Source organism: Etheostoma spectabile, chromosome 24 (genome assembly GCF_008692095.1).
Source record: "Etheostoma spectabile isolate EspeVRDwgs_2016 chromosome 24, UIUC_Espe_1.0, whole genome shotgun sequence".
NCBI classification, from domain to species: Eukaryota; Metazoa; Chordata; class Actinopteri; order Perciformes; family Percidae; genus Etheostoma; species Etheostoma spectabile.
The window spans coordinates 14,339,246-14,483,424 of NC_045756.1; the positions used below are offsets into that span (position 1 = coordinate 14,339,246).

General features: G+C 42.0%; 4 protein-coding genes across 5 annotated transcripts; 1 reads left to right on the forward strand and 3 right to left on the reverse strand.

Moving 5' to 3' along the window:
- Positions 1–31,896: 31,896 nt before the first annotated feature.
- slc19a2 (solute carrier family 19 member 2) lies at positions 31,897–69,669 on the reverse strand. Its single transcript, XM_032505922.1, has 6 exons — positions 69,442–69,669; positions 43,112–43,672; positions 42,726–42,972; positions 41,346–41,538; positions 33,073–33,214; positions 31,897–32,943 (listed from the first exon to the last, which is right to left on the reverse strand). Exons 1-6 carry the CDS (start codon positions 69,562–69,564, stop codon positions 32,818–32,820), a joined length of 1,392 nt encoding a protein of 463 aa, XP_032361813.1. The 5' UTR covers positions 69,565–69,669; the 3' UTR covers positions 31,897–32,817.
- A 1,189-nt stretch (positions 69,670–70,858) lies between these two features.
- atg3 (autophagy related 3) lies at positions 70,859–86,773 on the reverse strand. 2 transcript variants are annotated; one of them, XM_032505941.1, is made up of 12 exons: positions 86,543–86,773; positions 85,818–85,859; positions 85,646–85,695; positions 85,168–85,238; positions 82,620–82,727; positions 81,094–81,146; positions 79,920–80,013; positions 79,779–79,813; positions 79,526–79,678; positions 79,072–79,199; positions 76,742–76,810; positions 70,859–72,476 (listed from the first exon to the last, which is right to left on the reverse strand). In XM_032505941.1, the coding sequence occupies exons 1-12, from the start codon at positions 86,612–86,614 to the stop codon at positions 72,395–72,397; spliced, it is 957 nt and encodes a 318-aa protein (XP_032361832.1). In that variant the 5' UTR covers positions 86,615–86,773; the 3' UTR covers positions 70,859–72,394. The 2 variants fall into 2 exon arrangements, with proteins under 2 accessions (XP_032361832.1, XP_032361831.1); XM_032505940.1 differs by having other exon boundaries at positions 81,094–81,149.
- A 126-nt stretch (positions 86,774–86,899) lies between these two features.
- Positions 86,900–104,248, forward strand: cars2 (cysteinyl-tRNA synthetase 2, mitochondrial). Its single transcript, XM_032505908.1, has 15 exons — positions 86,900–87,184; positions 87,257–87,307; positions 87,390–87,507; positions 87,601–87,672; positions 88,324–88,429; positions 88,534–88,614; positions 96,977–97,106; positions 98,369–98,502; positions 99,004–99,071; positions 99,195–99,261; positions 99,663–99,801; positions 101,358–101,481; positions 102,656–102,754; positions 103,053–103,262; positions 103,349–104,248. Exons 1-15 carry the CDS (start codon positions 86,955–86,957, stop codon positions 103,433–103,435), a joined length of 1,716 nt encoding a protein of 571 aa, XP_032361799.1. The 5' UTR covers positions 86,900–86,954; the 3' UTR covers positions 103,436–104,248.
- Positions 104,249–104,310: 62 nt separating this feature from the next.
- Positions 104,311–116,772, reverse strand: ddrgk1 (DDRGK domain containing 1). Its single transcript, XM_032505943.1, has 8 exons — positions 116,522–116,772; positions 114,907–115,056; positions 112,787–112,902; positions 106,957–107,058; positions 106,754–106,876; positions 106,623–106,661; positions 105,989–106,094; positions 104,311–104,719 (listed from the first exon to the last, which is right to left on the reverse strand). Exons 1-8 carry the CDS (start codon positions 116,607–116,609, stop codon positions 104,559–104,561), a joined length of 885 nt encoding a protein of 294 aa, XP_032361834.1. The 5' UTR covers positions 116,610–116,772; the 3' UTR covers positions 104,311–104,558.
- Between the last annotated feature and the right edge of the window lie 27,407 nt (positions 116,773–144,179).

Sequence of the window (144,179 nt, forward strand, 5' to 3'; positions counted from 1 at the left end):
ATATGCTTAAGTTTGTCACGTAGTTTGGTTAGATAATGTTTAGCGCAAGTCAATATAACCTCGCATTTACGGCAATTACTTTCACTTGTAAATCCTCATATTCCATGATTAACGTTGCATCCACTTAAACTGTAACCTGGTCTATCTATGTTAACATTTAGATGTGACATTATTGTGCCTTACTAGACCTGTTCCGTACGATGTAGGCTATGTACACACACACACACACACACACACACACACACACACACAAAGACAGAGATATTCCTAATTGCCTAAACATAGATAGCTATATGCATATATAGCCATTATCTGCCAAACAGTGTACTCTATTGTGCTGTGCTGTGCTGTGTAAATCCGTCACCTCAAGTAAAGTTCTGGTCTGGATTGAACTGCATCGACTCCTTTGTGTCCTACCATATTCACCAACCCATCACCTATTTAACAATCAGAGAAGTAAGAAAAGGTGTTTAGAACACTGATGTGAAAGACAAGCTGGCTCACAACTGTGCAGAGGTGCTGAGGCTCGTCATAGAGACAATCACTGATATTCTATCACAAGCCACTAATCAATTGGCTCCCCCACATGCTACCTTGACAAGGAGGAGTCCCACCTCTTCCCAGGCATGTGGGGCAGTTGGCCAGAACTTTGTCTTCACCGAGGACGCCCTCCAGCAGTGTTTGAAAACCACTTTCAGCAAGGCTTACTGTGAAGTGATTGGTACAGACACCTCTGTTAGCATCACACCCAAATTCAACGAGGCCATTATGAGAGCGATCAATGATGTGGTCAACTCGGTTCTGTCAGAAACCATACAAGCCTTGCAGAGTGGAGGATCCTCTCATGTCCGATCTGATACCTGCTGCATGCTCTCAAGTTGCAAAGTATGCAACAAGATGTTGGTAATCCAGGCAAAAAAATCCCTCCTTACACAATTTGAGACAAAGAAACATTTAGATTGTGAGAGTAAAGATGACAGATTGACTAATGAAAATATCGTTAAAGTCCACGAGAAGAAGTTGCGGTGGTGAAGCTGCTTTTGTAAACTACTGAAGAAGAAGAAGGTCCACCCGGTTTCAGATCAACAAATGAACGAGGCTGTCAGGTTGTCACAAAATAAAGTTTCATCTGGACTTTCCTCATCTCCTCAAGCCACATCGGCTCAAAGCCCTCCAGTCAGCAGAAGGCCACCCCTCAAAAAATGAGGTCATTGTTCCAGAAACCCAAAAAAGCCCAACCCTACCCACAACTCAGATCAAGGTGAGAAGTTCTTCTCGTCATCAGATTGGTGACTCTGGCAGTGGGAAAAGTGATGTTGGGACAGAGCAGGGTGTCACAGATGCTTCTGACACTGAAGCCATGAGACCCAGGCTGAGAAGAGCAACAGAATCTGCCCATATTGCAAGGTACGGATGTATTTACCTAGGAAAGGAAATCGATTTGACTAGAAATGACACAGTGAGTTCACAGTTCAGATACATTAAACAGCCTAACTGAAGAACCTCCATTGCTCACTTTTCATACACAAATTAAATTTGATAATACAATTGATTACTCCTACTTAAGCAAGGTAGTGACGACGGGCTGGATGAGCGGTGTTGTGTTTTGTCGGGCTTCCGGGTGCCGCCTGGTTGGTGGTCCCACCGACTTCTGTTTGTCACCTTGTTGGCTGACCCAGGCTCAGCTGAGCAGTCGGCTGTCTTCAGTCCACCTGAGCCATTTACCTGTCTTCAGCCCACCTGACCCTTCACCTAGCCGGCCTCCTGAGGGGATTTGCCTTTGCCGCTGGCCTCGAGAGGAGATTCACCTTTGCAGACGACCTCTAGAAGGGATTTGCCTTCGTGCTCGATCACCGGTGGGATATTGCCTTCGCCGCCAGCCTCCAGAGGGGATTTGCCTTTGCCGCCCGGCCTCCAGAGGGATATCTCCTTCACAGACAGCCTCCAGGAAGGATTTGCCTTCGTGCTCAGCTGCCGGTGAGATATCGCCTTCAGAGACGGCCTCCTGAGGGGATTCCCTTTCGTAGCTATCATTCCAAGAGGTTTCGCCCTCGCCCCTGGCTGCCTCAGAGCCTTCACTGTGCTGCTTGACCTCCAGAAAGGTATCGCCTACGTTACCTTGCTCAGCCACTGGAGGAGCTTGATTATCGCTGACCTGTTTGGCCACCTGAGAGCCCCCGACGTCCTTCTTGTCTGCTTGAGGGGCTCTACCTTCACAGGCCAGCTCGGCCTCCAGAAAGGTTCTTCTTTGCTTCTGGCTTTCCAGTCCGCGAGTGCCCACTGGTCTCTATTCCCAAGTGGCCATTGCCCCTGTTCTCTGGTGCCCGCTGTTCCACAGCCGCATGGACTTATGGTTTTTGTTTCTCCCCCTCCTGAGCCCTGCCGCCCCCGGACTGTTTTTTGAATTGGTTTGTTTTGTCTGTGCTTCCCTTTTCCTGTGTCAGATCATTGTAGTGTCTGGTTCCTTGATTCCTGGAATTTTTCACACTCTGGATTTAGTCTTTGCCTGCCCCTCTCAGGACTTCCTTTGTTTGTACCATTTTAATAAACCCTTAAGCTCAACTTTTGCCTGCCTCCTCTCTGCACTTGGGTCCACCATTACATGCAGCTCATGACACCAACAAAAGGTGCCTTAATGCAGCAGGAGGTAAAATTTAAAAGTAATTGTTCCTGGAGTTCCCCTTCACTGCTTGTCCCAAAACCTGAGCAGGCCCCGCGTTTCTGTAATTATTAACGAAAAGTCAATGCAGTTACTAAACCAGATTCTTTTTCTCTCCCACGTATGCAGGACTGTGTCGATCGGGTAGGGTCTGCAAAATAAATGACCAAATTGGACCTACTAAAACGCCACTGGCAGGTCTCACTTAGTCCTTGCGCCTCAGAAATAAGGGCCTTCATCACTCCGGATCCTTTTTTGCAATAAACAGTGATGCCATTCGGTTTAAGAAATGCCCCTGCTACTTTACAACAGTTGATGAATACAGTCCTATGTGGTGTGGACAATTGTGAGGTTTATTTGGATGACAGTGACCTACTCATCAACCTAGACTGATCACATGAGGACACTGTGTAAAATATTTGAATGTCTGTGTGCTGCTTCCCTTACGCTGAAATCTGGCCAAATGCGAGTTTGGAAAGGCTGTTGTTACCCATCTAGGTAAACAAGTAACTTGTCATGTGTGCCCAGTTACTGTCAAAGTACAAGCAATCTTAGATTTCCCAGCTTCTCAAACGTGTTATGAGCTCACTACCATGCGTAGATGTGGTAGCGCCGTTGACTAGTTATTCCCAAAACATCTTTCCTGTGGTCAGAGGACTGTCAGTTGACTTTCAAAGCAGCCAAAGTTCTCCTTTGCATGCACCTGTGCTCGCAGCCCCAAACTTCACTCATCCTTTTAGGCTGAAAGGAGATGCCAGCGCGCTTGATGCGCGCGCAGTTCTCCTGCAGGAGAATGAGCAAGAAATTAATCACCCTATTTGTTACACTTCCAAAAAGTTCAATAAACACCATCTACATTACAGCACTATTGAAAAGGAAGCCTTGGCATTACTTTTAGTATTAACAACACTTTGAGGTGTACCGTGGTTCTAGTTCTGTGCCAACCATTTTTTCTCTGACCACAATCCGCTCATGTTTCTGACTCAAATGCAAAAGAGCAACCAGCGTTACACGCTGTGTTCCTTGTGTGACAAGATGAAGTTTTCACCTCCCTCTGACCTGTGCACCAGCACACCTGGGGCTCATCCCTTTTGATTGGGAGCAGATGGGGCTCTATTAAAACCTGTATGTGTAGACTCCTGTTTCTGTCTTCTCCTGTTCGATGTGGAGACGTGTCTGGGCTGTCGTGCTGCACGCTTTTTGCCGCTGCCAGAAGTGGTCAGTCTGCTGCGGGTACGGACTCTCTTTCATCCTTTGTCTGATTCATTGTTTGTTTAACGAGTGTTCTCTCATAGACCAGATTTTGTTGTGGCTGTGACGTCCCGGTGTGAATAGATGAACACCTGGACTGCTGGCGTTGGATGCCATGATGAGCTACATGCCTCCCTTTTTCGACCCATTTGATGTTTATCAAGAACTGACAGAGTCTTATTTGGGTGATTTGTGGTTGCGCGAATTGCATGCCCCCATGCTGGGGTCTGAGGGCGGCGTGTCCTGTAAAACGGTAAGTACCTTCTCTGCCCGTTTGCTTATAATGTACTGCGATCCTGTTTTAATGGTGTGTTTCCACATCACAGCTGCACCGAGCTACTGCACAGTATGCAGCTGCGGAGATGGCTGAGCGCCACAGCTGTCTAAGGGGCTAACACTCCCTGGCGGGCTTCTCCTCCCACTTTTGTTGTTCTGGATATGGGTATAAAAAGTGTTGGGATGTATGGGACTTTCCTGGATGCATAGAACTGTGTTGGATCAACTTAGCAAAGTGTTCGAACACCCAAAAGTTGGCTTGTAAATATTGGTATTAACTGACAAAGGCTATACATTGCATGTGGGTTTGTTTTTGTTCTTTTCATTTTTGTTGATTTTGGGTTATCTAATTATACATGCCTTTTGTTGATTTGAATTAGGTTTCTGTTCCTAATATCCATTACCTTACAGTTTTCATAGAAAAGATGCTATTTTAACAAATATCAATAAAATTGCATATATTTATACATTTTTTATTGTCTCTGATCCCTAATTTCAGATAAACAGGATCTGTGTGCTTTAAAAGGTCTTGGGCCTATCACAAGTGGCGTTGTCAGAAATTTTAGGTTCTCGGGTGTCATAGGCCACTAGCACTGCCACACTTGCTACTGCAAGATTTTAATATTGAAATTCGTTACAAAAAGGGTTTGGACAACGTTTTGGTTAATGCTCGGTCTTGAATTAAACTTTTCTTGGGGAGAATGTTTGATCGTGGGTGGGGAGGTGTTATGACCCTGGGGTCATATTTTGTGTCATAATGTCTCTCACCCTGCAATAGTAGGTGATCTCCTACACACAGATAAGAACAGGTGCTCACACTGGATTAGTCCAGCAGAGCTGATTGCTGTCTCCTGATTGGTTGCCAGGAGGACAGGAGCCCCATTTAAAGCCCTATCAGACAAGAACTCACCCCTCTCTCTTTGCTCAGCCATTCCAAACATGTGCCACTGTAAATCTGTGTGATGTGATTTAAGATGGTGTAAGTAATTAACAGCCTTGTTTCGTGCCATTACTGGCCGTTTTGTAGGAGTGATAAGTCCTTCTTTGTTTGCCTTTTTCTCCTGTTTTTCTTGTTGAAGCTTAGGTTAGAGTTTTGTCTTTTCTTTGCATTTTGTTTAGGTTTAGGAGGATTTTAGGTTGCTAGAGTTGTTTTGTTTGTTGTGTTGGGACCTCATCTCTAAATAAAAATAAAAAATAATCATTTTTTATTACTTTGTTCTGGCTTTGCTCGGGAGTGGGAAGAGTGTGGGGGGCACATGTTATGTTGCGTCTCGGTTACCCCTAGACACTATAAATACAGTCATGGACGAAATTATTGGCACCCCTGGAACTTTTCCAGAAAATGCACCATTTCTCCCAGGAAAAAGTGTTGCAATGACAATTGTTTTGGTATACACTTGTTTATTACCTTTAAGTGCATTGGAACAGCATAAAAAAGCTGGAAAAAGGCAAATTTTACACAAAACTCCCAAAATGGACTGGACAAAAATCATTGGCCCCATTAAAACTGTGGGTGAATTTCATTTCAAGCATGTGATGTTCATTTAAACTCACCTGTGGCAAGTAACAGGGGTTGGCAATAAAGAAATCCAAACTGAAGCCATTTAGAGTGTATAAAAGTTGGCTCAACCTTTGTGTTGCGTGCCTGTGTGTGCCACACCAAGCATAGAGAAAAAAAGAAGGACTTAAGAAGCAAAATTGTGGAAAAATAACAATCTCAAGGTTACAAGTCAATCTCCAGAGATCTTAAAGTTCCTTTGTCCACTGCGCGCAATATCATCAAGAAGTTTATAACCCCAGGAAAATCTCCCTGGACGTGGACGGAAGAGAAAAATTGATGAAAGAATGCAATGGAGGATAGTTCGAATGGTGGATAAACAACCTCAGTCAACGTCCATGCAAATTCAGGCTGTCCTGCAGACTCAGGGTGCATCAGTGTCAGCTCGAACCATACGTCGTCATCTGAACATGAAGAAGCGCTTCGGCAGGAGACCAAGGAGAACCCCACTTCTGACACAGAAGCATAAAAAGCCAGGCTGAAGTTTGCAAACATGTCCCTGAGTAAGCCTCAGTCCTCCTTGTAGAACGTGAACAGATGAGACCAAGGTAGAGCTTTTTGGCAAAGCACGTCATTCTACTGTTTCCAGAAAATGGAAAGAGGCCTACAAAGAAAAGAACACAGTACCAACAGTCAAACATGGTGGAGGTTCAAGGATGTTTTGGGGTTCTTTTGCTGCCTCTGGCACTGGGTGCATTGACTGTGTGCAAGGAATCATGAAATCTCAAGACTATCAAAAGATTTTGGCCCATAATGTAGGGCCTAGTGACAGAAAGCTGGGTCTGCGTAAGAGGAGATTGACAGATTCCAGCGGTTTTATCGTCGTTGTAATGTTGCAGTTGTAACTGGGACCGTCCTGTTTCATGGACCAGCAGCAGATACAGCGTGCTTATCTCAAGGGTCACTTGACCTGCATGGCCAAACGTCTGCTGAGCAGAATTCAGCTCTCATAGCCATGGAGCTACATTTGTTTCTTTATTACATTTGAGAAAATATTTGATCTGAGAGAAAAAAAATGTGTGAGATAAAAAGTTATCACATTGATAGCAAAAAAGCAGTTTATGAGAGAAAAAAAATATTTTAGAGAATACCAATTTGTCATACTAATAGCCAAAAACTCTCTCAAAATACTTTTTTAAATTCTCAAATATATATATTTTGCCATCAGTGTGAAAAAAAATGTTCTCAAAAAAAGGTGTCTCTCTCAAAAATTGATTTTTCTTCTCGCTCTAGATTTTTTTTGCTATTGGTATGAAAACTTTTTCTCAAATATTTTTTTTCTCTCAGATCATTTATTTTCTTGCATGTAATAAAGAAACAAATCTAGCACATTACAGTATGACCATTACTGTGTTAGTTAAAAATATAAAACTGGCCCTAAATCAGTTGATTAGATGTCATCATTGATTGACAGCATTTCTCTTGTTTCTTGTGTTGATGAACTTGAACAACTACTGTACCTATAAGATCTGGGGTGGCCAGAATTGCCATTGCAGAGAGATGGGCCAAATCCCTCTGAAGAAAGACAAGATTAATTCTCTCTCTCTCTCACTCACACACTCACACACTCACACATACACACACACACACACACACAGATTTTGAGTCCCTGCTTTTTAACTTGACAGCATCATACACATCCTGTCCTGTTTTCAGCTGGAAATTTTCCCTTGGTTTCGATCTGAAGAAGGTATTCCATGCAGATTTCATCTTCTTAAAGATCTTGCTTTCACGTTTACCTGCAGATTTCTCATCTGTCCTGACAGAATTGCAAGACTTCTGTGTCACAGTCCCACAGACGTTTTTGTCGTCCGCCTTTGAGGGTGAATCAATCTTGATGACACTTGTGTGACATCCTTATCTACCACATCCACCAGTTGGAGAGGGACAGAGGTCAGGCCTGATTCCCCAGCAGCCTTGTTGTCCTCCCTGGAGCGTTTTGAGGCAGTGACAAGGTCATCCTCTATGACTGCAGACCTCACTTCATGATGTTCCACTGGTCGAGATGAGCCAGTGGGGGACAAAGTTGAGGAAACATGTAGGGTCTCCTCTACTGTGACATCCTCATGCTCCCCCTCCAGATGGTCAGAGCCATCCAAATTCTCTTCTTCTGCCTTTTTTTTCAATTTGAAGTAGTGCTTCAATGCAGACTACATCCTCTTAATGACCTTTCTGCCATGTGTGCTGACATTTGTGGGTACATGGTGTCCATCTTGTCCTGATGGTGCTGTGTTGAATCGATCTCGGTGACCCGGCCTTTCTTTGTGTCTTTCACCGTCTCTCCTTTTTGCTCTGCAAATATTCGGCGGAGGCCAAAAAACCTTTTTAACTGCCGCTTCACTTTTTGGTTGGTGCGACAATCCGCTGAGGATTTATTCTTATCATCATCAGTCTCTGACTTAGAGCGTTCCTCAGCCTTCCACCAGGAGATAGACTGCATCAGCTCGTTGATATTCCTAGAAGTCCGATCCAGTGTATTGTCAAGTGAGTTGAGATCACACGCATGAGGAGGTGAAATAATGGGACTGTCTGGGACTTTCCGGTGAGGCATTGTAGCTGCTGCTGGGGCTGTAGGGTACTTTCCGAGCTAGAAAGTGTGATGAGTGAGAGGACGGCTGAAGCAAAAAGTATTACCCAACATAATGGTTGAATACACAAATGATATGTATTATCCCGAATAATGTTTGATTGCACAGATGATATTATCATTTACAATTAATGTGTGTTTTAAGGGTTAATGATTGCATGATTGATGTATACACAAATGACATGTATTACCATTTAGAAATAATGTGTGATTTCATGATTGATAAGTATCACTGTTTATGGCAAAAAGGGGGTCGGAAATAATGTCGGATCAATATGTAATTGCTACAAACTAGGTAATTACTAAGGACAAAGGTTGAAGCCTAGAAGCTTCCACAGAATCTGCGTAACCGCGGGTCCGATAGAGCTGAGTAAAAGAGGGAGCCTGGGGGAAAAGCAAGCCAGAACAGGTCCGGGCCAGTTGAGGCTTGTTGAGACTTGTCTAAACATCAGAGATCGAATGTAACCAAATTTGGGCTTGTTGAAGACTTGTTTAGAGAAAAGAGTTGGGTGCAACCAAATGACTCATAGGAAAGAACCAATGAGGTCTCAGTGTCAAAACAGTATAAAAGACAGAAACAAGCAAGAATAGGGGCTCATTCCTCGGCAGCTCTCGGAGGGCGGTGAACTGGACCTTAAGATCTTCTTCAGACCCCGCAGCCTCATCTTAGAAAAAGAGTTGGGATTTGGACATCGGAACAGCAAAAGAAAACTTCAGAAAACTTCTTCATCGGAAATGCGAGACAAAAGCCACAGAGGATAGCCACATAGCCAACCCGGCTGAAGAAGTAATTCGGACTCTGACTGTTTTCTTTGGTTCAACTGCCTCGATGGCTGTGGATCTATAAGACATTTTGAAGACTTTGTACAAGGTTTCGGGATTCCAACGGATTGCACAGCCAACGGCAGAAGAAAAGGGCGCGGTCCCCCTGGCCAGGGTGACAAGCTCCTATCCCAGCTCTACAGAAAAGAAGATTGCCAAATCTATCCATGCGCAACTATCACCTTCAGGTTTCGCCTTTTTAAACATTATCATCAATTATTAGCCGATAGGGTACAAAAGTTAATCATTTTTAAGGGGTTTTTGGATTTTTAATCATTTTAAAGAGTTTTACAAAATCAGGTATGGGTTTTTGAATTTGATTCATTGATCAATTTTTATTAATTTTATTCTCAATCATTAAGTTGTATGCATGCCCTTGCTCTATTCTGCAATAAATATATATAAATACTGCAATTAAAGTACAAGTAGTGGACACTGAATTATTTCACTCTTTAAGGTTGTAATCAATTGGGTGTAGTGAGTTTAGACATCTTTTGAAGGCTCTTATAGGTTGCTCTAGCCACTGAAATTAACATACCCTTAGGGCCTATTTTCCTGGCCCCTAAACAATATCCTAGCAACTTACCAAGTGCCCTGATCAATGAGAAGAGAGCTGTCGTGAACGGGCGCGGCTGGGGTGGTATCTGGCTCAGGGCTATTCAGTCAGGTGCTGTTTCAGAGCAAGCAGGGTAGACGCCCGGATGAAGACAGTTAGGAGCTAGGCGAGTCTCTTCGACACCAGCTTAAACAGTCCTCTGTCATACCTAATAGGGTAATACCCATAGGCTTAGGAGGATCGGACCCTTTACACGGAGAGCTGGTCCAGTACCCCCTTGACCGGGGATTACCGGGATCTAACACGTGGCGCCCGAACAGGGACTCGACGAAGGAATCGTTGGGTCAACAACAGAACCCCGGCGGAAAGACCAACCGCCAGTCGTGTGGATTAACCCGAGGATAAAAGGCGCGGCACAGAGAGGACATCTGCACCGGCGCTGGACCGAGGTGCACGACGGAGAGGACATCCGACGGGACCCTCAAAGGAGCAGCCCTGACCGAAGGTGAGGAGCTGCTCGGTGACCTGCTACAGAAGGAGCTGAAGTCACCAACCTTCCAATTTACATTTACCAACCTGCCGGATCCTGAGGGAGAAGCGGGACAGAGAGCGACCGAGAGGAGCAGGCAAGCTGTATCCAGGAGCGGCGCTGAATAGCCAATTAGTCTGCGACTCATCCCTGACCCGAAGCGCTAAGGGAGGCTTTGAGAAGCAGACGACTCGAGACGACAAAGACAAAGCTGAAGCAAGAACAAAGACAAAGACAAAGAAATAGAAGATGGCAGAGTCAGAGGTGCTGATGGAAAAGAACAGACAACTAAACCCCGACGGCACGGACCAGGAGGTTACGGGCCGGGAGGAGGAACCCGCTGCGACACCCCCGCTGCTGCCATTGGTAAAGGGGGTGCCGCACCGAGTCATCCTGTTTGGAGATGGAATCCCATCCTGGTGTCCACCAGTTTGGGAACATTTAGTAAAATATTGCTTCGGCAAATCAGAAAGCCAGTTGAGAGGCGAAATAACTCAAAAGATGGGAGAAACAGGGGTTTACTACGCCAACACCCGGATGGGTGAGCAAGCAGTAATGGTACTGAGGTGCCCCACTAAGATCAAGACCAAAGACGAGGTTCGAACCTGGCTCGAATGGTGGATCGAGCTGCTGGACACCTGGGACCGAGGGGGAATAACAGTCCTGCTTAGCCCTTCCAAGAAGTTCGACCCAATCACCAAAATGACAGCACAGGTGCTGGGCACCGAATACATCCTCGAGGGGATAACAGCCAGAGCGACCAGCAAACACAGCGAGCATCAAGAACTGCTGCAGGATCTGGGTAACCGAGGGCTCCTGCTACGAGCCCTACAGCAACATGACGATGAGCATAGTATAGTGGATGAGCTCATAGAAGACGACGAGGCTGGAAGCGGTCGTGAGAGTACACAGGGAACACAAGGATCGGCCGATGGGAGCTCGGATGACGGGGAAGACGAGAAGAAGCAAGAGAGTGAAGAAGAAGACCTTCCCGGAACAGAGACCCCCCCAAGGCCCCTGTTTCAAGGCCTCCGAACACGGAGGCCGATACCGCAGACTCCCACCCTGACTGCCATCCAAGGTCTCATAGAGAGGACGCAGAGCCAGAAAGAACTCCTAGACCGACAGGGAGCCCTTCTTCAGCAGGGGCGCCATTACACCCCGAGTTTGCCGCTAGACCGTGCCCCAATAGAGGTGGAAGATGGCAGCTGGGTGCGGCAGCTCTCAGGAGCGACCAGGGCCGAACCTAGAAACAGAACTAAAGAAGACAGCTATCGAACCAAGACTGAACGAAAGGTCAAAACCGAGGAGAGGCCCCTCCAGCCAAAGTCCGACAGACAAGAGCACCTACCCGCCCTCGTCTCAATCCCCGCAGGAACGCGCAAGCTCACGGGTCAAGGGGGGTTGGCAGTGTACCACTGGATTGGGAGTCCCTGGGACATCGACGGCCATGGGCTCATAGTCCTTACCAACGACCAGTTGAGAATACACCATGGCAAGTTCCGAAAGGGTCTCACCCAACGCGCAGGAAGAGAATATAAACAAGAGGTTGAGAGCAGGAAGACCCGCCGGATTGGAGAGGCTGAGGAAAGCAGAGACGTGATAGTGACCAGCGGGGGAAATCTAGCCTACTACGCTGTCATCCACCTGCCCATCAGTGCTTACCCAGGTGCGGCTGAGTTTGGGGAATATCAGAAGAAGCTGCTCTACACCCTAGATAAAGGCCTTGATCGAGCCCGAGATCTGCAATACGAGAAGGTGGTGATGTGCGTCGACGGCCTGAGATCAAGCAACATGACCTGGCAAGAGGCTGAAACCACAGCGATGGGGCTCACAAAGATGTTCATACACACACCAGCGCTGTGGGGCTCCATACAGGAGCTTGTGGTGGTGACCTCTGAAGAGCAGTACCAAGAGCGACTACAGAGGGCACTGGCCAGCGTCCAGCCCAGCAAGGACGCAGGAAGTAGACACAGAGCCCGATCAGAGGAGAGAGTCGAGCCAGCACTCCGGGTGAGACTGTCGTCCATATCGGGGGAGCAAGAAGACGGAGGGGTACGCCGGATGAGATGGCAAGCAGGGGAAGCTGAAACCCCTGTCAGAACCCCTCAGAGCCGAGGAAGGGTTTCAACAAAAACCCAGAGCCCGCGGGTAGCTCAAAAGAAGGACCAAAATACCGCCAGTCCACAGCAAAGAGTGACACTGCAGCAGTCGCCCTTTGAAGATGAGGAGGAAGAGCAGTACCGACTAGACCAGAACGAAGAGGACCCGTTAGTGAATAACCTGGCCCAAGAGATGCAAGGGCTCAGTATGCCCAAGTCTCGAGTGAAAGAGGCCCCTAGAGCCAGCAGAGAGAGAACAACGCCCGTCAGAGTAACAGAGGACGAGATTAGTGACTCCCAAGGAGAAGAGAGTGATGTCTCGGAGGATATGGAAAGTGTACCATCGGTGGCAGAGCAGGCTGAACATCAGGAGCTGCGAGTCGGGCGACGTAAAGGGGAGAAGAAGGAGGTGAAAGTACTCTGCGTGCGCCGGACCTCGGAGAAATTGGCCAGAGACATTACATGGGGACCTATCGAAACCAGAGACGGGAGACAAGCCCATGTACCAGAAGCTAACCAACTCGACTATCACATACCAGAAGTATGGGCAGGTAGGCTTGAGGACCAAAAAACCCTTGAAATAACAGCCACCTTGGGAGAATGGGCTAACATCATACAGATGCCCAGTTTTCCCACATTGGCGGCCAGTAAAGAACTCACGGCCAACTTCCGAATGGGATACCTGGCTGTAGCACACGACGTGTTGCTGAGAAGGATGAAGAAAGCAGCCGTAAAGCATGCTATAAAAGTAAACAAAGAGATGCAGGAGGATATATCCGCGGACGAGGAAGAAAAGCTGAACGGTCCGACCCTCCAAGCCAGACCAGAACACCAAGAGACATCAACCAGAATGCCCACTGAAGATCATCATTTCAAAGCATTCAAAACTCTACAAGCCTTGGTACGGCCAAGGAGGGCTAACGAGGACACCAAGAGCTATGTCAGAGAAGTATGGCCATTAGTTGAAGGCAGCGCCATCCATGAAGGAGGCAAGAAGCTATGGCTGAGCAGCATAACCAGTCAACCGGCAGATGGGAGCGAGCCGGCCCGCAAGCTGTATGAAAGATTGGTACTGGAAGACATGGACGACGAAGACCACCACATTGCGAGGGCCAAGGCGGGACTAGAAGAAGGTCAGACCTTGGTTCAGCTATGGCACGTTCTGAAGCAAAAGATACCAGCTACTCGGTACGTAAAAGCCCTGAGGAAGCTGACGACAGGCAAACATGGGGAATTGGCATTTATAAAGATGCCTGTCGATGCCACTGTGCCCACTATGGATGCGGCGGTGAGGGGTTGGGACCTAGAGGGCCAATACTACGAAGAAAAAAGAAAAAAGGAGACCGGATCACAAAGGAAGACAACAGAGAAGAGTGACCCACGGCCGACCCCACAGGGGCAATACGATCGAACCCCCGCTACGACCTCATACCCAAGACAAAATGCACCAGCCCAGGAGCAGAGGCAACAGAAAGGGCCCCCTAAGCCTCAACCAGGCCCCCAGCAGTTTAAACCAACCCCAGCTCCTCGAGCGGGTGCATACCTGCAAGACGACGACTATCGGAGACTAACACCAGAACAAAAGAGAGCCCTCGCAGAAGCCCGAAAGATGGCGACTGGAGGGCCAAAGAAATAATGGCATCAAAGGCGCGGGTTACCCTGGAGAATGCCTACTGGGTGGGGGACGACATCTGCACCAAAGTGGATGGGGTACCCTACTTAGTGGACTCAGGGGCAGAGGTGTCCATGACCCGCAAAAGCCTTGAAACGAGGGGACACCTAAAGGTCCAATTTGCCAACGGGACCGTGGAAAGGTTGCCATTTGGAATCTGGAAAGGAATAGTGTGGGTGAAAGGCCCGTACGACCTCATCACAACGAGAGACCTGAGAGACCTGCACTCACCAAAAAGGACACAGAAATCGCTGAGACGGCGATTAAACCTGCTGCAATCTAGAGTAGTGAAAGTGACATCAGCCCTAGAAGGATTGAAGGCGGACGACTGGTACAAGCCGGTGGATGTGCCCGTCACCACGGAACAAAAGCTAAAAGACAGTGATTTTTCCCCACGAGGAAAAGAACGGCTGAGAGAACTCATCAACGGGGCCAGCGTCGCATATTTCAAGAACGATTGCGGGGACCTAGGAGCCAAGTATATTCACACTATAGAAGGGGGTGTTCACCCCCCGGTTCGACAATACCCATTGAACCCAGAAGCTGTGAAGGAAATGGACAAAATAGTGAAGGAACTCAGTGCTCTAGGAATTATAAGAGAAGAAGCAAACCCCGTCACCAATAGCCCAATTCAAGCGGTAAAGAAACCAGAGGCAGCCGGAGGAGGCTGGAGGCCAGTCATCAACTTCAAAGCCCTTAACCGGAGGACTATAGCCAACAGGGCGAGCCTGATAAACCCCCAAGGAGCGCTGAAGACACTACAGGTCAAGAAATACAAGTCCTGCATTGACCTGGCAAATGGATTCTTTTCCCTGCTAAACAGTCACAAGGGAAAACGGCCTTCACACACAAAGGCAAGGCGTATGTATGGCAGCGCCTACCTCAAGGCTACAAAAATTCACCTAATGTGTTCCAGGCAGCAGTGATGGATGTGCTGGGAGATATAGGAGTAACCATCTACATCGACGATGTGTTCATTGCAGATGATACCGAGGAAGAACACCTAGAAAAGCTGCAGACGGTGATAGAGAGAATCTCAAAAGCAGGACTAAAATTGAATTTGAAGAAATGCCAATTCGGACAGTTTCAAGTGACCTATTTGGGGTTCCAGGTTGCTGCAGACTTGGGCCTCTCAGATGGGTACCGGGAGAAGCTGGACCAGATAAGGCCACCCAGGTCAGAAAACGAACTACAGAAAATCCTGGGACTATGTAACTATGTGAGAGATCATGTACCAAGTTATCAGAGGTATGCCAAACCTCTATATGCCTGTCTGCGAAAACAAGAAAGAGAAGAAGAGGACGAACAGGGCACCAGCGACTGGGCTTGGACGGCCCAAGATCAAGAAAACCTCAACACATTGAAGGAAGCGATAAAAGAGGCGGTTAGGCTGGAACCTAGAAGCCTCAACACCAGGCTAGTGGCTGAAGTAAGTTGTGAAGACAACGATGCAGTGGTGAAAGTTAAGAATGAAGGAGGAGGTATGGTGACCTTGTGGAGCTATACCCTGTCAAAAGTAGAGCAAAAGTTCCCGCAAGAAGAGAAAGAACTGGCAGTGCTGGCCAGGTACTGGGGAACTATGAAAGACCTAGCCCAGGGTCAAGGGATAAAAGTTATCACACAAAGTCAAGTTCACCGATACCTGAGAAAAGGCACCGTAGAAAGCACTAAAGCCACAAATACAAGATGGGGAAGATGGGAGGATATCCTACTGGACCCAGACCTTGAAATAGGACCAGCCCAGCCAGCCGGCAAAAAGCCACAGAACCCGGAGCAGGTGGAAGAAAAGCCCTACGAATGGAGTTTATTCACCGATGGGTCAAGAAAAGGACAAGATGACACAGCCTATTGGGGCTTCATTCTAAAACATAACGAGAAGGAGCAGCATCGACAGAAGGGCCGAGCAGAAGGAAGCGCCCAAGCGGGCGAAGTGACCGCCATACTCGAGGGGCTCCTCGAGATGGGAAAAAGAAAGATTAAGAAAGCGAGAGTAATAACCAACAGTTATTACTGTGCGCAGGCCCTGATAGAAGACCTCGCCATCTGGGAAGAAAATGGATTCGAGGGAGCCAAAGGGAAAATGGTAGCCCATCGAGATCTATGGAAGAAAATTGCAGAATTACGGATGAACCTGGACCTAGAGGTGATACACCAAAAGGCCCATGGAAAGGAGGGGGCACACTGGCGGGGAAACGATGAAGTGGACCGCTACGTGCAGCAGAGAAGAATTGTCTTTGTCGGGATCGAGAAGTGGGACGAGACACCCAAAGGACGGGTAGTCCCAAAAGAGTCCGTGGTGGAGGTGGTGCGGGCCGTGCACGAAACATTGGGCCATGCAGGCGCCATGCCCACACGGAAGGAGTTGGAGAAGCAGCAACTATGGGTTTCAGGGGGCCAAATCCGCCAAATCCTCAAAGACTGTGAGGTATGTGGACAATACAACGCAGGGCGAAGGGGACAGAGGGTGGAAGGCCTGACCATAAAGAGCACCGTCCCATGGGGGTCAGTATGCATGGACGTAGCTGGGCCCCTGGGAGTAACAGGGAAAAGAGGAGAAAAGTACCTGCTGGTACTAGTGGACTCTAAGTCAGGTTATGTAACCATCAAAGCAGTACGAAAAGCTAATGGTAGCAGTGTGGTTAGCATGTTGGACCAAACGTGCACGAATCTCGGCATACCAAAAGAGTTAAGGACAGATAATGGAACACATTTCCGCAACTCTCAAGTGGACCAGTGGTGCCAGAATAACGGGGTAATTCGAGTCTACTCGCCGCCCTACACCCCACAGGCTAACGGGGTCGTCGAACGAACCATTGGCCTGGTGAAAAACTGGATTGGGAAGAATGCCAACGATAAAGCCTGGAGCACCAAAGCCCTGGAAGTAGGGAGGGCCCTGAATGACAGGAGCAGAGCAGATAGGCCCTCCCCCGCTGAGGAGTTATTGCAACGCCCATTTACGTCACAAGAAGTGGGGCGGGGAGTTGGAGATAAGAAGGAGGTGCCCGGACTTAAGATCCCATTCCCTGTTGGACAGAGAGTGTGGGTAAAGGCCAGAGATCACCCCACCAACACTGCAGTCAAAGCCAAGTACGAGACATCGGACATAGTGGAGAAAATATTGGACAGTAACACGGTGCAGCTTAAAAAGAAGGGAACCCAGGGAGTTGAACAGCTTAAACCAATTCCAAGCTAGAAGCAAACCAGGAGCCAAGAATGGCCACCAACTCACAAGACCTACTACCCTACGTCAGAGTGGCCACTGTCTATGGGGTAGTCGCCTTAAGAAGATCGACCTCAGGACTCTGGGCAGGCAGAGGACTGAAGAAGTTAGAATGTGCTAAAGGAGGATTCCTGACTGGAGATAAGGAGAGGTTAGAATGGAAGAAAATAAAAAATGAGTGCGTTGTTTGCTGGAAACCAACAACGTTGACGGTCCAATGGGAGGGACCCGGGAGAGGAAAGCCCATCCAGCCTGAAGGGGCAATTAAAGAAATAAGACGAATAACTCCCAAACCAGTTAAAGTAATGGATGCGTATGTCTGTGGGTATTGTCGGGTGCAGTGGTTACCACGACTGAAGATAATCACCCAGTGGGACATACAGTTGGAGAGCGCAGGCCCTTCCGAATGCACTTGCAACTGGGACGGCGATTACCTCCAAGATTGTATACAATGCAGTCACCAGTTCCAGGGTGGAAGACTCCTGCGTATAGGGGAGGCTAAAGGATGGCAGGTGAGGAGATTTGTAGACCCCCTGCAAGCGTTCCGAACAACCCCTCCACTGGACAGCTGGGCGGCACCACCAGACGGATATGTCAGTCAGGTAGCACCAGACGGATATGTCAATCAGGCAGCACCAGAAGGAACGGCGACGCAGGAGTTGTTTGAAGGGATCCCCTCTGCACCGGTACTGAACCTTGGCCCCTACTGTAACATCTGCGATGGAGCGTCAGATGAAGAGACCCCGTACAGCGATCGGTTGAAGGAAACAGTTCGGCAGGGGTGGCCCTTTTCTATTCGACAAGGACAGGTGAGCTGCCTCCCGTTAGACACTATTCAAGTGCCTATGGTGATGAGAGTCTACCGGGACCCAGCGCTACCAGACTCAAGAACGGGACTCGAGTACCTGAGGGAAGCCGAGCGCGAGCAGGCCCACACCGCGGGCTGGGACGGTCCATGGGAACTGACCAACTGGGGAAGATTGATCAGGGAGGTACTGACCAATCCCAGTATACCAACTGAAGAGCTGCCACCGGTACCGAAGGAAGATGGGGCCAGACGTACAAATTTGCATTATTGTGTCACCGGTATCGATGCCTGGGGGAGCTCTGGAGCCAACGCCAGGCAGAAGAGCGCCGTGTACCTCGTCACTCCAGAAGGGTGGTACAGAAACCGGGTTTTGCAAGTGCCAGGAATGCGATTGGATAGGGCAGCCACGCCCATAACGCCAGACCTCACACGGAAGGTTAAAATCACGGTCCAGATGGTCACTGTGCCATACAAAGGGATCTACTCTGTGGGGGCTGATGTTGAGGTTGAGAGAGAAACGCCACTCCCAAAGACTGTCCTCCCTGCCACCGACGAAGTACCCCGGAAACGCCTTAGGGATTGGTTTAAACGTTCGCTGTCAGGAGGCGACCTACCAAAAGAGAAGAAACCGTTAACAAAGTAAGCCAAAGATACGAACTGCCGACAACCATGCCACGAAAACGAAGAGAAAAGAAAATAATTAGAATAGACGACTACACTGTCAACAGATACTGCCGTTATAACAAAGCCCCATGCTTGGAAGGGCCGAACGACGTTGTATGGCTAGATTGGCCACAACAGGACTTTGAGTCCTATGGGTTCTATGCAGGGTCCGGAGGATATTTCTGCAGCAGCGTGGAGTATAAAAAGAAACCCAATATTCTAGAATCAGGGACCCTTGAGGGTCCAACAGTACTACACGATGAACAGGCGCTAGGCCGCATGCGGCCATATGAGGTGCGAAGACGCTGGCACCCAGTACCCAGCTGCCCAAAGTTTTCCCCCTGGATATTGAATGCGGTCCATGTAGTTCTACAGGGATATCGGCTCAGCATCAGGTGGGGCCCAAACTACCTTGAGCCTTTCCTCGGCTCCTATGTGGAGATATGCATGGGAGGGGGGTTGATCTGGACCAACAGCCCAGGAATGTACCGACAACTCCTTCGCCAAGAAAAGGATCCAGAGTGCTTTGTAATCGAGAATCAAGAATTGAGTCTCCGCGACTGGGCGGACAAACCATGGGTGCCCTTTGGAAGCAGCGCACCCCATATGACTGACCCCGAGCCCTGGCTGCGGTATGGGTACACCAGAGACATCAGACTCCAGCAGACGGGACTTTACATTGAGCCAACACTGACAAACGCGGGGTGCAATAGTCAGCCCCTGTACGTCGAGACCGTAGTAACCCGAGGGGGAGGTGAGAAATACTGGAGTAGCTGCCGCGACCTGATTCTCCCACAAAGACAAAGGTTCGTGTACAGGTTCTATGCCGACGGGCCCCTGCCGGAACCACAGTATGTCATAGTCCAATCTCGGAAATGGGTGTGGCGGGGGCTGGACCCAAGACTCAAGTTCCCCTCGCCCATATATACCACGCTCCTGAAGGACCGAGTAACCACTTCATCGGACGGGGACCATCGACTAGGACCTGAACCAAGAATCATCGACCTAAACCCAAAGAGCCAAAGCCCTCAAGCAGCTAAGAAGAAAACAACTAAAAAGCAACCAAGGCCCAGCTCAACGGAGGCAGAATGGATCTGCCACTACTGGAAGCCCGGGGCTGGGGCAAAATCCCAAGGATACCTGAGTCCCCAGCACCCCTCGACCAGCACAAATTGAAACCTGAAGGCATTGGAAATCGGCAACAGCAATCATGGCAACGGACGAAAGAAGGACGACGGACTTTATGCATATACCTGACTGCAAAGGTCATGGCAGCTATGGTCGGAGTGTCGGTTATCCTGACTATTCTGTATCACTTTGGCAGCCACCCGTGGGCCCTAACCCATACCAGGGTCCAACATGGGACCACCAAGACCATCCGACAGGCTTGTTGGATGGTCGAACCAAGGAACATCTGGAAGGTATGGGAAAACAATCAAACTGCTAACATCACAGAAAAGTTAGAAGATTTGAGAAGAACGCTCCTAAGCAATCAGACGCAAAATGTCACAGAAGGTTCTGAAATTTTGTACGCATTGCAAGACGAAGGGCAAGAAGGAGTTATGCTGCGTATACTGCAGCTACAGAAGAAGGTGATCAGGACGGTTGGATGCACTTGGATACGTGCATATCCTGGGGAGCCAGGATGGTACTGCTCCTGGGGCTGCAAACCACTTCCAGGGGTAGAAGGCCAAGGATACTGGGAGAAGGAGGCGGTGTTCCCTGCCAATGACCAAAATGAAACCTGTCTAACAGTGCTCCCAAAATGGGAATTTTGGGGTAACTATAAATTCAATTGCCAGACCAGCAACGACCAAACACCAAGAAGGAAGATGAAGAGAAACCGACGCCCGGACAATATTACCCAGAGTGGCAATACTACCCTAAACCCCATAAACGCCACACCATTGATAAACACCACCCCTAAGCCAGGAACGGCCGCACTATTAAACCCCCCATCGAAAGAATCGACGGTTCAACTACTTGAGCCCGGCACCACAATCAGACTGAACTATCGCCAGTCACTACTGAGAAATCTGTCCTTGAACTGTGTGAAAAAGCAATTGATGCAGCTGGATCACTGCTACTGGAATTTGAACAGGCCCTGTGACACCCAAAACTACATTGTCATCACCCCAGCCGCGCAGCCCTGGGTCTTCGTCAGTGAAGGAAGTTACAGCTATCGTACCGCCGCATATCATGAGGATTGGCTTAATGATACCCTACCCTGGCTGTGGAGAAAATCGCTGAAGCACTTTGTTGGGAACTTCCCGGCGGGGTACGCATGGACCGGGCTGGGTCTCAGGGGGCCTCGGCTAGCAGAGATGTACGTACAGAAACTACCATCACCCGATGACCTGTACAAGGTGCCCAAAGGGGACTTCAAACAGATTGATCTTTGTGTGGCCGAGAAGATCTTTGAGTCATTAAACGACACCGCTTATGTAAGCGATGGGAAGTCCCCACGATGTCCAATAAACGAAATACAGAATCACGGCTGGGGACAGTGGATCTACAACTGCAGTGGGACACGTGACAACAAGACGGTAAAAGGAGTGCTACAGTCCTGGGCAGAGACTCACACACGAAGCGAGGACCGGACATGGTGGGGATTGGAAAGATCGGAAATAGAACTGTGGGTAGTGCCTTGCCTCTCGAAATCGAACAACTATTGGGTAAAGTACCAATACGTTGCCACCGTATACTCCAAAAATAGGGACATCTGGCCAGGAAGGTGGAGTAGGCCGGCATTTTTTGTGACCCCCAGACCTTGGCAGATGATTTGTAATAAAGCTAACACCACATGTACCGTGAGCCTGTCTAGAACTAACTGTGAGGGCGTCCCGGGATGGAAAGAGCACTGTCAGTCACACTACGGAGGAGAGTATGACACCCACGCACATCAGACGGTGTGGCAAAAAGTGACAGGCACGTGGAAAAGAGTGTTCCCTCCGGGACTTGGCTGCGCTAAAGCCATGATGGGACATGGGATGTCCAGGAGGAAAGAAGTGAGAGGGCAGATAGTACCATTTGTGGCAGACCCTCTCATCTTTTTGGCCGAAGGCCATGCGTTCAGAAGAAGCCTATGTGAAGGCCAAAAAATCAAGGGATTCGAGTGGCTGGGACCTAACGGCCTATATAACAACGGGACTTGCCACTCGCCAACAGAGCACTGGATGCATTGCGGAAAAGGACGACAAGAACATGAATGTTACTGGTATGAGAGGGTAGGGATAGCTATCAAGGGTACCATAACCACTGTGCTCGAAGAAACGGCTGAGATCATAGAGGAAGGATTCGAGGTTGTAACAGGGTGGGCGGTCACCCTCTTACTCAAAATCTGGCCATATTTGTTAGTGGTATTTGGGATCCTAATTGCTGGAGTAATCACAGTAGTTGTTGTTAAAGGAGGAGTTCGTGCGGCCTTCCTCTCATGTGGGAGGTCTGTCGGGGCGGGAGGCCCCGAAGATGAGAAACCCCTCCTCCAGAAGGGGGAGGAGCTACAGAGCCCTTAAAACCAGGGACTCGACACGCCACGGCCACAGTTCAGTTCCTGCTTTCAACACATCGGCAGCGCGACCAAGAAGGGAAGCAGAAAAATAGAAGAAGTTCAACTTGACATTAGCCCGACCAACTCCACACCAGCAACCGATGGCCCCACAACTGCTCTCTATCGAGTGAGTACTCTAGAGTTTACAGCCATACTCACACTATGGCTCCTCTACTGTTGCACGGGACGATGGGCTCCAGAACAGCCACTGAGAATCCTGGCCCTGATGTTAGGGTGCGCCAAGATACTGATCATCAACCTGTGGTTCGGGGCTCGCGACCTCGCAATGTCACTATTTATCACCTACGTGTTGGGTCGCCTCAACCTATCAACTGATCGGTGGGGCATGTGCCAAGGCGCGGTTGTGGGGTTCTGGATGATACTGGATACAGCCACCATGTTTTTCGCACCCCTGAGATATGCTAACATCCTATGCGAAGCACTTATGGCCTTGGGCCTACTGACCTACAGAATGATCCTAGTTGGGGCACTCCAGCCAAGAGGAAGAAGGCGTTGGCTGATCCAACTAATGTGTATTATATGCTGGGGTCTCGGGTGGGGTGTAATTTCCGGGCTGTACTGGGCAGGGCTAATTGACCAACTGTTAGTGGTGATGTGGCTCATGACCTATGCTGCCTGCTTCCCTCGAACTGAATCTCCATCCAGCCTGGGGACCACTCCGCCGATTGTGCTGAGATCTCCATGGCTGGCTACTATAGCCCGACGGCGTGCCGAGAGAGCCCCCTAAACGACAGACCTTCGATACTAGGTCTAGCCTTTCCTGCTTGCACTACTCGCTTTTAATAATTAAATGTGCTATTGTATCATACAGGATGACGCTGGATGCATTCACTGTGGAGACCTGTTACAACTGACCCAGCTCCTCTGGGATGTGTCCTCGGCGCTATGGTGTACCGGCTGCTATGAAAAGAGCTTCCCCATCCAGACGGCTCGAGGACTGGTGTGCCTTAAAACCCTGTCAAGCATGCCTGTGGTTCAACCCGAGGACGTCATTAACATCGAAGCAGGAGCCATTGCGATTTGGACATCCCTGCGAGCCGATAAGGGGGCCTCATTAATGCTCACTGCGCATCCTGATTATTATTATTTTTTTATATACTCAAAAATGTGGGAGTACGAAGATGGTACCAGAGTGTCCACTGCTCATTTCACTGATGGCCGGTTCGTGCTGATCGGTCCACGACTACCAGCAATAAGGGACAAGGCCCACGGATTTCCCACTGCTACCCAGAATGCCAGCTCTCAAACCGAATGGTTGGTATGGACGTACGACGACTACCATCAGGAGCTCATTGAGTCGACAGCTTCACTCCTGCAGTCTACTCGTTCTACGGCGGTCCTGCCATTGGAACCACGGACCTACTCCAGCAGCTCACCACAGGACGACGAAATGACAACGTCCGAGGGTCCGCCAGCTAAGGAGCACTCTGTTGCCAACATGACGACTGAAGACCCGATGCCTGTGCCGACCGCAAGGACGCCCAACGGAGAGGAACCACAGGACTCCCCGTCATCACTTCGCACCCCTTGCCTGGATGAGTATGTGACCGTGGATACATGGGCCCCAACTCCGTCACCTCCGGTCTTGTCACCCCCCCACGTCGATATCCTCACCCTAGTGCCTGAGTCCGACGATGACGATTTCATGCACATGGAGGAGTGAGCGGAGCAGCGCCTGATCTCAAGGAGGGGGTGTCAAGTGAGTTGAGATCACACGCATGAGGAGGTGAAATAATGGGACTGTCTGGGACTTTCCGGTGAGGCATTGTAGCTGCTGCTGGGGCTGTAGGGTACTTTCCGAGCTAGAAAGTGTGATGAGTGAGAGGACGGCTGAAGCAAAAAGTATTACCCAACATAATGGTTGAATACACAAATGATATGTATTATCCCGAATAATGTTTGATTGCACAGATGATATTATCATTTACAATTAATGTGTGTTTTAAGGGTTAATGATTGCATGATTGATGTATACACAAATGACATGTATTACCATTTAGAAATAATGTGTGATTTCATGATTGATAAGTATCACTGTTTATGGCAAAAAGGGGGTCGGAAATAATGTCGGATCAATATGTAATTGCTACAAACTAGGTAATTACTAAGGACAAAGGTTGAAGCCTAGAAGCTTCCACAGAATCTGCGTAACCGCGGGTCCGATAGAGCTGAGTAAAAGAGGGAGCCTGGGGGAAAAGCAAGCCAGAACAGGTCCGGGCCAGTTGAGGCTTGTTGAGACTTGTCTAAACATCAGAGATCGAATGTAACCAAATTTGGGCTTGTTGAAGACTTGTTTAGAGAAAAGAGTTGGGTGCAACCAAATGACTCATAGGAAAGAACCAATGAGGTCTCAGTGTCAAAACAGTATAAAAGACAGAAACAAGCAAGAATAGGGGCTCATTCCTCGGCAGCTCTCGGAGGGCGGTGAACTGGACCTTAAGATCTTCTTCAGACCCCGCAGCCTCATCTTAGAAAAGAGTTGGGATTTGGACATCGGAACAGCAAAAGAAAACTTCAGAAAACTTCTTCATCGGAAATGCGAGACAAAAGCCACAGAGGATAGCCACATAGCCAACCCGGCTGAAGAAGTAATTCGGACTCTGACTGTTTTCTTTGGTTCAACTGCCTCGATGGCTGTGGATCTATAAGACATTTTGAAGACTTTGTACAAGGTTTCGGGATTCCAACGGATTGCACAGCCAACGGCAGAAGAAAAGGGCCAGGGTGACAAGCTCCTATCCCAGCTCTACAGAAAAGAAGATTGCCAAATCTATCCATGCGCAACTATCACCTTCAGGTTTCGCCTTTTTAAACATTATCATCAATTATTAGCCGATAGGGTACAAAAGTTAATCATTTTTAAGGGGTTTTTGGATTTTTAATCATTTTAAAGAGTTTTACAAAATCAGGTATGGGTTTTTGAATTTGATTCATTGATCAATTTTTATTAATTTTATTCTCAATCATTAAGTTGTATGCATGCCCTTGCTCTATTCTGCAATAAATATATATAATACTGCAATTAAAGTACAAGTAGTGGACACTGAATTATTTCACTCTTTAAGGTTGTAATCAATTGGGTGTAGTGAGTTTAGACATCTTTTGAAGGCTCTTATAGGTTGCTCTAGCCACTGAAATTAACATACCCTTAGGGCCTATTTTCCTGGCCCCTAAACAATATCCTAGCAACTTACCAAGTGCCCTGATCAATGAGAAGAGAGCTGTCGTGAACGGGCGCGGCTGGGGTGGTATCTGGCTCAGGGCTATTCAGTCAGGTGCTGTTTCAGAGCAAGCAGGGTAGACGCCCGGATGAAGACAGTTAGGAGCTAGGCGAGTCTCTTCGACACCAGCTTAAACAGTCCTCTGTCATACCTAATAGGGTAATACCCATAGGCTTAGGAGGATCGGACCCTTTACACGGAGAGCTGGTCCAGTACCCCCTTGACCGGGGATTACCGGGATCTAACAGTATTTAAGATAACTATCCTGGCTATTTCAGAGATTACTGAGATGATCGATAAAGTGGAGGAGACAGTCTTCTCGCTTCCCCAGCTGGAGGGTCTGGAGGTAGAATCTGTCTCTCTGGTTTTGAAATGTTTCGCTTTATTCTCCATTTTACCTGGATCCAGAGGGCTTTGTTTGGCATTTATATTCTGTTGGAAAAAGACATATAGAGTGGCAAAATGTAAGATACAGGTACTACTAGTACTAGTGTTGCCACAAAGCACCTGTGGAGCAATGTACATGTATAATATAACGTGAGCAGGGGAAGTACAATTTTAGTCAGTTTAAAAATAATAAATTGATTTTATAGCTTCATTTCTACCTTCTAACACTTTTCACAATTGATATAATCTCATGCACATTGCTTTATGGGTTCTTAGAGTATTTAGAGGATCTATTAGAAAAATCCTATTCAAAATTTAACTTAAAAAAGTCAGTCTTTGCAACAAAATTAACATTGTGCTGCAAAAATCAAAGATTAATTTCTTAAATTTAGTTGAAGTGGGTTAGAAGTAAAAAGCAGCCAAAAATACTCAAGAATGATTTATACCTCTTTCTGTTGAGACATCTTCAGTTTTTTGTTCTTCTGCTTGTTGTCCTTGCAAGTGATGAGTTTGAAATTTTATTTTTGTGGTTGAAATGTTCACAGTTCAAAGTCCAGGGCGGAAGTGAGGTTTGAGAATTATGTGCATGAACCTGGGAACTGGAACTGTGATGATGTCACAAAGAAATTCTGTTCTACTTCCTTATCTCACACACACACCCACACACACACACAATTTTGAGTCCCTGCTTTCTAACTTGACAGCACACACATTCCATTCTCATACACACACTCTTTACCTAGTAAATAAACACATAATACATAGTTCACAACACACTGTAATGTACAGTACAGTGTAATTAATGCACAGTATGCCCAACCATTACAGTAACTGGCATTGAGACATATTTTACATGAACTGTGTTACATTTTATTGGCTGTTTATATACCAACATACAAGCATGAAATAATGTATTTACACACACACAGCCAAGGGTCAGAGGGACTCCATAATCACAATCTCACTTGCAGACTTGAATATGTAAATACTGTCATTACTTCAGTAGAATAATCCCAAAACAAGACAACTGACAAAGTCCACAAATATTTAACATGACGCTTTACTTTGCTGTGTGAGAAACCAAAAGTAGGCCATTTTATTTGATAATATCAAATTTCCTCACAAGAACAGTCCTCAGCATTCCCTCCATCCTGTTAATAGCTGCACATTGTTCACTGAAAGTAATGCATAACATGTTAAGAAGAGCTGTGAATTAATTTTATTTAGACATGTTTATCTTGATCACTGGCTGATCATTAATTGTAAGCCACGCAGAAAGAAGTTCCTTTATGGTTAGTGACCTATAGGAATTTCAGAGGACACTTTGGGAATTCCTTCATAGCAACAGAAGTGATGCTGATGTGCTTTCTGTCTACTGTGCCATCTGCTGGTCCAGACTGAATATCTGGAGGAACTACACCTTGACTGGCTGAGCCACACCATAAGACATGCAAGTTCAGTCTATAGACGGGAACAGGAAAGGCAAAATTATACATGAAGGTTTAGTCTAGATGTTATGTAGATCACAGATAATCACATTTCATACTGTCCTTATGTATTGTCATACCAGAGAATTACATAAATAATACTTAAAAACCTAGAATGTGCTCATATTAAGGCAGGCACTGATACAGTGAGACCATGAGAAATCTTAGCCACATATTTGTCTTTTTCATTCCATTTGCTAACCAATGATGACAGGTTGGATGACAAGGGCTCTGTGGATATTCATGACAATCCCCAGTACAAACAGTAACTGTTTAACTTATGTCTGCTCCATTGTTTATTCTTTTTTTAATCCTTCATTTCATTCAATGATGTGTAGTGATGAGTTATAGTCTGATCAGGAATTTCTGAGGACCTTCCTATTTATTTTCAGACTGCCAATCTAAATGAGATTCTTCCAGTTTGGGAGTTATACCAAGGTGCTAGTTTCCTTCTTTTTGAGAGGAGCAACAGAGTCTAAAGTCATCTGTAGGCAGGTTGTAGCACCATCTACAAATTTATCAATTTGGGAATTAGACCAGGCTTTTCCTAGAACGCACTCCAGTTGTCTAAGTAGGCCAAATCATTAGGTGGGCACCACCCTGACAACCAGCTGTGGAAGGATGACATGCGGCTGTAGATGTCATCACTGATCAGGTTTGGCAGGGGTCCAGAGAAAACTACTGAGTCCGACATTGTCTTTGCATATGCACAAAGTGACTCAAGATTAATTTTAGTGACCTCCGATTGGTGTAATCTGGTATCATTACCACCCACATGAAGTACGATCTGACTGTATTTATGGTTATCTTTAACCAGCAGCTTTAGATGGAATTCTATATCTCCCACTCAGGGACACACGACTGTGGCCGTCAGAGCTGCCAACCTCACATTCCGCTGTATCGAGCTCCCAATAACCAGAGTTGGTTTCTCAGCCGGTGTGTTACTCAGTAGGGAGAAACTGTTAAAAAGGCAAAGATGTTAAATTGTCACACCATTGCTACATATTAAAACCCAGGCTAAACAGATACAGATTTTTTTTTTTTTTTTTTTTTTTTTTTTAATTATAACTGCTTACACTTTTCTGTTCCCTGTATCTGTCTTTTATTGTTTGTAAAGCAACCTTGAGTGTTCAGAAAGGCCCTGTTAAATAAAATACATTATTATTATTATTATTATTATTATTATTATTATACATTTTGAGTTTGGACTTAAAAGAGCTACATCTGTAATCGTGCAAATATCAGGGGGTAACTTGTTCCAGAGTCTTGGGGCAGCAACTGCAAAAGCCTGATCACCCCACCGTTTATACTTGGAATTTAGGACTTCTACAACTCGCTAATTTGAAGACCGCAATGACCAGTTGTGCTCCTGCAAAGTTAACATTTCAGACAAATACCCTGGGGCCAGACCATTTAAAGCAGGGGTCTCAAACTCAACTTACTTGGGGGCCGCTGGAAGTAGAGTCTGGGTTTGGCTGGGCCGCATCAAGTATTCCAAAAAAACAACAACTATTTCCTCCAAACATTTGGCTTTAAGCCCCTAGATCTGATATGGTTGGTGAATTTCACAACAACAGACATCACATTGTCAAACCTCAGGCATTTGCCGCAAAGAGTACTTAGCTAGCTTGACAACCGTTACGCCGCTGTCAGGAGACTACTACGGTAGCCCATAAGTGACAAGCGCAATGACAAAACGTTTCAGAACGCGCGGGCCGCACTAACACTTAACTTTGATGTCAAGTAGGGGGCCACAAAATATCATCCCGCGGGCCGCAATTGGCCCCCGGGCCGCGAGTTTGAGACCCATGATTTAAAGCCTTAAAAACTAAAAATAAAATCTTAAAATCTATTCTAATTAATGTTAAAAAGCATTTTGCAATAGTTGAAGACATGAGATGGTCGTCTGATTTAGAGCAACAGAAGTACATTACAGTCCAACCTTGAACTAATAAAAGCATGAATGGCCTTTTCTAGGTCGTGCATGCTCAGGAATGGCTTAACTTTAGCCAGGAGACCAAGCTGGAAAAAGCTGCTTGTCAAATTTCATGCTGCAATCAAAGTAACCCCCATGTTTTTGACAGCTAACCTGGTGTAAGATGCCGAGCTCCCAAACTCAAAGCTGGACCGTTTTGCATGCCTGAAGTACTGAAAATTAAACACTCCGTTTTATCTTCATTCAAATTAAGAAAGTTTTCTGAAAGCCACAGCTTATCAGTGATACAACTAAACAAGGAGTTTAGTGTGACACTGTCACTTGCCTTCATAGACAAATAGATTTGCAAATCATCTGCTTGTGCTTTCCTATAATAGCCCCTAAAGGCAGCATATATAAAGAAAACAGAATGGGGACAAGAATGAATCCCTGGGGTACCCCACAATAGAAAGGAGCAACTGACGATCATAACAGAAAAGCTCCTATTTGCCAAATAGGAGCTAAACCATTTAAGCGCCAAGCCTCTGATGCTTACAAAATGCCCAAGGCGAGAGAGGAGGACTGCATGGTCAACTACGCCTGATGCATGTGCAAAGTATTGTGAATTTTTTAATTTTTTTGAAGGTCCCCAAAAAAGCAATTCATTATGCGTAATAATAAAGCATAATTAAAGCTACAAGCAGCGTTGGACGTGCCCTCGCTCCTCTGCGCGCGTCACGGTTACTGGTGAACACCGATTCTTATGGGTGTGCATTTGCAGACCGTCATCAATGAAAAGGGAACTCCCTGCTGAATTCAGTGATATATCAAACAAGACTCTACGTCATAATTATATTCAATTTTATTTATAGTATCAAATCATAATAAGAATTATCTTAAGACACTTTACAGTAGTAGGTCTAGACCACACTCTATACTTTATAAAGTCCCATCAATTCTAGAAATTCCCCCAAGAGCAAGGATAGTGTGACAATGCTGAGGAAAAACTTTGTTTTAGGAACCTTTTAGGAAGAAACCTTGGCCAGACCCAGGCACTTTGTAGGCAGTGTCTGACGGCGCCAGTTGGGAATGTGATGAACAGGTAAAAACTGGTAGTAGTAGTAGTTCATGTCATAGCAGGGTGCTGCAGGGCTTTACGTTTTGTACTTGTAGTGCCACCTAGTGGTCAATATTTTTTAAATGTGTAGCCTCCAGACCTCCAGAGGGGTATTTTGGTCGAGATATGGAAAGTTGGTGCTTAGCTACACAAATTTGTTTGTGCGTGATATGGGCAATGTTTATCCTATAGATATTCTTTTGATAACCGTTTGTCAGGTCTAGGAGGAGTTCAACAAAGTAGGTTTTTGATTAATCACAATATTTCATACATAAAAGCATAGGTGGAAATGGCCTATATAATGCAATTCAGTTGGATTCAGGGAATGCGTGGATATGAGGTTTTTTTATTGTCCGGTGTATGATGTGGAAATTTTAGCACCAAACACGTTTTTACCTTCTATACCGCCACCTAGTTGTGGAAGTGGGTCAATTGTTGCGCCTGAGTTTTGGACCAGTCCTGAAAATGGCACCCCCCCCCCTGCAGTTTTAGGCAGAGCAAAAAAAAAAGATAAGAAGAAAAAGAAAAGGCCTTAGGAAAATAATAGAAACACACGGAGCGTTGAAGCAGACCTGTGCATCTCTTAATGTCCACTCTCGCCTTAAAAAATAGAGACAAGCAGCGGCACAGACCACAGAGCTTGCTGCAGCACGCCTTCCCTGGCCTGTGCAGCTTCAGGTTTATAATGGTCACGATCTGGGCATGCTGCGGCAGATGTGTCTGTTTGTGCTCCGTGTGGACTATGTTGCAGGTGGATTATTTTCTGAAATATTGTGACTTTATTCTTATAGCCTTTTACATATTATTTGTTATCACTTTATTTTTCTCAAAATATCACGACTTAACACTCTGGGATTAATTTTATAAAAAAGCTTGTAAAACATCAACCCTGTTGTCTACAGTCAAGATATGAACATCATTTTTTTCAGGACAAACTGGGTTATTAGAATATTTGGGTTGCAATGAGGTCACTTGCATGTTAAAAATGGTTGTAGGGCCTTAAAGATAAATAAAAAAATAAAAAAAGAATCTTCCAGATATGTATTGATATCAAAGATATATAAGTAAAACCTAAGCCATTTCCATTCTAAAACACTTCTCATAAATCTTGGGAGTCACACTGTGAAGAAATAATCATTATAACTTATACAGTTGACAAAATACATGCATTTTTTCCAAAAAAGTCAAGACGTTTTGCTCTCATGACATTTACTTATGCCAATAATAACATAATAATGTCATATTTATTGATATTACACCCACAGCAATGTTATACAAGCAAATATGTGTCTAAATAGTGCATTATTTTGCCTTCCATAGAGTATATAGGCATTTTTGTCCCCTCTGGCCTTCCATACAAGAGGGGTGCTTATGTACTTCCTGAAAAATAGACAGGACAGACACAGAGCGGGAGATCAGAGATTAGACGAACGATTCATCGGCAGACAGGAGCCAAAACGCGATGAATTATGGATATAAAGTGGACCAATCTTGGATATAACAGTATGGATTTAAAGCCCAAAGAGGCTGAAGTTCCAGGCTGGATAGAAAATCCCCTGTAGAGGCTAGAAAGACAGGGAAAAGACCGCCGTAAAGCCGAAAACGTCAGGATTTAAACGAAACCAAAAGTGAGTAAATCGCTTGTATGGTTCAAAAGTTATTAAACTATGAAATCAGAGGTACTTTTTTACTTGTGGGCGAGTGTCTCGGGCTCAGAGGGTTAACAACTCAATGTCGCCGAGTGCAACAAAAGAGCAAGAGTCGGCCCTGCATCTAAAAAGTGTTTTCATACTGAAAACAATATGATCGTTTGATCGGACCAAAATTTGGACTTCTGATATGGACCGTGGTCCGAGGCACCTTTCTCACCTGCAATTTTGGTTCAGACCAAACTAAAAAATACGAAAGTCCAGACCAAATGAGGTAGGTGTGAAAACACTCTTAAAGAATTGCATTGATCAGTCTCTCTTTTTCTCACACAATGAAACAAATGACTACACCAATTGCAATAAACCCACTGACATTGACTGCCCAACATTAAATTTCAACAATAAAAGTGTGTATACCATGTCCAACTCTAATCTAAAATGACAGCCATAACAATCATATTATAGTATGTCAGGGCTGTGTGTCTGTTAGCTTGTTCTTCTGCCACTTTAATTTAACTTTAATTAATCCATGTTGTTTTAATAAGTGAAGGGAAAGCCACAGTAAGTAGCCTGCAGTCATTATACAGAAAATTACAGTGAAAAAAACTATGTGGTTACAGAATATGGAGAAGCTCACATTGTGGGGTCACTGTGCTCACTCACCTATGGTGCGTTAGTATCTGAGAAGCTAAACAAGATCTATCATAATAATGTACAGCATGGCCTATCTGCATGAGATGGTGTCCCCGATTGGAGGAGAGTCTAACTCAGGCTTGGCTGTTGGCCAGGCCCTCCTCCTCTTGTTTGGAGCGTCTCCTGTAGGCCAATTTACAAAGCCCAGCAAAGAGAAAGACCATTGAGATTACAGCAAAGTAGCCGCCATAGATGAGGTACTGAGGAAAGAAAACAAGCCAACTTTTAATCAAATCTACACTGTGGGAGGTGGATAAACAGCCTAGGTGTCTGTATGTATGTTGTCATAGGCAACTAAGGGGGGGGAAGAGCTTGTTGTACCACCTCACCTGAGTGAAAACGTCAAGGCCGAGGCCAGCTGAGTCCACCACCACCAATGTGAGGAGAGACTGCAGCAGCAGGGACATGAAGGTGTTTACCCCAAACACCAAGGCGTAGCGATGCATATTGAGACTAGCTGCAATCTGATATCTGAAGGATGACAACAACAAAAACATCATAAAATATGTGAAAAACAGTTAGATCTGTAGCACAGTGTCTCCAATGACAGCTAGCATTTAAAATGGTTACTGCAGTGGAATTTCAAAATACTGAATAGAGTTGTCCTTTCCCTCCCCAGTGTCAAAGTTCACCAGTTGCCATGTTAAAAAAAACAATGTCCGTGTTAGCTTGTCTGTGTTAGCTTGATGCCAGTCTCACATTGCCAGGCATTACTCCACAGCACAGCGAAGTTGCTAGTAGCTGCTATGTTGACGGTTTTAAAAGCCTGAACTCTCCCAGAGCTCTGTACCAAGCTGACAGTCATCTTTTATTGACTAACCGTAACAACCGCTAATAAGGCTAATGAGACTTTCTGTTGAGCTTTGTGCCCGACTGACAGACGGCGTTCCTCGGCTTAATGTCACTGCAATGATCTTGAGATTGTTTGTACCCAGGGCACAGCCACTGTCTGTCGGCTTCGCCTCTGAACCAAAGCAGGGGAACAATTTCAGCAGGGTGGAGTTTGTCAGTACTACTAGCACCGGTCAGGATCACTTCACCGGCTGTGTCAACATTTTATTTGTTACTAACTTGAGTACTCTATAATTTAATGCGAGCACAGGAATGTTGAAATGAATTAAAAGGACTATCCCTACGTTAGTTGTGATATAAATGACTGAAGCTCAACGCTTACCTGGAGGAAATTAGTCAACTCTGTGACCTTTTAGGCTCTAAGATGTCTCCATCTTTTGAATGCATCTCTATTACTGTAATATTTGTTTTTTGCCATGTCTCTGGTTATGCAACCGTTTAGAAAGATGGCAAGTTTTTGTTTCTTTGTTTGCTACTTCTATGGCTGTACAATGGCTGTTAGGGTTTTTACAGGTATATCTGGCAACCTGACCAAGCTGTCAAACTAACAATAATAATAATAATGATAACAATAATACATAAAACATTTTTTATATAGCGCTTTACATGATATTCAAAGACACTTAACAGTAAAACCAGCACATATAGCACATTAAAAAAACATATATATCATTTTTGTCTTGCACTAGCAACATTGTAGGACAACGCATGTAGGGCACTGGCTAAATGAATACATCTTATTAGCTCATACGGGGTAGTTAGGTGTTTATAAGCTAGCTGCTAGTCTGGGCTGTGAACATTAGTCAAATGTATGCAGTGTGAACGGGAAAGTATTTTTCGAGAGGATTGTAGCATCAAATGTCATGTGTAATGTTGTTATTATGTGTGTATACATTTGTATAGATGTTTAAACATTTGTATAGATTTTTCTTTAATTAAAAACAAAATAGTTTGGGATTTATGACCCCTTTAAGTGCATTTCAAATGAATTACTTATTACTACTAATATACTTACAACTACCCTATTGGTTTCCTAAGGTTGCTTATTATTCTTCTCCGCCTAAAGCTGATACTACAGCCAAAACTGTACATGGTGGGGGGTTGCCGTTTTCATGACTGGTCCAGACCTGGGGACCTGGGACAAAAATAAAATTCAGACACTTCCCCTGCAAGGTGGCGCTATATCAGAAAAAAAATGCATTTGGCCTTTAACTTCCAAACCGTACATCACAAATTAAAAATTTACATATCCACGTATTCCTTGAATTCAGCTGGACCTCCTTATATAGGCCACGCCCCTTTTCGCCTTTAATGCGATCATAAATCTACTTTTTCAAACTCCTCCTAGACCATGGGTCTCAAACTCGCGGCCCGGGGGCCAATTGCGGCCCGCGGGATGATATTTTGTGGCCCCCTACTTGACATCAAAGTTAAGTGTTAGTGCGGCCCGCGCGTTCTGAAACTTTTTGTCATTGCGCTTGTCACTTATGGGCTACCGTAGTAGTCTCCTGACAGCGGCGTAACGGTTGTCAAGCTAGCTAAGTACTCGTTGCGGCAAATGCCTGAGGTTTGACAGTGTGATGTCTGTTGTTGTGAAATTCACCAACCATATCAGATCTAGGGGCTTAAAGCACCGGCAGTTCCGCGCCCTGTTTGGAGGAAATAGTTGTTGTTTTTTTGGATACTTGATGCGGCCCAGCCAAACCCAGACTCTACTTTCAGCGGCCCCCAAGTAAGTTGAGTTTGAGACCCCTGTCCTAGACCGTGCGACTGATCTGCACAAAACTTATGTAGTATCGTCAGACCAAACTGACAGAATTATTAAAAGAATTTTTCTTAGATAAAAATTGCGCTAATTACGCAGGAAAAAAATTTGCATAGCTAGCTACCAAAACTTTGTCATATCAAAATGAAATGGCCAAAATGAAAGCTTTCAACGCAAAACTTTTGAATCTTCTTTGGCGTGACCCTCTGACGCTCCAAAATAAATTCAACAAAAATTGGCCACTAGGGGGCACTACAAGTACAAAAAGTTTATATCTCATTAACGGCTCATATGATTTTTATGAAATTCTGAGGGTACCATCTAAGGCCACTCCTGAGGCAATGCCTACAGTGGGGTACTGATTCATCAAAGTGGTTGTGGCCTATGGGACCCAGGTTTGGATTCACCACTTACACTAAAGTGTGCAACTTCAAATTTACAGTGTAGATGTACAATAGTTCATGGACCGCACATACCAGAAATTACACATATGTACAACTAGGTGGCGCTATAATGATGTTAAACTGTTTCTTGCCTATAACTCCCACATTTCACATCCCACATTAGAAAATCCAATTCTTCCTTGAATCAAGCTGAATCTGATGATATAGGCCTCACCCATTTCCCGCTAAGAGTTTTTTTTCAATATCGCGCAATGCACAAAACCTACTTTTTCTATCTCCTCCTAGGCTGTGCAACAGATCTGCACAGAACTTGGTTCGTAACATCTACAGATGGACCTGACCAAAAGTTATCAAAATAATTTTGCTACGTTAAACTATGTGCATTTCACGACCAAACTCATTTTTGTAGCTCGCCACAAAACACAAACTTTAGGGGACGCTGTAATGAACGTAGATGCGTTTTGGCAAATAACTCAATGCATTTCAATGGGAAATTTGCAATTGCAATATCTCCACCGCAGTCGATTATTGTTCATGTGCCAATCTGAGGCTCTATACCAGATTTGGTGATGATCAGAATTTAGGGAGCGCCATAATTGAGGTAGAAGCGTTTGGGCCTTTTACTCAGTGAATGGGAAAATCGCAATTGCAAATCACCAGACTTTACAGTTCACACTTGAAATTGCCTGACATTTCCCTTGCCTCTGTCTGTTCTTTGGGTTCTGCTGTTGCATGCTCGCTTTTGCGGTCTCTGCGGGTCATCATGGGCAACGCGTGCCAGGGAATTGAGCCGGGGAGGCTTGGACCCCGGTCATAACTGCTTGCAGTTCTAGTTATATTTCAATTCCCTTTACTGAGATAATAAAGTCCACACTATTGTTTTATCAGAATCCAATTGATATACAATTAAAAAAAAAGGTATTCAACATAAAATGTCATTTATTAAATGTATTTGTGTCAAAATGACATACAAAACATCTTTTCATATTCTATTTTGCCTGGAAACGCTTCCAACACGCTTCCGTGTCTTGGAAAAATAGGCACCGGTCTTATTTCTAGTATGCACGTGTTTTTGGCGCAGCTAGAGCCGCAGCTGAGATGTGCAAGCTCTAACCTGTTAACATGGAAGACAAAATAAAAATGGACCTGCCCCGCAGCTGACATGCTCACAACACGCAGTCAGTATGCAGGAGCTCTTACAATGCCTTATGTTTCTCACTCCTCATGAGACATGAGTGACAAATGCGGGTAGGCCAAGGTGAGAAAAGAGAGATTAGCTAACCTTAGCCAACATATTTATTAGGGATGAGCGAGTACAGCATTATCTGTATCTGTTTACCACATGAATTATCTGTATCCGGATCCGTACTCGGAGTGGGCGGGGCCTAAACCGGAAGTGGTCATATGTAACCCGGAAGTGTGTCAGGTTCTCTTGAAATGTGCGGGGCTTTAACTGGTATTTTATTTAAGCATGCAATTGATATGAGTTGATCAGAAATTGTTATATTTATTGCTGGTTAGAGAACTATTTACATGACAGCATCAAGCTTCAGATCAATGGTGTTGTCATGGTAACAAACTATATAGTCCTACAGTATATAACAAGTTTTGCAACAATAAATACAGCAATGTGGTTGCAATTATTAAGTAAAATGTAATGAACAAGAGTTTTCATACTCAATAATATAACTTTATTTTTTTAACTTTTAATTTTTCTATTATCAGTGTGATCAATTTTTTTTTTTTTATTGGTTCTTTTTTATTTTCCCACCAAGTATGTGTGAGTGTCTGTGCCTGTGAGTGAGTAAGAGAGACACCACACACACACACACACACACACACACACACACACACACACACACACACACACACACACACACACACCACACACACACACTTTTGGGGTCACTTAGAACTTTCCATTGCCCTCCATTATAGACAGAATCCCAGCTGAGATCAGTTGCATTGTTTTTTTAACCAGGGCAGTAATCAGATTACATTATGGGCTGACATCATTGCAAATAGGTTGCCAGTGTTTTTCTAGTTACTTTTTTTAAATGATATCAGATTAGTAAACATAATGTGCCTTTGGATATTGAATGAATGGTTGGTTATAATGGGTAATGTAGATATTGCATTAAAGATCAGCTGGTATTCTGTCTATAATGGAGTGGTATGGAAATTTCTAAGTGACCCCAAACTTTGGACCGGTAGTGTGTGTGTGTGTATATATATATATATATATATATATAGAGAGAGAGAGAGAGAGAGAGAGAGAGGAGAGAGAGAGAGAGAGAGAGAGAAACAAAGAGAGAGGGGGGCGGGGGGTTGGAATGTGTTTGTGTGTGTATCTTAATTTGTAATATTATTCATTTATACCGCAACTGCCTTTTATTTTTTTTATAAAACACAGCAAGAAAGTTTCAGACATTCAAAAAAACTGGTTAGAGCCAGCAGGCAGTTTAAAAAATAAAAAATAAAAAACTCTGACGGCAGAGATGCAACACGAGTCGCATTCTACCAAGCACTATGTCTGAACAAACTTCACGGTTACCAGAAGTCTCCTGGTTACTAAGTACTAGTTCAAAGTGAAGTATAAAACAAACCTGAAGCTTGAAGAAACCCTAAATGTTAACAGAAAAAGCCCCGCGGACCAGAAAGGGTGAGCTGTTCACTTCTCCGTGTCCCGTGTGCGAGTGAGCGGAGCGGCACACAGCAACAGAAGGAGTCTGTCTGTGTAGGGAGGGGCGCTGGGATTAGCCAATCACAGAATAGTGTAGGGGAGGGGCGCTGGGACTAGCCTATCATAGAATAGTGTAAGGGAGAGGCATTGTGACTGGCACTGTGACTAGCCTATCACAGAACGGAGACACAGTCAATGGAGAATTTCATTGAATCCGAGCACAGATATTAGGCTCGTTCGAGATGAGCCAGGTCTGCGCAGAATCGATCACCGGCGATCGGCGCCCGTTGCATGCCGGTTAGATTTGTGTCCGACTTGATCCCGACTTGCTCTGACGTCATGCACACGTGGGCAACGGAAATCTCACGAGAGCAAGGCGGCCGCAGTTCTGAGACGCAGGCGGCGCAGTTGCTTTTCACCGACTGCAAGAGCCAGGCGGACCCAGGCGGACCCAGAGCATGCTGGGAAACGCCGGCTTCTCAGCTGATCTAACACCTGATTGGTTTACAACATGATGACGTTTTATATAAACTTTTTACTGTTTTTGAATCGGAGCGATTTTAATTGCTATTTGTCTGATTTAAAGACTTATTCTGTCCAGAACACATGTTGTGTGACTGATAGTTAAGTTTAGAAGTCAAAGAGACTAAATCTGATCAGATCACGGATCATCTCCAGTCTGTTGTTCATTAAAATCAGCATCAGATCGCATGTAGAGCTCTTTGCCAGCTACTCTGTCATAACTAAAACAACTGGAGACTGTGTACAAGCTGATGTGTGGGTCTGATTATATTTTATTAAATCGGAATCGCACCACAGTGTTTTCATCACTTCCTGTCCAGCCTGAAGGCGGCTGGAATCGGCTGGAAACTGTCCGACTTTACCGCAGCTTTTTGTCACCGCCCCCCGCTGCTGCCGCCTGCTCTCGTCCACTTTACAGGCGAGGCGCAGTTCATCTCGAACGAGCCTATTGACTCGCATTACTCGGATAATACTTGTACTCGGCAAAAGTGCTTTATCCGTACCGGATACTCGTTTCAGCCGAGTACTCGGCTCATCCCTAATATTTATAAAAAAAGTCCCATTTAAATAGTAATTTCAGCATTTGAATAGTATCAGTCTTAGACAGACGTGGGTAGTAACGCGTTTTATTTACTCCGTTACATTTAAATTATAGTTCTAGCAGTAGTTTTTAGTCACTATACTTTTTACTTTTACTTTAGTAGATTTGTAAAAAAAAAACTACACTTACTTCGATACATTAGGCTACAATGAGCTTGCTACTTTTCTTTTTATCTCTTTGGTATTCTACGCGTCATTGTTTTTGATATATATATATATATATATTTTAATCACAATCACGATTTTGGCTTCTCACGATCAAATTTTGCGTAATCGAGCAATATTTTAAATGCGTCATTCCGTTCATAGAAGGCTCCGGGTTTTTTTGCAAAGCCAATCTACCGCTCCGTAAATCGCCGTCTGATCATGTGCCGGTCAGAGTTGGTCCCTCCACCGCGCCCTTAGTTTCTAGATTTAGACAGTCACAGAGTGCCGTGAGGAAAATTCCACAACATATAGCAGTCGGTCATACCTCGGTCACAAGGTTTACCAGTTTACTAGTAAACGCCACATTTTATCCCGTCTGTTTTGTTTTTCAGACAACAACAGTGACCAGTGCTAGTTAGTGTCTGTTAGCTCACAGGGCTCTAGGGTGCTAGTTAGTGTCTGTTAGCTCACATTTTTCCTCCAGGTTGCACATGTGCACCTAATGTCCTCACATCCGCTGCCTCTCCACAAACGAAGCAATGTTGTTTATTTCGATATGGTTTAATTTTGCGTTACATGACCCATTTCTTCTGTAAAGCTGTCCCTGAGTTAATTTCTCTCCTCGTACTCTCCGCGCAGCCCAGGCCCCATTCACTCACTCATGGTTCCCAGCAACAGAGACAGAGCGGCGATGGCACCAGTCCACACTTCTGACATTTGTCCACAGTTTTAATTGTTATTAACACAGATGTATATTGTTAAGCTGGAGAAGCAAATCGTTATTTGTACCTATGTTTCTGCTGGTAACGCTGCTGTTGCGGCGGCCATGGCGAAAAACACAAGAAGTTATTGAATGCAATAAACTTCATTAGAGTAATAGTGTGTGAGATGGAGCCTGCTGAACCCATTCATAATAAGTCAGCCGTCACTCTGTGAGTATGTCCATCGCACCCCCCCCCTCCCTCTCTCCCTAGCTCTTTCAATCCGTTATTGTTAAAAACAAGTGAAGGAGCTTTCACTGAGATACATTTATAAAACAAAATATCCTAGGCTATTTATTTCAATATAATTTCATATACATGTGTTGCAGCGGTATGTATGTACACCATATAACTTCAACATAAGATGAATGTAGCACAATATGGATGTGATAAATAGGCTACGTGACATCAGAATTTGTTTTGGTTAAAATCAACAAATAATCGTGATAATTAATCGTGATCTCAATATTGATCAAAATAATTGTGATTATCATTTTGGCCATAATCAGCAATACTTACTAGAGAACCACAGAAAGTGTAAGTCCTCCTTATTGACTGGATGAACTATAATTTGCCTAAAGATGATTATTTTGTATTTTTGTATGTCTGATTGAATTGTTGTGTTAAAAAATGAAATCCAACAGTTACTCAGTACTTGAGTAGTTTTTTCACCAAACACTTTACTCTTACTCAAATAATTATTTGGATGAATAATTTTTGAATAATTGGAACAACAATTATTCTGAAGTAACAGTATTTTTACTTGAGTACAGTTTTTGGCTACTCTACCCACCTTTGGTCTTTATATTAATCTAAATTAATATGCAGCGAGCAAGAAGAAAAACCTAGGCTGCCTCTTTGTACTTACGTAGCCACAGTAATGAGCAACATGTATGTGGCTCTGAAGAGGATGTATGAGCTGTAACATAGCCAGATGTTTCTCAGTGTGTCCATGACAAACACACACACAGCCATCAGCAGGGAGAGGGCACACAGAGCCAACTCACCCCACAGAGCCCAGCATACAGGCAGGTAGCCCACCAGCAGAGCGGCCAGAGCCCCTGTGGGCCAACAGACCAAAGAAAGACCGTTAGAAATACTGTTCAATAATACTTCACTTTAGTAACATCTGTATCCAAGTCCTGTTGGCCAGTCTTTGGGTTAAAACCCTCTGAGCCCGAGACACTCGCCGACGAGTAAAAAAGTACCTCTAATTCATAGTTTAATAACTTTTGAACCATACGAGCGATTTACTGACTTTCGGTTTTGTTTGAATCCTGACGATTTCATCTTTACGGCGGTCTTTTCCCTGTCTTTCTAGCCTCTACAGGGGATTTTCTATCCAGCCTGGAACTTCAGCCTCTTTTGGCTTTAAATCCATACTGTTATATCCAAGATTGGTCCACTCTATATCCATAATTCAACGCGTTTTGGCTCATTTCTGCCGCTGAATCGTTCGTCTAATCTCTGATCTCCCGCTCTGTGTCTGTACTGTCTACTTTTCAGGAAGTGCATGCCCATATATGGGAGATAAAGGCACCCCTCTTGTATGGAAGGCCAGAGGGAACAAAAATGCCTATATACTCTATGGAAGACCACATAATGCACTATTTAGACACATATTTGCTTGTATAACATTGCTGTGGGTGTAATATCAATAAATATGACATTATTATGTTATTATTGGCATAAGTAAATGTCATGAGAGCAAAACGTCTTGACTTTTTTGGAAAAAATGCATGTATTTTGTCAACTGTATAAGTTATGATTATTTCTTCACAGTGTGAAGTGTTTTAGAATGGAAAATGGCTTAGGTTTTACTTATGTCTGTGATATCAATACATATCTGGAAGATTCATTTATTTATTTATTTATCTTTAAGGCCCTACAACCATTTTTAACATGCAAGTGACCTCACTGCAACCCAAATATTCCAATAACCCAGTTTGTCCTAAAAAAAATGATGTTCATATCTTGACTGTAGACAACAGGGTTGATGTTTTACAAGCTTTTTTATAAAATAAATCCAGACGGAAATTAAACTGTAAAAATGGCCTCAGGGCCCCCAGGGTTAACAATGACAGGGATTGTAACTTTATCTCAAAGCATTTCCCAGTTTTACATGATTTTAACTCATTTAAGTTAGCTTGTAATTAATGTCAGCCTACATTCATGCTCAACATGTTTCAATATGTCAACCAACATAGAATATTAAGAAATTGATTGAAACCCTTTGTGGCACCCTCACCTAGCACTGTGGACAGTGTCTCTACGTAGCCATTGTAGATTTCATAATCGTGGGATGGACGAACGTTCTCCCATAATGCTTGAGCGTAGTTGATAACCTGGAAGTAGCCGCACGTAGCCAGTGCCCACCACAGCGACCAGGCAAGCAGGGGCTGATACCTGTAGCACTGCACGAAGTCATCAAACAGTATCCGTAACACCTCCAAAAGACCACTGCAATGGTTTTCTGTCTTAAAGGACCTGGACATCTTTGTGGAGAATGAGAGAGGTCAAACATGGCCAAGTGACTAAAGTGTGTGTTTGTGACAAATACAGTTATTCACATTTTGACAGATGAATCCCTATCATGACCCTGCTGTGACCTGAAAAAAGCAAATTATCACTCACTGTGGAGACATCCTGGCTGTTTAGAGGCAACTCACTCTCTGAATCCCCAGCCTTTTCCAACAGTGCTGTGTTACAAGTGCGTGGCCTCTCCTCTGCTGGTCCTGGACTCTTGTGGAAGAACAAGCTTCTCTTGGGCATGGGTAGAAACCAGGGAGCAACACAGGCCACAGCGGCTGATGTCAGAGTGATGATGACGAGGTGGACCAGCTGAACTTGGGCCACAGAGAGCAATAGCTGACCAATCAGAGATCCAGCAGCTGATCCAAACAGAGCGATGCTGCGGCAGATACCAGTCACTCTCTGGTAGTGTGCCGGCTCCACAACGCTGTAGATGTAGGAGTAGTAGGCCACCTCCGTGGCCGTGGCCAGCCCAAAGAAACACTCCAGGAGCTGCATGGCCAGCATGCCTTGTGTCTTTAGCAACATAGCATAGGTAACTACTAAGCTTGTGGCCTGCAGGACCAATACAGGCTTGTAACAGAGGTAGTCAGTGGCTAGGAAGACAGGAAACAGCAACACCAGGTAGGAATACGTCCAAATTGGATAGAGTTCATTGACAACCTGCAGATAACAGATAAAAAAAATGGCAGTAGTAAGATTTCAATTCCATTAAATTTACTTTATTACTTGTAGACAGGTTTGTTCCTTTGTACTGTAGACCTCTCTTACTAATTCCAGACTGTAAATTACCAGACACCTCGGTCTGAAAGACATTGAAGCCATTTACTGGCCTGAGAAATCAACTGTACTTATCAAATTTGATATGTAGCCTTCTGTATGGGAGTATCCCTCCTAAAGCTACATTTATCATATTATGTAGACCAAGTTGTGAAAATATGCTAAAGCATTTTGTAATACACAGCAGACTACAGATTGTTTTTTTATGCTTTTAAGGAAGTAGGGATATGGCTGAAGGAGACACATCTGTACTGATTACACCAATCTATTCTCTCCATGTAAGCCATTATTCAAAAGAACTGCATGAAAAATAAAAGCAATAGTAAGGGAAATGAATCACATAAGTAAGAAATAGCCTGTGTGCAATATATAGATGATCGTGGGTCAAAACTACCCACCCGCTGAAGCGGTTGAAATCAGCTGATCTCTTATTATGACCATGAAAGCTGTGATAACAGAACTACACAGAAATAAAGCATTGTGTTGATCACATTTTCAGTTTTAATGTAAGTATTTTTAAGAGAGCCAACCAGTTATAATTATAATCAGAAAACTGAGAAGCTTTAGTGTTAGTCAACAGATACAAGATATGGCATACAGAGGCCTGGTAAAAAGCATTTTACAGTTTAATACAAACGCGTGGTATGGCAACCTGAACGTAAAAGACAAAAACAAGCTTTTCAAAATTGTTAATTTAGAAGGGAAGGTTATTGGGTAATTGAGAGCCCATGAACGAGCCACTGACTCTGCCTTGCCTCCTCCTACAAATTACTGTGCAAATGACTATACATGTGCCCCAGACATCATTCTTTGTCCAATCATTACAGGTAATCCCACTACAGACAAAAAAAACTTTGACTGTGAGATTAAGGTCTGATCAAGGAGGTGGAAGAGCCAAGGAAGAAATGTTTGTCTAGGTTTGCAATCTAGGATGAGCAATAAAATAAAATCTGTAGAGTGGTGACAAGGCGTGTAAAGTTGTTTTGCATTTCTGTTCTCATATTTAAGACCCTCCTCTCTTGCCGTTGGTTTCCCTTTTGCTTCTGATTCTGGTCTACTGAGAAAACATGCTGCAGTTACTCTTCTCTCTTTGCCTTTGGCAGTTTAGAACAGAGATGTACTCACTTATTGTCCTTAAGTAGAAGTACAAATACTTCTGTTGAAAAGAATACTCTTGCAAATGACAACCATTTTTTATTCAAAGCTACTTGGACCACACAAATGTTACTCAAGTGCAAGCTGAGAAACTTCAGTGGACATGAAAAAGGCTCTTTATATGCTATTGCCTACCAGTTAGTTAAATTCTAGTTAGTGTGGTTCTACTAGCAAGCCCAGTTTCTGACTCTTAACCCACAGTTCCGTCTATTAATCCCAGCTACCTTACAATACAAAACACTGTCTCTGCCGTTATCAGCCCTCTTTTTTTCCTTTTAAATGGTATTGATGGTCACCTCCTTGCTAAACTCATTCACAAAACCGTCCCCGTAACTCTGATTCGGTCTGGCAATTATTGTGAGATAATCAATTTTTAAGAAGTGTCTTCCTCATCCACCCCACTCATCCTCGGTTTCTCCTGGCTAAGTCTCCATAACCCCTAGATTGACTGGCAACACCAAACTATTTACAAGTAGAGCAGCTGTCACTCCAAATGTCTCAGTTCAGCTGTTCCTCCAGTTAAGAGTAGACCTGCAACCCTTGTGAAACCTCCCAATCTGACATCTGTTCCAGAAGATTACCAAGACCTTGCTGAGGTGTTTAGCAAGGAGAAGGCACTGTCATTGCTACCCCATGGACCTTACAATTGTGCCACTGAGTTACCTCCAGGGGCCCCTTTGCCGTCGAGCCGACTGAACAACCTTTCCCGGCCAGAAAGGGAGGTGAAGGAAAAATACATTGGTGTCCTTTTGGCTGCAGGCATCATTCACTCCTCGTCGTCTCCAGTTGGGGCGGGGTTCTTTTTTGTGGATAAAAAAAGATAAGACCTTGCACCCATGTATAGACTTTAGTGGTCTAAACAATATGACTGTCAAGAATAAATATCTCCTGCAACTTATAAATTCCGCGTTTGAACCCCTTCATGTGTGAATGTGTTGAGTGGCTTTTTAAATTGTTTTGTTTGTGTCTATCTCAACGACATTCTGATTTTTTTCTAAGTCCCCCAAAGAACATGTGTCCCACGTCCGTCAAGTTCTCCAACGCCTTTTGGACTTTTACCTGAGGTTCATCAAAGACTTTAGTCGGATGGTTGCCCACCTCACTAGACTCACGTCCCCCAAAGTTCCCTTTTAGTGGTCACTTGTTATGGGGCAGCTGTTCTTTCCCGTCCCATTTGTGTATTCTCTCCCCTTTTCCCTGTGTGTCTGTTGGTTCTGTGTGTTTCCACAGAGACTACTGAAAACGTGGTACGAGGAATATAGGTCAAGGGGCATGGCCATTCATCTCCTCACAGCTACCTGCTCAGCTGCAGCTCATCTCATGATTCAACTCACCAGTAATTCAATTTTATTTTTAGTAGACTCGGGGGTGGGAGCGGTTCTCTCTCACCGCTCTCCTACGGATCAGAGACTCCATCCCTTTTTCTAAAAAATTGTCCCCAGATGAGAGGAGATATGATGTGGCAGTAAAACTGGCACTGGAAGAGTGGCGTCATTGGCTGGATGGAGCAGAGCAGCCTTTTTGTGTTTGGACCAATCACAAAAACCTATCTACCAGAAGACTCAACTCTTGCCAGGCCAGATGTCCCTGTTCTTCAGCAGGTTTAACTTTACCTTAACTTACCATTCTGGTTCAAGCAATACTAAACCTCATGCTTTGTCCCGCCAGTTCTCAGAAGCGGAACAGACTAATGAGCCTGAAGCAATACCACCTTCTTCCTCTTTGGTGGCACCCGTACAGTGGGAGATCGAATCCCTTGTCAAGACGGCCCAAGGATTAGATCCCGGACCGGGAGATGGACCATCAAATCGACTCTATGTTCCAGCACCAGTTTGGCCTCAAGTGTTACAGTGGGTCCACACTTCCCGTTTCACTTCTCATCCTTGGATGTTCCGCACGCTGTTGTTACTAAAGAGACATTTTTGGTGGCCGTCAGTGGAAGTGATGTAGGAGCTTGGCAGCATGTACCATCTGTGCTCAGTGTAAAGCCTTGCACCAGTCACCTTCAGGTCTCCTGCAACGTCTCCTGGTTCTGAGTGGTCCCTGGTCCCATGTAGCTGTGGACTTTTCTTACTGGTCTTCCTATATCTGAAGGTACTGATACCATACTTACCATTGTGGACAGATTCTCTAAATCCGCCCATTATGTGGCATTACCTAAATTACCAACTGCCAGTGAGACAGCGGACCGCATTGTCCAACATGTATTCTGTCCCCAAGGAATAACTGTGGACATAGTTTCTAATAGAGGCCCACAATTTATTCCATGTGTATGGAATATTGCTTTTCTGCTCTCAGTGGTTCTGTTAGCCTATCCTCAGGTTTCCTTCCACAGTCCATCGGCCAGACAGAGAGGGCCAATCAGGACATGGAAGTGTCCTGAAACTGCATGGCAGCTCAGCACCCTTCCACTTGGGCTAAAAATATACCGTGGATCGAGTATGCCCACATTTCCCTGACCACTTCTGCCACCGGCCTTTCTATCATTCGAGGTGTCCGTGAGATTCCAACCTCCTCTGTTCCAAGCTCAGGAGAGAGAATTTACGTTGATGCCACAAGGTTTGGGGAAACCCCCTGGAGGCGCTGCTCCACAGAGCATAACAGAAGAGTGGCGGACAGGCACAGGACCCCTACATCCACTTTCCAGCCAGGACAGGAGGTCTGGCTTTCCTCTAGGAAAATCCCTCTGCATACCAAGTCCCGCATAATGTTGCCACGGTACTTGGATCTGTCAAGTCCATCGTCAGTCCATCAGACCATCTCCGGTTTGGTTTGGTTTCTCAGCTTAAACTAGTGTCATCTAGTCCGTTATGCCCTGTTGCGGATCCTCCACCATCAGCTTGAATCATCAGTGGTTATGCGGCCTACACGGTCCAGAGTCTCTTGGACAGCGGCATGGTAGGGGGCTCCAGTATCTGGTTGATTGGGAGAGTTACGGGGCCAGTGGAAAAGACATGGATTCCCAGGTGGTTATCCTGGATCCGCATTTGGTCACTGACTTTCACCAGGAACATCCGAACAAACCTGGTCCTAGCGGTCCTCCACCAGCTGTTAGCATCCCTGTAGTCATACAAAGACGTATCTTTTAATTTGCACGGGAAGCATGTGAGTATGCATGGCAAAATATATTGGAGACACTTTAGCAAGTCTGCTCTTTCATTGGCTACAGTGACATTTCCCAATTTCACATTCATTCATATGGGAGCAGCATTCTGGAAACGTCACTGGGATTTTGGAGAAGCGGGGTGTCAAGTCGCCCACTCTTTATTTGCATAAAGTAGAATCCAGCCAACTTTATGCAAATGAGGAGCGGCCGGCTAGGCTCGCTGCCTCTCAAAAGCTGACAAAAATATTTTAAACCGACCTTTTGTCAATCTAAAATGAAGACAGATTCAGCAACTGCATGGCCAATTTCTCTATTAAAATATTTTCAGAAAACTACTTTAGTAAAATACAAGATTGTATTCTAAATGACCCGCCATTATGGTTGATTTCGTAATTTCGGGAACAACAGCTCCACATGACGTGTTTGTCCAATCAGCTGTAGCCATCAGGGTTGTAGGAGGGTGCATGTGGCACAAAAAAAAACAAATAAAACAGTCACCTTCAAAATAAAAGCAATGCAGTTATATTCCATGTACACTTATTTACATTTGATTGCTAACTTCCCATTGACCGCCCACGGGCCGCCCAAAGGGCCGGATGTGGCCCTGGGTCGGTACAATGCCCAAGTCTGTTCTAGCTCATAACAAATTAAGCAAAAGCATGAGATGGCATCTACAATGAATAAAAGGCACGCCCACTTGCACCCATATTCATACTTCATACTTGCCCAATAGAGTATGTGCACCAAATTCGGTTAGATTCTGTCCAAGTTTTGAGATACACATTTTTGGTATTTGTAGTGCACCCTATGGGCTTTGGTAAGTCTAGTTCCAGACACAGATGGAAAATATCTACCTTGATACTTAGTTCTATGATGTTTGACCAAATTGTTACATTAATTTCCCAAAAATGTTTATTGTTAAATATCTTGAAAACCAAATTAGCTTCATACAAGTTTTGATCAGCTTCAATGAGGATCTACAGAAAATTTGGTAACAATCAGACCTACGGTGTGGGAGGAGATAGTCAATAATGTGGCTGTAGTCAAATAGTATTGTTTGGCAAGTGGAAGCCATGATAAGAGCCGTTTCAATTGTCTAAGTGATAAGGAAAAGTTTTTTCAATGCTTCCTTTGATATGCACTTTATTATAGGATACACTGGACCATCTTTTACGAAAGGAAAGGAGATAATGCCGTCCCACAATTCCTTTATAATCTGGTATATTATATAATAAGGTTTGCACTAGCTGTATGCACTGTGCACACATTTTTTTTGTAAGACATTGCAACACATCAACTAATAATATAACTTTAGAATGCTAGAATGCTAGCGCTAGCATGCTAGCTCATTCTCAATGGCAAAACACTGCTACAACGCACACTAGTTCACCATAATCTACAATAGAACTACTTACATATGTGCCCTCGTTGAGAAGAAGTCTCCCAGCTAATCCTGCATTGTACTGACCAAAGTTGGAGAAAGAGTTATCTAGCTGATATGATCCTCACCTAGCTACGGCGCATGTGTGACTCCCAACAGAGATAGTAAAGAAGTGAGATTTCTAACTCTGTAGCTAAAACAGAGACCTAAACACACAGGGTGAAAACAGGATCTGCAGTACAACAAAAATATGGTCTTTTTTTTTAAAAATTAAACCATGTAAACCTATTCTGATACAACCTCAAAATATAATTATAAACCTGAAAATTAGCATAATTTGTGTCCTTTAAATTTAAGCACAGAGCAGCATCCAGAACAAGTTCACCTGTTTTCCCCTCAGTGACGTATTTCAATATTTGGTTTGTTGAAAGTCACTACAGATATGACTATGTAACCGGTCTGGCCTCAGTACCGGTTAACCTCGTCTGACGAGATAATTTACTTTAAACAATAAATGCAAAAATACAACCATAGAATATAAGACTACTTTTGTAATATGTAGCCTAAATAAAACTACTCTCAGATGCCTCACACTTCATCACAGCATTACAACATCTAAACTTTAAATCACAATACGTTCTGTGCAAATAACATACCTGTTCAGTGTTTTAGGAAGAGAAAACACAGTGTTGGTCATATGCCCTCAACACAGGCCTAACAACATAAAAAGAAATACTGTAATGGCCAATTTGGCTATTTAAGTTTCTTATGCGTGTGGTGTGGGTGTGGGCGATTGGTCTGTGTAGGTAATTGTTTGTTACGTCACCTGCGCACCTGTTTGTGGGTTCTAATTAGAGTTTATAAATTGAATCACAGGTGAGGTGGATGGGAATCTGGATCCGGGAAGCCACACAGTTTTTCAACCTCAGCTGTGGGAGAGTAATGTTTTTAGATCTTGTCGTTCTCGGCTTTTAATTACCCAAGTTATTCTTTTTGTATGTGCTTTTATTCAAACTTTCGTGTAATAAAGGATTAAAACGTACGACGACGGCGGACCTCATTATTTGCAACAGCAAGAGTTGGAAATGGCTTCAGATATTACCCAGTGGCATTGTTTGTGGACAGATTGCCACTACACATTGTTGAAAAACTAGCTTCAAAAGACTGAACTATCGGATATGAAGAGGAAGGACAGCGCCGCGCTCCATTCATTCAGCGTCAGCTGATTCCACTCACTGGGACTGAGAGACAGCGCTGCGCGAAGCACCGCAGGAGAATCACGGTAGGACAAAACAAGAATTGTTACAAGCTGTGTGGAAGAGATTGGCCTTCTCATACAAGGGATACAGGTACATCCTGCTACAATTCTTAATAAAGCTTTCAGCAGTTCTGCTATATCGATATCAAAATGAGTGACGTGTCTGCAGCTGTCAATCAAAGTGAAACGGAAAATGAACTTGGTAAAAGATCGGTCAAACTAACGGCCAAAGCGCTGGAATTACAAATAATATCCAATCAAAAGGAAAGGAATTCCGGAATAAAGAAACTATACAAACTAACAAAGGAAGTTAAGCAATTGATGCTTTCAAAGGGAAATGTGTCTGAGGTGCAAACAAAGTATGAAATGTGTTTGAAACTTTGTGTGGAAACTGAACAGTTGCATGACTTATTGAAACAATGGCTACCTGAAGATGAAATGTCAAAACAAAATGAATGGTTTGAAACTCAAATGCACAGAAATAAAGCAATAATACAAAACATGGAAACGTGGTTGCTTGACAAAGGGAATAATTATGATGATGACAATGCTGTACTAAACACAACTGTTCTCAAACTTGCACCAGCCACAACTGTGGTTACTGACGATATTGGTCCAGGGGACAGTGTTTCTAATGTTGGTTTCAAAAAAAGCTCATCAACCGGCCAGTACAGTCATAAGTCTTTAAGGTCTTTAACTTCGTCTGCCTGCCTAAAAGCAGAGGCGGAAAGGGCTGCTCTCATGGCTAAGGCAGCTGCCCTTAAAGAAAAACATGAACTGGACGCTCAGGAGGAGCACATCCGACAGAAAAGGGAATTGCTGGAATTGCAATGTCAAATTGCAGTTCAAACTGCAAAGGTCAATGTCTACAGAGGCTCTGATGTGCAGAGCTCCAGAGCTCACTCCGATGGAATGAATTCGTATCTGCAAAGTTTTAAACGTAAATGCTCTCTCAGACCCTCTGCTATGGAATTTGGTCCACAATGTTCAAATCATCAGTTCAATCATTCACCAGTAGGAGGCGGCAGTGCGGCAGTGCTAATGGAGGCCCAGCCACAAGACTTCAATCATCAGTTCACTCATTCACCAATAGGAGGTGACGAAACTGCCATATCAATGGGAGCGCGGTATAAGGAAACACTTTCACAAAATATTGGATCAAGAGCTCATGTTCTGAATTCTCAACCAAGCATGCCTCAACGGTTTCAGGAAACATTTCATGCAATACCTCACGCAAAGGAATCCATTCAAAATGTTGACCTGATGCAAACTAATGTGGACCAAGGCAATCTTCTTTCCATCATGCAACGACAGAATGAAATAACAGCTCTACTAGTGCAACAACATTCTTCATCATCACTACCTCCACGAGACATACCAACATTTGATGGAGATCCTCTTGAGTACAGCGCATTTATTAGAGCATTTGAACATGGTGTGGAAAGAAAGGCTGCAAGCAACATAGACTGTTTATACTTTTTGGAGCAATATACCAAAGGACAACCAAGGGAGGTGGTTAAGAGCTGTCAACATATGCCACCAGACAGAGGATACCAAAGAGCAAGGACCCTCTTACAAGAACACTTTGGCAACAAACAAAAAATAGCCACTGCATACATGGAGAAAGCTCTTGGATGGCCATCAGTAAAATTGGAAGACATTGAAGCTTTGCAAGCCTTTTCTTTGTTTTTACGTGTTTGCTGTAATGCTATGGAGGACATCAGCTACATGTCAGAGATGAATATGCCATCCAACATACGTGCTCTTGTCTCGAAGCTACCATATAAATGGAGGGAAAAATGGAGAAACACTGCTTATGAGCTTCAGGAGAAGCACAGTCGCCAAGCAGGTTTCATTGATATTGTCAACTTAATTGAAAGGCAGGTGGCTATTGCTTCCAATCCACTCTTTGGAAACATTCAGGACACATTTACCTCAACACTTAAGCATAAAGAAGGAAACAAAGTCTCACAAGTACGCTATACAGGAAAAAGAAGCAGTTTTGCTACTTCCATCACAGCTGTCAATTCTCAACCTGAAACTCAAATGCAAAATGAGAAACACTTACCTGATGAACCAATAAGAGTGTTGTGTCTGCTGTGTGAAGAGGATCACAAATTGGAGTTGTGTCCCAAAATGGAGAAGTTACTGCACAGTGAAAAGATTAACTTCCTGAAGGAGAAAGGTGTTTGTTTTGGGTGTTTATCTGTGGGACACATCAGCAGGGATTGTCATAGGCGTCATTCCTGCAATTTGTGTAATCTGAAACATCCTACCATCCTTCACATCCAGTCAAAGGAGAAGAAAATCAACTCAGAGGACACACAGCAGGAAGCATCAGGAAACAGACATGCAGTTTCTCCCAAGACATGTGGCCATATAGGGGCCGGAGCACAGGACAGTGTCTTGGCAATTGTGCCTGTACAGATTAAGGCAAAGAACGGCAGTAAATTGCTAACTACATATGCATTCTTGGATCCTGGCAGCACAGCTACTTTCTGCTCTGAGCGGCTCATGAGGGAGCTGAAGGTCAGAGGAAGGAGGGCTAAAATTCTGTTAAGGACTATGAATCAAGAAAAGCTTGTTGACAGTCATGTTGTCTCGGGACTGGAGATAGCTGCTCTTACTGGTAACACCTACTTTGCGCTGCCTGAAGTTTACACCCAGTCTAAGATGCCTGTGTCGCGGGACAACATTCCACGACAAGAAGACTTAAGTGCTTGGCCACACTTAAGCTCAGTGGAAATTCCTGTAATTGATGCTGAGGTGGAGCTTTTAATTGGGACCAATGTTCCAAAAGTGATGGAACCATGGCAAGTAATACACAGCAATGGTGAAGGACCTTATGCCGTCAGAACCTTACTCGGCTGGGTTATCAATGGACCTGTGAAAGGAGACAGTGAGACCGAGAGCAGCTGTCCCACTATTTCAGCCAACAGAATAACCATTGCTCACATAGAGGAATTACTGGTAAAGCAATATAATCACGACTTCAATGAAAAGTCAGCAGATGACAAGCCAGAAATGTCCAGAGAAGATCTCCATTTTATAACAATCATGAACAGTTCAGCTGCACTTAACAGTGGACATTACTGCTTGAGATTACCTTTCAGAGAGGATAATGTTGTCATGCCCAATAACCGCCATGTTGTTGAACAACGAGTCTTCTGCTTGAAAAGGAAATTGGAGAAAAATGCTAAGTTTAAGGAGGACTATGTTAGTTTCCTTGGTGATGTCATAGACAAGGGCTATGCAGAGAGGGTGACAGAACGCCAATTGGAAGGAAAAGAAGGAAAAGTCTGGTACATCCCACACCATGGCGTGCACCATCCTAAAAAGGGAACCTTGAGAGTGGTGTTTGATTGCGGTGCAAGTTTCAAAGGAATCTCCCTCAATAGTCAACTTCTTCAGGGACCTGACTTGACAAACTCTTTGCTTGGAGTTCTCATAAGGTTTCGTCAAGAACCTATAGCGGTGATGGCAGATATACAGGCAATGTATCACCAAGTCAAAGTGGCAACACAAGATGCAGATTTTCTTCGTTTCCTCTGGTGGCCAAATGGTGAACTTACACGTCTCTCTGAATATAGAATGACTGTTCATTTGTTTGGCGCAATATCATCGCCCAGCTGTGCCAGTTTTGCCCTAAGAAAGACTGCTGATGACAACAGAGAAAAATTCCCGGCGCATGTAATCAACACCATCAAGCAGAACTTTTATGTAGATGACTGTTTGAAGTCTATGCCGTCGGAGGCAGAAGCGGTGGCCCTGGTGAGAGACCTGACAGCTGTATGCCAGTTGGGAGGGTTTCAATTGTTGAAATGGGTCAGCAACAGCAGATCAGTGTTGGAGTCCATCGACATAGAAAAAAGAGCCAAAGAAATGAAGGGTTTGGATTTCGACAGAGATAATCTCCCCGTTGAGAGAACACTGGGACTGCAATGGTGTGCAGAAACTGACACCTTCAAGTTCAAGATGGCAGTACAAGAAAGACCACTTACAAGAAGAGGCATCTTGTCTGTTGTGAGCTCAGTTTGTGACCCAATTGGATTTCTAGCACCTTTTACTCTACCTGCCAAGCTGATGCTGCAAAATCTCTGTAGGTTGAGCTACAGTTGGGATGATCTCATTCCTCAACATTACCAGCTGCAGTGGGTCAGCTGGCTGGAAGGTTTAAATGAGCTTAGCGCATTCAGTGTGCCAAGATGCATCAAACCAAAGGATTTTGGAAACCTTATAAGTCTCCAGCTACATCACTTCTCTGATGCTAGTGAGGATGGTTATGGCACAGTTTCTTATCTGAGGCTGCAGAACGACCAGGGCAAGATTCACCTAGCCTTCATTTTAGGAAAGGCACGAGTTGCTCCAGTAAAGAAAGTGACAATCCCAAGGATGGAACTAACAGCTGCTGTACTTGCTGTTAGAGTTGACAGAATGATGAAAGCAGAGTTGCAACTAGAGCTGGAAAGTTCTATCTTCTGGACAGATAGCACAACCGTGCTAAAGTACATCAGGAACGAAACAAAACGCTTTCACACCTTTGTATCAAATAGGATTTCCATTATCAGAGAAGCCACTGCTGTCTCCCAATGGAGGTATGTTAGCACCGGACAGAACCCAGCAGACGAAGCATCTCGGGGATTGAAAGCTGAGGAACTTCTCACATCTTGCAGATGGATCCACGGCCCAGACTTCCTTGTCAAGAATGAAAGTGAATGGCCTATTAACATTGTGGAACCTGCTTTGCTCAGCTATGACGACCCAGAGGTCAAAGTACAAGCTATTGTGAATACTGTAATCATCAAAGAGGCACAGAATGCAACAACTCAGCTGATTAACAACTTCTCTTCATGGAAAAGATTGAAGATCTCAGTTGCGTGGTTTCATCAATTGAGTAAGGTGTTGCAGTTGTTGTGTAAGAAACGACAGGAAATGCAAGCTTATGTGTCTAGGAATGGACTCGACATAACTGAACAGAAGAACAAAGTGAAGAAGGAGATGGAACGGTTCAAAGCCACATTGGGTAGTCAGACTTTGACACTGGAAGACATTGACACCGCTGAAAGTGCTATTATTAGGTACTGTCAAATGGAGAAGTTTTACGATGAAATAGCTGCATTGAAAAGTGGAACATCTGGAGTTAAGAAAAGTAGTCAGCTTTACAAACTTGACCCACTGCTGGAAAATGGGCTCTTGAGAGTGGGTGGAAGACTCAGTAAAGCGGCAATGCCTGATGGTATGAAACACCCAGTCATTCTTGCTAAAGACCAACACATCTCAACTCTCATTTTGCGCCACATTCACGAGCAATTGGGACATTGTGGAAGAAATCATTTGCTTTCCAGACTTCGCAAACAATATTGGATCACCAGTGCAAATTCAGCAGCCCGAAAGATTCTCTCTTTCTGTGTTATTTGCAGACGCTATAGGGGAAAGCTGGCAGAACAAAAGATGGCAGATTTACCAAGGGAAAGACTCCAACCAGATTTTCCACCTTTTACAAATGTTGGTGTTGACTATTTTGGTCCCTTTGAAGTGAAGGCAGGCCGCAGTCATATCAAACGATATGGAGTTATCTTCACTTGTATGGCCAGTAGGGCAGTGCATTTGGAAATGGCATACTCATTGGACACCAGCTCTTGCATCCATGCACTGCGGCGATTCATTTCGAGAAGAGGCCAAGTGTCGCACATCAGATCTGATAACGGAACAAACTTTGTTGGAGCAGAACGTGAACTGCGACAAGCTCTATCTGCTCTGAACCACAAGCAAATTCAAAATGCTTTACTTCAATCTGGAATAAAATGGAGCTTCAATACTCCTGGTGCTTCACATCATGGCGGAGCATGGGAGAGAATTATTCGTATGATCAGGAAGGTGCTGAATTCAGTACTTCATCAGCAAACCACAGATGACGAAGGATTGCAAACTCTTTTGTGTGAGGTGGAAGCTATCCTCAATGATCGTCCACTCACAAAAACTTCAGATGATCCCAATGACTTGGAACCCCTGACTCCCAATCATATTCTCTTGTTAAAAGGCAAACCTGCTCTACCACCAGGACTTTTCGACACAAGTGATCTGTACACCAGACGGCGATGGAGGCAAGTTCAGTTTCTCGCGGATTTATTCTGGCACAGATGGGTTCGGGAGTACATGCCACTGCTACAGGAGCGACAACGGTGGTCAAAGGACAAAAGGAGCATTGTTGCAGGGGACATTGTCCTTGTGGCAGACTCTATTGCTCCTCGTGGATCCTGGCTATTAGGAAAAGTGTTGCAGACTTTTCCAGACGCACAAGGACTGGTGCGATCTGTTAGAGTCCTGACCAAATGTAACATACTTGAGAGACCAATCACAAAGATCTGTCTTCTATTGGAGGCTGATTAAGGTTTTTGTGAAGCAGAAATCGCTACGTTGGGGTTACCTACTCCATGAATACTTACTGGACATGAACATTGACTAAAAATGCACATGTACACTATGGACATTGATTAATTTCATCATTGGCTCCATTACTAATGTGGGAATTGTCATGTTATTATACAGTAACAATTAGGGGCCGGTGTGTAATGGCCAATTTGGCTATTTAAGTTTCTTATGCGTGTGGTGTGGGTGTGGGCGATTGGTCTGTGTAGGTAATTGTTTGTTACGTCACCTGCGCACCTGTTTGTGGGTTCTAATTAGAGTTTATAAATTGAATCACAGGTGAGGTGGATGGGAATCTGGATCCGGGAAGCCACACAGTTTTTCAACCTCAGCTGTGGGAGAGTAATGTTTTTAGATCTTGTCGTTCTCGGCTTTTAATTACCCAAGTTATTCTTTTTGTATGTGCTTTTATTCAAACTTTCGTGTAATAAAGGATTAAAACGTACGACGACGGCGGACCTCATTATTTGCAACAGCAAGAGTTGGAAATGGCTTCAGATATTACCCAGTGGCATTGTTTGTGGACAGATTGCCACTACAAATACATATACAGGCGCAATGCAGGACACAAAATGGAGACTCCCAACGCAGATATGTGTGAAAACATAGCATGTAAGCTAGCTCACACTCAGAACTGAACAGTACACAAAAATACACAGGAGAAGGAAGCAGTACAACTGCTACAAATCTATTCTAATCACAATCACCCTAACACTTAAACATTGAACATTGTATTTAACACATCTGCCTCACGCTACACAAGCTGCCTACCGCTCTTGGCCAACATTGTCTGACAAGAGCCGGGAAAACAAACTGTACATTCCCAAAAGCCCAGCAGAGGGCGCATTTCTCATGTAAAATACATAAACAGTCCCTTCATCAAATAAAGAGCAAACAAACAAAACAAAAAAGAATACACAGTAAAATTAGGGATATTTGGTGGAATAAAAACATTTCCATACTTGCTACAACTATATTATTTTGAACATGTAAAAAAGTATGAAAATCGTCTGAATATACATGCATTGGCTCTGACGGCATCTGAGTCAATTCATACACCCACCCAAATAAATTATTGCTAGTATGTATTACTATAATGTATGAGTCTTGTCTTTAAAAATTGACACGATTTAACACAGTGAAAACGGACATGGAAGAATTTCCAGATACTCTCTCTTTAGTCCACCTCCGGAACAGTGTAGTTTTAACACAGCAGACCCCTATCAATAACGTCAGCCGTTGCATAATTACATAGCTTAGTGTAAGGGCTGTCGGATTCTCCTTGCACCGGTGTTGTCTTTACCTAATTAGCAGCTTAGGTGCGTGGACCCTATTGTCTTTGCAAGGATTCTTCTTCTTCCTTAGAAATCTATGTTCCCATGCACAAAAACTCCAGTCCTATGCCAAACTCAGTGGGATTTGTTTGCCAATTGTCCTGATGGTGGCGCTATAACAGCCTTCTAAAATTCTAAACTTTAAAGATTCATAAAAAAAAAAAAAAAAAAAAATCAGCTGTATAAGCTATACGACAACTTATGCCAAAACGTAGCACCAACAGAGCAGAAACTACACTCTGCTTTTACCTAGTGGCAATTTTGAAGTCCATCACTCTCCTTTTTGCCAAACGTCTTAAACCTATCTCCTCCCACATTTTTGTTTCAATGGCACCACGTTTGGGGAACTTCATCTCAAGATTGTCCTCCACAAATTTACCATTATGATTTTGATATAGAAAAAAATTTAGCCCACAGTGCATTGAAACATTTTACTGCATACAATAGTGTAAACAAATCCTGCATATTTTTATTGCTTTCATGGGATTTGTTAGCGAGACAAAACTGCCGCTCAAGCTGATCTCCATCACAACTGATGGTGCAGCCTGCTCTGATTGGCCGCACCAGGGGGTTCATTGCATTGTGCAAAGAAAGTGAATCCTTCCTGGTTATCGCTAGAGGACCACCAGTGGCTTTTAGATTCATCTTTCTTCACTGATCTCACTGGCGAGCTCAATCAGTTGAATTTAGAGCTGCAGGGTAAAGATGTAGTCAACATGATGAGTTCAGTGAACACGTTTAAAAGCAAGCTACAGCTGATGTCAAGCAGGCTGCTGCGTGGTAACCTGCGCAACTTCACATGCATGCAGAAGTACAACGTCAAGGTAAAGGTGTGTCACAGCTTGACAGTGCACGTTATGGAGGAGCATGTTCAGAGCATCTTGTCAGAGTTTGAGAGGCATCTTACTGACTTTGCATCCATCAAGCCTGTAGCCATCTATATGTGTTATCTATTTGGTTTTATTGATGTTGGTGACATTGCCGCCAAAATCAAAGGATGGGAGAGAGGCTTTAACTTTATAGCTGGTCCTTTGTGTTAAAGACCCCTCCTTCCCTGGTTTGACTCAGAAACATCTGTTTGCTGGCGTATGTTATAAAGTGCCATGATAGAGCTTTGGTCACTCCATGACATTCTTTTTGCCAATATCTCTAATAAACAGTGCCAGCTATCTTTTGGCCCCAATATCTCTCATCTTATCAAAACTTGGAGATTGGTAGAAACATATTGACGCGTAGCATGTGACCGGCACAAACACTTTCCTTTCCCCCATTGTTCACTAATACCGCACTCTTGAGGCCGAAAAAAGCTCCACATAGGTTTATAGTGACCAAACGTCCTCTTTTGCCCAGACATGTCTACTTTTTACGTACTGTCCGGGGTGTGGGGGGGGGGGGGGGGGGGGGGGGGGGGGGTAGAAATTACGTTTGTTTCATGATGTAATTTCCTAGAGATTGCCTTGTGGGCGGCTCTGCAACGCACACATACAGGGAGCAGATCAGACAGCGGAACAGCATTGCACACAAAATGCGAAGCGTAAGTGCAGCTTCACAGTTGAACTGTCCAGTCGGGACAAGTGGGAGGCGGAGTGCACCATGTGCAAAGCTAGCACAAATGTTTCAGTGTCTAACAAAAGGTGCTGGAGATCTCAAAGCTCACATGGACACCAAAAAACCTCATCTTATTACATTGAAAAGGTTTTAAGAGATATTTATTTGAAGCTGGATTTTTAAACTGACACAGAATAGGTCATATTTAGTCATTATTTAATGTTTATTTATTTGAAAAGAGCTATTATTTTTTTTACAGGTTGTATATTTTATTACATAAGTTATTTTTATACCATTGAGGCATAATAAAGCATGTTCATTAACGTCTGAGAAGCCTGTCTGAATTTTTGTTTTGAGGCCGGCCGAGTGTCCTCTTTTTTTGGAAATCAAAATATGGTCACCCTAACAGTGGGAACAGAGGGGGGTTCATTATCTAAAAGACATTTACAATGAGGTTGGTTTGTTATCTTTTTCTGACTTCCAAAAAGTCTACCACGTTCCTCATTTTTCTTTTACCTTCAGTTAAGATCAGCACTCGAGGCATCCGATGTCCCCTGGCAGAGATCTTTGCCCATCCTTCCTATCCGGAAACTATTTACTGAACAGCCAAAAACGTGTGGTATGGTATTGGGGCTCTATCAGTTTTTGGCAATACCGTTCAACTTTGACCTCCCTATTGAGAGGGTCTGGGAACACGATTGCCCAGACCTGAGTATCAATTTTAACTGGCATGATGTATGGTCTAACAATGAAGTGTCACGTAATCCAGACCATCAGCAGATTCACTACAATTTCATTCACAGGATATTTTCTGTGAGATATGTCTCACCCCTGTGGGGTTAAGGAAAAGTTGTTAGTAAAGGACAAAGGAGGTCATTTTTGGACTATTTGAGCACAGTGTTTGTGTTTTTGTTGTGTTTTCATGGTTCAAGAGGCTTTTTTGTAAAGCAGATTGAGCTGGAGTTATGTGTAAAAATTCAGGTCAATGGGATTTATGGTGTGGCTTTCCCAAAATTGGATTTGACAGCCTTAGAGCTTCACCATCTCGTCAATTGGCCTAATATTTCATGGGAACCGAAATATTTTCCAGTCAGATGTACTTGTACAGCGCTTTTCTAGTCTTAACGACTACTCATAGCGCTTTTACACTTTAGATACCGCACAAAGCATGGATATCCTGACAGTTATTTGCCACCTTAGTAAGGGCTAGCGTTGGTCTTTCAGGACAAAAAAAATATTACAGCTCGTTTTAGTCTAGGCCAGCTTACAACTTGGCGGAGGTAATTATTAAAGGATTAACCAGAAATTCCAAAGGATCTAACCATTTTTAATGAGGGATTATTCTCTCTGGGGCAAGTTTGCCTGTTGGGGCTAGTGTTACAAAACACAAAAAAAAGGACTGAGCCTTTTACAAGACACAGCTGTATTATTTTGAAGCAATCTACAAAACAATAGTTTTGTTAAGGGATTGAAACATGGACCTTAATATGGATTTGGGTAAGTAGCTTGATTCAGCTGTAACAGACAACTGACGACAAATTGTCACTAAGGATGTCCTATCCCAAGTGTCAGATTGTAACCTATGTGGGTATTTTCAAATTGATCGGGATGAATTTACCACAATTACCTTACTCCAATCATTTACATCAGGTTGTAGTGATTGCTGCCTTTAATCACAAGAGCCCTGATAGAAACACCACCAGACTGCATGGATGCCGGCACTTTCAAACCAAGATGGCGCACTGCCACTCACCAGTGTCTGTCCAGAGGGGGTCTTGTAGCTTGCCAGCCCTTAGCAACAAGTCAAAAAGTCCTTAGCTGTACATTTTACAGAAGCAGATTCCTCCAATTCTTACATAAATTCCACCAGGAAACTACGCTTACAGGCTGTTATTTCATGGAGCCGAAGTTGGTAACGAGAAGAAAATCAAAGACTTATTAAAGAGTCGCTAAATTTAGTTCGAGACAGTTTGTTTTGGTTGGGGGTTTGCTGGGATCCTAAAGCGAACTGTTGGCGTTGGGAGAAAAGACTCATTTGCTGCATTGTGTTAAATGTATTAAGGGTAACACATGTTAGTTTGTTTACTTAAGTTATTTTTGTAAACAATAAGACGGTGTGCAGCTCTGTTATCTGAGCAACTAAAAGTATAGAGACAACAAAAAAAGAAAATATATACATACACACCCGTACTTGCACTGATATTTTTGACTGATATTTTATGGTTAATGTCCTTTTACAGCCGAATGTTCCTTCTTCTTCTTATTATTATTACTGTTATCTCTATACTGTCCTTTTTACTGTATTTCTTGCTAAAATGGATGCTGGAAATTTCAAAACATAAAGTCCACACAAACAGGAGAAGTCCAAGGTAAGGGGAAAAACAAAACAGAAGCTTAAGGGCTGGCAAAAACACTCACGAAGAGGAGGGATCACTGGGAATAACATTCACGGGGAACTCACAAGGAGGGAAATCTGCAGGAGAGACATCAAAAGGAGAACCACGCAAGAATACAAGGCACATCGACAGGAACACAGACTTCCACACGTACGAGGCAAAAAGACCTGACAAGGGACAAAGGGAACACTGGGGTTAAATACAAGAGGTAACGAGGCAACAGGGAACAGGTGAGACATCAGGTGAATCACATTAGGGCGGGGCAGGACAATTAGATTGGCACAAAGCAAAGCTAGACAAGACTAGACAAGACAGGAAACCATACTACCAAAACAAAACAGGAAGTAGAACAAGCAGACGCTTACCGTGGAAACACCGAGCCACAAACACAAGGCCAGGGAAAAATAATCCCGACCAAAACCCCAAACCATAACAAAGTCTATTGGCTTGGGACTTGGTATTGGCAGTTATTCAGTATTTTTAAAAATTGGATCAGAGGTAAAAAAAGCTGATTGGGACATCCCTAGTTATAAACGGTCAGACTGCGTGCATCACCGCCACACATCACACACTTTTAGTTAGTAAGTTAGTAATTTTATAACCTGGTAGCATTATGTACATATACAAGAAGCACAAATATGGTAATAACACTTAAGACAGTATAATAATGCTTAGAAAGTATAATTGCGGAAACATAAGTGCGGTAATTATTTTCGGTGCACCTAAATGAAAAAGTAAAGCCATAACAGTGTAATCAATGTAAAAGGTAAGCACTGAATTTGGCTACATTTGAGAAGAAAACGTAAAAAAGTAGCATGCATTTAAAGTATTTCAAATACACAAATGCTCATGTGTTTTTTCTGGCCAGCAAAATACAAATTTCAAAAACACTCAAACTAAAATACGTATTTTAAAAAGGGGCACTATGCAGTTTTAGCCATTTCTTTGCTTTTTGCTCGCAGGTTTCTCTATGGAGCCCCCCCTACAGCTTTGGAATTGATTTGGCCGCTCCTATTTTACTTGTGTCTGAATCCTCGCTCGGTCAGTCTGCCATTTTCCACTTTCTCCATTTTTTGCCGGTTTAGCCATTACAATAGTGTGACGTGATAGGGAGTGAGACAACCACCATTCAACTCGAACAAAAGTCATGTAGCCATTCCAAGGACTCCAAAGCTGTTCAGTTGAGGTAAATTAAGCTAAAACACTGCATAGTTCCTTTAAATATGTTTAATGGAAAAACTGTCCATCCAGGGGCCCCAACTTCCATACTAAGTGAGACAAACGAGAATGGACTCTACCGAGTTTAATGGATTTATCCTCTAAGTGTAAACTGTTTGCAGCACATGAGAGTTAACTCTCCTGAAGGTTACTGAGAAATTCACCTTCTCTCTGGTTGGTTTGAGCATTAAATCCAAGAAACAGGTGTTTCACTCTCATAAACAACGCTGAACTTGAATTTTGACTCACAGCTTCCAATTCGGCGGTTAAGAGGAAATTTAAGGGAAATTTAAAGCTGAAGTTAGCTTCCGATTCACAGCGTCCGATTCTGCAAGGAAACATAAGTTACATTAATGAGTGACTGACCCTCCATTTTTCAAACCTCTTACTGTAGGCTATTGAAAGTTCATTAGTCATATAGGTAAATTATGATTTATGTCTAAAACGCACTTCTAGATTTGTGAAAGCGTTATTTTCTTTATGAAAACGCAATAAAGAGAGATTTTACAGTTCAACTTAAATAAAATAAAAAAAGAAATGCCCACACTAATACTCCCATACATTTATTGTGCTGCAACGTTTCGACCCTGCTGGGTGTTCCTCAGGCAAATGGCATTCAACAGTGGCTCAAGCATACATAGGGCACAGACATGGTCAGCTGATCATGCATCAGCTGAGCTCCTTTAAACTAAATTACCAAGGCCTTGGTCAGCTGAGCTCATTTAAACTAACTACAAATACCAAGGCTAATTACAAAAGCCTATAGTCACCACATAAAACCATTAGTGATAAATTTGTACATAATATGCACAGAGACATTGAAAAAATGAAAAGCTGGCCAAAAGCCTAACTTATAAAATAACTACACTATCCCACATTGACACAATTTGTCACATTAGATAAATCCCTCACAAAATATCACAAGAAAAGACATCATTTATATCAAATTCTTCATTTGAGCTGTTTGGAGAGATTGTATTGAAATCCAAAGGGTTTCTCTCTGAAGAAGATTTCTAGAACAATCTTGGGGGGTTCTTAACACATTCCACACAATCCTTCATAATATTTAAGAGTTTATGTCCGACATAGTGATCTGCTGATTGCAGCTGCTGATGTCATTCACACCACTGTCTCACAACTCCAGACGGAGCAGCCCAATGCCTTCCTGGTTATCACTGGGGATTTTAATCATGTTTCACTGGGTAAATCCTTCTCAGACTTTCAACAATATATTAACTTCCCCACAAGAGACAATAATACTCTGGCAAATGCCAAGGACGTGTACAGTGCCACTGCCCTCCCCTCCCTTGGCAAATAAGATCACAACCTTGTCTTGCTGTCTCCGAAGTATGTTCCTCTTGTCCAGTGGCAGCCTGTCCACACAAGGACTGTGAGGAGGTGGACCCAGGAGGCTGAGGAGGCACTGCAGGTCCGCTTTGAATCTACAGACTGGGGCGTGCTCTCTGAGCCACATGGGGAGGACATCAATAACATGACAGACTGCATCACATCACCATGCCCTCCGGACTATACACTGTTTTCCCAACCATAAGCCTGGTGATCCACCACCAGTGACCTGAAAGTCCTTCTTAATGAGAAGAAGAAAGCTTTCAGGTCATGAGACAGACAGGAGCTAGGGGAAGTACAGCACAAACTGTGGGATAAACCGAGGGAGTGTAAAAACTCCTACAGGAGGAAGCTGGAGGCCAGTCTGCAACAGAACAATGAGGGAGTGGACAACGCTGTCATTTGTCTTCTGGAGCGAGCTCCTCGCATCTGGATGGTGGTGGTGGCACTGTGAGAATCACTTTTTTTCTAAATTTCTCCAGTGCATTCTCCACCATCTAGCCACTGCTACTAGGTGAGAAGGTAGGGATGATGGGTGTCGGTGCGTCCACAGTCTCCTGAATCACTGACTACCTGACAGACAGACCACAGGTTTGTCCGTCTGAACCGTGTTCTGTACGGGGGACCCACAAGGGACTGCGCTGACTTCTTTTCTGTTCACCTTATACACCACAGGCCTCCAGTACAACTCAGAGTCATGTCACCTACAGAAGTTTTCTGATGACTCTGCAGTTGTTGGGTGTATAAGGGATGGATAGGTGGGAGAGTACAGAGCACTGGTGGATGACTTTGTGGAGTGGTCTGGTAAGAATCACCTGGTGCTGAACGTGGAAAAGATGTGAGAGATGGTGATTGACTTCAGGAGAAAGGGAACGGCTCTGCAACCCCTTTGCATCCAACATGGTGGAGAAGTATAGATACCTGGGTGTCAACTTCAACAACAGGCTGAACTAGAAAATCATCAGCACTGCTGTTTACAAGAAGGGGATCAGCAGACTCTATTTCCCACACTGGTCCAACAGAGGAGCACCACCTCTAAGAGGCTCTGACAGCTTCAATATCGCACGGACCGCTACAAGAAATCATTCCTATCATAGGCAATACAACTTTTTTAAGGGGTGGTTCAGAATTTTGGACGTAAGACCTTATTTCCAAGTTAGCCAGTGTGTTTTTTTTGTCAGTGGAGACACTTTAACACTTTTCAACCAGTCCTTCCAGCAGAGTTTGCTGGTGCTAGGCTAGTCAACAGTATCGGCTAGCCTGCCATTAAACCCACTCCACAGTACACCAAAGGCAAATAAATTATAACGCCACACTATCGATGTAAATGTCTGTTGATAGAATAATGTTAGAAATAAACCTAGTACAATAGGTTTATATGCAGCTTCATCAATACTAGTTAAACAGTTGTACATTTTTATTCCCAACTTGTATATATTTTAAACTATTTGTAAACTAAACTATATTCTATCTTATTATTATTTCATGCATACTGTATCCAGTTATTTCATGTATATTCTGTATGTGTGCTGTGTGTCTGATTTTGCTGCTGCAACACTGGAATTTCCCATTTTTTTTGGATCAATCAAATCTATCTATCTATCTATCTATCTATCTATCTATCTATCTATCTATCTATCTATCTATCTATCTATCTATCTATCTATCTATCTATCTATCATATCTCAATCTGCTAACAAATGGGTGTCCAATTTTTCAGTTGTATCCAGCTTTATTTTGCCCTGCACCTCACCGGTGGGGATGTGCACACTACCACTACCGCTCTACGAGATTTAACAGTTAGACCACAGTAAGATCCAGATTTGAAGTCTAGGTATAGTGTTTTGGGACCTGGACCTGATCTAATGTGGTCTACATATGAAAAAAACTAAAATCGTGATTTATTGCATTTTCACAAATAGAATAAAGCTTTCACAAATCTGAAACTGTGTTTTAAAGAATCTAGGATAGTTTGGTCCTGATTTAACAAGTCTAGGTATAGTAGTTTTTGATCTGGGCCTGGTCTTATGTGGTCTACTTATGAAAAAGAACAAGGAAATCTCCCTTTATTGCACTTTTACAAATAGAATAAAAGTTTTTTTACAAATCTGAAACTATATTTTTTAAAATCTTTAGCCTCTCTGAGGTGATTTAGTCCAGATTCGACAAGTCTAGGTATAGTGGTTTTGGATCTGGACCTGGTCTAACGTGGTCTGCATATGAAAGAAACTCTGTGAAATCCCCCTTTATTGGATGTTCACTAACAGAATAAAGCTTTCACAAATCTGAAACTGTTTTTAAGAATATTAAGCTTCTCTGGAATAAAGTAGTCCAGATTTGACAAGTCTAGTAGTAGGTCTAGTGGTTTTAGATCTGGACCTGGTCTAATGTTGTCCACATTTGAAAAAAAAACAGTAAAATCTCTTTTTATTGTGTTCTCAGAAAAACAAAAAAGCTTTCGTAAATCTAAAAGTGTGTTATAGACATAATAATTTACCTTAATGACTGAGACGCTTTCAAAAGAGTAAAAGGTTAAAAAAACAAACTGAGGATCAGTCACTCAGCAATGTAATGGCGTTTTTCCACTGCTGGTAACGGCTCGCCTCGGCTCGCCTCGGTTCGGCTCGGCTCGGCTCGGCCCATTCTTCGTCCGTTTTCCATTGCCGATTGAGTACAGCCTCAGCGTGGCTGGTCACCATAGCAACGCGTGATGACGTAATTTTCAGCGCAACTCACAACAGCACGTCGCAAACTCGCCGCGGCCAGATGAAATGTTTTGTTTCAAAAGAAGCTGAAGGAAGCAACAAAAATCACCGCTAAAAAAACGCGAGTTTGGGAATTCTGACGGAGTTCAGACGTCGACACGACGGTTGTTCGCCGACACAAAAGGGTAAGTTAAGTTTCCTGGTAACGTTAGCTAACATTTGCATGTGTTCAGCGTCGCAGTCAGTATTTACTAGACGCTATATAAAGTACATGAACTTTAGCAACCATGATTACACACCAACATGTCTGCTGTGTACTGTTTGTGTTTTCAGAGCATTCACGCTTTGTAAAGTCACCGCCGCAGACCGTCCGGTGGGCGATGTCCGACCGGTGAGACCTCTGGTTCTGACTACTGGGCTTCGTATAATCTTTATGAGAGTCACGGACAGTCTTATGACAACGACTGGGATGCATCTGGGACAGCAGAGCCGGCGGGGACACTGTCACAGGGTGCAGAGGAAGAAGACCGGGATGTACGGGAGGGTTTGATGCGCTACTTGAAAAGCTAAATAAAAACTTTTCTTATATATATTGTCTTGTTTTTTTAAAGTAACAGTGTGCAATATTGGAAACGACATGAAGCCGCTAGTAGCCCGAACAGTTGAAAAGTGAGAATAGTGCAGAGAGTGGATAATCTGTCGGTGTCCGGCTAGATTTGTTTTAAATGTCCCGTTTGTTCTGGACACACACTCCGCACTCTTGTTTGCTAACAACGTAGTGATCCGACCAACCAGCAGTCTGCAGGTTTTCACGTCACCTTTTGGTATCGCCTCGGCTCGCTTGGAACCTCGACTGAGGTAGTACTAAAAAAAGTACCTGGTAGCAGGTCCCAGGGACTTTTTTTCGTAATGGAAAACCAAAAAAGGCGAGTAGAGCCGAGGCGAGTCAAGTAGATACCACGGAAAACCGCCATAAGTTATGTTTCCAGCTTTAAGTTTCCCTTAACCCTCATATTGTCCTCGGGTCAAATTGACCCATTTTCCTATATCAATGTTCTTTTTAACTACCCAAAATAACATGATGATTCCACACAACGCTCTCTGGCAAGTACAAATGTCTACTTTCATTCATTTTGGGGTGTCTCATTCAATTTTATACCATTTGAAAAAGTAGTATTAACTATAAATAGTATTGAGTAAAAGTTGACATATTCCAGTCTGTAATTATCCATCAACATACATTCCTTTAATTTTAAATTTCTGATTTCTACCTCAAACATTAGGTATAATTTCTTATAAATGAGGTTGATTGACCATAAATTCAAATATAACTGTAAAACTAAAGTTAATAAGTTTGTTTGAGTGTTGAAAACGACAAAAAAGTGACAAACACTGAAAAAAAGAGTCAAAAGTGTTGAAAAAAGGGACAAAAAAAGTAAAAAAACATTAAAAACATTAAAAACATTGATTAAAAGTGTCAACATCAGTGCTGAAGAGTGATAATAAGCACTTAGTTAGGATACTTTTGTGTGGCAGATGAGCCCTTTAACATTTTTTTTTATTACTAGGACAGATTAAAGAAATTGACAACTTAATTCAAAGTTTCATCTAATTTTTTTTTTTTTTTTCAAATCGAATGATTGATAAATAGGAGGCACAGTTTGTGTATCATTCTGCTGCATTCTGTAACATTACACATGTTTATTAAGTTAAAATGTGACGCAAGGTCTTGTAAGCAGCTGGCAGCGCCCACCTGAGTCTCTGTCCTAACTCACCTGAGTCTCTGTCAGGTTCTTGTCTGGTCCCATGAGGTAGGCAGTGAGGAAAGGCTCCGATGGCCGGAGATTGGAAAAGAAGCCATACACACAGAGCAGAAGAGTTGGGTTGAGCACAGACATGTTGGACTCACCAGCATTGCCTCGGCTCCACAATTACCTACTGCTTATTACAGTACAGAGAGAATCTGTGTTAATATGCTGCTCACACACTGCTTCTTCCCTGGTGGGGAGGACGTTAATGACCAGGCTTTGTACACTACCGCCACCAGCTGGTCTAAACATAGAGCAACAGGAAAGGAGTAAAACAAGTTCTCTGGAAGACATTACAAGTTTTTGTTTTCCAATTTCCCAAAAATAAAATGAAAAACAAAAACAAAGGTCTACTATAGTATTGCTGGTTTTCCTGCATAGGTGTTTTGTCATTTGTGTTGGCCTACCTAACCATTGTAGGTAGAACCTACCTTCCCCAAGAAATACACAAATAGCATTTGGTTTGTAATATTTGGGAAACTCTATATTGATTAATGCGCTTTGCTTAATGTTCGTGCACAAAAATGTTCAAGTGTTACCACTGAGCAAGTCACATCAGGAGACTAGACCAGCAGGCAATACAGAGTGAATATTTAATCCAACCAAGTTAAAGTAGAATCAATGGGGGACAGAGTCTTCAGCTATCAGGCTCCTCTCCTGTGGAACTAGCTTCCGATCTGGGTTTGGGAGGCATCTCAACATTTAAGCTTAAAACTCTCCTCTTTGATAAAGCTTCCACTTAGGGCTGGCCCAAGTTTGCCTTGGACCAGCTCTTAGATATGCTACTATAGTTTTAGACTGCCGGGGGGCTTCATATGACATACTAAGTTCCTCTCTGTCTCCATCTGTTTGCATTCATGTCCCTTTAATGCATGTTACTAACCTTGCTCCAGGGAGCTTATTCCTCGGAGTCCTCATGCTTTCTTGCCTTGCAGATTCAGTGGTTCAGGAGCATTGATTTTGGCAGCTGCTGTTGTGGTCCTGCTGTTGTGGACATCCCACCCTGCACTAGCAGCTGCTGCTGTGGTCTATTATCTTTATTGCTACTATATACCCTGCAGTGCCTTGTTACGCCTTGTAATCCCCTGCTTTGCCACGAACCACTATAGGATGTTTTTCCACACCACTGTTGCACTAAATGCTTGCTTCTGGGGGAATTATTGGAACTGTTGGGTCTTCATAAATTAAAGTGTGGTCTAGACCTACTCTATCTGCAAAGTGTCTTGAGATAACTCGTTATGATTTGATACTATAAATAAAATTGAATTGACAAGTAAAATAAGCAAGCAGGTTTAATTTAATTGTGTAATTATTGCCAAACACATCTTACTGTATAAAGCCAAAATAGTTTATAATTCAAAATCTTAACAAAAAAGACCAGAAATTCATTGAATATTTTATTGAAGTACACAAAGAGGCTTGTGACAATAAAATTCATTTGTTTTGTGAAAATGCCACACAATAGATAAAGCCAACCTTCACACTGCTCTTAGACACAGAAGGTAGTAATACACCATGCTTGTAGAAACAAGACAATCCGTCTCAAGATGTTGACAAGCTACAGGGGGAAAATTGTCCAGTTGAAGTAAAGCACAAAAACCATATGAGCCAAACACAAGAACAATGGGTTAAAGAAAAAGGCCCGGCCATCAATACATTCAGAGAATGAAGTATTAAGACAAACTGGCATACACAGCTGATTTGCAATATTGAGGTTCAGCCATGCCTTCTACAAAGTGCATCTGAATGGAAGCAATAACAACTGTAATAAGGCATGGGAACAGTTTTGTTAATCAAGAAACTTCTATCAATGCTGCTATTAGGTACAGATACATTTTAGACAGTGATGATAGCAAGAAAACTAATTTCATACCTATAGTTGTCCAAGTCCAAATCCACAGATTTGAAATATTTTCTTCTGAATATTATTTGTAGTTGTACAGGAAAATGATGTACTGTACATAAACAGATAACAAAAGGCAGTGAAGGTCCACAGGGCATGCTTATTGTTTTGGTTTTATGGCCCACAAATATACTGTTAAGTTTCACTGTTCACTCATCAACCTGGTTTCCAGCAATGGTAAAAAAAAAAATCTGCTAAACCAGCTTGTTCTGCTATAACCCATCTAATTTCTAATAACTCAAGAAGCTGACCCTTTGCATGACCAGGCTTCATTTATTTTTTTGAAAAAGACTTGTACATTTCAAGGAGCAAAGCAGTGTGGAATGGGGTGAATTTTAATAACAGCATCAAAAGCTTAACAAGGAATTTATGAGCTCACCACACTGTGGTCACAACATTAAACCTGTAGAGAAACATCAGATGTACAGTCTAACTTTGGTACGAAGCCTTGTCTGCAGCCCAGAGTCAGATAATAAGGACCTAAGTTTCATTTTTGTGTATCCAGTACAGAGGTGTCCAGGACGTAGTTAAGACTGGAAGTAAAAACTAGCTAGCTTTGTCAAAAGTTTAAAAAAAACATAGTTCAACAACTTGTTAGATAGCTAGTTCCAATACATCCAAGCCTGTTTTTTTCACATTTCTATTTTGCAACAGATGAAATTAAACAATACATGAAAATAAGACATCTCTGACTTTGATGAAAGTTGCGTGTTTCATACCATAGCTAGACTAGCAACAGTTAGACAGAACACATGTAACTGTACTGAATACACACAGATAAAACCAACATTGGTCTTCATATCTGACTCTGGGTTTCATAAAAACAAGTCTGTTTCCCAAAATGTTAGAACAGTTTAGCCACATACCTTCAACATTCCTCAATGTCCTGTGCCCACGCAAAGTGTCTCAGAGTAAAACAAACACTCAACAAACTGGTTGTAATCAGACCAGATCTGATCACAGAGGCAGAAGAGCTGATCTTTCCCATGTTGCATTAAGAGATGGTGATTTCTGAAACTACATGGTGAAGTGTCTCGTGTAGTCATATTCTATTGTGGGAATGACGGCCTGGACAAACTTGAGGAAAATCAGAAGATACCTGAAAGTCTCAGTTAAGGAAAACACAGAGGAGCATTGAGAGAAATTACAATAAAGTAACACAGTAGGTGTGACATTATGTTGGTGCTCAAGGAATATTGCCAGATTTAAAGATAACTTTGTATTCAAATGAACAGTTAATTGATGAGTAGAATCCAAGTTAGTAGCAAGGATATGGTTAGGATTAGAATTAGTCTAAAGCACCTTTATATTGTATTGGACAGCTGCATTTGACAGGTTAACAGAGGACAGTTTAGACAGAAGACATGTACAGTTAAAAAGGTTTCAAATACACAGAGTATATTGCCCCTTGCAGCTTCAATCATCCCACAAACATACTGTCATCAGGCCCACACCACAACAATGTAGCACTAGAGAAAATGACATGGGCCCAAAAAGTACAATTGTACAATACAACCCTAGATTTAAGGGAGATATAAAATATATGTATAGTATGGCAAAATCTCTGACTGAAAAAATTTATATTGTTATATCATTTGTTTCATCATATTTTTCGTGTAGAAGTGAACAGGTTTAATTGATGGTCTAGTAGTCACCAACTACGATTATCCATACCAAATATCATGTGCTTAGTTGCTGTGATATCTTCCAGGGTTCAAAGTGTTGGGACAGACACAAGGCCCAATACAAGCAATGACCTCAACAATCTCACCAATATTTACTAAAGTGACTGCATCTAGTCTTAGCAACCATTCAAAGCACTTTACACACTACAGGAACCCATTCACCCCATTCATACGTATCCTGACATGAAGAGAACTCTGCTGTTAAGATTGTGGATGACACTACCATCATTAGCTGATTTTCACTTCATATCACAAGGAAATTAACAATCTTGCAGGGTGGTGCTCAGAGATCAACCCATATCAAGTTCAGGACATGTGTTGTCACAGTGTTCAAGCAAAACTAGTTCCAATATGACAGAATTTCACACAATCAACCATACAAACCTGGAGGACATTATTCAACATCTGAAAACCTCGACCTGTTGCCTTGATATTCTACCAACGGGACTTTTCAAAAATGTTTCCAATTGTTTGACTTCTGATCTTCTACAGATTGTGAACACATCTCTTCTTTCAGGTATCTTTCCACAGGCCCTGAAAACTGCAGTAATCAAGCCACTTTTAAAAAAGAACAACCTAGACAAGTCACTAATGAGCAACTATAGGCCAATATCAAACCTTCCGTTTTTAAGTAAAATCATTGAAAAAGTAGTCTTTCAACAACTCAACCATTTCTTGTCACTAAGCAACAGTTTTGATACCTTTCAGTCGGGTTTCCGACCACACCACAGCACTGAAACGGCTCTTGTCAAAGTCTTTAATGACATCCACCTTAACACAGATAGTGGCAAAATTTCAATCTTAGTATTACTTGATCTCAGTGCTGCATTTGACACGGTCGACCATGACATATTACTAGACCGATTGGAAAACTGGGTAGGACTTTCTGGCTTAGTACTAAACTGGTTTGAATCCTACCTAAAGAATAGGGATTACTTTGTGTCAATAGGTAATTATACATCTGAGCGTACAAATATGACGTGCGGAGTTCCGCAAGGCTCCATTCTGGGGCCTCTTCTGTTTAACATCTACATGCTTCCACTGGCTCAGATTATGGAGAAAAACAATAAGTTACCATAGTTATGCGGATGACACACAAATTTACATAACCTTATCGCCAGGGGACTATAGTCAAATACAAAAACTGACTAACTGCATCGAACAAATTAACGACTGGATGTGCCAGAACTTTCTGAAATTAAATGAAGGAAAAACTGAGGTAGTTGTTTTTGGAAAAAAAGAGGAACGATTAAAAGTCTGCGCTCAGCTTCAAACAACAATGTTAAAAACAACAGACAAAGCCAGAAATCTGGGTGTAGTCATGGACTCAGACCTGAACTTTAACAGCCACATTAAGACAATTACAAAGTCAGCCTACTATCACCTAAAGAACATATCAAGGGTTAAAGGACTTATGTGTCAACAGGACTTGGAAAAACTGGTCCATGCTTTCATCTTCAGTAGACTTGACTACTGTAACGGGGTCTTTACAGGTCTCCCTAAAAAATCAATCAGACAGCTGCAGCTGATTCAGAACGCTGCTGCTCGGGTCCTCACTAAGACCAAGAGACTGGATCACATCACTCCAGTTCTGAAGTCTTTACACTGGCTTCCTGTGTCTCAAAGAATTGATTTCAAAGTACTCTTGCTAGTTTATAAATCCCTTAACGGTTTAGGTCCAAAATACATTTCTGATCTGCTACTACACTATGACCCCCCCAGACCTCTCAGGTCATCTGGGACAGGTCTACTTTCTGTCCCCAGAGTCAGAACTAAACAGGGTGAAGCAGCTTTCAGTTTCTATGCTCCTCATATCTGGAATAAACTCCCAGAAACCTGCAGATCCGCTGCTACTCTCAGTTCTTTTAAATCAAGGCTGAAGACCTTTCTTTTTGATGCTGCCTTTCTTTAAATTAATGCTCATTTCTTTCTTATGCTGCACTGTAACTTTTATTCTTGTGTTTTATGTGTCCTAATGTTTCTATTTTGTTTTTAACTGTCTATTCATGTGTCTTATTGATTTTTAATGCTTATGACTTTTAACTGTTTGTACTTGTGTTTTATCTGTTTTAATGATTTTGTGTAAAGCACTTTGAATTGCCCTGTTGCTGAAATGTGCTATACAAATAAAGCTGCCTTGCCTTGCCTTGCCTTGCCTAGTGCTGGGGTGGCTGTGGCTCAGAGGTAGAGTGGGTCAGCCTCAACCACAAGATTGTCTCTCTGAAACCCAGGCTGCTCCCTAGACGCTGTACGTGGCTGTCCACTGCTCCTAATGCTTAGGATGAGTTAAATGCAGAGACATCTGTGTGCATTCATGTCCCAGAAACGCTTGTTACCAACTTAGCTCTGGGGAACTTATTCCCCGTAGAGTCCTTATGTTATCTCGCCGCGCAGCTTTCCTTGGATTAGGGTGGCACCTAAATCATTTTTGCAGCGGTCGCCGTGGTCCTGCTCAGCGCCCTGCTACGCCATTATTAACTATTACAACTATTATTTCTAGTTATAGCTCCATTATCTTTCTTGTAAATATAATTGCCACTGTTCATTGTACCTTCAACCGACGTCAGGCAACCGCCCACCAAGTGCCTGGGTGTGTCCAAGGTTTCTCCCTAAAAGGATGTTTTCCTCACCACTCAAGGTTTCTATTGTTTTTATTATTTTTGTGGTTTTGTGTGTGTGTGTGTGTGTGTGTGTGTGTGGCGTAACGGGGATATAACTTACATTTCATTGTGCAACCAAATGAACCCTGTAACCTTGTAAATTACCATGAGATGTGCTCACCCTAATTTGCTGGGTATTTTATGAGACAACAGATGTAAAGATTTTATTGTGTGGCATTTTCTCCTTTATTTGACAGTGTAAAGGCAGAGTGGAAATGGCTGGAGCGAGAGGGTATGACATGCAGAAACGGACTTAAGGCCGGAATAGAACTCAAGTCGTTGCATTAAAGTAACCACTCGGCTTCAAATGCGGTCCATTCTATAAATTATGATTATTTTTTCCTTCTGTTGAACTTGGAGTATTATTTGAAGAAAAGGCACTATTGGAGCTGCAAGCATACAGTTATTGTGCAAGAGGAAGGCTACATGTGAGGAAGCATTACTTAAATAGCCTGATGTCAACTTAACAAAAAGATCAGTGATAGAACAAATTATTCCAGATTAGTGGGAGATTTTTGGTAATAGTTTTAAACCTCATTTGACTAGATTGTTTCTGTAAATAACTATCATGTCCCACTATACAGGAGCTGCTGTCAGCCATTAACAGTCAAGAACAAACAGGCAGGACAAAATGAGGGAAACGGAAATGTACATTTTTTGTGAGAACTAACTGGCTGTCACTGCTGCTCTTCTGTCTTATTTTGTGGTACTGAACTGAGAGCTTCGTTATAAGAACTTTTTATAGCATCTTATATTTCTTGCATTTTTATCTCAATCACTCTTTTGAACTGGCTATAGTAGCTCTAACTCTGCGTGATAAACAGTGCTGCACCGCTGTAAAAAAACATGCAATTTCTTGTACTGCATGGGGTCAGTGGTCCATTAGAAAATAGACAACAAAACAAAAAGGCAACAAAACATTAGTACATATCCTCGTAAGTTTCCACAACAGTCAACTAGAATTGTTGCATAAGTCAAAGAAGCAGATATATATAAACAGTATTACCATGAAAGGATACATATGCACTCCCAGCTCGCCACCCCCTTCTGCCACAGTCTCAATGATCTTTTTCATCACTTCAGCATGTCTGAAAGCAAAGGGTGGATCAGCTAGAGGTTCTTACCTAAGTGCCTGCGAAAAAGTCTAAAATAAAAATTTTTACACACAGTCACACTATTAAACACTTCTATTCAAATCCATTAAGACGTCACTATAAAGAAAAGTTTTTATGTAAAAAAATAATGGATCATTGCCTGACATCTCTCCATTTACTGCATGTATAGGTCCTGTGCGGGTGTGTATTTTCAGGTGTGAAACGTGCGTAATAATTGTAACAAGCAAAGTGAAAATTGCAAATTTTTCCTTGCGGGATATATAAAGGCATGTCTTCTTCATCTGTCGCCGAATGTCCCTCACCTTCCACTCTCCGTGTATTGCCGTTCTAAAACTCACTTTGCATCGGAAAAAGCTGCACTCTGTAAATGTCAAGTTTAAAAAAAAGTTTGGGTCGTGCAATCTTGGTTCTTTTAGGGAATTATTTTACATATTTACAAAAAATATATTTATACAGCATTAACTATCTAACTGGGACGTTTGGGTAAGGGCAAATTACGTTTAACCATGTATACAACTAATTTAAATAGCTTGCGTTAATGTATTGTGTAAACAATTAACTTTAATTAATAAGTTATAATCAGTTGCTTTACGAGATTATTTTGCAAAGCCACTGTCGCTGTGTCTGGAGCTTAGCGCAAGATGATTGTGATTGGTTTAAAGAAATACAAAAAACCCAGAGTGTTTTTCTTCCTCCTATGCTAGAATGTAGGTGTTCTGTAGCCAGACCTTACTCCACTGTGGAAATAGGTCTGGCAATGCAAGACTAATTTGATTCTGATTCTTGGGGTCATGATATATTTCAAGATCAATTCTCGGTTCAAAAGGGTTTCCCGATTAAAAATTTCAGATTCAGTACATAGCGGGTGCTAATTTCAGAATCTATCTAGTTATTTATTGTCAGATGCACAACAATTACAGAAGTAGTTGTTTTATAAACCAGAAAATCACAAGTAAAAAATAAAAAAAAATTGGATAATTTAAGACGTAAGTTCAAATACAGGGATACATATATAGGCTACATAATAAAATAATACGGTAACTAATAAAACTCTACTTCAGTCCGCTGTTTTTAATAAAGGCGGTGTGGCAAAAAATGTATGGCATGAAAGCAGAGTAAAGTGTGTTTACGATTATGGAGTTTATATATTTGAAAAGGTTGTATCAACTGTTAGCGTTAACATGCAAAGGCAAATCTAAGACATGAGGTAACATTGATTCATTTTAAACTTGCATTGACTTGGTTTGACTTGGCATTGATTTGATCTGCAACTTTGTATTCAAACTCAAAATGAGCATGCTTAAAGTAACGTGCTGTGGGAATTTATGCCCAGGCAAAGCAAACCATATGCACTTTTTTTTGGTAGAAGCCGTCTCCACTCTGGGGTCACATCTTATTTTTCTCAGACAGAGTAAAATTTTGTACTACAATACACTCAGGGGAACTGAGTATACACTTAGTAGAGGCTGGGTTGAGTAAACAAAGACAGGGAAAGACTGAGGGCTAGGCTAAAGCTAACTCCATTTTGGACAATTTAATCCAACACCCCTACTGGTCAATATTACAATATATAGTATATCGTCAAAATGTAATACATTGTTTATCTTATATATTTTTCTATATTGTTTCTTCTCGCAAGGTCAAATAGCCAGCGGCCTAACTGTGTGATGGCAATATTTATGTCATTTGGACGACGAATTACGGTCTGATCCTTGCATATTATGTTAATTTTGCACTAAAGTTAAAAATTTTAATTTTTCTTTAATCATTTATCAACAAGTATTTAATTCACACAGCAGTATACAAAAAAGGCTTTGCCATGTGGCTTGTAAATATTTATTTATTGAATTAACAGAAAACATGCTATATTGTGATATTTATTGTTATCGAGATATGAAATGACCTACAGAATATCGGGATAGAAGATTTTGGCCATATCGGCCCCTAGTTTGAATTGAGTACAGCTGGGCAATATTATAATTTTACCATTTATAGGCATATAGTTTGTATCATTGTGTGGTTTATTATATTATTTTAATTAGATATGTATATATAGTGTATATATGTATATAATAATGACATTAATAATACATTTATGGAACTATGGGGAAAAAGAATAAAAGAAATACTTAAGATCTATATCAAACTCACAACAATGACCAAAACTGCTCTCAAACTCTTCCTGCATGTGAGCATCTAAAGAAGAAAGGTTTTTCCCCATTGGTCTTTTTTACCTGCAGGGGTGGACAGAGCACATGGCAGGTGGGGGAAGGTGGGGGTGGTTCTCAATGGTGACTGTCTTCTTCACATGGTCCTGGCTGATGTCCTCATACATCTGTTCTACAGTCAGCGGTTGCCTATCCTGGGAAATGAGCAGATAGTTTAATAGTGCTGTGTCTATGGGAGTTTGGCTTGTCTTTCTCTAGTTTTGAAATATAACTTACTGCAACTTAGCAAAAGAATATCAACTTCACATCATTGGTTTCCTTGACTATCAAAACTCTGTATATGTCCTAAAATAAATGTCCCGTAACTGCTACAAAGTATAGTTAATTGTATAAAATCTGTGATTTTCTGAATATGCTTTATGTATAACAAAGGGCTCCCTTCTGCTATTAAACAGATTAACACTTCCATGCTTTTTTTAATAAACAGGGGTATAAAGTCCCATTTTGTCCAGGTACATACTTCATCATATCCAAACAGCCAGAGCCGAGGGGTCTGGTAGTATTTATCATATGTGATGTACAGGTCATATGTTCTAGTCTGAAGGATGGCATCTTCACTACCAGGCTCTGCTTTGGCTTTGGTTTCAACCATTTTACTGGTATCCAAGGTTGCCTAGACACAGGAAAGAAGTGTAAGGTGGTAGTTGGAATAACGGTAATTGGTATTAGATCATACAATAAATGATATGCTGCAGCAGCTTTGTGACGTCTACCTCATCTGTTTCCAACAGGCCACTTTCCTCGTACTCTGAAGACAACATTAAGGAAAACAATAATTATTTATTAATTAATTAAAGAACAGGCTGTCTGAAGGAAACAAAATAACTGCTTCATTACTGGTTGGATGGGAGTACCTTCCATATCTGCTGCTTCTCCATCTTCATCATCTTCATTATCAATATCATCATCACCACAACATGCTGCCGATGTGGCATTCATATTTTTGTCCTAGAGAAATGAAATTAAAAGACCCATTTGCAACTACAGACTTCAACAACAGAAAGAACATAGTCCCAATTTTAAAAGGTATTTTTAATCTAATAGATAACATTTAATAACTGTCAGCTGCTGCTGAAGACAACCATACAGCTGGAAGCTTCAGAAATTTTAATCACAGTATACAGTATGTGTTCCTAGGTCAAGAATGAAGCTCCACAAAACCTGTCTGTTTTAAGAGCAGCATCTTTGAGTCTGCCTGAGGCCATTATTCTCCACCCAAAAAAGATGGGATGCACCAACCAGAAATTGGGCACTAATCTTATAGTGTAATTTATCAATGCCTTGAGCAACCCAAACATTCCACTGTATTGTAGGGGCTGGTGTTTCAAAGCCAAACACCTGAAAATCTGGACACATAAACCTGATATTATCTACATGTACTGTACATACCACAAGAGGCTAGTGTAAAAAAAACATGCTTTTACAACAGTTAACTATATGGCCAAAGTCAGTGGACACCTGACCCTCACAACTATCTAAGCTTGTTGGTCATCTTATTCCAAAATCATGAGCATTAATATGGAGTTTGACCCCCCCTTTGTGGCAAAAGAAGACACCCCTGTTCTGGGAACACGTTGTGAGTGTGTTTGCTATACACGCATTGACCCTGCTCTGTTTGCGTGGTCTAGCACTTTGTGGCTAGGCAGTTGTTGCTTTTAAGTGTTTCCACTTCAAAATAATTGCACTTACAGTTGACTGACACAGACCTATTTGGGCAGAAATGTCACAAACTGACTTGTTGGAGGTGGCATCCTAAAACAGTGCCAGATTTAGATTTACTGAGCTCTTTACAAACCATTCTAAATTCTTAATGTTTGTCTATTGAGACGGTACGTGCAATGAAACACCTGAACTCTATGATTAATAGGTGTGTCCAGTGACTTATGGCCATCTAGTGTATATGTTAAATCATACATTAGAATCATGCAATGACTAATAAAAAAGCACTGCCCACAGTCTGTCTGTGTGTCAACATATTTCTCTCTCTCTCTCGCTCTCTTGCTCTCTCGAAACATTTAAGAAGCATACCTTAATATTGTCCAGTGAAATTTCTTGTACAGCATCTGCAACTCCTAACACACCTGTTGAAACACAAGAGTGTCAGGAAATGTTTCAAAAGAACAAGAAATGATAAGGAATTAACATACAAGTGGTTTCAGAATCTGGTTTTAAGAAACTGGTATTCAGTTCTAAGTAATAGTTGCTTCAAGCACACTGTATAACTATTAACTACAATCACTACCAAATGTAATGGTAGTGGTTGTAGTTAATAGTATATTATAGATAGCTTGAAGCAGGTCTCTATAATATTTTGTGAGTTATAGTGTGATAACTCAATCCATTAGTGAATATTTGGTCCTCTGTAGGTCTCTGCTGGGTAGAAAGAGGGGTTGATGCACAGACTGTAGTGTTCACAGTAAGTGAAGCCAAAACACCTCGATCGCCCCCCTGGAGGTGGGCTGCACTATAGGTCATAAATCCTGCCCCTTCCATGGGACATACACCAAACTAAAAAGTATGTGTCAAAAAAATTGTATTTCATTTTAGGCAGTTCTTTTCACATTGATGTTCAAGTGTTCATTTTTCTGATAAGTTTGGTTTTAATTAGTTACTTAATGCTATAAAAACAGGGTGAAACTTCATGATTGACAGCGGTGATTGACCTCGTATTGGATGGGTGGGTGTATATGAGCGGGACTTTGATACCGGGTCTCCACTGCCTCCAAAATTACAACATAGCAGCGCCCATATCAGGGATATTTTGGCTTCACTTTTACACAGTGGGAGGACGTGGATATGCGCGGTCCATCTTTTTTTATAGTCTACATGTATGGGTAGAACAAGGTTTGTTACTTCTCAGGCCGTTGACCTCTTTTTAGCTCACCCATATAACGCAGCTGTGACATGAATTGGGGCTGCATGATTTATCTAATCGCGATGTAACCGTAAAAACTGTGCTATTTCAGTAAACAAAAAGGTGTGCTGTGTGCGTGACCCACTGGTATCTGTGTGCACTGCAGTCTCCACCTTGTAACACCCTTCAATTTGCAGACAGTATTAACAGATCAAGGCCACCGTGTCTTAAGAATCTTGTCGTTTTATTATTCACTGTTAACTCACTTTATATCGTCTTTGCTATTTCTTTTTCCTATGCTTTTCCCCTCACACAGCCGCTACTCTAAGGCCGACACAGTTCACCGGAGGTCGCAATCTTCTCTTGCTTCACCACTCAGTCACTGACGTCACTCATAAGCACCTGCCTTCCTCGCTCTCACTAATGCCTGATTTATGGTTCTGTGTTGAATATACGTTGAATCTGACCTCAGAATTACGCTTCCACATGAAAGTTTTAAGAGCTTCCGTCAGAAGAACGTCCACAAAAGATATGACTAATCAGTGAGTATCAAGAGCAAACAGTCCACAGTAAATACAAATGTTAATTTATCAAATTTGCTGCCACCCCACCTGCATATTGGTCCAACCGAAAAACTGAACTAGATGCAGCCATGCTCAGGATAAATGCAATGTATGGATGTTGAGAGATGGTGTCCAACCTGAGTTGTGGTAAGTGTCCACCCAGCCCCCATCTCCGTCATCCTCCTCTATGATGGCTTCCAGCTCATCTGAATACTCCATTTGTTTACAACGCTTGTAACAGGGAACTGCAAAATCACAAAAAAGAGTGGCACACAAGAGAAGGTTAAAAAAAAGGTACAGTTCTCAATGGTGACCTAATTTAGCCAGTAATGGTGTTATGATGTTAAAAGGTAAAATGTGTTATCAATAATAGTTTTCCTAAAAAATGTCTTTGGAGGCTGCCAAAATTAATTTCTGGGATGCTTAAGACAAGCTGCAACCAGTAGCATTTTCTTGCAAAACAGAGAATAATGAGCTGAACAGAAAACTACTAGAGCACATTTAGCCTAATTTGTGGGTATATCCCCTGGAAAACTACAAATACCTCCGTTTCATATCAATGGCCAGGTTTGGGCCCTGGTTATCTGACCAGTGTTCTACCCTCCGTCATCACGGGTATATCCTTGGCCATGACAATTCAGAAATTACCTGGGTCACAAGCGGGGAGCAATGCATAACAATTACCCTAAGTGCTAGAAATTGGCAGGGCTTTACACGTCATATTCAGTGAACAGCTTACGTCACATATTCCAGTCCAGCTACTTGAATACTCGTCATTGTACAATAGAGAGAGAGAGAAATAAAGCTTTTCAGGGGTTCAAGCCTGAGGGGGCTGGGAGCCCTATTGTAGTCACATGTCATTTTGTTTTTCTGTTAGTAAAAGTGTTGCTACAGCCTAAACCGTGCATGCTGGGGCGGTGTAATTTTCAGGACTAGTCCAGAACCCTGCAAGGATCTTGGACATACTCCCATGGCGCTATAGCAAATAAATGCATTTACATCCTACATTTAAAAAAAAAAAAAGTTCTTTTACATATTCCAGCCAAATGAATTGCTATCAACGCAAAACTTATAAATTAGTGCTGTCCGTTAAATGCAAACCATTTTAATGTTGTCAATTTCTTTAGTGCGAGATTAACGTTTTCTTGGCCTAGCAAACTTTGTAGTTTTTTCACATGCTGTTGCAACAACTACGTAACGTTAGAAAAACTACAACACCATATCAGATCTAGCTAGACCGGAAACAACACAACAGGCACGCCCCACACACTTGTTTGGGCTTGCGAGCCAGAGTTACTGAGCCAACTGAGCTATCATTGCAGCACGTCCTGTCGGAAATACCACTTGATGGCCAAGCACACCGTTGATGCCAATTCTCCGCCGCCTCGTCAAAGTATTTTTTTCACCCTTTTATTGATGGACAGTGTTACATTGTGTTAGAGATTATTTGCTCCATGTGAGAATGTTACGTGTGAAATTGAACACTACAGTAGGCTATAAGCCAATGTTTTTTTTAAACATTTGCACAAAGCAAGCCGATCCACTTTTCCATGTTGATAAGAGCATTAAAATTAGAAAAATTAACGGAACAAAAAGAAATCAAAAGGACATTTAAAATAGATAAAAATGTGTGATTAATCGTGAGTTAACTATCAATCAATCAAAATGTATTTAGATAGCACTTTACAGCAACCAGCAGGTATCCAAAGTGCTTAAAATGCAGAAACCAAGAGTAAAAACACATATCATACAATAGAAAGAGTGAACTTAGAAAACTATGACATTAATGTGATTAATTGCGATTAAATATTTGAATTGTTAGACAGCACTAATTTAAATCTTGTTTGGCATGATCCTCATTGCATGGCATCGGAACCATGTTTGGATTCACCTCTTAAACTCAAGTGAGCAACTTCAAATTTTCAGGGTAGATGTAGAATCTATCATACACCTGACATACCAAAAATTACACATGTGGACCACTAGGTGGCCCTATGACGTTAAAGGTGTTTTTACCTATAACGTCCATATTACACATTGCATATTTAAAAACCTTATATCCACGCGTTTGTTAAAACAATCTGAATTACATTACATAGGACACGTCTACTTCTGCAAAGTACATTTTTCTCATAATAGCAAAATGTGCAAAACCTACTTTTTCACACTGTTCTAACGCTGGTTTTCACAGGCAGCTTTTTAACTACCTCCATGTCAACTTTGGAGATGAACATCGACCTGGGTTGTGAAGCCGAGTTGATCAATTAGGGTTAACCCTTTCAAACACACAGTCAATCGTGATTGAGCTCTTGGTGTTTAGCCTCGGACTAAAAGTTGAAATGGGGCTAAAGGAATGTAGGTCCATTCTAGAATGCTAACGTTACATGACACTCAGAGTTAGTAGAATACAGTGTGAATCTTATAGCTATGGGCTTGAGTTAACCCTGATCTAAAAGAATGCAGTGTGAAGAGGGCTATAGGAGACAAACACAACAACCCTATCTTCATTTATGGAGGTTGAACTGAAGTAATTTAACTGTTAATTAGAAATTAAAAAGGAGGGTTTTAAATGTAAAAAATGCATTCTGTTGATGTGACAAAGTGATTGCATAGTGGAGTAGAGTTCAAATTCAATGGGGACAATGACAAAACTAAAAGATGAAATTAATGAAATGCACCTCTTACCATTACGTGTCAGGAGAAACTGTTTATCCTGGGGCAAATATGGCTTCACCTTGACTTCTTCTCCAGTGGCCCTGACGGGAGATGGAACCACAGATATAAAAACATATTTGACCTTATTTTAACCTTCACTAAGGCCCTGTCTACACATATACAGATGTGTTTTGAAAACGGATGTTTAATGTAAATATATCAGCAATTTAACACTAATACCTTTTCTTATCCATACTACTCAGCTCTAGTCCAATATATGAGGAAACATCACCGTTGTGGTGCTATAGGTTAAAAACAAACTTAACCAAATAATTACAAAATAATAATAATTTAAGTACTGCTGGCCTCTGTCTATATGAAAGTTAATCATTGAACTCACTCTACCAAACATCAATCATACTTCCAGGAGCAAATAATCATATTTCAGGGGGGGATCTTACCATGAGGAAATCATATATCTATGATTCACCTCAAAGTGGACACTCACCATTTCCATGTGGGGCAATGGTGAACCATGTGATCCCCAGCTGCAACAAACTAAAATACAAAAAGAGAGGATTTATGAAGCATATTTTTACAGATAGGCTGTATGAGTTTTGAGTACCTATTTACATAAAGTAAGGTAATACAACACATAATCCAAATTAGTATGATCTTACCTCTTCTGGTGTAATGACTCCAGTCTCTTTGAATTTTGATTCCTGTAAAAACAGAACCAAAACTGTATCATAGAGGGATATACAGGCTTTTAAAATATAGCATATACCTCCAGCTGTAATGTGCTGGGTATTTAAAACAATTGTGCATATAGTTATTTTACAAAGCGTCGATATTCCGTTAGGGCTACGTTTTCCCTTAGTTTGAGAAAGGCTTTGGTTCCCGTATTTGGCAGGGGGTTTGGAGGTCATCCCCCCCAAAAATGTTAATGTTTTCAATAAAAAGCATAAGCAATTTCACACAGACTTGAACATTATTAGTACTTGTATATCTGTGTACAAACAGTTGGGAAAACTAGAGCAGTTTACAAATAAACAGCACCCCAAAAAGCTTAAAGACAAAACTTACATATATATACACACATACATACATAATTCCACTGGGGAGGAACCAGAACCATTAGATCTGGGGAAAGTCCATTTAGTTAGTTTTGATGCTTAGGTTTAAGTGGTATGGCCCAAAACGGCTTATCATAGTAACGTTAGGTGAAAACCCTGCACTAGGGGTATCCAAGTATGTGTAATTGATAACCCTAATAACAATAATAATGACGCATGTTACTGTAGGATAGGGTATAGCGTTGATAAGATGTGCATGTGCGTATGATATGTCATAGTAGCCACCACCTAACAACAAGCTAGCTCGTGCAACGTTAATGGAAGTTTACCTTCAACACTGGAGTTAGAAACTCAGCCACTCCGAGAGCTGTCCCTTTTACTGTATTTATCACGTTCTGCATCTTGTAGAGTCCCCTTTAGATAAAAAAACCCAAGGTTCTTCAAAACCGTAACGTGAAAATTATAATTATAGCTACTCAAGCACAGTGCCAACAAGAGCAAATCACATGATACGTGCAAACACTTCCGGGTATCCGAATCTCACGAGAAGTGTGGGGATGACATACTGTAAATGCGCGTGAGAACGGTCGTTGAAATAGCACGTAGTTTGTAGATTGTCAAAGGGGTTCTGAATGCTACTACGTTAGCTGCAAAGTGGCGTCCCGGTTATTTTTGTGCGAGTCGAGTAATAAGGCTAAGGTATCAGTGCGAATGTTGCTCCATTCATAACAAGGTCTCAACATGTGGAGGAACTTAAGGTCGGTGTTACGGAAAGCAAAGCTCCTCCGCGGCGTTTTCAATAAAGCTCAGTCAGTCAACGCTGACAAATTCATTTCAAATGGACCCTGTAGCAGTGTTTCAGGGAAGAAATGGGTGAGACCCAGCGGGTTTGCCACGGGTTTAACGACTTTCAACAGCCTGACCAAACAAAAAGAGCCTCTCATTCTGGGAAGAGAGAGAGTAGCTACCTGGTACGGACTATAAGACGAATGTAACGTATGCATAATAACCTTGCACGGTATTTTACATGTTTTGTGTTGTAGGTATAGCTGTGGACCCACCGTATACGACCATGCCCACCTGGGTCATGCATGGTAATGATAAACATTTTTTTTTTTTGAATGTAAGCAAAATATTGTAAAATGTGTTTGAGCTAAATTTTGGGTCTTGTCACAGCTCATATGTCAGGTTTGATATCCTGCAGAGGATTTTGTCCAGGTTGTTTGGAATCACTGTTATCCATGCCATGGTCATCACTGACATTGATGACAAAATTATCAAAAGAAGTTGGGAGGTAAGAGTGTGATAAAATCATTGATTTTTATGACTGCTGTTTTTATTATCTCTGTTGAAAGCATTATTCATAAAATTTGCTTCCTTTTACTAGGACAATGTTTCCCCAACCGCCATAGCCACAGTGTATGAGGATGAATTCAAGAGGGATATGCTGTCATTAAAGGTGGGTGATTAGATCAAAGCTAATGTATGAGATCTTCAAGGATGACATAAATTATTTTAGATTAAGCTGTGTGAGACACTCTCGGAATAGTGCATTTATACAACATGGAAAAAGGCCACAACTTTTGTTAAAATCAAACACAAATAATGACTGTAATTGAGATACAGAATTCTAAAATGACATTACAAAGAAACTATATGTCACATCTTGCTGATACTCACTACGCCTACACTGATCCAGTGGATCAGATAATGCATTTTTGCATTTAACTAGATCATCAACTTAATTTATTCAAGTAGACTCTGAGCTCTGTCTCCACCTAACCTACTCAGTCTGGTTAAGGATGCTTTCCCAAGGTGAACTGTGTTGTCAGATTCTGCACTTGCAAAATATGAACTATTTCAACATGCGCCAGAGGGGTATTTTTTTATTGAATTTGTTATTAACATGTCTATAAAAGGTAGTATATAATTATATCTTGTTACTCAACCTGTCATGTCCTGAAGTTCATTTTTTTCTATTATTATTGGTCTAATTCAAGTGTAACCATAAATGCATGAAGAATGAAAAAGGGATTTGCTGTGACACAAACTGGAACTACTGTGACATGTGTTTATCTATATATCTTATATTCTGTCATTGTTTCTTAAGGTGATTCCTCCTGCAGTGTATTTAAGAGTCACTGAAAATGTGCATCATATTGTCGCGTTTATTGAGAGGATCATCAAAAATGGACACGCTTATGCCACAAAAGAAGGTGAATGTGTAGTACCTTTAGGAATTACTGTTATTTCTCTTATGAAATATTGGCTGTGTCCCCACAATACCGGATTCAACATTTGTGAAATGCCTTGGTTGCAGGTGATGTGTATTTTGACATCCAGTCCATTGGTGATCGTTATGGCAAGTTTGTAGGAGCTGTGGATTCTCAGGGAGAACCTGGTAAGTGTTTCTGTCTTCTTCAGTCAGTCTCAGTCATTTTGTCATATTAGAGGACTGGGGCTGTATTACAGAATCTTCCTGGAGAAGGATTTTTCCCAATTTGGTATTGTAGAAGCAAACCCTATCCAACTTTAGGAATGCAATCCTATCTATTCTCACTTTATCATATCTTATGTTAGGTTAGTCTAGATCAATGAAAGTCAATTTGACAGGATAAAGCCTGACATCTGGGGCAATGTCAGGCCTGCTTGGTTCTTTTAGTGGTTTTGGAGTTTACTATATTGAACTGGGATATTTTGGGACTGACTAGCGGGGATTGCTATAGACAAAGTACACAGACACAGCAATACACTGGTAAGAGCAAATTACGTTTAACCACGTATCCAGGTAATTTAAATAGTTCACGTTACTGTTTTTGTGTGAACACTTAACTTCATTTGCAAACACCTACCAAAACAAGTTAATCCCTGAGACTATCTAGCAGAGGCAGAGTTGTTGCAATTTTTTACACAATAATAAATATTAATATATTGCAGTAGGTTGTTTCTCTCTTGGGTGTCTAATTGTAGTTACCTGCCTATAGGCCATACTACTAAATGTATTTAGGATTTTTACATAATAAATTGCTTAACGTAGTATATTAGTCATTTAGAATACCAAAGACAGTGATTACATATTAAGTTCAGGCAAAATTGAAAAAAATATTGTCTGCAACATAAATGCACAATTATAAGATCTTGATGATTGAAATAGAGATGGTCCGATACTGTTTTTTTTTATTCCCGATACTGATTCTGATACCTGAACTTGCGCCGATACGGAGTACTGATCCGATACCAGTGTCTCACTGTTATACTACTATCCCTGTATGGATGTGATGGGATTTCTAGCTTTGTTGTCGGTCTGCCTCAGGTTAAACTCTCAAACAATGAACGCCACAGAACTTTGTTTTATTATCTAGTTTAACAGACAAATAACAGAAAAAGAACATAAACTACTTTAACGTAGATTATCCTCATGCCTTTACATCTCTAGATTGAACGCATGATCTGATCTAATAATCAAAATATTACCAAAATCTTTGTTTTTATTCATTTTAGACAGGCATGGTTGCTTTATGCTCAATAGTTTGAATACAAAACATTGTTTATGTATTGGTAGAGAAATACAAATATTATAAAGACATAGCAGAAATTCAATTCAAAGGAAACCTTCAGTCCAACATTGGTTATCAAATTTTACATCTGCTACCTAGCAACTGATGCTACCCTACTTTTTTATCTTGCCAAGCTAAACCCTAGTGTAGTGGCGAATTGTCCTCCGATTGAATAGAACAAACTAAAAACTCAATTTACAACAGCCACTGAAGCACCGAAGGAGTGAATCTTACGCAGAGATAAAAACTTTGATTGTCCAGGCAGAGATGGCGTTCTGTCAGGTTTATTGATCCATTTTCTTGGCAAACAAACATTTCACGTGAATGATCAATGGCGTCTCTAGGCTCTGTAACTCTGTGTCTGTGTCTCTGTCTCTATCTCTGTGTCTGTGTCTCTGTCTCTGTCTCTATCTCTGTCTCTGTCTCTGTTAAAAAACCATCAGCCCTCCCCCGGTGTCTAACTCCCACATACCTGTTCACCTATACTTGTAGACTACACCTGGTGGCTAAGGCTGCCTGGTCCCTTCAAAACAAAAGCACTAAAACTAACCCAAATAAAATACTAATGATAACCAAATTTATGTAGCTGCATAATTAAAGGAAAACTGAAATTAAACAAATCAAATAATTATCTACTATATATATAACAAAATAATGAATAGCTCCAACATTCCGGCCCCTAATTGTGAAAAGTATAAATTCACAATTACCTTTCTTTATTTCAATAAAGGGAGCTATACTCTAACTACCCCATATCAATTAGGTTTTCCTTCATCCGATTGCTGTAAAAGAAACAGACAGAAAGAAGATAGGATAGAATGAGAGAAAGAGAATTGATGTCCATGATGCTACACTGTGGCCTCCAGTAGCAGGCAGATCTTCGTTATAGGTCTCTCCAACACACTGGTCTTAGTTTGTATGCACACAGAACGAACCAATCCCTTAGAGTCGGACTTGGTACTCAAAACTTGGCCCATCATCCATGATCCTCTTGGAGCTGTAGCGTCAGCAATGATGACAATATCACCTGGAGAGAAGCTTCTTCTTGCCTTAGCCCATTTTTGTCTTTCCTGCATCACAAGTAAGTACTCAGATGTCCATCTTTTCCAAAAGATCTCTGCAATATATTGTACTTGCTTCCATCTTCTTCTTATGTACAAGTCGCTTTTCTCAAAGAGTCCTGGTGGGAGAATGGGTTTTGCTTTCAGCAGAATGATATGATTTGGAGTAAGAGCTTCAAGGTCATTGGGGTCATCAGAAACCTTTGTGATGGGTCTGTCATTCAATATTGCCTCCACCTCGCAAAACAGTGTCTGCAGACCTTCATCATCTAATACTTGCTGTCCAAGAACAGAGGTAAGTATGCTTCTTACTGAGCGAATCAGGCGCTCCCAAATGCCACCTTGATGTGATGCTGCTGGCGTGTTAAAACTCCACTTAATTCCATCTTGAATTAAGGCACCTTGTATTTTCGCATTATTTAAAGCAGCAAGACTTTGCTTCAACTCTTTGTTTGCTCCAACGAAATTTGTGCCATTATCAGACCTTAAACTTGACACAGGACCTCTTCTACAAATGAATCTCCGCACAGCATTAATGCAGGAGTCAGTGTCAAGGGAGTGTGCCACTTCCAGGTGTACAGCGCGACTGGTCAGACAGGTGAAAAGTACTCCATACCTTTTTGGAAGACTTCTGCCTCTTTTAACCACTAGAGGGCCAAAATAGTCAACTCCCACGTCCGTGAAAGGAGCCTTGTCCGGCATAACTCTCTCCTCAGGTAAGTCTGCCATCTTTTGCTCTCCAAGTTTTCCTCTGTAACGTTTACACACAATGCATTCTGTAATTGTCTTCCTTGCAGCAGAGTTGGCATTAATTATCCAATATCTTTGTCGAAGTCTGTTCAACATTTGGTTTCTACCAGCATGTCCTACTTGTTGATGGATATGGCGTAAAATCAGCTGGGAAACATGCAGGTCCTTTGAAAGGATAACAGGATGTTTGGTTTCTGCTGGTAGTGCTGACCTTTGCAAGCGACCACCAACTCTGAGAATGCCGTCTTCCAGTAAAGGATATAGCTTGTACAATGGACTGTCCTTGAAAACATTACCTGAGCCATGATTTAATGAAGCAATTTCACTCTTGAACTTATCTTTCTGGCAAAAACGAAGTATTGCCTTCTCTGCTTCATCACAATTCTCCAAAGTCAAGCCTTTTACTCCAAGCGTCGCTTTGAAGCTCTGAAGTTTCTGTTCTACACAACCTTTAACTCCTGTATTCTTGTCACTCTCAGCAGCTTTAAGTTCTTGTCTCTTTTGGCTCAAAAGCAAAAGAACTTCCTTTAGCTTGAGGAACCAGGCAACTGATGTTTTAAGTTTCCTCCAAGATGAGAAGTAGTTGATGAGATGAGTTGTGGGATCTTCTGAGTTCTTGACAATGGCATTCACTGATGCTTCTCTTTTGACCTCTGGGTCATCCTCTGAAATTGCATTTAGATCCATGTCAGATACAGGCCAGTCCTTCTCTGGCGAATAGAGAAAATCTGGTCCTTTTATCCATTTTCCACTTAGAAGAAATTCTTTGGCTCTCAATCCACGAGATGCTTCGTCTGCCGGATTGACCTTGGAGCCCACGTACTTCCACTGGTCAACATCTGTGGCTTCTCTAATAACAGAGACTCTGTTAGCAACAAAAGTATGGAAGCGTTTAGTTTCGTTGCTGATGTACTTGAGAACAGTTGTACTGTCGGTCCAAAACCTTGACTTCTCCAACTGACACTGCATCTCCCTGTGAAGCATTTGATCCATACGAACAGCAAGAACTGCTGCTGTAAGCTCCAGCCGAGGAATGGTGATTGACTTTAGAGGTGTAACTCTGGCTTATCCCACAAGAAATGAAACATGCACATTGTTACCATCTTGTAGTCTCAGGTAAGCCACCGTACCATAACCAACTAAACTGGCATCAGAAAAATGATGAATTTGTGCTGTTACAGATGCACTGAAGTTCTGGGGTTTAATGCAACGATCCACCTTGAATTCACTTATTCTTTGGAGGTCACTCAGCCAGTCATACCATTGTTTGGAGAAGAAAGGGGGAATTTGTTCATCCCACTTTAAGTTTCTCCTACAGAGCTCCTGCAACATTAACTTGGCTGGCATGATAAAGGGGGCCAAAAACCCTAATGGATCATACAATGAGCTCCCCACTGACAAAATACCTCTCCTGGTATGAGGCCGTTCCTGCAACACAGCCCTGAACCCAAACTTGTCAGATTCAGCACACCACTGCAGTCCAAGTGCTCTTTCCATAGGAAGCTGGTCCGTGTCCAAATCCAACTCTTTCATCCCTGTTGCTCGGATGTCATTTGGAATTGACATCAGCACAGAACGTCTGTTAGTTACCCATTTCTGAAGACTAAATCCACCTTTGTGACAAAGTGCAGTCAAGTCCTTTACAATACGAATGGCATCTACCTCTGAAGCTGTTGACTTTAGGCAGTCATCCACGTAAAAGTTGTGGTTGATTGTGCTGATCACTTCAGGAGGAAAATCAGATGCATTGTCCTCTGCAGTTCTCCTCAAGGCATAATTTGCACAACTTGGGGATGACACAGCTCCAAACAAATGAACTCTCATTCGGTATTCCTTTGGTTCCTTGTCAGTGTTGCCATTGGGCCACCAAAGAAAGCGCAGGAAGTTCTTATGTTTATCAGGCACTTTTACCTGATGAAACATGGCACTGATGTCAGCCATAACTGCAACAGGTTCTTTCCTGAATCGAATAAGGACCCCAATAAGAGAGTTGGTGAGATCTGGGCCCTGTAAAAGCTGGCAGTTCAGTGACGTTCCTTTATATGTGGCACCACAGTCAAACACAACTCTTAGCTTTCCTTTGGTGGGGTGATGTACTCCGTGATGGGGAATGTACCACACTTTTCCATCATCTTGTTCCAACTGATCAGTGGGTATTATTTCAGCATAGTCTTGAGCCAACATATCACTGAGAAATGAGGTGTATTCATCCTTATACTTGACATTTCTTCCAAATTTCCTCTTCAGGCCTTGAAGCCTCTGCTCTGCAACACAGCGATTGTTTGGTAGGACAGGGTCTTTAGCTCGGAAAGGTAAGTCAATGAAATAATGTCCAGCTATAAGTTCTGTTGTTCTACTCACAGTTTGCATGAACTTGATTTCCTCTCTTGACATTTCCAACTGCTCCTCAGACGTTCTTTCATTAAAATAGTGATTGTATTGCTTAATGAGCATGTCTTCCAGATGTTCCACAGAAATCCGGTTGGTTGTGACAACAGAGCAGCCAGTCTTGACTCCATTGCTGTCTCCACCGCGCAGTGGTCCATTAATTACCCAGCCAACTCTGGTCCGGACTGCGTAGGGTCCTTCTCCTTGGCTGTTAATCACCTCCCAAGGTTCCATCACTTTTGCTGCATCAGTCCCAATGAGAAAATCAACATCTGCATCCACATCATGAAGTTTTATCTTCCTTAGGTAGGACCATTTTGCAACATCCTCCTGTCGTGGAATATTCAACCTTGAAACTGGCATAGTCTTTTGAGTTAGGACATGAGACAACTCCATGAAATCATCTGTGTCCATACCAGAAACTTCCAAACCAGTCAGTACCGTGGTGCTCACAATCTTCTTTTGCCCCATTGTTCTTAATACAATGTTAGCTGGTTTGCCTCCCAAGCCCAGTCTCTTTGCCAAACTGACTGTACAGAATGTACCTGAACTCCCTGGATCCAAAAATGCATATGTATGCATCACTTTATTACTCTTGCTTTTATCAATCCTTTCCGGCACAAAATAATCTGCATTGGGATTTAATCCACTTGTTCTTTGGGTACTGTTCTTCTCAAGATATGAGTTCATTCCATCAGACACTTTAATACCAGACTTTGAGTTAATTTCCAGTACATGAAGTTTTGCATTAGCTGCAGCCAGTTTTGTTTCCAGAGCTAATTTTTCCATTTCCCCTCTTAGCTCCTCCTCTTTGGCTTCCAATGAATGTTTCTTTTTTAATGCAGCCATGTGCTCCTCAAGTGCTGCCTTATTAGCTTCCGTTTTAATTCTTGCAGATGAGGTGGATGATAATCTGGATAACTGAGAGTGTGGCCTGGAATGAATGTCTGTCACACGTGAAATGTTTGAAGCACTGTCCTCAGGATTAATACCATCAGAAGCCACACTTTGGTTATCAGGGTGTTCAACATCATTGTCCTTTAATTCCACATATGGGTGGCCAGCTTCAGTACACCAACTCTTTACCTCTTCAGTAAAGTCATAAAACAAAGTTCTTTTCTCTTGAAAATATTTCTTTTGTCTTTCAACCTCATCCTCTGGTAAATTCAGATTTAATATGGATTCATGCATGTCATTTGCTTCCTCGTGACATTTGATGAATTTAGCCAGCTGTGAATGCACACATTTCACATTGTCAGGGGAGTCCATCAAATCACGCACTTGTTTCATGTACCTCTTGGCTTGTTTGCATTTTAAAGATCTCTTTTCTTGACACGTTTTCACATAAAATGCCAAGCCTTTTATTGTGAGCTTAACGCCCCGCTTTCCAGAGCGTGCAGACGCTGTTTCACTCATTGCACCCGCTGCAGTGTCGGACATTATCTCCTTAACTGGGACCTTTAAGACTCGTTTAACGCCCACACTTTATTTGCAGTATTTCAGACAATACAGGGAAACATTTTTCAATTCATGATTTGCATCGGAGATTTTATGAATGCTTGCAGTTCTAGTGAGGATTGCGCAATCTGACTGTGCGCGTCATCCAAACAACAAATTTCTTTTTCTTTAAAGTCCCAATGTTCATCAATATGCAGTGAAACAATGGCTCAAGTACTCCAATAGTAAAGCCGTTTTCCAATACAGCATCCTGAGTTAATCTTTTCACATACCGATGCTGTTGCGTGGCTTTGAGCGTTGTCCGTAGGCCGCTGGCTCTCCATGCGCATCCATTCACAGAAAACTCCAATAGTTGTCTTTTCCTCGTGAGCGATCCAAAACTTCCACAAAATCCAAAAACAAAAATCCACTTCAAGGGCGGGTTTTTTACTTGTGTAGTGGCGAATTGTCCTCCGATTGAATAAAACAAACTTAAAAACTCAATTTACAACAGCCACTGAAGCACCGAAGGAGTGAATCTTACGCAGAGATAAAAACTTTGATTGTCCAGGCAGAGATGGCGTTCTGTCAGGTTTATTGATCCATTTTCTTGGCAAACAAACATTTCACGTGAATGATCAATGGCGTCTCTAGGCTCTGTAACTCTGTGTCTGTGTCTCTGTCTCTATCTCTGTGTCTGTGTCTCTGTCTCTGTCTCTATCTCTGTCTCTGTCTCTGTCTCTGTTAAAAAACCATCAGCCCTCCCCCGGTGTCTAACTCCCACATACCTGTTCACCTATACTTGTAGACTACACCTGGTGGCTAAGGCTGCCTGGTACCTTCAAAACAAAAGCACTAAAACTAACCCAAATAAAATACTAATGATAACCAAATTTATGTAGCTGCATAATTAAAGGAAAACTGAAATTAAACAAATCAAATAATTAGCTACTATATATATAACAAAATAATGAATAGCTCCAACACCTAGTAACTATATGTAAACTATATGTTTATCTCATTGAAACATACAACAGAAACAAGAAACTGGCATTTGTTTCCTAAATAGATTTTTCTAAATTTGGTCCTTACCCAATTACCATGGTTTCCAAACAGTTAGGCTAGGATCTGCCTGTTAAGAAGTTTCTGTAGTACGGCCCCTGGTCTGTATCACTGAAGACAATTACTTGATAGAGTGGAGTGCTGTTATCTTTTCCAAATATGAAAGACTTTTTTGGGAGAACTCTTTCCACCAGATAGCATAGGTGTGATCATTTCCCACTTTGTTAAAGTAGTTTTAATATTTTTGGCCTTAACTCTAAAATAAATATAATACCGACTCAGTAATAACAGAATGTATTATTCTCTGCAGCTATTCTTTCTGTTTTAACTTCTCAAAATGTCTTTGTTGGTAATCAAAGTTCTGCTCAGTTTATAGTAGGCCATTAAAGGTTCTGGAATGTTTTGTTTTTTTAGTGTTTAACAGTGTAATAACTGGCACTGCTTGTTCTGTATTAGGCAGACTATATGTTGGCTTTACTAATGGACAACAAACTGCACTGTTCTACAGGCAGCACAAATAAACGTGACTCAAGGGATTTTGCTCTTTGGAAGCGGTCCAAACCTCAGGAACCATACTGGGAATCTCCGTGGGGCAGAGGAAGACCTGGCTGGCACATTGAATGCTCTACGATCGCTAGGTTTGGATTTACAACATCCTGTCTGCTTTATTTAGTCTTATATTATACACTGAGTTTATCTTTGGGCCTTTCTGATGATGCAGGTTCAACGTAACCATCCCCTCAATGTAGGGCTGGGCAATATGGAGAAAATCAAATATCACAATATTTGTATACAAATACTTACACAATATTTACACAATGAGATTTTTACAATGACTAAGTTGGTGAAGGCCAATAACAGCTAGAATAGTCTGGTAAGTTAAGATAATTACAACTTTACTGGTTTCAGCCTTTAAAACCTGGAAAAGACACTACTTATGCCATATTACGTCATCCAAAATTGAAGGCGATATCTAGTCTCATATCACGATACCGATATATGATCGATATATTGCCCATCTCTACCTCAATGCACAAAAAAATTCTTATTTTAATTAAGATCCATGCGCCTAAAATGTTAATAATAATATTAAATTACTATGAGAAAATACTTCCTTTTTTATAAAAAGGCATAAAAAATGATAAATGATAAACCTTTAAAACCACTTTGAGACGTTTCTGTTTAACCAGAAACAGCTCTGAAGTCGCTAGTGCTATGCCCACCAGACTCCATTTAAAAAGCAATACTGTTAGCGTGTACAGAGCCAACAAGGTTTTACATGTTTATTTCAACCAAAACTAGAGTTGTGCTGGTTGGAAAAGTGGAAAGACAACCTAAAACGACTTTCCAAGTTTTTATTTTGTTTATTTACATGCAGTCTGGTGGGTTTAGCGAACACAATTTTGCGAATGTTTTTATGTTTTCAAAAAAAGGATCTTACTCTGAATGGTCAACCTCCTTAGAAATCCTTTCCATAATGTTAGAATGTTATGTCAGACAATTAGCATATACATCTGAGCCTGTCAGTGGCAAAACGAGCATTTTTGTTAACGTAAATAGATACAAGCTGGTCATTTGCCCTAGTAACTTACATTGTTTTGCAGCTGCTGACTGCAGCAATCTTGTTTAATACTGGACTAATTTCAAAGATTGTTGTTCTCATCAGTCACTTTGACACAAAAACAGAAAAATAGGGTCCAGGTTGGAAAAAAAAACAGTAGTTACCCTTTAATTGCATTGGAAAATGAATAACACATCACTGTGGTCTCTTTGAACTTGTGATTGCCATTTATCAATGCCATTTATCAATTCATGGAAATATTCAATAGACTGTTTAATACTTATACTGCATGCTCTTCAGACTCAGTCTTTTGTGTTGTTTTCTCTGTTGTGGTTTCAGTTCAGTGTTTGGGAGTCAGCTAGATATCCACTCTGGAGGTATTGACCTGGCCTTTCCTCACCATGAGAATGAGATTGCTCAGAGTGAAGCTTATCACCAGTGTGGACAATGGGCAAACTACTTCCTCCATTCAGGTAAATCCTAACTCTCAAACCATTTTTGTTCCTAAAGGTCTAATAAATTGTGTTGTGGGAATTCTCTATTGCGGTCAGAAAGACTCCTTTATACTAGAGATGCAAAGAGTGTTTCCAATCCATATGTGCAGTGTTTTTAGTTTCCTTCTCATCATACTGCGCTGGTAGTATGTCATTGTAACTCTTTTCTGATCATCTATCAGTTGTAGGTGTGCGGGCTATATTAGTGCATTTCTTTGTTCACAAAATAAAGGATACATTTTTAACAGTGTGTATGGTAATAGTTAATCTCCACATACAGTGGTTAAAGACAAAGGGAATATTAACAAATTAAAAAGTAAGAATATTCCTGTCTCTATTTTCAACTAACCTCTGTGAGAACTCTGAACACTGCTGCACAACTCTTCTTATGTCAAGTCAAGTGGCTTCCTCTCTAAACACTGCCATGCCTAGTGTTTCTGTTTTTTAATATGTGCACCTGGTATATTGTTATGCTTCTAGGACACTTACACCTAAAAGGCAGTGCAGAGAAAATGTCTAAATCTTTAAAGAACTATGTCACCATCAAGGTAAAGTCATCATGAATTATTCATCTCTTATTGAGTAACTATAAGAATAAATCCCAGAATCTTCCCTATTGTAAATTGCAGTCTGTGAAAATATTAATTCTGTCTTTTCTTGTCTTCAATTAGGATTTCTTGCAGTCTTACTCTGCCAGTGAATTTAGGATGTTTTGTCTTTTGACCAAATACAGATCAGGTGGGGAAAATAAGTGGTTCTGTTTTTTGTATGCCTTGGTTTCTTCAATCTGTGCTTTTGACCAGTGCAATGTGATTTCAAATTATTAAAAAATTCATTTGAATCCATATCCAAAAAACTAAATGTATTCTCCAATTTAAAGACAGAAGAAATTTAAATTATTGGCATATGTAACCATAACGTTATTGGTTTTAACCTATATTTTTGGAACTGCATAATCTAAAAGCAAAATCATTTGTTTTTCTAATATCAGGCAATTAATGTAATGTAATTAACACTGAAAGAAGTAGCTTCCAGCTTCCACATTCTCCACAGTAATGGATGTATGCCGTGTCTTGTTTGACATTCATTGCAGTAAGATGTTTAATTTTAAAGATTGATTTCTTGGGGTGTCTCCACAGCTATAGACTACAGTGAAAGCAGCATGTTGGAGGCTCGGACCTCTCTGGGCACCATCTCCACCTTCATCCACGATGCTAAGGCCTACATAAAGGGTCAGCTGCAGTGTACACCTGTACAGGAAGCTGTTCTCTGGGAGAGGTAGTCACTTCCTCCACAGTTTGATCAATTCATTGATGTTTTGGATCGTCTTCATTGTATTTGTATCTCATTTTATTTGTTCTTTGTGTGAGGCGTTAGGGTTGTTGAAGAGTTAACATAAAAGTTGCTTAAGTGACTAATGTGAACAAAAATCTTTGAAATGAGTCTAGCGAGAACTGAGCGAGAATGCTGTAACCGGCAGCCGCGATCCAAGCTGCATTGTAATCTTGGAGGTCAAATCAATTTTTAATTTTGTCCGCTAAAAGAGTTGTTTAAGTCACTGCCAGGCTCAGATTGTTATTATAAGTGTCTGACAAAATTGTGGAAATGATCCTTCCAGATAGTATAATAATAAACTGTCAATAAAACTAAGCTACCGCACAATAAAAAACATCCGCTGTGTGCAGCTGCAAGTAGTTGTTACTAACCCAAACCAGCTGTTTCCTGTTGTAGCTGGATATCATTTGTGACATCATAAAAATATGAATGAGAATAGTGATAGTCATACTTGCTACAGATGCATTTCTAATATATAAATGATTCACTGCTTTGTTATGATGCCGCTCCCTCTCTTCAGTCAGTCTCTAGCTCGCTAGTCTCACTTTGCCAGACCCTCCTCTGAAGCAGAGTCTGGCTACTCCACACAGCATTCGAGGATGGGAGGAAAACGTGCTCTATATCAGGCGCAAAGTTTTCCTACATTTTGACTTAAAATGATGAAGAGTCTAAACTGTGTTCAGAAATTTTTCCGGGAATCTTACAGCTGTTCCCCCAATCACAGAACTCACTTTTTCATTTTCAAGTCTATTTGTTGTTAAGCCTTCATTAAGAACCTCATCAACAAAAGTCATGCTGGAGGTGAACAAGCTCTACAAAGTGTCATGGCCTGTTTAAACTAATAATCATTTTTCTACGTAAAGTATGGCAGATCGGAAGGGCTCCAAAAAAAAGAAGGGATGATTTCCCTTTACAGTATTGTCTATGGGGAAATTCATTTTGGGATTTCTTTTGTGAAAACCTCTAGGCAAATGTTTGAGACAAGACATAGCTCACCATTCCCCAAAAATACAGTTTTGATGTATTTTATGCACGTCTTGGCAGTGCTGCGAGACAAGTAGTGTGGCGAAACATCTATACGGAAGAAGGACAATAAGCAGTATAATAAGTATGATGAAACTTTTGCCTGGTGCTTTGCGGCACATCAGCACACTGAATTAAAAGTTATATTTAATTTAAAATGACCAAATCAGCAATGTAGACTTTCACAATGGTAAAGTGGCAACTGGGGGAGGTTTGAAGTGGCGTGGGAACGTGATGGCAGGAAAGCACAGGATGAGGCTCTCAACAAAGAATTATCAAATGATTTCCAACAGCACCTGCATATGCAAAATGCATTGTGTGGAGAATAAGGTTCTGTATGTATTGGCTTGAATTTTGCTATTTCACTTTTTAAAAGTTAAATAGTGTTACCCCCTCAAAAATGAAAAGTAAATACAAAATGATTATTCCTTATTCTAATTCTGTTTCAGATGAGGACTTTTGTTCTTGTGTTTCAGGTTGTCTGAGACTAAACACAGCGTGGTGAAAGCACTGGCAGATGACTTTGATACCCCAAGAGCCATTGGTGCTGTGATGAATCTGGTTTATCATGGAAACTGCCAACTTCAGCCTGTTTCTAAGGTAACACACTGACATGTGACTCCTGGAATTACATGTACAGACTCAAGGTTACAGTTCTATTTCTATTTCTGCTATTCAGTCAAAGGTTGTTACTACCTTACCAGTAGTGGATAGGGTTGGGTACCAAACTTACTTTTTATGGTACTTTTTAGGGTGCCGACCAAATTACGTCTTTTCTTTTTAGGGTACTGACGAAATTAAGAGTACCACGTTAAATCACGTTATCACGTTAAATCAATTTGTTTCTTACTTTTCACAATAATGTTATATCATTTTTAATGTTAGTGGGCTTGCTAATTTAATGTCATACACGGCCGTTACTGTTTGTCAATTTCAACTTTAAGGTAAATCTAACAAGTCCAAACGTTTTGAAACCTTAGAGCGCATAAGCACAAGCTTCTCTGTTCTCTCCTCTCCTTCTGGCTCTGACACACTTGCACGCAGAGCTGCGGTGCAGATGGAGTGACAGTGCAGTGGAAATAATATATAATTGATTTTATAGTAGGCCTGCACGATTCAGGGAAAAATATGAATCACTATTTTTTAGCTTAGAATTAATATCACGATTCTCTGCCACAATTTCTTTTCTGTCATGTTTATTGCAGACATGAACCATGACAAAACAAAACAAATTGCCAGTACCAAACAGATTTATTTTGGGTAAGGCCTATTTAATAGGTTATAGGGACGAGTTTTGTAGGGAAGAGGGATGGAATTTATTTAGTCGATTGTGTAAAGTTTCTAAAGAAATAAAATGTTGAAATTGAGTGGTTTGTACTTTAAATTGTGTACAATGTGGTTGCATATCAGTAGCATACATGAATTTGTGTCTCTTTGCCCCCCTTAACTTGTGTAAAGCATCCTTGGGTTTTACAGAAGGCACTAAATAATTTAAGTTATTATTATTACGTTTGTTGCTACGACAAACTTTGGTTGCTTTAGCTCTACACCTGCTTTACGACAACAGATTGTTTTCTGTGTGGAGGGTCAGTGGCAACAAGCATAAGCAATTCAAAATAGAGATTAAGATTTTAGTCAGACTGAAACATTTTATTGCACAACACAATGAGGCACCAAATGTTAATGGTTAAGTGTCAATAGTTTTTAGCACTGAGAGTGACTCAAGTAAAACACAGTCCTTGCTGAAAGTGTGTGTGTTTGTGTGTGTTTTCAGTCCGAGGGGGTGGCTCGGAGCCCTGCAGTGTTCGGAGCGATGGTCAGTTACATCAGAGATGTCTTGGATGTGTTTGGGATCGATCTGCTGCACAATAAGGTCAGAGCTCAGGGATAACGTTAACACTACATTATTTTTGGGAGATTCTCAACTGGCAGCAGGAGGGTGTGGGTCAAAATGGACAACAATGGAGCTCTGGTGCAGAGGAATAAGATAAATCAGGCTTTTGACACACACAATATTTAGTAAGATACATTCATTGTTGGTTTGGCTCTGCATATTTGATTTGTTGACAATAAGAAAAACACAGAATATCACCAGATATTTGAAGGAGTCCAGATTAGAAGCGGTTGTTTCTGACACATTTCCATACCTGTGCTGTTCTACCGTCATTCAGGAGGCTGATGTGGTCAGTAGTTGTGGGAGTCTGGAGGGCGTCGTGGAGAAGCTCACTCATTTCAGAAGTGAAGTTCGAGCGTTTGCACTTGCTCGCCAAGATGGTCCAATCACTGGATCCCCCAACAAACTTTACCCAGAGAGAATCCCTCTCCTCAAAGCCTGTGACATCCTCAGACGTGACCTGGCACCCATGGGTGTGCTGATTAAGGTATGCCATGTTGGCTTACGTCAAAATCAAAACGATATTTTACACAATTTGAGTTAAGATTGGACTGATACATTTTTGTTTTTCAGGACAGAGGAACCACCTCCACATGGGAGCTAACTCAGGGAAAACCGAGTCAGAGAGGACAGGATAAAGATCAGGAGACATCCAGTTGAAATACATCTCCGCCTCTAAGACTGACTTTGTTTTGGGCTTGTGGCTTCAATTTAACCTCATCAACGGAAAGACGAGACCAAACCATCTTGATTTTATAACAAAAGCTAACTTATGGTTAAATGCCTGATGTGCCTGTCATCAGTGTATAAAAAGTGTATATTTATTGCTACATGAGTCAGAAAGTAGATTATACCTGTTTAAGCAGTTAATACATTTTTATGGTGCAGATGTTACTATGTATGATACATGTGAGTTGAACACAGAAGGCACAATGAATGTTGTCCTCACCTCAGTTTAAATAGTAGTCACACATTGCTGACCCTATAGGACTATAATGCCATTACACATTTAAAGTGTATTTAAGGAACATTCTTGGCATTTGGGGAAATATTAACAACACTCAGACATCAGTCTGATATCTCACTCTACTCAGTACAGCAAAGTAATTTGTGCTACATATACTATAAATCCTTACAAAAATGACATTTGTTCAAACTAGTCTATTTCCATGATGTGGCACTTCCATAATTTATCCGGTGCTGCCGGAATATCTCTCAGATGACTCTTTTTGGCCAGATATCCGTCATCTTCCGCTCTCCTTATTTGCTGAGAAGCAGAGATACTGCATACATACTGTGCATCTTGTCAAACATGGATCAACTCAGATGGATTTAAAGATATAGGTTTTGGACATCTCAATGGCATGTTAGGTAAGAAGTTATGTTTAATTGGTACATCTTATCCTCTCAAAGTCCTTATATTCCTTATATGACATTGTCATGAAGTCATGTCACAGTAAAAAAGCCCAAACAGAAAACATGACATGAATTAATAAAAAAAAATTCACAATGTTAAATCCTTTTTAATTGCTAATTTAATGTCATACACAGCAGTTACTGTTTGTTAATTTCAAATTTAAGGTAAATCTAACAAGTCTAAATCTATATGAAGTGTGACACCTACTGAGCCCTGAATAAAAGAACACCGGGCACCAAACAGCAGTTTCTAGCCGATGAACAGTCCAGAATAATCAGAATGTGCTTTTTGCCAGCAAGTGAGCGCAATCTTTCCACAGATTTCAGCAGTCTCACTTCCAGGTGTCCTGCAGTAGTAAGGTGTCCATCAGGCGGTGCTGCGGGTCTCGGGCGTCAGGTTGATCAGAGAGTTACTGGCCTGAGCCAGCTCTGTGATGGACACTCTGCCTCGCTGTTTCATGAAATTAGCCACTGAGTTCAGCTCTTCTGGAGTGATGGAGATAAACTTCCCTCTGTCATCTATCACTCCTGCAATGAACATACAGCAAAATACAGCATGTCATGTCATCAAGGATACATTAATAATAGGAAAATTATAATTCCTTCCATTACAATAGGGCCTTTGCACTACTCAGTGCTCAGGCCCCAATAAAATGGAAATGGATATACTATTTAATTACTTTATTAGAATAATGAGTTCAGTATTACATAAACTGTAACCTCCACAAAAAATACTGGAACAAGGATTTATTCTGGATAACCTAAACATTTTCATCTGTAATTGGTGAAGTTGTTTGGACTTACATAATATAATTACCACTGACCGAACCAGGTAGCCATGGGCATTAAAGCCAGCTTTTTTTTTCTTTTCTTTTTTTAAATGTTTGCAAGAAATGAAGTGGGATGATATGGAGTCTACAGAGGTACACAGATTAATGGTTTAATGTAGCCTCCAATTTCATCCATAGATAATGCAAAACATCCCCAGTTCATCAGTGCTGCATTTTCACAGATATCTGATGTTATCTGGTTGCTTGTCCATCATAAATATGTGGCATTGTTTTTTGGGCTGCAACTATAACTTATTCTTAATCAATAAAGATGTGGATTATTTTCCCAATAATTGTTTTATTTTAATAGAAACAAAATCTAAACCCAAAGTGACATTTGTTTTGTCCAACCAACAGTCTACCACTAAAAAAATATAAGTTAGAAAAAGCACACAAGTGAGAAGAATGTAATGTTGCCATTAATGCTAAAGCCAATGAGTTCTTTGTTGATCAACTTATCAACTCAGAACTAGTTGTTTTGCTGACATTATGCTGACGTTATTTTAAAGCATTCTGAAACATGGTGGGAGATCATTTCTGATCAATGTAGTAACAGATGTTTATCTGGTTTCAATAACTGCACATTGTACTGTTTTTATTTTGTATCTATATTTCCTATGTAAATTAGTTGTAGAAAAACCGTAGCATTCCCTCTACTGCAACACAGATCTCAGATAATAAAGGAATTCATAAACATTTCAGGCTTCATAGATGCGAGATGTGGAGAAAAGAGCCATGAGTTGCACTGTTGTTGGACATCAGCACACTAAATGGACAAAAGTGGATCATCTCTTGCAGCGGAAAATGAGCAAGAGTACAAACCAGACTTAAGTTTTCACACCCTGGGACTGTTTGTAAACTCCAATCACAGGAACATTTCTTCACGCAATTTATTTGAAGAAAAAGAGTTCATGTTTCTTTGTTTACTGGGATCAGCTCCATCCATACCTGCCCTTGTCACACTAACCTGTGAGGGAGCCTTCAGCTAACAGGTCCTGCAGTCTGCCAATAGCATCCTGTGTCCTCATCCCAAAATGAGAAGCCAAGTCCTCCAGGAGAACCACCTTCGAGCTCTGCAGGACAAAGGAGAAAGTGTAAAAGTTCAGTTCATGTTTATTGTCCCCATGGGGAAATTATGTTGCAGTAAAAAAATCATATCACATGGTATTAAAACATTAGCACATATAAGGCAAGCATGAAAAAAAATACCATAGTACAAAGCAATATGAAAGGGGGGGGTAGAGTTCCAGACCAGCTGGGAGAAAGAGAAATTACAATAAATACACAAAATGTATCGATCATCTTCATTACTAAGGAGTTTAATGGCCTGTGGAACAAAGGAGAGCTTGGATCTGTTTTTACTAAACAAAGGAGCACAGTATCGTTGTCCTGAGGGTAGCAATTCAAATGAGGAGGAAAGGGGGTGCTTCTGACTGCCCACAATACTATTTGCCTTTCTCAGTATTCTGTTTTTATATAAACTTTCCATACTTGGGAATGGAATACCCGATAGTTTGCTGGAAGTTATATGTACTTTTTTTGTGCTACAGATGAAGAAAAACTTCAGTTTAGGTTGGAGTGTGAAGTCTGTCAGCTCTTACCTCAATGTACTGTATGAATTCTTGCAGGAGGTTGCGTGACTGAAAGTAAAAAAACAAAAAGACTTCTTTAAAATATATTACAGACAAAATGCAAAAAATATGACATGATTATAACTCAGCAGAGATGTGACCTGGTCCTCCGTGAGCTGCTCCTCTTCTCCCTGGTCTTCTATGATGAAGGACGCTCTAAGTCTTAAGTACTCCTCCTCCTCTCGTCTTTCTTGCTCCTCTTTAGCTTGACGCTCCTCCTCCTCCTGAATAAACACCACCAAAGAGTCTCAGCATCTCCTCGTACAAACACACAGGGAGGAAACTGTTGGGGAATGTGTGTAACCTGTTTCTGTTCCAGGTGTCGTTCTCTCTCTTCCTCCTGACGTCTCTCCTGCTCTCTGAGCTCTTGCATCCTTTTCCTCTCCTCCCTCTCCTCCATCTCTGCCTGGAAATAAAAAAACAACACAATACAGTACAATACATGACAACACTGGATGATACTGCAAACTGTTGAGTTTTAAAACCTCAACAAGGAGCTGAGGTTGTCATTAGACAGTGTAACTAAGTCTTTAAAGTTGCTGTATTAGAAATACTAAAAAGTAGAACTACTGCCTTGCAGTTGTATGCCTCCACCAACCAGTGAATTTGTAGTTCACATCCATGTACTGTATGTCCAGAATCATACAGCCCACTTTACATCGGTGAAGCACAGGTGGAGAGGGTGAAAACCTTTAAATTCCTCGGCACTTACATCAGTGAGGACCTCTCCTGGTCTCACAACACTCAGCATATTGTCAGTAAGTCTCAACAACGGCTGTACTTCTTAAGAAAGCTGAGGAAATTTGGTCTGTCCACCAAACTCCTTAGCAATTTCTATAGATGTACAGTGGAAAGCATCCTGACTAATTCCATCACAGTGTGGTTTGGAAACGGCACAGTACAGGAAAGGAAAGCTCTCAAGCGTGTGATTAAAACTGCACAATATATCTGTGGAACAGCTTTTCCATCACTGCAGGACATTTATAAAACCCGGGTAACTAAGAGGGCACATAACATTATCAGAGACACTACGCACCCTCAGCACATACTGTTCACATTGTTACTTCTGGCAGACGTTATAGGAGCCTGAAAGCCAGAACATCCAGACTTAAAAACAGTTTTTATCCACAGGCCATCAGGCTGTTGAATGACTCAGTCTTCTGACAATTTCTACTCGCAATCTAATCACTGTTTGCACTACACTGTGAATGTTTGCATTTGTTCAATGCATATGCTTTTTATAATGCTTTTAATGTCTTGCTGCTGCATGCAATTTTATACTTGAATCTTTTAAATATATTGTGAGTATATTGTGTACATTTTTATATTGTGGGAAACGTTGCAACTTAAGAATTTCATTGCATGGTGTAAAATCTGTGCATATGACAAATAAATATCTTGAATCTTGAATCTTGAATACAGTATATGTAGTGAAGACTTTGAAGTGATGGATGGATGGATGGATGGAACACATGAAAAATGTACAGTATCTAAAATAAATAGCTTATATTAAATACCAAATATGCTCTCTGAGAATGCTTATATAGCTGTTTTCAACAACAATAAAAGACTGATTAAAAGAGGGGGACAAGAGAGATCATAGGGGGGTGCGAAGTGAGGTGTGGTGTATGACATGTCTGTATCGTCACTGTGCAGTATTTTTATGAACTATGAAAATCTGGTCATGGTTGTCACCCACCCATAGAGCTGAAGTTAAAGTTACATCCAGTAGCAACTGTTCTTCTGGTTTTTCATTGTTGCGCACTGAAAACAATGTACACTGTCTGATCAGTCAGAAGGACCGAGTATTGACCATGAGCTGCTAACCAGCCAGCCAGCTTTAATGCTTCATCCACACATTGTTTTCACCAGATGAGTGACAACTTGGTTCTGCTCATTTACTGTAACCAGTGTAGCAATGAATCACGGTGGAATTACCAAGATAGCTAGCTAACTAGCCAGCTGTTAAAATAAAGAGGGTGGGTTGGAAAACAAATGACAGTGACCTGTAAAGGCCTACAAAAATAAAGTGATTTGCAGGGGAAGTAAAAGTATATGTTGGTTGCAAATGGGTGTGCACAATTGTGATACAATTGTAACAAGGAGCCATAACTCATTAAAAAAAATTACTGAATAATAATTAATGATTAAATTAAGGATTAAGGAAGGAAGAAATTAAGCAGCAAATGAGACAGTAAGGAATAGCATAGTGTATGTTAGCATAGCAAGGCTAACGTTACTGAGTAAGAGAGGCATCCACCATACATGGAAAAGGGGCACAAACAATTTAAGATGAGGGCAGAGGCATTCCTTGATTACCAGACTATACAATGTGTTCAGAGAAGAGCAAAGCACATATGTAAGGTATTAATTCAGAATACATTACAAGATTGTGCCATGATGTTTTTGTTGGAGCGATGTCCTTAGGCAAAAGTCAGTAGACTGAATAGCCTTTTGTTGTGGACATTTATGATGCTTTTTTATGGAAATCTGTAGGATCTTAAATATAGAGTTCTCTTTTTTGATCCTTTTGGGATGACTCCCGCAGGAAATTGATATTTCCAGCAGCTTAAAAAAAAGGTTTAAAAAAAAATACAGTATAGAGAGAAAAACAGTATAAAAATAACAATAATACTAATAACAATAAAACCTTGGGCTATAAAAAGACATTTAGCATAAATGATAAGTTGAGAGCAGTTAAGAGTGTCCAGGTATGTATGTGAGTAGATTATTAATTACTAAATTGCACAGTGAAAGAGTGGCTACCACTCCTTCTCTTCTGTACTGTCCTCTTTACCCTATTTCCTCCTACCCCCGAGTGAGGAGTTGTAGAGTCGGATGGCATTAGGGACAAAGGAGTCCTTGAGTCTGTTGGTCATACACTTGGGAAGGAGCAGCCTTCCACTGAACAGGCTCCTCTGGGTGCTGAGGACAGTGTGCAGGGGGTGGCTGGCATTGTCAAGCAGTTTGTCCAGTGTCCTCCTCTCTAAGTCCAGCTTCATGCTGACCACAAAGCTGGACTGCCTGATCAGTTTATCCAGCCTGGAGGTCTCCTTCTTGGATATACACTCACCGGCCACTTTATTAGGTACCCCATGCTAGTAACGGGTTGGACCCCCTTTTGCCTTCAGAACTGCCTCAATTCTTCGTGGCATAGATTCAACAAGGTGCTGGAAGCATTCCTCAGGGAGTTTGGTCCATATTGACATGATGGCATCACACAGTTGCCGCAGATTTGTCGGCTGCACATCCATGATGCGAATCTCCCGTTCCACCACATCCCAAAGATGCTCTATTGGATTGAGATCTGGTGACTGAGGAGGCCATTTGAGTACAGCGAACTCATTGTCATGTTCAAGAAACCAGTCTGTGATGATTCCAGTTTTATGACATGGCGCATTATCCTGCTGAAAGTAGCCATCAGAAGTTGGGTACATTATGGTCATAAAGGGATGGACATGGTCAGCAACAATACTCAGGTAGGCTGTGGCATTGCAACGATGCTCAATTGGTACCAAGGGGCCCAAAGAGTGCCAAGAAAATATTCCCCACACCATGACACCACCACCACCAGCCTGAACCGTTGATACAAGGCAGGATGGATCCATGCTTTCATGTTGTAGACGCCAAATTCTGACCCTACCATCCGACTGTCGCAGCAGAAATCGAGACTCATCAGACCAGGCAACGTTTTTCCAATCTTCTATTGTCCAATTTCGATGAGCTTGTGCAAATTGTAGTCTCAGTTTCCTGTTCTTAGCTGAAAGGAGTGGCACCCGATGTGGTCTTCTGCTGCTGTAGCCCATCTGCCTCAAAGTTCGACGTACTGTGCGTTCAGAGATGCTCTTCTGCCCACCTTGGTTGTAACGGGTGGTTATTTGAGTCACTGTTGCCCTTCTATCAGCTCGAACCAGTCTGGCCATTCTCCTCTGACCTCTGGCATCAACAAGGCATTTCCGCCCACAGAACTGCCGCTCACTGGATGTTTTTTCTTTTTCGGACCATTCTCTGTAAACCCTAGAGATGGTTGTGCGTGAAAATCCCAGTAGATTAGCAGTTTCTGAAATACTCAGACCAGCCCTTCTGGCACCAACAATCATGCCACGTTCAAAGTCACTCAAATCACCTTTCTTCCCCATACTGATGCTCGGTTTGAACTGCAGGAGATTCTCTTGACCATGTCTACATGCCTAAATGCACTGAGTTGCCGCCATGTGACTGGCTGCTTAGAAATTAAGTGTTAACGAGCAGTTGGACAGGTGTACCTAATAAAGTGGTCGGTGAGTGTATTTCTTACTTGATTTATTATCATAATAAACAGTTTTTATAATAAGGCAATGACCTCAATCGCTACTTTCAAGTCTTCTTTCCATACAGTATGATGTTCATTCTGTAAAATATGGTCCCATTTATTTTTAAATTGACAATAAAGTAGGTGATGCTTTAGGGGCGATGCTTTAGGGGCGATGCTTTAGGGGCGTTGCTACACACCAACCTGTCCATCATGACGGAGGTTTAGCAATGCTAACCATGGCCCTGTGTACATTTTAATAGCTGTGAACTTATTTTTGAGTGTTGTCATGTTTTCTTCTTAAACTTTTACTTCATCAAATTTTATTGGAACATTGGGTTACCTAGATATGGGGCGGCTGTGGCTCAGTGGTAGAGTGGTTGCCTGCCAATCGGAAGGTTGGTGGTTCGATCCCTGGCCCTGCAGTCCCACGTCGAAGTGTCCTTGGGCAAGACACTGAACCCCGAGTTGCCCCCGGTGCTGTGCATCGGAGTGTGAATGTGTGTGAGTGTTTATCTGATGAGCAGGTGGCACCTTGTACGGCAGCCCCGGCCACAGTGTATGAATGTGTGTGAATGATGAATGTATCCTGTATGATGTAAAAGCGCTTTGAGTAGTCGTTAAGACTAGCGCTAGAAAAGCGCTATGTAAATACAGCACATTTACATTTTAGATATGTCTTGTTGATCGTTCAAGACATATCCTCAAGGTAGCGAGCTGATTCTGTTTCTGCCGTACATGCACATGAATGGCGGCAGTACCAGGAGGTCTGCGGTTACCCGCCTGTAGATGCCCACTGGATGACTCTCTTCAGAAGGGTTGAAAATCTGTAACTTTCCCCCCTTTAATGTAAGTGTATATAGCGCTTTTCCAGTCTTAACAACTGCTCAAAGCGCTTTTACATCTACAGGATACATTCACCATTCACACACATTCATACACTGTGGCCGGGGCTGCCGTACAAGGTGCCACCTGCTCATCAGATAAACATTCACACACATTCACACTCCGATGCGCAGCACCGGGGGAAACTCGGGGTTCAGTGTCTGAACACTTCGACAAGGACCAAGGACACTTCGACAATGACTGCAGGGGCGGGGATTGAACCACCAACCTTCCGATTGGCAGGCAACCGCTCTACCACTGAGCCACAGCCGCCCCTTTAACGTTTAGCTTAATGCGCCGCCATTTTGGTACGGTTGATTTTTCCAGGTGTAAAACAAAACTGAACCAAGGGGAAACTGCTCCAAGTTTACAAACTCATCAACTGATTCGGACCAAAGCAAACAAATAAAGGTTTAAAAACAACCTAAAAAACACTTGAGAAAAAAACAGATTTTGTATCACTGTGCTTTAGATTGTAACCATCAGAACCACCAGAAAAACCCTTTGAATATTATTATTTGAATATATATTTCTCTTATTCAAAGCACTGCCGCTTTCTTTTTCTCTCCTGCACACCAGAGACACACTTCTGCAGCCGGCATTTCAGTGCGAGCAACGACTCACACAATGTCTCTGTCTTTTTAAAAATGAGTCGGGAAGCCAACAGCAAAGACGGTTTTTACTTTAAATGTTACCAAACCAAGAGAAATGTTCTCCCCTTTTCCTAAAATGTGTCCCAAAAGAGCTCGGGCTCCATGTTGACTTCATGCTCCAGAACCTTTTCTGTGTCTGTCACTCAGCGTTTTTAAGAAACCTCCGTCAAAAAAGTCGTTACAGGGGCTTAACCCGTTCACTGGTTTTAATTGACAAAAGAAGGGTTGAACACGGGTCAGACAACCCTATTCCACTCCTGTTCATTGGTGTGAAAGAGGTATTAGTGTGAAGTATGGACCCTTACCTCTCTCTGAACTTTCTTGGCCTGTTTCTCCTCCAGCTTCTTCTGCTTCTTGGCTCCAACTTTCACAGTCTGAAAGTTCTGCTGCTCCCCTTCTTCTTCCTCCAAATGCTCCTCCTCTGAAATCAACAGCCCAATTTTTATTTTACATCACAGATTATATGTATCACAAGACTTTGTCTGTTGAGATGGGACCTTTCAACTACTTGTATGTAGGAAACCTATAGTTTGGTTCTGCTTTGACTCCATTCTGGGTTTCCCTGTCACACAATGGGCCCATAAATCTTCCAAGTGTTGATTTAGAAGTACAGAGTCAATTCACTCATTATGTAGCATGTGATATAAAGGTTCTACATGTTTGGCTATATGTCTTTTTCATACATCTGATTATCCCAAAGAAGAAGAAGCACAAACATCATTTATACAACTTCTCCTTCAGGTGCTTTAGTTCCAGGGTCCTTGTAATGTTCCTTTTTAGTAACGGTTTGCTTTATTTGCAATAATTTCTTAAAAGCATTATATGCCTTACATTTACATTTCATGATATAGTGTCCTTTCTCTTACAGAAAAGAGTCTTTGGATCGGAAGAAAGCTTTTCAGATATCACACTAATGAACAATTCCATATTCATTTTGAAATCTGCATCTTAGATCACATTTTCACTGAGTATGACCACTATTACTGTCATTACTAAACATTGTGCTAAAATCTGAACAATAACCTGTTGTCAGTGGGCTTATTTGCTAGCCACCAACCCCAAAGGAAAAACGCAGCACAAAGACGCCACCTTTGAATTGCGTTATGTGATTTTCCATACAGTTTGGCAACATACATCCGCTACAGAGAGTCATTTCAGCTCCAGTAAATGTTATCAACTTGTCCCCAATCAGCTGTCTATTTTCTGTCTTAAGCACACGCCATCCCTCCTGTGAATCAGTCAGTGACTCCTCAGGTTCCAGCGCCGGAGGTGGGCCTGAGCCTGGAGCTCTGCAGCATGGACTGAGCTGTTGAGAGCTCAACTGAACTGAAAAATGCATGGGTCTTTTCAGGAAGTGATTCGGTTCTGTTCGTTCCCCCAAAAGATTCAATCTTTTAATAATAATAATAATACATTTTATTTAACAGCGCCTTTCTAACACTCAAGGACGCTTACAGAGAATAAAAGACAGATATAGGGAACATAAAAGTGTAAGTAGTAATAACAAAACAGATAAAACAAAAAACAAAACAAACAAACAAACAAACAAAACAAAACAGGAACAGTGTATTTACAGATAAGCGAGCTGGAACAGATGGGTTTTAGTCTAGTTTTGAACAGAGGGAGAGAGTTGATGTTGCGGAGGTCGGGTGGGAGTGAGTTCCAGAGCTGGGGAGCAGAGCGGCTGAAGGCTCTGCTCCCCACGGTGATGATCGAGCATGGGGGACAGTGAGGTGGAGGGAGGAGGAAGATCTGAGGGAGCGGGAGGGGACGGCAATGTGTAGGAGTTCTGATAGATATGGAGGGGCAAGGTTATGGATGGCTTTGAAAGTATGGAGAAGGATTTTAAATTGTATTCTGAATTGAACCGGGAGCCAATGGAGCTGCTGAAGAACCGGGGTTATATGATGAAATGAGGGTTTTGAACAACTCTTTCGCCAACACTACTTTATAGCAATCTTCTCAAATAACTACACTTTCAGAAATATGGCTACGGTGACTTTATAAAGATATATTTATGTATAAGAATGTTTGTTAAAAATACTGGCCTTGCTTGATCTAGATAATCTGATGCAAAAAGTTGCATTAATTGAATGTTGATCGTTCATTAAGTAGCTCAATCAGGATTTTTTTTTGTCAATGTGCCTTTGCAAAGGTGTGCCAATTTTTTTTCAAGTCAGCCAATCAGAGCAGATCGGGCTTTTTCAGGCAAGGGGGGGCTTAAGAGATGGGCACTAAAGGCCCTGACACACCAATTTTAAACGGAGCGCTTCTGAGAGGTGATTTCAGACAGTATGACAAAAAAGTGTTTTTTGAACAATAAAGCATGTAGACATGTTCTAGAAAAAATCCAAAATACAAGTATGCACCTGAAAATAAGTATGATATGTCTCCTTTAAACAAAGTTATAAGTGACAGTGTTTACCCTGTTCCACAGCTTCTCTCTGTGGTCTTCTGTTAGCCATCACCGCTGCGAGGTTCCTCCTCCTGCGAGGCATACCGGCGCCTCGCTCCTCGGCTGCCCGCTGAGGGGGCCCCACTGCCTGGACAACATCCCTCCGCTGCTCCTCATCAACTGAGCATGAAGAGAGAGCACAATATGTCATAGTATGTTCCATGCATTACACATATGTTTAGACTACAAAGGAAAAAAACACTATCTGTGTATCAGAGCAGTACAGGGCATTAGTTAAGACTAGAACTGGAGTGAGATTGGTGCATTCCTGTCCTTACCCTAATTATATTTCTCTCTCTACATTCATCGAATTAGGTTAACTCTCATGTTGTCCTCGGGTCAAATTTGACACCTTAAAAAAATCTGAAATACGGGTTTCTTTTTAACCAAATTACCACAAAAAATGGATTGGATTCCATACAACGCTCTTTGCAAATGTTGGGTGGCACTGTGCCAGCACACTTACATTCCTGACTAAACTCATCTCTATGTTCCTCTGATCTTAACTAATCAATAATTCATAATTTCTACTTTTGTTGACTCAAATATTAGGTATAAGTCTATATAAATGAGGGTTACTGACCATGAATTCCAAAAAAATGTGTAAAACTAGTGGTAGTAAGGTGGTGTTAGTGAATACTAAAAAAATCTGACCCTTTAAAAAATGTCAATATCTGAAATATGAGTTTCTATTTAACCAAATTACCACAACAAATGGAGTGGATTCCTTACAAAGTTATTTGCAAATACAACTGATCACTTTCATTAGTCAAAATAATTCATAATTTCTGCTTTTTTAACTCAAATATTAGGTATAATTCTATTTAAATGAGGGTTATTGACCATGAATTCCAAAAGTAGTAAAACTGGTAAGGTGGTGTTAGTGGAAACTAAAAAAAAAGTCTGAAAAAGGGACGAAGAAGTTAATTTTTTGGCCATTTTTGACCCGGGAGGACAACACAAGGGTTAAAAACCTTCAGGCATAAAAAACCGCAACAATGTATCTTTCGTGAAATAGGTTTCATGTTAGGATGACATTATCGCCCCAAATTCTGATCCAAATCCAAATATGTATCAATATATATTAAGAATTTGCCCAGTCCTGACTATATAGGTGCGTTAATCTTCTGAATGTAGCCGAAGAATACATTAAGTTTATCAAATGCATAAAATATTACAACTTTGCAGTAAGGCTTATGCATAAACAAAGTAAACCTCGTCTTGTATAACTGAGTTTACGAGTAATAATAGAGATGTAATCACTTGTCTCCAATAAAATTGTTAACAGATGAAGAAAAATAATTCGACAACTCCGTAGTTAAGGACAGGTTGACAGTTGTTAGCTGACGTTGCCTAATATCGCTAAGGAAAAAATTAACTGACGTTAGAGCGGAGAATATTCCAGCTTTAATGTTTCCTTTCACTTCTTAAATATTTATTATAACTTCAAAATATGACACTGTGTCGAAAAAGTAGGTTAACTTTACAAACAGCTTGTTAACGACTAGCTATGCTAATAGTCAACAATTGGCGTTAACGTTATTTCACCAGTGCAAGTTAACGTTAGCTTTAGCTAGCTCCTTACTTTCCTGTGTTTTCCTCCGTAACTTCAACGCAAACAAAATGAGGACACTGAGGACGGCAGCAGCTATAAGGTACAGCGTTATATCCATAGCTGTTTCTAAAATATAATTGAACTAAATATGTATTCGTGTCCACCTCATTACAACAGAGTAGCTAGACTGTCGAGGCCACGAAGTCACGTGATTCTTCTTCATGTTATTGTGGGATTCCGGCAGTGTAGACGCTGCTAAGCGTATTACTGCCCTCCACAGGTCAAATATTGAACTTACATAGGAGCCGTTTCTCAAAGCCAAGTATCCTTCCTTGACTTTGAGAAACGGCTACTACTCAGTACTATCTCATTCGTTTCCTGTCTTACTCCCATATTTCTGCCATATTTCATTTCCTTTGTTCCTAGCAACAGCTTTTCCTTTTCATTGTCCAAGTGGAATTGGAACTGTTATTTCCTTTAGTAGGCTAATGCCTCTTTTGAGTTTCTGCACCCTTGTTCCCTTTCACCCCCTAACGTGCTGGCACAGTGGCACCCAACAGAACTGAACATCCATGCCACCCCGGTGTCATCTGAGCTAACTGTGATGAAGTTCTATAATGTTGTCAGACACTTAGAATATTGATCATCTGAGCCTGCAGGTTTCACTGCTGCAGCAATATTGCTTAATACTGAACCAATTTCAAAGATTTTTGTTCACATCAGTCACTTAGACACAAAAAATAAAGAAAAAAGGGACCAGGTTGAAAAAAATGGTACTTACCCTTAAACTCTCCTTTGCAATGAAGTCCCCCTGCTCATTCCCCATCACCCTAAATTGATGTTACAAGCAAACCCAATTCTAAAAAACATACAGTACATTTCATTTACAATGTCAGGATGAGCGTTAGATTTTTCTACCTGCCTAAGGGCATTTCTCCAATAACAAGTTCAAGTTCTGAAGGCCCCACAGCAAAGCTTCAAAGCCTTCGCCTGCACCACATCTAATCCCCACTTCCCTGCGGGGATCCACTCTGTATACTCTTAGAGCTGGCACTACCAACCATTACTTGTATTGTTCTTTTAATTAAAAACAAAACTTAATCCAATTAAACATCAGTCCCCGAACTCCCAAGTCAAATATTTGAATCATTCATCTCTCCTTCCACAAAGTGTCACATGCTTTCCCAATATCCTGATCCGTAACTGCTACTGACTCTATTGTAGAGCTTCCATTCCTGAAGCCATTCTGTAAATCAGCAAAGAGTCCTCTGGTTTCTAAAAAAAGAAACTAGTTTTTTGGTTACCATCCTCTCCATAATTTTACTGAGCACTGCTGTGAGCATTATGGGCGATATGAATTATCTTCTCTGCCTGGCTTCAAGATAGGGACCACAACTGCATGTTTCCATTCCTTTGGCAAATAACCCTCTGCCCACACAGTATTAAAACACAGCTAAGATTTCCTCAAGTACAGTGTCATCCAGATGTTTAATTAACTCAGAAGACGGCCTATCTCTTCCCCGGGGTAGTATTTGCCCCCGACATAATTGCATCCTTCAACTCTTATAGTAAAAAAGAGATTAATAGGATTATCATTTTCTAAACTCTTTTCTAGCTTCCACTGATTAACTACCATCAACTCAGTTCTTTTCCTACGCCTCTAAACTCCGATATTCTCTGATCTAGGCTCTGCTTGAAAACTGTCAACACACATATCTGCTTTTCCTTATTGAAAGCCTGCTACCACCTCACCCTGTTGTAACACTTGTATCAACCTTCTTTTATAGACCTCTGAAATTTTACATAGAGCTGACCACAAATCCCTTACTGAAGTCTCAGGGCCTAGCGTACCACAAAACTTCCTCCAACTATTCATCTTTGCACCCTTGTGCATTAACCAAAATTGGATACTTTCTTAATCTTCTTTATGCAGTTTTTCTACTCCTTACAGCTTCATCCCATTCTTTACTCCACCAGGGAAACCAGCATACATGACCTAGGTTCCTGTTTCACAGGAATGGCAGCCTACAGCAAGCATCCTCACGTCTATACATTTGAGAAATCTCTATGTGCGTACAGCAGTGTGGGCGGGGAGTTGTATGGGCTCAAATAAGAGTTATGCGTAATTTTATGTGTCAAAAAAGTTTGTGAGTGTAAAAACGTTTTGTAACTGTAGATTTATTTTGTGCATGCCAAAAAGTTTTGTAGCTGTAGAATTATTTATATCGTGCATGTGTAATTCAAATTTGTGGAGGAATATTTTCAACCGTGAGGTTTCACAAATTTCCTCTGTGCCTGTGCGAACATGACGTTACAAGCACAAAGCATGAGTTATGAATATGAACAAAGATCTTCTATACCAAAGCAACTCTGGCACAAACTTTGACCCTGTTTGTACGCCTGAGCTGACTAGCAAATCAACACGTTGCCCACTGACGTTCAATCAGAGGAGAAACTCAAACTGTCCAATCAGGGAGCAAAAGGTTCTGCTCTGTTTGCTCCCTCCATCTGGAACATGCTGGAGTCAATACAGAGGAGCCAAGCTGACTCTTCTGGTAAACAGGCGGGTTTAAAGGAGAATTCCGGGCGTTTTTTACCCAAATCTTTGCTAGATGTCTCTGAGTACAGTCAATAGGAGAAGAAGAAAAAAAAATTGGTGCTAGCAAACTAGAGTTGCTGCAGCTAATGGCCAGAGCTACCAGTTAGCTAAAATGCCAGTTGTGGGGGCATGTTCTAAAGAGTGCCTTTGTGCCTCTTAACAGACACAAAATGCAATTAAATTTTCTGCGCAACACGAACATGCGTTTACAACTCAGACATTGTGAAGAAACCGTTTAAATTCAAAGTCTGTACTGTCATCTACCTTGTCTCGATCCTGGCGGTAGCTAGCTCGGCCTGCTAGCTGCACAGCGGCGTCCGGGATGAGGGGGTTCCGCCAGGTTTTGGTGATAATCATTAAGCACAAGTTCTGTGTGTAGTTGTTTGTTGCTATGCTGAGATCATCCATTTTGTGTGCGATGGATCTGGTGTTGGTTAGAAGGAGGCTTGGCAGTTGAGGTCTGTGCGGTAGGAAGGGTCATGCCTTCATGACGAAAACTCAAATATAGGTAATTGAGCACTGTAGTGGCTATGGCCATATCAGTGACTATGTAACTACATAAAAACGGTCCAAATGATGCCTGTGGCTTGCACAGTAATAGCGTTACAGAAGGCTAGCTCTAGTCTCGCGCTGAAGTCCAGTGGGAATTCAGTTGTTGCAGGACGACCACTGTGCAGCTAGCAGGCCGAGCTAGCAATCGGCAAGATCCATACGAGGTAGAAGACAGTACAAACTTGGAATTTAAATCGTTTCTTCATAATATCTGAGTTGAAATCACATCTCTTCAGCACAAGTGTGCTGTTCATGTTGCACAGACATTATAATTGCATTTTGTGTCTGTTTAGAGGCACAAAGGCCCTCTTTAGAACATGGCCCCACAACTGGCATTTTAGCTAACTGGGAACGCTGGCCATTTCCTATAACAACTCAAGTTTGCTAGCACCGATTTTGGTTGTTTTTTGGTGTTTTTATATTTTTCCTATTGACAGTACTCATGTGCAGAATACATCTAGCAATCAAGACTCGGGTAAAAATTGTACGGAATTCTCCTTTAAATACACTCAAACTGGCCCCTGCTGTAGAAATGGGAAACGGTTGAAAAGCGTTGGGCTCTTCACTCCTCTGCACCACTCCTTGCGACGTGCAATCAGACACTACAAATCGTTTACTGTTTCCAAACGGACAAAATGGCCGCCATGCCACAGCCATGCTCTATGACAAAACTTTTTTAAATATATTTTCATCTTTAAGGAGCCCTGCCATACAAAGTTTATTACCTTGTGGTAATGTCTAATCATGTTCAATCATGGACTGTGTAAAAAAAGTTGTTGAAAAAATGCCTTGGTTTACTGGTTTCTAACCATTGTAGTGTGGTATAGAAAGCCAGCAGGAAGACTCGATTTGTGCCAGTTGTCATTAATATTCAATGAGCTAAGCTGCTTGACTCTGATTGGCTAACAGCTGGTCAGTGAGAGCCTGGCTATCAGCATCATTTACCCAGCACACCTGGGCGAGCTCCTGAATAGTAATGAGTGGCTAGAGCTGACAAAGGAGATAGCAGTTTATTTTCACATTCAGCACATAATACAAACACATATGGACCTAACATATTTCAAAAAATGCATGTAAAAAACGGTTTTGTGTGGCAGGGCTTTAAGATGGCACAGACCAAATTTGAAGTTGATTTGATGAAATCTCTAGGAGGGGTTCATTAAAGTATGTCATGTGGAAATGGCCAAAATTGCACTAATTTCAAACTTTCAATTCCAAATGGCAGACCTCCTGTTGGGTTTTGGGTATTGCTCAATGAGCTTTTATGTACGTATTGACATGGAAAAAGGAAGTCTCTGCTGAGTTCATTCATGCCTAACGTAAGACTCTACCTAAATGGGTCACCAGTTCAATAGGTTCAGTTCAACCAATCATAGGGGGGCAGGCCAAACCATCCCCAATGAATATGGAACTCTCTGTGTAATTCTGTAGCCGCTTTCCAACCAGGTAGTCACTGGAACGTAGTTATAAAATAAAATAAAAAGAACAGTTGTCAAATTACACTCTGTTCATTGTTGTTTAATCAAACTTACTTACTTTTAAAAATATATGTTTTTTCTTACAAATCCTGGGTGTTGTGACACTGTTTTTGCTTTCATATCAACAAATAACCCAAAATGATAGTCAAAGGCAGCAATAGAAAGTTTGCTGGGATCAGATCGTGGCGATGTCACGTTAGTGTAACAGTAACGTTACAGCCGTGAACTGAAAGTCTACAGTCCCTGACAAAAGTCTTGTCGCTTGTCTATTTTGTAGAAACACCTGCTATTAACCTGACTTTTAATTAATCAATTGGTTTAAGAAATAGCTCATATGAAAAGCTAAAACCCTCCCAAATGATGTTCAATGCACTGAAATAAATTAGTTTCACTGAAAAAAGATTTATAATTTAAACAAGACAGAAAGGTCAAATTTTGGCAAGACAAAAGTTTTGTCGCCTATACAGAAATTGAACAAATTTACTACAAATACTAAAATATGTCAGCAAATTAAATAGTGGTGCTGTGAGATTCAAATTTAATATCTTGTATGACTTCCATGAGCTTAAAGGACTGCATCCATGCGGTTTGGCAAGGATTCATACAATGTGTTGATGAAGTCATCAGGAATAGCTAGGAAAGCAGTCTTGCATGCCTCCCAGAGTTCATCAATATTCTTTGGTTTGGTCTTCCATGCTTCCTCTTTCATCCTACCCCACATATGCTCAATGATGTTCATGTCTGGTGACTGGGCCGGCCAATCCTGGAGCATCTTGATCTTCTTCACCTTGAGGAACTTTGAAGTGGAGATGGAAGTATGGGATGGAGCACCATCCTGCTGGAGAATTTGGCCTCTTTTATGGTTGGGAATATAAGAGGTAGCTAAGATTTCTTGGTATTTGAGACTATTGATGTTGCCTTCCACCCTGCAGATCTCTCGCACACCCCATACTGGATGTAACCCCAGACCATGATTTTTCCGCCACCAAACTTCACTGTTTTCTGGGTGAATCTTGGATCCATGCGGGTTCCAGTAGGTCTCCTGAAATATTTGCGGCGACTGTGGTGTAATTCAACAGAAGATTCATCTGAAAATCCACTTTCTTCCACTTCTCCAGCGTCCATCCTGTAAGCAGGCTGTGGGCCTTGGCAAATACCACACGGTTTTTCAATTGACTTTTGTTTAGTGCTGGCTTCTGGGCACTGATTCGACCATGGAGGCCATTTTGAGACAGAATCCGACAAACCGTTCTGGTTGACACAGGGACTTCAGGGGACCAGGTCTTGTGGAGCTCTGCTGCAGTAGAAAATGGGCTGGCCTTGGATTTTCGAGCCAACAAACGGTCCTCTCGAGCAGTTGTCTTGCGGGGTCTGCCTGACCTGGGCTTGTCAAAAACGTCTCCAGTGTCTTCAAATGTTTTTTAATCCTCTGTACTTTGACGCTGAGACGCATTGAAGGTGTCTGCCACATCAGCAGTGGATCTGGTCTTCAGCTTCTCAATAATCAAAACCTTAGTCTCAGGGTGAATCTTAGGCATGTTTGCAGAGGTCTAGTTGCAGTTGATGTGGAAGGTCTAGTGTACTGGGGTTGTTTTTATACACACTGAGACCTAATTGATCCATTATTAGTCCCAGGTGAAGCTCATATGACAAGGCGACAAACACTTATGTCTTTGCAAAAATTGGATCAATGGGCTTTACCAAGCTGTGAATATTAGAATACTTTTTGACAGTTTCTTTTTGCACTGAAACATTATTACAAAAGCTGTTGGGATTAAAATGAGCCATTTTTGTAAATAAATCTTGATTAGAAATGTATTTCAGCGGCATTCAGGTCAATTGTACACAAGCGACAAGACTTTTGTCAGGGACTGTATATTTCATGAGCTGGCATCTACTTTTGTTTTGCGGCGAAGATGTTCTAGCGGGGGGAGATAGTACAAGCATTTGTAAGAAAAAAAGGAGGGATACTCCACAAATTGCAAATAGAAAAATCTGACAAATGTTATACTCATAAAAAGTCCAAGATTAAAAAATTGCAAAGTAAACTCATCTCTACGGCTGAGAGCGCTTTCATTCTCACTACATTTTGAGATATTTTCCATTGGATGTTGAAGTTCATAAATACGTGTTCTGGCATGGCTGGCCGGATGGCACTATCCATGGTAGTGGAAGGGGGATTTAATACTTGCCAAGTTTTGTTGTGCATGATCAATGTATATTTATATCTGAATTACATCAAGTATGTCAACTCCGGGTCACTAGGAAGTTATATACTACTTTTACTTTTTATTAGTTAAAAAATATAAAAATCGGGAGGGAAAACGCTCGTTACGTTTTTTTTGCGTCCTTTGAGCACAAATTCGGAAATTGGTTAAAACAAGTCATTTTTTGTTTTTACTCTTGGTCTCTGAGTTAAGCACTTTGGATACCTGCTGGTTGCTGTAAAGGCTATATAAATAGATTTGTTTGATTTTTGCTTTTCTAAATTTTGTTTGTATTTGAAAAAACAAATGAACGAATTCATACACAGATTTTTCTTTAGTTCGTTTGAGATATTTTGTCTTCTCGCCCAGCTGTGAAGTCATGACGTCTGTGTTTACCGACCCAGCCTAGGTTTTGTTTCAAATAGAGCAACGTGAAATAGGCAATGTGCAACCAATAAATAAAATGTTGTTCTAATCTCACACTACATAAACTGGGATGTACAAAATCTAGGCGGGGCTTTAAACATGTCTCTTTGATACATATCAATTGTGGGAGCCTCTGCCTTGCCTTGCACACTTTGCATACGTTCTTTTACCTGATAAGACCCAGAAACATGTCCAAAACCTGTGCCTGTCTAAACAGTGGTTTAATGTACTCGCTCACATGATACGCCAAATCTACTCTCTGTGGCAGTACACCATCTTGAACGTTAACAGGCGGTTAACAAAGATGTACTCTTTGAGATTTTAGAAGTCATTAAAAATTGTAAGTGTGTCATGAGTTCATCGCAATACATCATGTGGATAGCCATAGTAAGTGAGCATTGAACTAATTCTCTGCTCGGCAGCAGGAGCTGAAAAAATGTCCTAGTCAGCAGTTTTCAAAGAACCAGAAGCAGGACATAAGAACAGGAGAGAAGAGAGCAAATGAAGTGAAGACGAGCTAATCATTCAATCCCCTCTCCCAAAAGGATGTGAGGCTCCACTGGGTATGACGGTACTTTTCAACCGAAGACATCTGGAGGACACAGCCTCCTGAATCTGATTACTCTCTCTTTCGTGTGTGTGTGTGTGCGTGTGTGTATGTTCATCCTGTACGTGGAAATGTTTTGTTGCTACTGATAACAGGATGTTCATGCGTGGTAAAAACAGATTTAGACTAACTACCCGATCAGAGGTCGGTACGATGGAGAAACTGGAGAAATGTGAAAAGGATGAATTCCATCATCTTTTCTTCCTTGTCTTGTCACACTGTCCCAGTGCAGACCTCTGCTTTGATTGTTTTACTGTGAGTTGGGAATGTGTCTTTGATAAGCATCAGATAAACATGGCTCACATTTGAGCGGTGAACTGATCCATTATCATGCAAAGTATGCAAGAATGTATACAGGGCTGAGACGGTCTAAAGTGAAGGTGAGCATTTGAAGGACACTACACTGCCGCAGTCCTCATTTCCTGGTTTACGCTCAGGTGATCTACGGGGGGGTGGAGATTTGCTGCAGCTCCTCTACTGGGATGGCCTGCAGAGTAGAAAATAGTGGGAACATGACTGATGTTTTTATGTCAAACCTCCAGAGGTCAGTGTGGTTTCAGTCCACGTCAACGTAGCAGAGGAGGATCAGTTGAACCAGTCAGCAGACTCTGCAGGTGTAGTAGTGTGGATGTAGTGACGCAGATATAAAGAGAAGTAGTAGTAAAGAGGAGGCTGGACAGAGAGGCAGGAAGAGGAAGGCAGGAAGCGCTGCAATGTTCTGCAGGGACAAGGTGACTCCCCTGTAGTGTCCATGGGAATGTTTGCGGCTCATTTTTTAATTCCTAACACAAAATTAAACACAAAGTAAGTACATTAGCAAACTGTTTGGTTTCATATTTACACCTTAAATTTCAACCTCATGATGTCATTGGCCATCAGACATTCTGACAGTCACACATGAGAGAGCCACAAAGTCACGGAAGTCAGGGGCGGTTTCCCGGACAGATTTCAAAAAAATCAGGACAAGGCTAATTCTACTTAAATGAATTCAGTCTTTAAAAATTGGCTTTTGACACATGGTTAATGTGAGATTAATTAGTTTAGCTAAGGCGTTGCAGGACTAAGGTTAATAAGGACAAAACAGTTGTTCTTGTGAAGCTGATAGAGTAATGGATGTGCACTTGGTGTGACTGATGATGCTTCAAAAAACAGGGATGGACCTTAGGAGACATAACATTGTGTGGAACGGGGTAACTCCCCCAACCAAACATGTACAATGGTAAAAGAAACGTTCAAAGATTTTCAGAGATTTTGAAAAAAAACCTCTTGAAGCAAATTTTCAAACCACCCATCATTGAGAACAAACAGCATGTAAACAAGAAAAAGAATGCTTGGGCTTTCATTTTAATAATTTAACTCTAATGTAAGTAAGCAAAAAGGACAATTTAGAAAACTATATAATTGTCCGCCTACTTTTACAAATCAGTCACTCTGAAAGGTTGCTTTAATGGGATCCAAAGATGTAACAAACAGTATCATACATAATTATCATATTTTTTAATTGTCTTTTTTCTAAGCTTTGAAAATATACTTGCATTTGTTTTTTTTGACAAATGCTGTTACTAGTAGGAAGCGTTTCAAGGACTGGTGTGGACCCCAGAAAGACCAGAGACGATGACCAAGGAGACATGTTTACGCGATCATGAAGCCAGGATGGGTAGGATATGTGTATGGACATTTAGACCTTATTTGGTGGGACGGACATTCAACATGTGGCATCCTCAGACTGAAGGAAATATATAATGTTGTCAGTTATATTTTGTAATCCCATAACCAAACTATGTCATGAACTCAGCTCATGAATAAAGTAGTGTTCTCAAATGCAGCAATATAATATTTTTCAGATGATCACCAGAGCTTGGAGGTCCAGAGACAAGATGGAGGTCAGTCTACTCCATCTGCATCTCCAGTTTCTCATGCATCTGGCCATGGAATTTCATTAAACAAATTAAAGTATTTTAATCATCTCAGATATATTTGCGTGAGAATTGCCTTAAAGCAAAAGCTTCTTTGCATGCCAGTCCATATATCAGTCCATATCATACCATAAGTCATTGTCTGCCTCAACCATGGGAAGGTCTGGTTCATCCTCATGTTCCTTTTGAGGATCTGGGCAGCCATGCTGTTTGAGGTAATTGTGAAGCATTGCTGTGGAAATTATCACAATACAGCATATTCTTGGTTCAAAGCGCCATGTGTTTCTGAGACACTGGAAACGACTCTTCCATACACCAAACATCTGCTCCATTATATCTCTAGGCCGATATGAGCTTGGTTGTACTGCTGCCGCTCAGGTGGGATTGCAGAAAGGTAGTAACAAGACGTGGGTCTGTGCCTACCCTCTGTCACCATGTATGATTCCACTATGTTGTCCTTCTTCGAACTGAGCATACAAAACGTTTTGGAAAATCCTCATGAGCTGCACCCTTCCAGCATGGAGAACTGCATAGTGGGAGTGCACAAGCTTTGTCTGTTTTTGCTTTAAACATACGGAAATGGTCACAAAAGTTGATTTCATCAAAATCATTCAGTGGATTGCTCCTGTCCATAACTGCCATTCTGTCTGGTCTAGGTGGTCCATTTCATCATCATTGAAATTGTATAGGTAATCCATTTTCCTCCATTGCCAAGGGCAATCTGGAGGCCAAAATTATTTAATCTGAAGTTAAACCTACTTCTGGCCAGATTTAATGCAAGCATTCACTTGGATAGAGATTAGCTCTAATCATACTTCCGGAAATCAGATCAGTTAGTGCAGTTCAAATGTCCAATTTTGTCTTAATCGGTATCCGGGAAAAGTATTAACACTTAGTTGGTTTTGGTCTTTCAAAACATATGATGTATATTGTCAGCTTTATCAAGTATGGGACTAAAGTCAGGTCGTGGTTAACCTAGTATAAACACTAGAAGAAGGGGAAATCAGCTAGCCATCAGCTTATGTGCCTTGTTTATTGGACCACCAACCACTGCAATATGTCAAAACATTACAAGAATCTAAACCTTAACCACAAAATATGTCTCTATGCAGACGACATACTAGACTCTGGTGGCGCTGTGCCTGTGGCTGCCTGTCAGAACAGCTAAAGGTAGTTGTTGTCTTCTTGTGTTTTTAAGCGTGTTTTTAAGTGTGTTTTTTGTCACCTTTAACTTTTGATACATACATCTTTGACAGGATGCTTCTTCAGTGGTTAGAATACTTTTTATTGTTTTATTTTGTGTCGGTAATGATTACTGGAAGCCATGCAGATAACATTGGAGGCATTGTGTATACACGCGACCACTCTTTTGGTTCAGAGAAAAGCTACCAACGCTCCCGGGGGAGCTGAGGTGGAGAAGGCGGCGAGGCTGTAGAAGCGTGTATTAAACGGAGGATGAAGAAAAAGAGATTTAAAACTTGTATCCCCACAGTCATTACAGGAAATGTGTGGTCCCTGGCAAATAGAAAACTAGAAACCACAAACTGGCTTGCCCTGTTGAGCCACATGGTGAAGATATTGATGGATTAGTAGACTGTGTCTCTGAGTACATTGTACTGTGTGGACAACCAGTGACCTAAAGGCTCTACTCAACGAAAAGAAAAGGGCCTTTATGTCAGGGGACCGTGCAGAACTCAAACGGGGGCAAAGAGATCAAAAACACAGTCTAAGGATAGCAAGGACACATACAACTGAAGGAGAGACTGGAGATGAAGCCAGCTATGTGTATTCCAGCTACGTTTCACCTGCACCTGCATCTTCAAAGAGTCCCAGCACTGTGGAAAACATCCCGCCTCGTGGCAGTGCCTAAAAAAAGAAATCCTATGACACCAAACAACTACATAGCCCATAGCACTGACCTCTCACATGATGACGGTAATGGAGAGACTGGTTCTGGCACACCTCAGACCACAGCAGGTGGATGCTCCACTGGTCTCATGGATAAACATCTATCTATCTATCTGACGGGCAGAAAACAGTTTGTGAGACTACAGTGCAGTGTGTTTGTTTTACGGCAGACTTCAAGCACGGCACTGAAATATGCCATCTGCAGAAATTCTCGGATGATATAGTCACTGTTGGGTGTGTGGAGAGGGGACAGGTAGAGTTTAGGTACGTGATCGACCGCTTTGTGACCTGCCTTCTGCCATTAAACTCTACAACTCATCTGCCTTTTTTATATGATCAATACAAGTCTCCATCAATAATTCGTATCCCTCATTTTTAATTTGTATTGTATCATGGCTGTACTGTATTGTATTTGAATGGGTGACACTATATAACAATCATCATTAATGGATGGTAAATTGATCATTTATTAATCTTTGGTTAATTGTCATTTAACTATTAGTAAACTGTAATTTTATTGTTAAGAAGCAATTCAATTATAATTCATATTATATTAATATTGCTGTAAATTAACAGTTTATTGTTACACACATTTTATCCCTCATATACTATATTAGGTTTTGAATAATAATTAAAGAAATGTTTGCAAGCCTTTAGAAACCATTTTTAAAACATCTTATCTATAAACATTATCAGAATGTCTATTATAGAGTTGTGACTGATGTTTTTCATAGATAGTTATTGGTTAGTAACTGCTTGGTAAACTTGGTAAAGTGATACATTTTTTTGCCCTTCATTAAATCATATAAAAGAATTACATACTCACATATATATGTATACACAGTACTGTGCAAAAGTCTTTGGCAGGTGTGAAAAAATGCTGTAAACTAACTTTCAAAACTATAAATGCTGATTGTGTATTTAAATAAATTAAAAAATGCAAAGTGAGCAATAAAAAAACTATTTACATTTATTTATATTTATATTTAGTGTTACTAACCTTTGCCTTCAAACCAGCATTAATTCTTAAAGGCACACTGGTGCACAGTGGTCGGCCAAGGAAACTTCATCAACATCAAACATCGAACTTATTTCCCTTTGAAATCGGAAGATGTCCAGAAGTGACATCAGTTCAGAACTGGCAGAAAGCAGTGGGACCCAGGTACACCCATCTAATGTCCAGAGAAGTTTGGCCAGAAGTGGTCTTCACGGAAGAGTTTCAGTCAAAAAGCCATACCTCCAACATGGAAACAAGGCCAAGCAACTCAACAATACACGAAAACATAGGAAGTGGGGTGCAAAATGGCAGCAGGTGCTCTGGACTGATGAGTCAAAATCTAAAATATTTGGCTGTAGCAGAAGGCAGTTTGTTTGCTGAACGGCTGGAGAGCTCTACAATAATGAGTGTCTGCAGGCAACAGTGAAGAATGGTGGAGGTTCCTGCAAGTTTGGGACTGCATTTCTGCACATGGAGTTGGAGATTGGTTCAGGATTAATGGTGTCCTCAATGCTGAGAAATACAGGCAGATACTTATATACACACATATATTTATATAAACACACATTTGCATATACATACTATATATTTGTGTATGTATATATACACATATACATGTTATACATATACATATAATGATTGCCAATTGTGCTGAGAAAAAGGTTTAAATGCGACATTTGTCGCTTACGGCTATATTTGTAATTATTTTTGTAATTTTCTTTTTTTATTGATATTCTGATTATTTTTTATGATTTATTTATATCTGTAATCATTGTTTCTATTATTTATAATATCGCCAGTACTTCTTGACAAATTTTGTGCTGTAGTGTTTTCGCTCTGTGGTATTAAAGAGCATGAAAGAGAGATATTGTGTTATAATAAGGGTTTGTGGTGATCTGGGCATACATGAGGTTTGACTTTCTATTGTTATTTGGCAAGAAAGTAATGGTGCATCTCAGGTCATTAGATGACATTACATGTCATTTAGCTGACGCTTATATCCAAAGCAACTTCCAATTAAGTGCTTTCAACCCTGAAGTTGCAAACTCCAGACAACAAGTAGTAAGTGTATTTGTCATAGACTTAGACTTAGACTTAGACTTCTCTTTATTGATCCTTTTGGGATGACTCCCGCAAGGAAATTGAAAATTCCAGCACCAGTTTTAGCAAGAAAAAAAAAACAAATTAAAAAATAGATTAAAAAAAAGAAAAGAAAAGACAGTATAAAGACAACAAAATAACAATAATGATAATAATAACAACAATAAGAACATTTGTCAAATAAAACAAACAAAAGACCATAAATTGTTATTAAAGTGTCAGTGTTGAGTCCAGTATTGAAGTGATAAAGTGATAAAGTGACTAGGTGTGCGTGTATGTATGTATGTATGTGTACTGTGTGTATGTATGTATGTATGTGTACTGTGTATGCATGTATGTATATATGTATGTATATATGTATATATGTATGTATGTATGTATGTATGTATTGTCCTATGCCCTATTTCCTCCTCCCCCCTAGTGAGGAGTTGTATAGTCTGATGGCATGAGGGACAAAGGAGTCCTTGAGTCTGTTGGTCCGGCACTTGGGAAGGAGCAGCCTTCCACTGAACCGGCTCCTCTGGGTGCTGATGACGGTGTGCAGGGGGTGGCTGGCATTTTCAGTAATAGCCAGCAGTTTGTCCAATGTCCTCCTCTCTGCCACCGTCACCAGTGAGTCAGTCATGCCGACCACAGAGCCGCCCGACTGATCAGTTTGTCCAGCCTGGGGGGTCCTCTTTTGATATGCTGCCCCCCAGCCACACCACAGTGTAGAAGAGGACACTGGTGACCACAGAATGGTAGAGAACATCCACAGCAGTTTGCGCAGATGTTAAAGGAGCGCAGCCTCCTCAGGAAGACAGCGGCTCTGTGTCTTCCTGTATAGGTGGTGCTGTTTGTTGTCCAGTCCAGTTTGTGTCCAGCCACAGCCCGAGGTATTTGTATGATTGGACTGCCTCCACTCAACTCTCCAACAGGACTGGTTGCGGTTTTGGTCTGGACCTCCCAAATCAACGACCAGCTCCTTTGTTTTAGAGGTGTTGAGCTGTAGGCAGTTAGTGGACACCAGAGAGCAAAGTCCCCCACCAGACTCCGAACTCCTCCTCCCTGTCCCCCCTGATACACCCAACGATGGCTGTGTCATCTGCGTCTTCTGTATGGGACACAGCTCCGAGTTGTAGCAGAAGTCGAGGTGTACAGGGTGAAGAGAAGAGGGGCCAGCACTGTGCCCTGGGGGGTCCAGTGGCTGCTGACCACAGTGTCAGACAATGATGTCCTTCAGCCTGAGTACGTGGCCTGGCGGTGAGGTAGTCTCTGATCCAGTCTACCAGATAGGGGTCCACTCCCATCCTGATCAGTTTGTCCTGGAGTATAGGGGGCCGGATGGTATTAAAGGCAATGGAGAAGTCCAAGAAGAGGACCCTCACTGTGCCATCCCCTTATCCAGATGGGAGATGGAACCGGTGGTAACAGGTAGAGGATGGCGTCCTCCACACCAACATCTGGCTGGTACGCAAACTGCAGGAGGTCCTGGGCGTGCTGTACCTGGGGTCTGAGGAGGCTGAGGAAGAGCGCTCCAACGTCTTCATCAGGTGTGAAGTGAGCGCCACCGGTCGGAAGTCATTCAGCCGCTGGGCCTGTTCTCTGGGAACTGGAACGATGCAGGATGTCTTCCAAAGGGTGGGCACTTCCTAGCTGCAGGCTAAGGTTGAAGATCCGTGGAGCGGTCCCCCAGTTCTGCTGCGCAGGTCTTCAGCAGTCTCGGACACACTTTATCCGGGCCTGCTGCTTTCCTTTGCTGGCCGGAGCTCAGCTGCTCTCTGACCTGGTCCGTGGTGATGTGGGGCGGGGATTGTATGAGGAGGAGGAGGGGGGTATTGTGGTGGTGGGGGGAGGTGTGGTAGACTGGGTGTGGTGTGGTGTCAGGGGGGAGGTTGTGGGAGGAAGGGAACATTGCTGGGGGAGGGTGGGGGGAGGGGGGCAAGGGCTGGTTAAAACTGTTGAAAAAGTTATTCAGCCCTCGGCCCTCTCCATTGTCCCCCCTGTTGTTCTGGTCTTGTGTTGTGACTGTGATGGTCTCACACCTTCCCAGACCTCCCTCATGTGTTTTCCCAGCTTCTGCTCCACCTTCCTCCTGTAGCTGTCCTTAGCTTCCCTCACACAATGTTTCACCTCCCGCTGTGCTGCCTTCATGGCTTCCCTGTCCCTGCTCCTGAAGGCAGCCTTCTTCTGTTGAGGACAGCCTTGACCTCCTGTGTTACCCATGGTTGTTAGGGTAACATCGGACGGTCTTGTATGAGGGGAGACCACGTCTGCCCAAAAGTTCAGGTTGTCGTCAGACAGTGTGTCTCCCCTCTATGTCCTCACCATGCGGGTCGATCAGCACATCCAGTCTGTGGTGTTGTAGCAGTCTCTCAGGGCACTTTCCATCTCAGGGGACCACCTCCTGCGTTGCGAGTTGTCACGGCGTTTTTGGACCAGGGGGTGTACAGTGGCTGTAGATGAACCAGGTTGTGGATCAGACATTCCCCAGTGGGGGGAGGGAGTCGCTCTGTATGCATCCCTCACATTAGCATACAGGAGATCAATTCTCCTGTTGTTTCTGGTCGGACAGTCTACAACCTGGTGAAAAAAAAAGCCAAAGTAGAGTCCAAAGTAGCATGGTTAAAGTCCCCAGAGATGATCATGAAGGCCTCAGGGGGCTGGTGCAGCGCTGCTGTGAGGAGTGAATTCTCACAGGCAGCGGCTGGTCCGTCTGGAGGGATTGTAACACAGAGAGTAACACATGGCTGAACTCCCTGTCGGCTTCACGGCAGTGAATAATCAGCACGAGATTAGGTCACGGGGTTAGCATCTCGTAATGAACAAGCTGGTTCACAGGTAAGTCCGTTGGTTGTTCAGCGCGACAGTCGTCGATCTTGTTCGGCAGCAGTTCACGTTCCCCATGATAACGGAGGGAATCGATGGCTTGTAGCGCCTCGATTCTCCGCTAGCTCGGCTTTAGCTTCGCCCGGCCTTGCAGCCCTGGGTCTCTCCTAGCTCGTCGGGATAGGGGGCCGTGTCCCGGCGCGTCCCTTTGTGTGCAGAGCCAGCAATTCCTCTCTTGAGTAAGTGGAAAGCTGGTCCTGGTTGAATTTACGATTGGAAATATCCATAGGATAATAGAAAACACACTATCTTCGCAAGAAGAGTTTAAAAAGAGATACAAAAAAGAGGTTAAATAAGTAGAAAGAGCTAAAAACTGGAGAGCTACTGGAGAGGCAGCCGTCTGCCACAGCGCCAAACTACTCCATGGTGGGGTCTGAAGCCAGCTGATCACTCACACCTGCCTCCCGTCAACAATCATCATCCTCGTCAACACATCTGCCAGCCTTCACTCTCTTCCGCCGTCCACACCTGCCTGCCATTGTCATCTACTCCAGTATATCTACCCTGGCTCTTCACCCACTCGTCACCTGATCGTCAACTCAGCTACATTGGTGAACAACCTGCGAAAGCCTTCGCTATCACCACTATTCTCCGTGTGTTTTGTGTACTCACTTTCCTTGTGTTTCCCTTTCAGTTCATCTCTGGTCAGCTGGCTTCGGACCCCAGTCCTCCTCCCACGGCGTCCCCCCCCCTCATCGCTATCCTGCTCTACTCCTCACGCCTCCTCGTTACCACCCATCTCTACTCCTCGTGCCTTCTCATCACCACCCCTCACTACTCCTCGTGCCCGGGGCTCCTCTTTGTTCCTCGAGGCCCTGTCTCCTCCTCGGCCCTCGCTCCCGGTCCCTCCCAGGTCCGTCTCCTGTGTCCTGTTCCCGGTCTCCCCGGTCTTTTCGTCCCCTTTCTCCTGACGTCCACCTTCCCCACTTCCATATTCCCTCCTTCCTCAAATAAATACCTTTCCCGTGAGCCTTGCTTTTGAGTCCGTCCTTCTGTCCCACAACATGTATTTACATTAGCTTCAAAAATGCAATGCATACTGTGTGTATATGCTTTGTTTTTTATCTGTGGTGTAGTCAAGGTGTTTAAATATAAAGTCAATTCTTCAGTCAAAAAAGGCAATGAGGTTGGTCTAACCCAGGATTGGGTATCATCCAGGCTGGAGTTAGCTAAGGAATAATCATCGCAGTGGTCTGGGAGCAAGGGGGGCTGCTTGAGCTAGGACACATGGAAAGTAGGATGGATCTTCTTTGTAGAGGGGAGTCTGAGCGGAAGGCTGATTAGCTTGTTGAGTCTGCCCATTTGGGGATGGAGCCCTAACTTCAGCTTCTATCTAGGGGCCACTAAAAGCGTCTCTTCCAGGATGGCAGGCAAAGCAAGAGGCATGACCCATTGAAGCGGTTTTGAACCGAGGCAACCACACTGGAGGAGGGCAGGATGGTTACAGTCTCAGGACCCTCCTTAGACTCAGGGAACTGGCAAGACAGAGCACCCGGTTTTTACATTTCTGGTGCCAGGGTGGTAAGTGAGAGTGAAATGCACCTACCAAAGAACAGGGCCCAGTGGGCTTGGCATGAGTTGAGTCTTTTTGCTGCTGAATGTAGGTCTGGTTGTTAATAGGGCAGTCGTACTGCGGGTAGCTCCCGGTTCCACACATCATAACTTTTTCTCTGCAGGGGAAAGTTTCTTAGAGAAAACAAAATCCAGTTTATAAATCCAGTTTAGTAACTCCTTTCCTTTGTAATGATGTATATATTTGCCACTTGGCAAACTTTGTAAATTAAATACATTGAGACTTTTTGCAAGAATAGAAATTACGTTTTTTCCAGTTAAGCCCTTTCTCTCAGTTAAGGCCATTTCTTTTGTGGTTATTTTGTTAACTTTCTGTTAAAATGTATTCATTTTGCTATTTGTAACCAAAACTTGAAACTCCAATAAAGCGTAACTCTCGCCTAAATGCAACCTAAGGTCTTTTTGTGAATATACCCAAGTCCAACGTTTTGTTTAGACGCATAATTGGGATGGAAATGCCACTTTTAAGATTTACCGTATTTCAGTTTTTCAGTCAAATGGCCTTTTGAATGGAAGTGTCAGGGGCACTACTATGATAGCATCAAAATCACTATTTTTAAAACACAAAGAAAGCTCAACACAACTTTAATTTTTAATGAAATTATTACCAGTGGCTCTACACATGAACTTGAGCGTTGAGAACAATGTTGGTTACACAGAGTTTACTAAAAAGATCTCCGTTAAAGACTCCATAGGAGGAAATGTCATTCTTGTATGAGGCTCCTTTTTCAACTAAAAAGGCAAACATTATTTTTCACTAACAACAAATGATCCGTGCAATTATATGGAACTAACTTTAGGAGCTTTCCATCTTTACTCTCCCCCGTGGTACGTTGCATTCAGAGATCAACACTTTTTGAATAGCGAGGTGTCAGTGACTGGAAACCCCATCAGCTAAAGTGAGTCATTCAAAAACATTCTTTTTAGTAAACTCTGTACACACAACCGATGTTCTCAAGGCTTGAGTTCTTGTGTAGAGTCCCTGGTGTTACGTTGAGCAAAATTTCATGTAGTGTAACGCCTTTTTTATGTTTGAAAAATAGCAATTTTGGTGCTATCATAGTAGAGCCCCTAGCACTCCCATTTAAAAGGCCATTTGACCGAAAAACAAAAAATTCTGTCCTAATTATGCTTTAAACAAAAGTTTGACTCGGGTCCATTCACAAAAACACCCTACGTTGCATTTTGGTGAGAGTTACGCTTTAATTAAGTATTTTTTAAATGGACCAATCACTGTAGAAGTGGGTGACTTAACAATACTAGCGTAATCCATATTTTCCAGCAACCATTATAACGTTATAATCGCTTATGTAGTGGACTGATAGAAAAATTACATTGGTTATCATCATTTCTGTGCCATGACTAATTTATTAATGATTCAGAATCATCTGTATTAACCGTGCAAGCTTCTTTACAGAAGTTCCACAACTACTGAAGCGATTCAAACTTTTCCACCAGACGAAGAAAGAAGGCAATGGCCAAACCACTGTGATTCCAGGAGCGGGGACTCAAAATGTTTCTATTACCATTAAAACAGTTTTCACTACTTCCTCAATTACTTTAAGTTTATATCATTCTATTATTTACAATACACAGCATAGTTTTAATTAGGTTTTTATGGGGAGAGAATCCTCAGATGGGGTAGGTCTAGGGTTGGGTACTTTTGTGGGTACCAACATTTCAGTAAGTGTGAGCTTTTCTGTCCTCTCTGCATGTTAATAGAGAGCAGGGCTCCGCTCTTATACACACACGCAGAGGTGCGGACGGAACAAAATGACATCGCCTCAGCAGTTTGTTAAGTCCAAGCCCCCAGGAACAGCGCCATGTCCTAAAGCAACTAGGGGCTTAGCGGTTAACAGTGGCACTGCACCCCTCTGGCCCAGAAAGACTTTTCCCATAGACTTTGCATGGCCAAAGAAACTTCTATACTTTAGCAGATAATGGGCATATTATAACTTTAATACCGTGATGTTAAAATGGCCTTTTCTAATTTCGTTCTACTTAAATTGCTTAAACCCTTAAGTTTACCAGCCCAAACACTTAAAGGGTTCTTTTAAAACGTCATGTTTTTAACATTTGTAACATTTACTAGTAGCCGAATCCAGAGTTGTTAAACTAGACATGATGAATGTGCATAATGGACGTAAGCCGACCCGCGGGACTGCACCTGTACCTGGTAACGATATTTGACATTATGCACTGAAAACATTATGCAAAAAAACAGTACCCAACCCTAGGTCATGACCCTCCCTCCCCCACCCCGATTTCCGCCTATGAGCAGAAAGACCACCAACGTATTTTCAACTACCACTATAATGTAGTCAGATAGTGAAAAAACAAGCCGGTATATATTTTGAAGGGCGACAATAGGTGAATGTTCCGCCCGGCTGCATTTTACCATTAAAAGGAAGAGGAGTCATATCTGGTCAGTGCATAATGTTTTTGCGCAATGAGACAACACTGCCCTGTCGAAAGGTATGCACTACACAAGTTAGTAGTGCACACAATGTACTATATAAGTGTACTTATGAAAGTATCCGAATTGAGACACAAGTATGGAGTTTCAAAACTTCACCACAAACATTCAGTCACAGCCAGTACCTGAATTAGACCAAAAAAGTTGCCATTAGCGTAATTCAGCATTTGCACGTCAAGACCATTACATGTTTCTTGGATATACTGTATGTACATAGGTATATCTTGAAGGGCTGACCCTGAATAGAAAAGGTGTTTATGAAACATAGGATCATTACTGTTTGTTACTGTTTAAGGTTGGACACTTTTTCATGTAGTGGTCAAATTCAAGATGCTGGTCTATTTTGCTTCCATGTCTTCTTTGACTCTTATGGAAAGAAAACTTCCAAAATACACATGTAAATGGTGTTTGTTTTAGGTCTACTACCCTCCGTCTGTTTTCCTTTCTTCCAAAATAACCAAGCAAGCTAATCTGCATATTTAAACATAACATATCATGGAAAAGACTCTTGATGTAAGTCATTCACTGGGGAAGTTCTGTGGGGATATGTTTTAGTTATTTTGTGTATCCTATTTACCTGTACTGCCTTGTCACTTGTATGTAAATAATAATAATAATAATAATAATAATAATACAAATAATAAGAAAAAGAAATAGAAGAAGAAGAAAGTGAGAAAATAATCCTCAGCTTTATTTGTTAACAATGTCATTGTCTCCTTCAGCAAGTAAATAAGCTCAAGTGTCATCATATTAATTGAGTGGGAATCTTGTAATCATGACTGAATTGACATGGTGACGCTTGAGTCAGCTACATTCACCGATGACATGGGTCTTAAAAACCTAGCATTGGGGGTCTAATTAAAGACACTATCCAGTTGGATTATGGGAAACATAGGAGCCAGTGTTTTTAAGGCTTGACTAGTCTCATTGCCATACCTATCTCCACGGCGCTGTGGAATAAGGTTGAGCTACACAACATACATTATGGGATATGAGAAAAAAAAGCTTAGTGTTGTTTGCTCCAGATGCAGAGATGGTGGTTCTACATAATGGTCTCGGGGAATAATTTGTTTTGATGGAACATTTGCACCCCACAAAGAAAACACCACATATAATAGTAAATTAAATTAACAAAATACAGTAATGTTACAGTTAAATTAGCTGGATACATGGTTAAACATAATTTGCTCTTACCAGTGTATCACCGTGTGTACTTTGTCATTGCAATCCTCTCATATCGGTCCCAAAACAACCCAGTTAGATAGAAAATGCCGTACATATATTCCTTGTAAATCTTTATAATCATTCCCCGTTTCCAGCATGTTGATGCTAGCTCGGAGATTGTTGTTGTTTCCTGAAGCAAACTGAGTGTGAGAAAGGCAACACACAGAGAAAGGTTAGGGACATCAAGTGCCAGATGTCAGGCAATAGTCCTGGAAATGTACTTGTTTATCCAGACTAGGGCTTGACCTATACTAGGCAGCAAAAGCCTGAATATTTTGGCCTCTGCTGCCTTGAAGGTGACCAGCCTTTCTACAATCTGTTTCCTGTGAGTCCCTCAACTTAATGAAAGGTAAATTAAAACTAAAATGGGAGTCTTTGTATGTCTGTCTGTCTGTCCGCTGATTTTCTTGACAACTGTTCATCGGATTGACTTGGCAGGTGTACTGCGGAGGAATCCAAGGAAGTGTGGCGTCAAGTGCCAGGTCTTTCTTCGTTCTGGGTACAACACATTCTTTGTCGCTCATTGACTTTTCATTGTAGCTAACTTAAACTTTTCAAGTATCAGCGATGTAACTTTCGGAACAACACTTTTGTTCCTGGAAAAGCCTGGTCCCAAATAGCTAGCTGTTAAAAATTGCACGTATACTCTAGCATTGCTAGGGGATCCAACTATGTCATGGCAGATGTATTGCTTAGGACCCAATTAAGTGCAGTGTCAAGTGGGAAGGTGTTTGGGTGACTCTGGGTTACTCGAGTAAGCTGGAAGTAGCAACACCAGAGGTCAAGCAATTGGCCCATTCCAAACGGGCGGTGCACTAGTACTAAATAAATCACTACATTTCCCTTTAACTGCACATACCTGATGACTAATCCGGCCTAATTCAACAGGGGACAGGAGTAGAAAGGTGAAGGGCACACCAGAGGGAGATTGTCCTCCTCTAAAAACAGACTTTGTTGACACTATGTGCAACTGACTTGTGATCCATAACAAACTTTGTTTTCGTCACAATAGAAGCTGATGACATCCACTCTGCTACTCTGATTTAACTCTTCTGTTGGTTAAACAGATGAAGCTCAGATACGCTTCATCATTACTGTGGGATTTTATGAAGTGAAAATTGATACCATAACTTATGCTGAGACATTTCAAAATGTTTTTCATTGTAAAAAACAATGGTGTGAATTGTATGTAAATTAGTACCAGAGGACTGTGCGTTTCATTTTGACTGCTCTCTGGTTTACAGCATAAAATTCTCTTGTCAATCCACCAGAGAGTCTGTTAATAATTGTGTTTTATATGACTGCAGGTCAAATCGGCTGTTACAGGGTGTGTTACTTTCACCTTGTGCTTCAAGGACATCATGGCTTCATTTATAATCACAGTGGTTCCTTTGTCTCTCACGTTCAGCCAAACTCTCTGTTCTACCTTTCAGCAGTTGTTAATATGAGGTCCCACTGCTACTCCACGGCACTGAAGGTATGCTACGGACAAACTGAGGACTGGCTTCACTGTGTGTTACCTGTATGAGACAGAGAGGAAATACTCCAAGCAATGGCGTGAAGTCAAGGTTAAAACTCCATAACCCACCTATTGTCTCACCCAGTAATAACCAAAGGGATTTTTTTTTTTTTAGTTCCTTTAGGCAGTATCAACAGAAAACTGACCTGGTATTTTGAGCTTTCTTAAACAGATGTCCAATTTAAAAGTTCCCAAAAGTGCACTTTCAGTAATCTGCATATATTATTTCCATTAAAGTGATATAAATTACACTTTACATTTCTTGTTATGGACAAGAGAAATATGTTAAACCCCAAAAAATGAATGGACTGCATTAATTTAGAACATTTCTAGTCTTAACTACTCAAAGTGCTTTTACAGTGCAGTCAGCATTTACCATGTAGACACACATTCATACACTGTTGGCTAAGCTGCCCAACAAAGAGCCACTTGCTCATCTGATAAACATTCACACAAACTCATACACTTATGGCACAGCATTGGAGCAATTCAGGGTTTGGGACTGCAGGGCCAGGGATTGAAGCACCAACTTCCAATTGGTAGACAACCACCTGAGCCACAGCTACCCATAGCATATATATTATCTAACTAATCTAATAGATAAACTCATGATCAACAATATAAACAATGAACTGTAACATATGTATAAATGACAACATCATAAGCCCATTTATACACGTCTCTCCTCAGCACAAAGCTTGTTAGGAGCCCTCCAGAAAACTCAGGTACTTTACCTATTATATTATATATTATATTGTATAGACATCCAATCTGGCATTCATATGACATTTGTTTCAAATGCTGCCACCCTAGCCATCTCACAAGCCCACCCCTTGATTGACGGCACTTAATAATTATCTTAAAATAATTTTGTCTGGCTATCACTAAACTAGTCTGAATTCAATAATACCCTCTGAGAGCATCATTTGGTGTGACAGCATCAATGAAAAACTTTCTTTAACAGCAGAAACCATAGGCGGACCCTGGCTCTTGGTGGGCGGCCGTCTGCCCAAGCCAGTGACGACATCAGACTGAAGTGGTTAAGGTCCACAATATTGTCATGTCTTTATTTAATCATTATTAGAAATATCAGTAGTATGACTGTGGATTTACCTGGTTATGTGTCACCTGGTTGGTGACAGTATTGTTGGAAATCTAAATGGAAACAAGTCAAGTTCACATTTAGGTTTCCAACAGGTCAAGATCAAGAAGTTTTGCACATAATCTTGTGTTTGCATAACCCTGCTTTCAGGTATGTTGGAAAACGATGTGATCAGATCCAGTCCCATAGTGATAGTCCGAAAGAAAGATGGTAGCTGGAGATTTTGTGTGGACTATAGAAAATGCTGTAACTCCTAAACATGCTTTTCCTCGGCCCTGGATCGATGGGAGCCTGATCAACTAGATTCAAGCTGAGTGGTTCTCCACGCTAGATCTGGCCAGTAGCTAGTGGCAGGTTGAGATGGGCCCTCAAGACCGGGAAAAGACGGCATTCACCACTCCCCTGGAACTCTTTGAGTTTGAACGCATGCCTCATTAACTCTGCAACACCCTGGCAACTTTCAAATGCTTTCTAATGCAAACTTCTACAGCAGGAAATGAAGTTGTTCACATGACCCATGTATTGGGTTAAGACTAGACTCCGACACAGTCTCTGCAGTGAAATATTGGCCATGTGAGAGCATTTTTAGGATTAGCTAGCTATTATAGGCGCTTCGTGCCTGGGTTTTCCAAGATCACGCATCGCTTAAAGCACTACTAACAGGAGTCCCAGTCGATAAAAGAACAAAAACTTACTTGGACTTGGTCCCCAGAATGTAAGTCCTTGATGCATTGTAAACAGCACTGATACCTGCAACTGCATTGGCCTATGCTTGCTATAACCTTCCTTACATTGTGTATACAGATGCCAACAACCTGGGCATTGGAGCGGTCCGGGCTTAAGTAAAGGAAAGGTGAGAAAGCTTGCATCCAGCGGAACAATGCCAGCTATAGATTGTTCTGCTTGCATCCAGCTAACGGAACAATGCAGACTATAGTTTGTTCAAATTGGAGCTCTTGGGTGGCCAGTGACTGAAAAATTTAAAGATTACCTGACAGGGGCTCTCTTCAATGTATACTGACTACAACCAAGTTGCCTATCTGCAAACTGCACATCTAGAAGCGGTTGAACCATGTTGTATTGATTATGACATTAAGTGCCGCTCAATTAAAAGCAATGTAAATGCCGATGCACTGTTTAGGTGTCCAGTCCCTGCTGTGCCTCCAGCAACCCCGGAATCAATTCAATTCAACTCAATTCAATTCAACTTTATTGTCATTGCACTGTCACAAGTACAAGCAACGAAATGTGATTTACATCTATCCAGAATTGCTATACAGGGTATAAATATTGTATATAATTTTATGTATAAGCAAATGTAATAGTAAGGAACTTTAAAATGTTGTGAAAAAATATAAATATAAATATGGGAGCTCTATGACAGATTTATACAGATTATACAGAGTATAAAGTATATGTATAAGCAAAATAAGGTAAATAATTGTAAGGGACTATAAAATGTAGTGTATAAATATAAATATAGGAGGTCTAGCACAGATTATACAGAATATACAGGAGTGTTAGTGAAAGGATTGTTAGTAAAAGGATTATATATGTATTAGCGGATTTATAATACAGGATAAATAATGCAGATTAGATTTACAAATATATAACGATATATACATATGTGTATGTTGGGAAGTCCATGTATGTTGTGCGTGTGAGGACAGTCATATTTATATTGTAGGGTGGACGGGGGGGTTGCCATTCTTAAGTTGTCAGGAGGCGTTCAGAAGCGTGACAGCTGTAGGAAAGAAGCTGTTCGTGGCCTGGTGGTTCTGGTCCGTAAGCTTCTGAAGCTCCCAGAGGGCAAGAGGGAGAAGAGTGTATGTGCAGGGTGGATGGAATCCTTTGTGATTTTCCCGGCCCTTTTCAGACACCGCTTCCTGTAGATGTCTTGATGGTAGGAGTGGGTGCCCCTGCGATGTGTGGGCAGTTTCACCACCCTCTGCAGTGCCTTCGATCGGGACACAGCAGTTCCCATACCAAACAGTAAAACAGTTAGTGAGGATGCTCTCAATGTACAGCGGTAAAAGTTTTGAGGATCCTGAGGACAGATGGTTCTTCTTCAGGGTCCTCATGAAGAACAGGCGCTGGTGCACCTTTTTGATAAGTTTGGAGCAGTTGGTTGTCCAGTTCAGGTCCTCAGAGATGTGGACACCCAGGAACTTAAAGCTGTCCACACGCTCCACACCTAGCTGTCCCTGTGATGTGGATGGGTGGTGTAGGTCAGCGGTTCTCCTGAAGTCCACAATGAGTTTCCTTGTTTTTTTCGGTGTTCACTGCAAGTTGTTTTTGTCGCACCAGTCAGCCACGGTCCCCCTCCTCCCTAGGCAACCTCATCGTTGTCTCTAATGAGGCCAATCCCCGTGGTGTCTCTGCAAACTTGATAATGGCGTTGGAGCCATGGACAGGTCTGCAGTCGTGGGTGAAGAAAGGCAAGGACTCATCCCACAACCTTGTGGCACTCCAGTGTTCATAATGATGGTAGATGAGGTGTGGTTGTCCAGCCGAACATGTTGAGGTCGACTGGTCAGGAAGTCGAGCAACCAGTTACACATGAGTGAACTGATGCCGAAGTCTGTAAGTTTGGTAATGAGTTGTGATGGGATGACAGTATTAAATGCTGAACTAAAGTCTAAGAACAGCATTCTGGCGTAAGTGTTCTTGCTGTCCAGGTGAGAAAGGACAGAGTGCAGTGCTACAGAGATAGCATCCTCTCTGCTCCTGTTCTGCCTGTATGCAAATTGGTGGGGGTCCAGTGTGGGGGGGAGACAGGATCTGAGGTGTGCTAGGACCAGCCCCTCCAAGCACTTAGTGATGATGGGGGTAAGAGCTACCGGGCGGTAGTCATTGAGTCTGGTTGGGTTGGAGTTCTTGGGAATTGGGATGATGGAGGTAGTCTTAAAGCAGGTCGGTACCACAGCGCGGGCCAGGGACAGGTTGAAGATGTCCGTCAGCACTCCTGCCAGTTCCCCAGAGCACGCTCTGAGGACACGTCCCGGTATGCCATCAGGACCCGCAGCCTTGTTGGGTTTAATCCTGCTCAGGGCCGCTCCTACGTCAATCAACCACAACTCCCTACCATCCTGATGGAAATGGCAGTGCTCAATGCTTTTACCAAACTCTACTAAAT

Excerpts from the sequence above, each read along its gene's own strand:
- slc19a2 (XM_032505922.1), bottom strand. The coding sequence starts at position 69,564 with ATGTCTGTGCTCAACCCAACTCTTCTGCTCTGTGTGTATGGCTTCTTT. Across the intron at positions 41,539-42,725 it reads GACACTGTCCACAGTGCTAG|GGGCTCTGGCCGCTCTGCTG; the intron begins GTGAGGGTGCCA and ends GTTGGCCCACAG. Across the intron at positions 33,215-41,345 it reads TTGCTCATTACTGTGGCTAC|ATATCAGATTGCAGCTAGTC; the intron begins GTAAGTACAAAG and ends GTCATCCTTCAG.
- atg3 (XM_032505940.1), bottom strand. The coding sequence starts at position 86,614 with ATGCAGAACGTGATAAATACAGTAAAAGGGACAGCTCTCGGAGTGGCT. Across the intron at positions 85,239-85,645 it reads CATTGCCCCACATGGAAATG|GGCCACTGGAGAAGAAGTCA; the intron begins GTGAGTGTCCAC and ends ATCTCCCGTCAG. Across the intron at positions 76,811-79,071 it reads TGCTCTGTCCACCCCTGCAG|ACATGCTGAAGTGATGAAAA; the intron begins GTAAAAAAGACC and ends CTTTGCTTTCAG.
- cars2 (XM_032505908.1), top strand. The coding sequence starts at position 86,955 with ATGTGGAGGAACTTAAGGTCGGTGTTACGGAAAGCAAAGCTCCTCCGC. Across the intron at positions 88,615-96,976 it reads GGATTCTCAGGGAGAACCTG|GCAGCACAAATAAACGTGAC; the intron begins GTAAGTGTTTCT and ends ACTGTTCTACAG. Across the intron at positions 99,262-99,662 it reads TTTGACCAAATACAGATCAG|CTATAGACTACAGTGAAAGC; the intron begins GTGGGGAAAATA and ends GTGTCTCCACAG.
- ddrgk1 (XM_032505943.1), bottom strand. The coding sequence starts at position 116,609 with ATGGATATAACGCTGTACCTTATAGCTGCTGCCGTCCTCAGTGTCCTC. Across the intron at positions 106,877-106,956 it reads GACACCTGGAACAGAAACAG|GAGGAGGAGGAGCGTCAAGC; the intron begins GTTACACACATT and ends GTGTTTATTCAG. Across the intron at positions 106,662-106,753 it reads AGCAGCTCACGGAGGACCAG|TCACGCAACCTCCTGCAAGA; the intron begins GTCACATCTCTG and ends TTTTACTTTCAG.